Source organism: Sorex araneus, chromosome 5 (genome assembly GCF_027595985.1).
Source record: "Sorex araneus isolate mSorAra2 chromosome 5, mSorAra2.pri, whole genome shotgun sequence".
Lineage (NCBI taxonomy): Eukaryota > Metazoa > Chordata > Mammalia > Eulipotyphla > Soricidae > Sorex > Sorex araneus.
Window position 1 is genome coordinate 96,518,941 of NC_073306.1, and position 108,985 is coordinate 96,627,925.

General features: G+C 45.0%; 1 protein-coding gene across 4 annotated transcripts; it reads right to left on the reverse strand.

Moving 5' to 3' along the window:
• Window positions 1–647: 647 nt before the first annotated feature.
• CTTNBP2NL (CTTNBP2 N-terminal like) lies at window positions 648–64,488 on the reverse strand. 4 transcript variants are annotated; one of them, XM_055140057.1, is made up of 7 exons: window positions 64,429–64,488; window positions 51,238–51,333; window positions 49,900–50,023; window positions 42,661–42,768; window positions 12,007–12,237; window positions 6,678–6,785; window positions 648–5,033 (listed from the first exon to the last, which is right to left on the reverse strand). In XM_055140057.1, exons 4-7 carry the CDS (start codon window positions 42,757–42,759, stop codon window positions 3,573–3,575), a joined length of 1,899 nt encoding a protein of 632 aa, XP_054996032.1. In that variant the 5' UTR covers window positions 42,760–42,768; window positions 49,900–50,023; window positions 51,238–51,333; window positions 64,429–64,488; the 3' UTR covers window positions 648–3,572. The 4 variants fall into 4 exon arrangements, with proteins under 4 accessions (XP_054996032.1, XP_054996033.1, XP_004616327.1 ...); XM_055140058.1 differs by lacking the exon at window positions 64,429–64,488 and adding an exon at window positions 57,120–57,136; XM_004616270.2 differs by lacking the exon at window positions 51,238–51,333 and having other exon boundaries at window positions 64,429–64,479.
• Window positions 64,489–108,985: the final 44,497 nt, after the last annotated feature.

Genomic DNA, 108,985 nt, shown 5'->3' on the forward strand with positions numbered 1-108,985 from the left:
TTGAACATCTTTTGTGCATCAAAGGATTTTCAAGTGCATTTGTCTGGCTCCACAGGGCGTCTGCTCAGAGAGCAGAAGAGAGCAGGCTGGCCGAGAAGACAGGGCTGGGTGAGTCATGTGTCAGACGAGAGGGCAGGACAAGTCAGGCGATGGCTAGCCAGAATGCATGAGTCATGGTGACTTCCGGGCCTTTGGATCCCACCAAGCCACCATTCTCTGTTTCGGGGGGTCAATGGCGCTTTCCTTAGATTCTCAACAGATCTAGGCTCCTAAATTGTTTAAACATTTTAACAGGACAGACTGGATTACTGTGAAAGTTCCTTCTAACGATAAGGTTTTAAGAGAAACCAATGACCCAGAGCACCTTTTGGGGCCCTCACCTGCATGGGTCATTTACTTGATCATGCTCTATTTTTGTTTGGGGGCCACACCCTGCAGTGCTCAGGGATCACTGCTGGTGATACTCAGGGGCTCATAAGGATGCTGGGAGTCAAACCTGCATCAGCCATGTGCAGGACAAGTGCCCTTTCCCCTGTACTATTGCTGCAGCCCCTGATTGAGGTTTTCAAAGTTAGAAATGGGGACACAAGTTCCTGACCCCAACCCATAAAAGCACGTGTGACATCTTTCATGTGGATAAATCAGACTTGTTTCTCCCCACACGTGATATCATTTGTTTTAATGTACTGTTATAAGAATGGATGAAGTCTTCTGCATGGCGCTTTGGGCTTTACAAATGTTAACTAGTTAATGCTTGTGTTATGTTGCACAGCATTAAGAACCTGTTAACCAGTAATATAGTTTCTGTAACAAGGGTTAATGCCGCAATTGTGAATCACGGAACTTTTACTTAGCACACACACAATCTACAGCAAACTTAAATACTAATCTCTAATACTTAACTGGATTATTGGATCCATCTCAGTATTGTGCTTGTTTATCTCAGAAGATAGGCAACTAGCAAAAATACACATTTCTTTTGCATTTCCCCACCCCCCATATTACACAATAAAAGAAATACATTATTCAGTGCACTTGCTAAGAAATAAACTTCCTTATAGTCTGTCTCTCTATATATATATCTATGCCCAAACAAAGGAAGAATACAATGCAACTTTTAAGATTACCAATTACAGCAAAAGAGGTAATAACACTCACTCTGAGACTGTAATCACTTCTTATAAAAGGTTGAGTTATTTTTTTGTTTTTCTTTGGGCCACATATGATGATGCTCAGGACTTACTCCTGGCTCTGCGCTCAGGAATTACTCCTGGTGATGCTTGGGGGACCATATGTGGTGCCGAGGATCCAACCCAGGTCAGCTACATGCAAGAAAGTGCCCTAGTTGTGGTGTTATCTCTCCAGCACCAAGGTTCAGCCACTTTATCAACATGATTCACTTGGCTGTGTATGGGAATCAGGGTGGTGGCATGACTGCCCTGGGTGACTTGAGGTAACTTCAGCACCCTTTTGGAAGAACCCTCTGGGGCACAGTAGTACTCTATTATTTTTTATACAACATGGACATCAATCAGCTGTAAGTTGTGGAGAAACCAATACTTTATAATTAATAAGGTGATTTCCACAACCTGCCTCTCCTCTGCCAGCTCATATTGGATCAAGGATAAAGGACTTTTTAGGAGAGCAGGTCTGGCACTGCTGCTGTGTCAATGATGAGAACACAGGCGAGGGGGTCCCAACCTTTTCCATCTCTCTGGATACAAAATCACTTCACAACTGTGTCTGAGTAGGCTGAGGACAGCAGGGTTAAAAGAGGGGGAGGAGGGATGCACGGTTCTAGGGATATTATCAGTTGTTCTAGCTTAAAAGTTGGGAAGTCTGGAGGCTTCTGTCCTCGCAGACTTCTGATGATGGAAATGAGGCAAGTTTCTAGGCTGGCGGGGCCTGTGGCCTGGGAACTGGATGCAGATACCTAAGTGTCTGCTTCAGCTGCAGTCTACCCAAGTTCTGAATCAGTTCTGGAGGTTTCAAAATAACAACAGCTCATAACAGTTTCTATGGCACAGACGGTTGAGCTACTTGGCAGTAGGGGGGAGGCCCTTCTCTCATGGGGGCTCACACCTTCCGGGCTCCTGTGGCTCCCGTGGTCTCACACCACTGGCCACGGGCTGGTTTCACCAGTGGAGTTTTATGACACTGAGCTGAGTTTGGCTCTGCCCTTGGTCGCTGTTGTTTGTGTTTTGTTCTTTTGTGGAGGCATACCCAGTGGTGCTCCTGGGCTACTCCTGGTATGGTGGGGGATCGAACCTGAGGCTCCCGCATGGCCAAGCAGCTCTTTGTGCTATCTGCTGCCCCGGCTCTGCCTTTCTAGAAGTCTGAAGACCTGGTCTTAGCTCAAATTTCCCCACCTCCTTGGGATCATGATTTTCTTCTTTGAATGAATGGGTCTCGGCCACACCTGGATGCTTTGGTAGGTAATCTTAATGTGCATTTCTATTCATCCTTTATGCTATATTGCAAACTCCAAAGGTAAAATCACACCAATATTTATGTGTTTAAGTGTGCATGTTAGACATGTAAAGGGGTGTGTATCTATACAGATATATGTATACTTCCATTTAGGCAAAAGTTAATTTGGTTCCACAGATACAGACACCAAGTGCTGGCAGCTTGTAGAGTGAAGTGTAACAATCTGGTAAAACCTGTATCATTCTGACTTACAACATTACAAAGGAAGTGACTTTAAGTTATTGCTATTTGATTATAGAATAAAGAGATCATTCTGCTGCACTTTTATACAGAATGAGCAACCATTTCCCATTCAAGTAATTGCAACTGGAATCAGAAATTCCTTTCTCAACAGTAGAAGCCTGAAGATATTGTTTGAATGCAGAGGTGATTTCATTCTACTTGAGAATGTGCGCAGGAGACGGGGAGAAACTTAATTTCTCAAGAGTACAAGCAAATCAGCTCCGGTGGCTTCCTGCAGGGAGCTGCGGGAGCTGTTTCTCAGGGTTCTTATGGTGAATTCACCCCCACCGTGAGGGGGGTCCCCAGCTCAGGCTGCAGTCTTGTCCGTCCTGCTCGCAGCGCTTGGGTTAAAAAAGAGTCAAAGAGGATTGATTAAAAGCAGTGTTGGTTTTGAACATTCAGAATTCACAGAGGATCTCATTTTCTGCAATTGCAAGGATCTGCTTTCCTGTTTTCGCTGCAGAATCACATTCATATGGCAGTCTTATTTCAGGCACTTTGAAAACATGTTCATCTGGAATAAAAATCTGCATGAACCTCTTCTGCATAAGTCAAAAATGCATCTGAGGGACTCTGGGCTTCAAGAGAGAGCCCCGTCACTACCTGGACTCAGTCAGCTTTCCTGGTCACGCAGGATGGTGATGGCTGAGCTGGAGGTCACTGAGGTGGCCATTAGGCCTCAGTATAGAGATGCGAGTCGCAAAAATCCAAATGACCCGGTCTTGACTCAAAAAGAACACAAAAACGTAAGATACACTAACTATTACACAGATGGTTTGGGCGACGACCAAAATAAATAATGAGACCTCCCACGGGGGTCGGACGGAATGTCAGACGTGGCGAGGCGGGCCCTCTGGTCACTAGCTGCTGCTGGGCAAGAGGCTCTCTAGGTCCTTGCCATTGGCCACCACCACGTTGGGAGAGCAGCTGCCGGCGAGATCCTCAGAGGTGGGCGCCACTGATGCCTGGGGGTGGGTTTTGGTCAGTGGTGCGGCAGCAGACGGAGAAGGGGTGAGGCCCGGTTTCTTGGGTGGGATGGGGGGAGGGTTGCCTCTCTCGGCCCTGGGGATGGTAGGAGACTTGATCCCTGGAGACAGGGGGCTCAGAGGACTGGACACTTTCCCGGGAGTGGGTGAATGGCTGGTGTCACTCCGGGGGCTGGCCGTGGCAGCCAGGTTCCGATAGTCTGTGCCAAAAGGGGAGCTGTTGGGAGAAACGGGCTTGATGGGGCCCTGCTGGCTGGTGAATCTGGAGAGCACCTGCGTGACCGTGTTACGGGCCAGCTGCTTGGCGGCAGAGTTATCCAGGAGGGTGGGGGACAGGTCCCGGGACGGGGGACTCTGGAGGCCACTGGCTTGCTGGTCCTGATCCGCCTGGGACTGGAATTTGTACCGCGCTGCATGGAAACGCTGGTTGACCCCCACTTGGTAGGAGGACTGGTAGCCGGGGCTGCTCGCCGCTGAGCCCAGAAGACGCTTGGTCAGCACAGGGGACGAGCAGGGGGAGGAGGTGAGCGAGGAGGAGGCGGTGCTGCTGGGGGACAGGGAGCTACCGCTGGATGGCAGGTAGGCGGGCGCCGAGCCCGCAGCGTCGCAGACCCCGTTCTCCAGGGCTCGCTCCTGGGCCGCTGCCACGGGACGCTCTCGGGGAAGCACCGAGCACTCCACACCACTCCCGGACCCTGGCTCCCTGGAGGACTGGAGTTCTGGGTCCAGGTGGCCGTTGGCTTTTGCGTAAGAGTAGGTGGGCGTGGTGGGCACCGGGGCAGCCGCCTTGGGAATGCCGCTGCTGGGCATCCTTTCCGCCTGGGCACTGTCCGTCTGGCAGCACACGGACACCAGAACTCGGGGCTCCGTGCCTGTGCCTTTTGCCACGGCCCCCTGCTTCCTAGCGGGCGCCTGGGCGCTGCTGTGCTGGCGGGAAGCCTCCAGCTCCTTCACCAGCTTTTTCAGACTCTCCATCTCTTCCTTCAGGGTTCTGGTGCGGTTCTCCTCTCGGTTCAGCTTTGCTCGCAGCTGTTCTCGTTCAATGTCAAACTCAGACAGCTGCTTCTCCACCTGAGCCTCAGTCTGCAGGCCCCTCTTCCGCTCGGCCGCCAGCTCCTCCTCCAGCTTACTCACGCGGCCCTTCTCCTTCTCCAGCTTCAGGCTCAGCTCTCCGGCCTTCTGGCCCTCCTCGGCCGCCTTGCTCGTGGCCTTCTTGCACTCAAGCACCAGCATGGCCGAGAGCTGCTTGTGGCGGGTGCGCTCCTCTTCCAGCTGACCTGACAGCTTTTTCTGCTCCTTCTCAAACTTTTTTACCTGGGACTTCTCAAACTCCAGCTAGGACCAAAACACAAAAACAAAAACAATAACAACAACAACAAAAAAACACCACACATCCTGATTAGAGTAAGAAAACAAAGCAATGGACCAAAAACCTCTAGTAAGTACCAGCTGGCTTGCCTGGTGTATATGGGAGTGCCACTGAAGTTGTATTTAGGGCAAGTATTATTTTTTTTGTTTGTTTGTTTGGGGCCAGACACCTGGTACTGCTCAGGGCTTACTTCTGACTCTGCAATCAAGGAGAACTCTTTGGAGGACTCGGGACCATCTGGTGTGCTAGGATTGAAACTGCGTTAACCTGGTGCAAGGCAAGCCAAGCCACCTGACCCGCTGTGCTATCTCTCTGGCCCTAGGGGGGAAATATTTCTGATGTATTAGAGCACCTAACAAAAAACTGCATGCACTGTGATCTAACCTTTCCTCGATGATTTAGGAATTGCCTCTGGTCCTTATACTATCTCAGGATTATTAGTGGAGCTATGAACCCCCACTGGGTTTTATTTATTTGCTTTTTGGGTCACACCTGGCGATGCTCAGAGGACCATATGGGATGCCGGGAATTGAACCCGGGTTGGCTGTGTGCAAGACAAGCGCCCTACCCGCTGTACTATCGCTCCAGCCCCCTCACTGGGTTTTAGACCTGTGAGAAGCACCAGGATCAGGATCGATCAAAAGAGCGAAGAGAAAGCTACGTGCACCAGATCTCATGAGTCTGTTCACTGTGACCTAACGCATTTTAATTGGGCATTCTGAGCAAAGAAAACTTTGAGAACTTTGAGTGAGTGTTCCTTAAAATACACTTGCAAGGAATCTGTCTAAAATAGATTTTATGGGGCCGGAGAGATAGCACAGCAGGTAGGCTCTTCCCCTGCTCCTAGCCCAGCTGGGTTTGATCCCCAGCATCCCATTATGGTCTCCTGAGCACTGCTGGGAGTAATTGCTGAGCATCACCGGTGTGTCCCCTACTACCCTCCTCTACCCCCCCAATTAAAAAAAACAAACCAAAAGATTTTATAGAAAACAATGATTTGCTAAACACAAAACACCATATTTGTATTTGCTTTGGGGCCACCCCTGGCTGGTGCTCAGGGATCACTCCTGGTGGAACTTAGGGGGCCATGTTGGGTACCAGGGACTGACCCTGGGCTGGCTGTGTGCAAGGCAAGCACCTGACCCACTATCATGTCTTTCTACTCCTACTAGTTTTTGAAGAGTCACACTGTGCTTTCGCATTCCAAAGGATCTACCAAACTCGGGTGAGACATCTGATAAATTCCATTTTACTCAATTATTCCCAAATTTACCTAAAGTTGCTAAAGTGATAACACAGTGGTAGGGCCTTTGCCTTTCACGCAGCTGACCCGTGTTTGGTTCCTCCGCCCCTTTCAGAGAGCCTGGCAAGCTACTGAGAGTATCTCGCCCGCACTGCAGAGCCTGGCAAAGCTACCCGTGGCGTATTGGATATGCCAAAAACAGTAACAATAAGTCTCACAATGAGAGACGTTACTGGTGCCCGCTCAAACAAATTGATGAGCAATGTGATGACAGTGACAGTGACCTAAAGTCTGTCTTTGAAGCCCAGTACATCCACACCCTCCAGAGCCAGCTCTGAGAAATGCTATTCTAGACATGGCCAGGCACCTGCTGAGTCAGCCTTTCGCGCTCCTTCTCCAGCATGTAGGTGACATCATCCCCTTCTGCCGTGTCCTGGGCATGCCTCTGCCTTTCTTCCTCCAGGTCGAGGATTACCTTAAGTGGGGTTCAAGGGAAAGAGACATTTATGGGCTGCAAATAGAGTACAGCAGACAAGGCACTTGCCTTGCGACTAGGGTTCAGTCCAGCTCTGTGCATGGTCCCTGAGCCCTGTCAGGCTTGATCCCTGAGAGCAGAGCCAGTAGTAAGCCCTGAGCACTGCCCCCCCAGTATGGCCCAAATACCAACACACACACACACACACCAAAAAAAAAAAAAAAAAGAAGAAGAAAGAAAGAAAAAAAGTCACTTCCACATATAAAGAAATGAAACTTACAATCTATTTAGATGCTAGGTGCATATTTAAACAGTAAAGACAGTTCTAGAAATAACTAAGCAAAAATAATGAAGTAGACAGTGAGACAGATAAGCAGTAGGCAGCCATTAGGGCACTCCTGTCTCACAGGGTACATGGTATACCAGCTACAAGTCCAGGCATGCACAGAAGGATCTGGAAGTAGAGACCAGATAGCAGGAGCCCAGCTGCAGGGCTGGGAAAGGGCTTAGAGAATCACTGGAGGTGCAAGGAAGCGCTGCTGTTTGGTGTGTCTAGGGGACAGGCTCTCTCCGGCCATGCTCTGTCCCCAGAAGCAGGCGACAGAAATGGGACATTTCAAAAAGGCAACAAGCTAGCACTCTGTGTAATTAAGACACACATTCATGTTTGTTTGGGTTTGGGGACGCACCCGGCTGTTCTCAGGGTTTACTCCTGGCTCTGCACTCAGGAATTACTCCTGGCAGTGGTGCTTGGGGGACCATACACAATGCTGGGAATCAAACCCGGGTTGGCTGTATGCAAGACAAGCGCCCTACCTGCTGTACTATGGCGCCAGCCTCTTAGCATGTGCATTCTGAATACAGTAGAGAAGAGGCAAAGCTTTCTGGAGGAGCAGGAGAGACAGAGCAGGAAGCCCGTCCTGCGTGTGTTTGGCCTGCTCACTCCCTGGGCACTGCATATGGTAATCCAAATGCAACACCACTGGAGTCTCCCCGCCCCTCGAGTCTCTTCACTTCATTCTGCATGTAACGAGGCTCAATGGTTAGAATAATGATTAACATACGTGCAGACTTTTCACAAGCCCTTTTAATTGACCTCACTTTATCCCAGTACCCCATTTCATTGCTGGGAAGATTAAGTCCAATTTTAAGAAGAACGCAAATTTAAAAGGCACCTTTTACATACCACCCACCTACAAGTTATCCTAATATTCTAAATAGCACTGGATTCCTTTTTGTTTTCTCTTTTTATTTTGGTGTTTGGACCACACCTGGTGGTGCTCTGGTCTCTTTCTGGTTCTGTGCTCAGGGATCACTCCTGGCAGTGTTTGGGTGATAATGTGGTACCAGAGATTGAACCTGGGCCTCCTGCAAGCAATGCAAGTGCTTCAGGCTTTGAGCTCCCTCCAGCCCTGGCATAAGCATTCTCTTAGCTTCTCTTTGGGGCCACACCTGGCAGTGCTCAGGGCTTACTCCTGGCTCCTGGTCAGGGATCACTCTGGCAGGGCTTAGGGAACCATATAAGGTGCCAGGGATAGAACCCAGATCAGCCATGTGCAAAGCAAGCAACTTACCCACTGTGCCATCTCTCTTGCCCTTAGAGCTTCTCCTGATGCAGCAAAGATGCCAAGGCCTAGAGCCACAGGCAGAGCCCCTATCACCTGAGTGTCATTGCTCATTTCTCCTCACTACTGCTATAAATGGAGAGAAAACATTTTATGGGACATGAAATTCATCTTTAACTCCCCAAATAAAAACCATTTACAGGACTGGAGAGATAGTACAGCAGGTAAAGTGTTTGCTTTGCATGTGGCCAACCTGGGTTTGTCACCAGTGTCCCATATGATCCCCTGAAACCACCAGGAATGATCCCAGGAGTGAGCCAGAAATAAGCCCCGAATATCACCCCAAACACAAAACAGACAGAATGTTTTCAAGTATTTCTAGTTTATTAAAAAATAATTTTTTAAATGAGAGAGAGAAAGAGACGGAGAGACAGAGACAGAGATACAGAGAGATGGAAAGAGACAGAGCGAGCACAGGATATTAGCAGCCAGTACATAACGCCCAGGCAGGATGCTTCTCCTCTGAGGAACAGAAAGGGAAGCAGCCTAGGGAATACAGGCAAGGTCGCAAGGGATGGGGAGACAGATTTGGTCTGGGAAATCTGCAGAGGTGGGAAGGCAGGTGGGGCATAAGGTTTACATTTGCATCCATAATAAAAGCAAATGTCTAAACTTGATAAACGAGAACTCTGCATCGTGAAGTCAGCTGTTACAAGGGAAAGACAGACAGTCGGGGAGGAGTGTCAGGTGAATCCTGCAGTAGCTGATTCCAGCTCACTGCATCAAGCACAGAGTCAGGATGTGGCACAAAAAACAAAGCAAACAGAAAGGAAAAGGACTGGCGAGTACAGGGGTTATCCCACCAGGCAGCAGCCCACAAGCCCTGCTGGGTATAGCCCATCCCCCAAGGTTGGCTTTCGCAGCAAATGGTTGAAACAAAAAATGGGTTTCCCATTGGGGCTGGAGAGATAGCACAGCGGGTAGGGCGTTTGCCTTGCACGCGGCCGACCCGGGTTCAAATCCCAGCATCCCATATGGTCCCCTGAGCACAGCCAGGGGTAATTCCTGAGTGCAGAGCCAGGAGCAACCCCTGTGCATTGCCAGGTGTGACCCAAAAAGCAAAAAAAAAAAAAAAAAAAATGGGTTTCCCAGACCCCTGGGGAGAAGGACTAGGAAGAAGTAGATTAGTGAACTCCACTATCTGTGATCAGCAGAGTAACCATGTAATTTACCGCTGATCCACAAGCACTTCTGAATCAAAGGGGGTCCTACTAATCACATGCCACGGTGAGAAGCAGGAACTGGGGCTCTCTCAGGCAAACCAGGGCTAGGGCACCCTAATTAGAGGCTTCAGATACTGTCTGAGTTTAACAAAGTCAGGGTTCCATTCAGATACCCACACAAGAATATAAAGGGCTGTCTCGAGACTGTAATATTTAAGGAATATTGCAACAATGTCTTGGGAGCTGCAGCTCTCAGATATCACAGTGCATCTTTTATATGTGTGAGGCCTGGGTTTGAAGCACCAAAACCCTGCCCCCACCCAAAGAAGTATGTACTGGGAAACTGGGGGTTATTTTCAGCTTCCACTCCCAAACTACCTAGAGCCATGCATTTCTAAACACTACCCCTCTTGGGAGTCAGCCTGCAACTCCGCACCATTCCATCCCAGGGTGTGGAAAGAAGGGGGAAAGCTTGCCTAGTATATACGAGGTTCAAGATGTTCTTGGAGAATTAAGTAAAAATCTCAAAATTTAGGTAACTAATGACAACTGATAAGACACCTTTTAAATTATAGCACTGTAACACTGTCATAGCACTGTCGTCCTGTTGTTTATTGATTTGCTGGAGTGGGCACCAATAAGGTCTCCATTGTGAGACTTGTTGTTACTGTTCTTGGCATATGGAATATGCCACGGGGAGCTTGCCAGACTCTGCTGTGCGGGTGAGATACTCTCAGTAGCTTACCAGGCTCTCCAAGAGGGACAGAGGAATCAAACCTGGGTTGGCCACATGCAAGGCTCACTGTGCTATTGCTCCAGTCCATCTTTTAAATTAGGGCAGAAGTATTTTCAGATAGGTTCTTTCCAGATTTGATGGTGAGCTTTTCTGGGTATTGGATAATTTTGAGAATTCAAGTAAAGATTGGGTAAAAAGTTGTTTTCCACAAAAAGATCAACTTTTGGCATTCTATAAATTTTCTGGAGGGATCAGGGACATATGAGACCCATCCATGGTTAAAACCACCATTCTGTGGGAGACTAACACCCAAGAGTAGTAGAGATAAGAACCAGGAGGTCGGGGGCCGGAGCGATAACACAGCGGGTAGGGCGTTTGCCTTGCACGCGGCCGACCTAGGTTCGATCCCCGGCATCCCATATGGTCCCCCAAGCACTGCCAGGAGCAATTCCTGAGTGCAGAGCCAGGAGTAACCCCTGAGCATCGCTGGGTGTGACCCAAAGAGCAAAAAAAAAATTAAAAAAAAAAAAAAGAACCAGGAGGTCTGCCCCACAGCTTAGAAACTGGCCTCAGATGCTGGGGGAAAAGGTAGCTGAGATAGAGAAGGGAACACCTAGTAGAGGATATTGGGAGGACCCACTCAGGTTGAAAGATGTGTGCTGAAAGTAGACTATAGACTGCCCATGATGGCCACTTAATACCTCTATTGCAAACTACAACACCCAAAAGGAGAGAGAATAAAAGGGAATGCCCTGCCACAGAGGCAGGGTGGGGTGGTGGGGGTTGGGGTGGGGGTGGTAGGAGGGATACTGGAACATTGGTGGAGGAGAATGGGCACTGATGGTGGGATGTAAATGAAATGCAAACATGAAAATTCATAAGTTTGTAACTGTACCTCATGGTGATTCACTAATAAAAAATTAAAAAAAAAACCCTCCATTCTGGCCTTTCATTAGGAATTTATGAAGGGGAAGAAAAATCATGGACAAGATCTAAGTTTAAGCAAATTTGTCAGAAGCCTTTTAGGCAGATGGTTCTCTAATGGAATTACTCCTGGTGGGCTTGGGGAAATATATGAGATACCAGGTATAGAACCTGCATTGACCATATTCAAGGCAAGTGCCCTGTCCATTGCACTATTACTCTGGTGCCAATTTATGATTTTTGAGAATTAGGCCATGGAATAAAATCAAAGGCACTAATATTTCAATGAAACAAGCATGCACAGGGTAGAACAATCTGAGGGGACTGTTTATGGTATCTGAGAAGCAAAATACACTGAAACTCAAACCTAGGAATGAATGAAAATAATCTGTTGGCCTGAATATTTATAGTCAAGTAAATTCTGTTTCACTGGGACTGGCATTCCCTCAAATGTCTTTTAATCTTTCTATTTATCACATCAGTAAGCAAACAGAGAGGTCTCTGTTCAGCCATGAGGTTGGTCAAAATTCACTTTGCCGCAACGTCTGGGTGATCAAGAGCTGGAAAAACACACCAAGCACTTTAGAGCGTCAGAGTGAAAGGAATGCGCTCTGGCACCCAGCTTCTGGCACACTCGCCCTAAACTAGCACTGGGGACAACTTGTATGTTCTTTCCTGTCTCAGGGAAAGGCTTTCTGACCCCCATGGGTCTTGTCAATTCCGACTTCGAAGCTTAGGCATTCCCAATAAGTCTTCCCAACATGCGCTCGTACCTTGCGGTGCCGGCTCTCGGCGGCGGCCAGCTGGGACAGCATGCGCTCCTGCATGTTCTTGCACTGCTTCATCACCGTCTTCAGAACCGAGAGGGGGTTTGTGCACACCGGCTGCTTCTCCCCATCATTCTGCTCCTTCAGAGTCTCAAAGTCTCTCTGGAGAGCCATCAGGGGGTCACTGATGTTATACTTGCCATAGCGCTCTTCAATGAAAGTGTCCCGGTGCTGGGCCTGTCAGGGAGGAAACACAGGCGTTTTGCTTTGGAAACTCGTACATCCAGGGGGCCTGGCGGGACATGAAAAGTGTGGGCTCCACAATAGGCCCTGCTGGCTCTGCATGGCACTGAGTCATCAAAAAAGCACATCAGAGGGCCAGAGCTCAGGTGTGAGACCCTGGGGCTGACCTGACACAGCAGGAACATCCCGAGCCCCGAGCAGTGCTGGGGTGAGACCTCAGCACCCCCAGGTCTGAGCAGCACTGAATTTCTGATTTCATCAGGCTCGCATCATGGGGAGAGGCCGAGGGGGTCCTCTGAGCACCCCCCCAAAACCTTACATCAAAAAGATACCAGAGGACGTAACAGTACAGAGAGCAAATACTTAGATGGAGTACATGACTGTGTAGTAGGCGTTATTCTAGCACGTCTGTTCATATAATGTTATTTGAATTTTACAACTTTGATAGGGCAGTGCTATTATCTCCATTTTAAGGCTGACAAAACCTTTACAGAACAGTCAAGTGACTTGTTCCAGATTCCACATGGAGCTGTCAGAAACGGACTGAAACCCAGTGCGTCTGGCTCTAAACCCCTAGGCATCGTGACTGCTGACTCTGCTTCGAAAACCTCAATTAGCAACACGTCCATCTTTGGGGTTGGGGTGAGGTGGTTTGGGGCCACACCTGAACTGGAGTCAGCGGCAAGCAAGAAGCATACCTTTCCTTTTTTTCCGCTTTTTGGGTCACATCCGGCAATGCACAGGGGTCACTCCTGGCTCTGCACTCAGGAGTTACTCCTGGCAGTGCTCAGGGGACCATATGGGATGCTGGGAATCGAACCTGGGTTGGCCACGTGCAAGGCAAATGCCCTACCCGCTGTGCTATCACTCCAGCCCCAAGAAGTATATCTTTTTTTGTTCTTATTTTGGGGCCAAGAAAGGTGGTGCTGGGGGCTGCAGTTGGGGAGCACTCTGACTCGTGTTCAGGCAGTCAGGCAGTCAGGGGTCAAAGCCAGCTTGGAGTGCAAAGTGCGCCCTCCTGTCCTTTGCTGCCCTCTCAGATGCTAAGCTTGGGGCTTATCTTCTCATTCTGTTGCCTTCAAATTTGTAAAATATGGTTAGCATGGAAATTCTGAGTTTCATGTTTGAAGAACCTAAAATAAAGTGGCCATAATAAGCAAAGAATACTGAAAGGCAAGTAAAGTATTTCATTACCTTGAACTCCTTGTGATTTGAACAGACAATACTCCACTAGGGGCTCAAGTCAAGCCCCAAGAGTCAACAACAGTGAGAAGTGTAAAGAAAAATCCTTTCTGGCCCAGAGAGATAGTACAGTGGGTAGGGCACTTTCCTTGCATGTGACCTACCTGGGTTGGATCATCAGTACCCCAAATGGTCCCTCGAGCACCATCAGGAGTAATTCCTGAGTACAGAGCCAGGAGAAAGCCCTGAGCAACACCAAGTGTGGACCCAAAGCAAAAAAGAAAAAAAAGAAGAAGAAAGGACAATCCTTTCTATGTGCTACCAACCTCACCCCTTCTCTTCTTCTCTGCTCAGCTGCTTGCTGCCGCCTGCTTTCTGTCTGCTTCAGGGAGCTTTGGGATGAACAAGAAGGTTACCAGGGTACGTTTCTGGTACCTGGTCTAGGGCTTTTAGGCCCAGGGCCAATTTGGGTCTATGGATAAGAAAGGGAATAGAAAGAGATTCTTAGGCTTTTATTTCTTTTTTCCCTTTCTGGGCCACATCCAGCGGTGCTCAAGATTTACTCCAGGCTCTGCATTCAGGAATCACTCTAGGCTCTGCACTCAGAAATCCTCCTGGCAGGGTTCAGGGGACACTATGAGGTCTGGGGATCAAACCCCAACTGGTCACATGCAAGGCTTAGCCGCTCTCTAGCCCTGATTCTTGTATTAGGAGGCACTTGGGAGTTCTTCATATGACAATCATGTATGACATGCAGGTGAATGGAGTGATATTCACAGAGCATTTACTACACAGTCATTCAAATGTTTCCAAGATCAGGAAGCCATAGTATCGGGGCTAAGGCATTTGCCTCGCCTACTACCTGCCTCCTTCCCATCCCTGGCACCTCAGGGAGCATATGCTGAGCACAGATGCAGGAGTAGCCCCTAGATACCAACAAGTTAGGTCCCAAAGCAAAACACAGAAGTTTTCCGAGGCATTTTGCAAAAAAAAAAAAGCATGCATGAGCCCAATGCTGAGTAATCTTTCATAAAACCACAGCAAAATACTATGTAATTTAAGGATTCAAAAGAAATCTAGTTATGGAAACAACCCCCACTTATGAATTTTAAAAAATCACTTCATTCGAAGCTATGTTTCTTACCACCACATCTTCAACTGTAACCCTACTTGAAAAGAAAGTTAAATTCACAATTCAGTGGCTATGCTTAAAACAAAACAAAAGCCCTCAAGGTAATAAAGCAAACGTGTTTTCTCTAACATGAAAGTCTGTTTCAGTGCTGAGCAAATGATGCCTTCCTCATGAGCTTGTCTAAGTTCAAGACCCTGAAACCCTACGCTACAAGTTTTTGTTGGTGTGTCAGTTTGTAAATGTTCAAAGCAGAGTTAGAAATCCTGGGTTTTACTTCTGGCTCAATTACAACCTTATAAATGATGACATAATTGGAGAACTTGGGCAACACTTTTACAGCAGGAAGATGAAAACTGAAACTGTTCCCTTTAAGTCACTGATAACCATCTTCCTAGTCTTACAGGAATGTGTGTGCATGAGTGAGCATGCGAAAGAGTAAGACAAAAATCTAAGTTTTCCACTCCAAACTTTAAAAAAAAGGAAATTCTTGAGCTGTAGAGATAGCTCAATGAACTGGAATGTGTGCTCTGCATTTAGGGGGCTAGGTTCAATCTCTGGCACCTGAGGTTCTCTGAATGCCCCTGACAGCGATCCACCGAACAGAGCCAGGAGCAGCTCCTGAGTACTGTTAGGTGTGGCCCCCAAGAAAACCAAAACAGAAAAATTTCAGTAAAACTTAAAAATAATAGGATGAAGGAAAAAACCCACCTCGGTTTATTGTTTTTATTATTATTACTATTATTATTATTATTATTACCAGGCTCTCCCACGTGGGCAGGAAACTCCTAGTAGTTTTCCAGGTTCTCCCAAAGGGAGAAAAAGGATATAAGCTGCCGGGAGCTGGCTTTTAAGTCTCTGGATGATGGCCGTAGATAGGATTACACGGCGCTGGGGGCCGTCCCAGGGTCCTAGCTACTGGGAAATGGGAAATCTGGGCAGAGGAGGCCCAGTCCCGATCCCAGCAGCCTTGGAGGTCTCAGCCCCAGGCTTGGCAAGGTACCCATGGTGTATTAATATGCCAAAACCAGTAACAAGCTGGATCTCATTTCTCTGACCCTGAAAGAGCCTCCAGTATGGCATTGTTGGAAGGACGAGTCGAGAGAGGCTTCTAAAATCTCAGGGCTTGGACGAATGGAGATGTTACTGAGATCGCTCAAGAAATTCGACGATCAACGGGATGATGATGATGATGATGATGATGATGATGATGATGATGATGATGATGATGATTGCTTTTTTTGGGTCACACCCAGTGATGCTCAGGGGTTACTCCTGGCTCTGCACTCAGGAATCACTCCAGGCAGTACTCAGGGGACTATATGGAATCCTGGGAATCGAACCCGGGTCGGCCACGTGCAAGGAAAACGCCCTACCCACTGTGCTATGCTCCACTCCATTTTTATTATTTTTTCAAATAATAGTAAGATAAAAGAAACTAGTTATTAGTTTTGAAAGCAATAGTTTTGGGACTGGGGTGATGTACAGTGAGTAGTGTGCTTGCATTGCATATGGCCAGCCTGGGTTCTATCCCCCACACCCCACGGGGTCCAGGAGAGATCCCAGAGCGCAGGACCAGGAAAGAGTTCTGCATGCAGCTGGGTGTGGACCAACCCCCCATACCGTTTCTCTTTCACCAAGAACACCTGTTTTAGGTATTAAAAACACTGTGACTGAGCTGGAGAGATAGTACAGGGGTTAAGGATCTTGCCTTATGCAAACAAACCTTGGTTCTTGCCTGGATACTACAAGGTCCTCTGAGCACTGCCCAGAGCAGCCCTAAGCAGCATGTGATGTGGCCCAATTACCACTCCCAAACACCCACTCAGATTGATAAGCTAAGATTCAATGAGAATATCCTATTGCAGCTATTCATATCCTAAAGCAACACATGTTTAGAAAAATCCTTGAGCAAAAGAGCAAGAGAAAAACCATTTTTTTTTGTTTGTTTGTTTTGGGACCATACCTGCCAGTGCTGAAGGCTTATTTAAAACAAAAACAAAAACTCCTTTAAGAAGTTGAAATTCAGGGGCTGGAGCAATAGCACAGCAGGTTGGGGTTTGCCTTGCATGCGGCAGACTCAGGTTCGATTCCCAGCATCCTATATGGTCCCCTGAGCATCGCCAGGAGTAATTCCTGAGTGCAGAGCCAGGAGTAACCCCTGTATATCGCCGGGTGTGACCGGAAGAGCAAAAAAAAAAAATTGAAATTTCTCTTTTCGGTGACATTTCTCATCCAAGAAAACCATTTTTGTATGTTTAGCAATGGGAACAGAATGATTATTAGACGAGAAATCAGTTTAGGAAAAAAATTAAAAGGTGAACCTGATTTCCCTCCTTCTTTACTGATTTTTATTTTACGATTAATTTTAATTTTATTAATAAAATAATTTATTGATTTTTACCAACACAACAATTTATTATTTATTGTATTTAAATATGGTTTTAATATGTTTAATTAATTTTGGAATTTTGTGATTTGCAGTACTGTTCACGACAGGGTAAATGTATACAATGTTCTTACACTACCCCTCCACAAGACTGCCCCCTCAACCTACACTCCCCTCTTCCCTCTCATGGTAAGCTCAATTCTGCTGAATCTGAATTTTGTTTGGTTTGGGGCCACCAGTGGTGCTCAGGGTTTACTCCTGGCTCTGTGCCCAGGTAACTTCTGGTGGGCGTGGGGAACCACATAGGGCACTAGGGATCAAACCCAGGTCCACTGTGTGTGCAAGGTAATACCCTACCCACTGCACTATCACTCTGACCATGAACCCAGATATTTTGGCTTTGGGTGATGCTCAGGGGTTACTCTTGGCTCTGCACTCAGAATTCGTCCTGGCAGTGTTCAGGGGACCATATGGGATGCTGGGGACTGAATCCGGGCTGGCTACCCACTGTACTATTGGTCCGTCCACGAACCCAAGTGTTTTGATCGCCATTTCTTTCAAATGGCATGATGAAAGTGAGGTGTGAAAGCAGGAGTGTGGAATGCAATTTATGACCTTGACATGAGATCTGCTCAGGTTTGAGTATAGAATTAACTAATCCTTAAAAATATGGCTTAAAAATCCTCACTATGATTAGTCTATATAATTAATATGTACCACAGAGCTAACATGTAATGCACGAGGAGCGTCTGGCGAGACTCAGCCCTCTCTGCCAACGGCGGTTAAATGTCTGTTTTCTCTTGAAGCACTTCTCAGTAACTCCATGATCACTTGCAGCGTAATTATAAGCTAGACAAAATTGGTGGCTTTGCAGATAAATGAAAATAATTTTTGGAATAATTAAAAGAAGGCTCCTGCCATAAAATAATTCTTTTAAGTACATTCTAATAGGGGACCCAAACAGGGGGCAAGCACATTCTGTAATTTATCATGTCAAACCCTGACTCGGAACATGCCAGACAGGAGAGGGGATTTAATGGCAAGGTCAAGGTGAACCATAAGGATGACGGTCTTATAGTGCAAATAACAATACCAGAAACAGACGTGAAGTTCTGAACGAGAGAGGGCCTCAAAGCGTATAGACCAGTGATCTATTCCCACATGACAAATTATCCCCAAACATTGCATCTGTAACAGCCAACATTTTTCTATCTCAAGTGTCTGAGGGTTAGGAATCTGGAGGGCCTTAGCTGGGGTGGGGGTCCTGACTCCAGTTAAGCCCTAGGCTAGGGCTGGGTTGTCTGAAGGGAGACCCCTCACGTCAGGGATATGACGCAAAGTGATGCAGCACACGTCTCACTGATGCGAGGCTTCAAGTTTTATCTCTGATTCTGCTCCTACTGCAGGTGTTACCCAGGTGCTCTTGGCTTCCTTTCCCTGCTCTCAGGGGGGCTTCTCAGCCAGGAGCAGCTCTGGACTCCCAAGGCACCACCAGGTGTGGGGCACTGTTTATTTTTTATTAATTTAATTTGGGAGGGCCTCACCAGGCATGCAAAGTTAGGGTCTTAGTGGCTGTACTAGCTCTCCAGCCCCATTGAAAAGAAAAACCCACACAAAAATGCAAAATGGGCTGCAGCAATAGTACTCGGGAAGGCATTTCCCTTGCACGTGCCAACCTGGGTTCAATCCCCAGCCTCCCTAAGGTCCCCCGAGCACCCCAGGAGTAGTAATTCATGAGTGCAGAGCCAGGAGTAACCCCTGAGCACTGCCGTGTGTGGCCCAAAATCAAAGAAAAAGAAATCCAAAAAAAAAGAAACCAACCCCAGGAAACTTGAGAAGAGCTGACATGAAGGGTGTGATATCACGAGGGTCAGGTTTGGGGGACAACTTGGACACTGTCTCCCCTGGGGAAAGACGAGCCACAGCACCTGCCACCGACCCTGGCAAGACAAAATGCAGAGATCCCAAACTGAAGACTGAAAACTTGCCGAAGCTTAGTCTGATACCTTCCTGACAGCTCAGGTTTTCCTACCACATTTTCAAAATGGTTTGGATTTGATTTCAGGGGGAGTTCAATAATAAAGTCAAACTTTATCTTAAGTTTTATTTTTCTCCTCAATTTCATTATTTTGACTCAGTAACAACATAGCACTGCAGCACTGTAGTACCATCATCCTGTTCAGCGATTTGCTCGAGCAGGCACCAGTAACATCTCCATTGTGAGACTTCTTGTTACTGTTTTTGGCATATCGAATACGACAAGGGTAGCTAAAATATAGTAACAGAAATTCCCACTTTGTCAGAGAACACTGCAATCTCTCAGACAAAAGGAAAATGACAGGCGCACAGGGAGGGGCTGCAGCAGACAAGAGCAGCACAGCAGCCATCTCTTCCCCAGGCTGCTCCAACATGCTTTCACTCCAGGCCAACCACCTGGCCCACTGCCTCATGATGGAGCTCTGCAGACACACACTACCGAAAATGTCAGGTACACCGGTCTCCAGAGGCTGGGGTCTTCTCGGAGTGGGGGTGGGCAGCCTTCCCACTGCCCCATACTCCCGGAAACCTTGGCAGCCACACCCACATCCCACAACCGCTGCCATGTAAGCTCACTGTCCAGTTAGATATTCTATAGTTTCTGGAGCACGTGGTCCCAATGCAGCCACACAACACATAGACTCTACAATCCCCAGGAACACAACAATGTAGATGGGAATGGAATGTAGAAGCCAACTAAGCCCAGTAAACAAAAACATTAATACAGAAGGTTCAACTAGCAATCAATAACAGCTTAGTAAACCTCAGACAAGCACTTAATGTCCCTACAGTGAGATATAACAATTTTCACAAATTTTCATTTACTGAATTATTTTTCTGATAACTGCATTAGCCATCTGGTTGTTACAAGCAATATAAATTATTTTGGGGGCCAAAGCAATAGTACAGTGAGTAAGGCATTTGCCTTGCATGCAGGCAACACAAATTTGATCCCTGGCACCCCTAGACCACCAGGAGTAATTCCTGAATGCAGAGCCAGGAGTAATCTCTGAACACCGCTGGATGTGCCCCCCAAATTGAAAAAACAAAATTATTTTGTGTCTACTAAGGGGGCAGGCTTGGATGATGGCTGGGAAAATGGGGACAATGATGGAGGGAAGGTAACACTGGTAGTGGGACTAGTGTTGGAATACTGAATGTCTATAATAAATGCATCATGAACAACTTTATAAACCACAATGTTTAAATAAAAGGGATAAAACCCATATGAAGCCTAGGAAAAAATATCACCTCCTTTTAGGGGAGTAACCAATATGATTTATATGTACTATTTATGTGTATAAATTATACAGGACATTATGTACAAATAGTATAATCAAGTAGGTATCATCATCATCATCATCATCATCATCATCATCATCATCATCATCATTCCATTGATTGTCAAATTTCTTGAGCGGTCTCAGTAACGTCTCTATTTGTCCTAGCCCTGAGATTTTTTTTTTTTTTTTACGTTTAGACTTTTTTTTTTTTAATTTATTTATTTTTAATTAGAGAATCACCGTGAGGGTACAGTTACAGATTTATACACTTTTGTGCTTATACTTCCCTCATACAAAGTTTGGAACCCATCCCTTCACCAGTGCCCATTCTCCACCACCCGTAAACCCAGTGTCCCTCCCACCCTCCCCAATCCCATCTCCCCCCCACCCCACCCTGCCACTGTGGCAAGGCATTCCCTTCTGTTTTCTCTCTCTAATTAGCTGTTGTGGTTTGCAATAAAGGTGTTGAGTGGCCGCTGTGCTCAGTCTCTAGCCCTCATTCAGCCCGCAACTCCCTTCCCCCACATGGCCTTCGACTACAATGTAGTTGGTGATCGCTTCTCTGAGTTGACCTTTCCCCGGAACGTGAGGCCAGCCTCGAAGCCATGGAGTCAACCTCCTGGTACTTATTTCTACAGTTCTTGAGTGTTAGTCTCCCACTCTGTTATTCTATATACCATAGATGAGTGCAATCTTTCTATGTCTGTCTCTCTCTTTCTGACTCATTTCACTCAGCATGAAACTTTTCATGCCCATCCACTTGACTACAAAATTCTTGACCTCCTTTTTTCTAACAGCTGCATAGTATTCCATTGTATAGATGTACCAAAGTTTCCTCAACCAGTCATCCGTTCTGGGGCATTCGGGTTTTTTCCAGATTCTGGCTATTGTAAACAGTGCTGCGATGAACATACATGTGCAGATGTTGTTTCGATTGTACTTTTTTGCCTCTCTGGGATATATTCCCAGCAGTGGTATTGCTGGGTCAAATGGGAATTCAATATCTAATTTTTTGAGAGTCGTCCAAATTGTTTTCCAGAAGGCTAGCCCTGAGATTTTAGAAGACTCTTTTTACTCGTTCTTTCCAATGGTGCCGCATTGGAGACTCTTTCAGGGTCAAGGGAATGAGACCCATCATTGTTACTGGTTTTGGCGTATGAATATGCCATTGGGAGTTTGCGAGGCTCTCCCATGTGGGCAGGAAACTCTGTAGCTTGCCAGGTTCTCCCAGAGGTTGCTTGGTTTTATAGTCTCTGGATGTTGGCCGTTGGTGGGATTACAGGATGCCGGGGGCAGTCCCAGTAGCCTAGCTACTGGAAAATGGGGAATCTGGGTGGAAGAGGCTCAGTCCTGATCTGAGCAGGCTTGGAGGTCTCAGCCCTGGGTCCCACATACCTGGGTTCCTCTGCTGGTTCCTTCATGTGTGAAACTCGTCCGAACATGTGGAGAGGGGCCTTGAGCATGGCTGTGGCAAGTCTCCAGAGGTCTTTAGCCGTGGGAGCTCTGCTCAGGGCAGGGAGGGAAACTGAAGCCCACCCCCAAGGGGACCCAGGCAAGACAGCCAGGCAGGGGGGCAAGAGACTCTCTGTGTTGCTCTCTTCTGGGAGCTTGGTTTTATAGCTTTATAGCTTGACTAAAAAACCACGCTCAAGTAGATAAATAAGTATAAATTATTCAAATATATTCCAATCTCTTTATTTTGGCGGGCCTTCCAAGCATTGCTCAGGAGGTCTGGTGACCTCTCCAATGATGCTTTGCAAAGTCGGCTGCACTTTGCAAAGTTTGGCTAGGCGATGCAGTGCCCAGGAATATACTCCAATCTTAAAATAGGAAATAATCTGTATTTTTTGGACAATAATCACTAATGTGAAAAGTGGTTCTGAATGTAAGGCTCATTTAATTGGAGGGTTTATATTTAAGTAGAAGACTTTATTTTCAAGGCTGGCACTGTAATTGTATCAGAATGCATCTTTGCCATTTACTATCCATTATGAAGTGATATTTTTGATTTTCAGGCTTAATTTATCTTGCAGTGCTGAGTACTGAACCCGCTGCTTAGACATGCAAGGCAAATACTCTACTTGCCAACTGCATCCCAGACCCCCAAAGTGATATCTTTTTTGGTCTGTTCGTTTTTATTTTATGGGCCATACCCAGCACTGCTCAGGGCTTACTCTGGTTCTGTGCTCAGGGATCACGCCTGGCAGGTTTGGGGAAATGTATTTCGCTCTGGGGATGGAACCTGGAACTGGGTTGGCCTGTGCAAGGCAAACATCCTACCCACTGTACAATCTCTGCTTCCCCAAGATGATACTTTTTTTTTTTTTTTTTGCTTTTTGGGTCACACCTGGCGATGCACAGGGGTTACTCCTGGCTCTGCACTCAGGAATCACCCCTGGCCATGCTCAGGGGACCATATGGGATGCTGGGATTTGAACCCGGGTCGGCCGCGTGCAAGGCAAACGCCCTACCCGCTGTGCTATCTCTCCAGCCCCAAGATGATACTATTAAAAGTAATCAGCAATAGAAACACTGTGTCTTGATCTAATACCATTATGCCAGGAATGAGAAAATACATGATTCTAAAAGTCTAAGATTATTTTTATTAATACTACCACACCAAAAACATGTTAAAAAGAACCCTTTAAAAATAAGTTGAGTCTATCAGTTCATCTTTCAATAATTAACACTCTGGAATACTTGATAAAATAAACAGATGTCTAAACATCTGGAACTAAAACAACCATTATGGATCACAGTTGATGTCTATCCTTTGTTTTAGAAGTTCCTTTCCATTTGCTGAAAGAAACCTGGACAGGCCAGTCCACACCTGGAGCTCAGCTTTGCAGAGAACAGGGTGGTGATGGCTGAGCTGGAGGCACCTCTGAGGTGCACATCCAGCTCTCGTACAAAGACAAGAGTTCGTAAAAATCCAAACAACCCAGTTCAACGCAAAAGAATATGCTATGTTTATTCCTCATATGAGAGAGATCTTTCTAAAAATACTGTCGTGTGAAGGTGTGTATGTATGTGAACACCCACACATGTATACAAAATAAAGTCCTTAAATTCCACAACATTGTAAATCAATAAATGTATATATTTTTTAATTGCATTGTCTTCCTCTTTTTACAGGAATAAATTGAAAAAATTAAAAGGAGTAATTTTATGCCAATATATTTTAAGTATATAATTTAGTAAGAACGAGGAGAGGAAATTAAGGACATTTTAAGGGAAAATCTGAATAGGTCTCTAAAAGTATGTTTTATCTTAGGAAGGAAATATTTGCTTTATGTTAGAAAATATTATGTTATAGGAATTGCTTAAGTAGCATTGTAGCATTGTTGTCCTGTTGTTCATCGATTTGCTCAAGCGGGCACCAGTAACGTCTCCTGGCAAGCTACCTGTGGTGCATTCGATATGCCAAAAACAGTAACAGGAAAGGCTTAAGTATCTCTCAATTAATAGGTAAAGATTGTAATAAAAAATATATAAATGTAAAAAAAATCACTTGAAAAAAATCTACAGTCATTCTGGACGGCACAAGGCTATTCAGACAGGTGCCTTGCAGAGGTGAAGATCTGGGTTCAATTCCGGGCTCCACCCCCTCCCCCCAAAAAACCCCAATCCTCAGTTTGTTAGTATGATTACCCATGGTATTGTCACTTCTTTTCTTTCTTTCTAATTTCATTTTACTTATTTTTGGCTTTGGGGCCACACCTGCCTGTGCTCAGGACTCACTCCTGGCTCTGCACTCAGTCACTCTTGGCAATGCTCAGGGAACCATATGTGGTGCCAGGTATAGAACCCGGTGGGGTTGCGTGCTCGGCAAGTGTCGCACCCACTGCACTGCTGCTCTGGCCCTGGTAGAGCATTATTTCATACATTGAGCAAATTGAATTAAAGTAGAATAAGCTTCAAAGCTACAAATATTTATGGAAATGATTATTTACTTAAGGGCAGATGATCATTTATTATTATTTGACTAAAGTACACTAAAGCGCATTGGCAACTAAAAATGGTAAATTTAGTATAAACAGCTACAAGTATGGTACTTCCAGTTAGTAGGCTGCTTTGTTGATGGAATAAGATTATGGATAAACAGTATGATGCAGACGCTTAGACATTCAGATTCCAGAAAGTTTGGTTAAATCTCTAGATAAAATGAGGGGTTAGAGGGGTTTCTTTTCTTTTTTATTCTGCCTTCTTTAAATTACATCCTGGGGGCTAGAGCGATAGCACAGTGGGTAGGGCGTTTGCCTTGCATGTGGCGGACCCAGGTTCAATTCCCAGAATCCCATGTGGTCCCCTGAGGACCGCCAGGAGTAATTCCTGAGTGCAGAGCCAGGAGTAACCCCTGTGCATCCCAGGTGTGACCCAAAAAGCAAAAAAAAACAAAACAAACAAACAAACAAAAAAAACCTTTAAATTACATCCTGGACTTTGTCCTTATTAGTAACTTTTTTCTTTTTTCTTTTGGGATCACAGCCAGAGATGCACAGGGGTTACTCCTGGCTCTGCACTCAGGAATTACTCCTGGCAGTGCTCAGGGGACCATATGGGATGCTGGGAATTGAACCAGTGTTGGCTGCGTGCAAGGCAAATGCCCTATCTGCTATGCTATCACTCCAGCCCCCTTTATTAGTAACTTTTTGAAGTAGGGAAGAAAATACTTAGAGCAATTCAAGACACCTTGGGGGAAAAGTGCCCTGCATATAAATGAAAGATTTTAAAAACATTTAAAAATGATTAATTAGATCTAAGTTCTTTTTTCTTTTTTTGGAGGTTATATGCCTTTTAAAATATGTGCTGGTGTCTCCTGAAGACTATACACCATAACAAATAAACCAGTGATGTACCAAAGACCCAAAGCACACAAATAGCTGCTCAGATCATTGGTGATCAGGGATATGTGGATTAGAACATGTCTTCAACTACTCAAGGCTAAAATGAACAGGCAGAACTAATCTCTAGTGAAAAAAAAAATGAAACCAGTAATCTCTGGGTGCAGGGAGATGGTTGATGAGGAAAGAACTTTTTGAGTGAGGAGAATGTTCTGTGTCTAGGACTAAGGGTCAAGTGCATGTGTGCATTATAAAACCGACTGAAACGAACACTAAGTGTCTTTGGACTGAATACATAATATGTCCTGCCCGCATGGAGAGCCTGGCAAGCGTATTTATATGCCAAAACCAGTAACAATGATGGGTCTCATTCCCCTGACCCTGAAAGAGCCTCCAATGTGGCACCACTGGGAAGGATGAGTAAAGAGAGGCTGCTAAAATCTCAGGACTAGGACGAATGGAGACGTTACTGAGACTGCTTGAGAAAACCGACAATCAACGGGATGATGATGATGATGATGATGATGATGATGATGATGTGCTAGATAAGCCCCTCTACTAAGAGACTCGGGCAACGATCTGCAAAGGTAGATTTGACTTGTTCTCAAAAAGCTTAAACATCTGCTGGCTAAGTGAGAGGCCCCCGCAGCAATGACCAAGTTGCCTTTGGCTTGTTTAAATATTTCCCAAGCAATATCAGTGTGTTTAGAGGAACACTCAGTACAGTGTATTTGATCAGAATTTTAAAGACTAAGACCTTATGGTCTTAAGGAAAAGGAAGGAAAAGGCCAACCCTGGAAGTGGGTGGTACTGGCAGATAAACGGGGACTCATTTAATGAATCACAGGAAACACCAAGAGGCTGAGCAGGGAACACGGTCTGAAACCTGTTGGAGCGTCCACCAGGAGGCTGGGCATGCAGTTCATGCACAGCAGCCAGGCAAGGCCCCCCAGTGGCTCTAGGCTGAAAAGCTTATTAGATGTATTTCATAGAAGACAGTGTGGCAATCTTAAGCAAGGTTAAAACATTCTTAAGAAAACCCTACAAACTCACTAAACACTAATGTGAAAGGCTATTTTGTTTTTCCTTCAATCAGGTCCTAGGAGACCGAATGGGAAACTCTAAAATCAAGGGGTGGTTATGGCCTCTCAAATCTGTTTAAAGCACGAGTCTGAAATCAGATATGAACGATAAGGGAATAACACAAGTAAAAGCAGTTTGAATGTGCAGTCCCAGGAGGAGGGGTCTTAGCTGGCACAAAGGGTCAAAAGTGTTCATAATGGGGAGGTTTTCACATCAACTGAGGTTTGGGGGGTGGGGGCGGTGCAAGAGGCTGTCATGGGAATTCGAGACTGGGTAGAGTGAAGAGAGAACAGAAAGGGTCAGAAGGGGCTGAAGGCCATGCCAGGACACCTGCAGATTGTCAGGGTGAACAAATGGAAGCACAGCCTCTAGAGTGAGCTTCCGAGTGAGCACAGTGTCTACAAGGCACACCCAGAAAGAACAGGCCTGTGCCACAAGTCAGAGGAAGGAAGGCTATCATTTTATTTTTTGGGGGGTGTCACACCGACAATGCACAGGGGTTACTCCTGGCTCATGCACTCAGGAATTACTCCTGGCGGTTCTTGGGGACCATATGGGATGCTGGGAATTGAACCCGGGTCAGCCGCATGCAAAGCAAATGCTCTACCTGCTGTGCTATTGCTCCAGCCCCAGAAGACCACCATTTTTATTGTCACTGTACTCATTTTTTTTTTTTTGTGGGAGCGGTAGGGGGCAGGGACCACACCTGGTGCTGCTCTGATCTTACTCCTGGCTCTGCACAGAGATCACTCCTGGCGGGGGGGCAGAAGGGGGATGGCTGGTGGACCATATGAGGTGCCAGGGATCAAGCCTGGATAAACTGCGAGACCTTATTGTACTATTGCTCCAGCCCATGTCACTGCACTCAGACACAGAGCTAGATCCTTACTTTCAACTAAGAGTCGCACAGGTAGACTGGGATTCAAGGTAAATAACAGTGGTTTTCTTCTCTTTTCCTTTTTTGTTTTCAGACCCTATCTGGCAGTGCTCAGGGGCTGCTTCCAGCACTGCTCAGGAGAGGCTCCTGCCTCAGAGACCTTGAAGCCTTCGGGATCTACACAGGGCATGCACAGCCTTCTCCATGCAAATCCTGTACTCCAGCCAGTGGCACTATCTCCCCAGCACCATAACATTATTTTTTCTCAAGGGAACAGAATGGGGAGAGGGGTGAAGACGCTAAGATGGAAAAGCACCAGAGGGTGTTGAAAAGAGCATTTAAAAAATCTGAACTGGCCATGCCCATGCCCAGCAATGAGACTGGACTCCAGGGTGTAATTTGGCGTGCTGAAGCAGAACCTACCGTCTACGAACTCATGAGAGGGGAACAGGACAAAGTGTGCAGAGACCAGAGCAAGACTGCTCTTTGTTTGGGGGTAAGGGCAGCAACACCGCTGGGAAACTGGGTGTTTCCAGAGAGGAACCCCACCAGGAACAGGGAAAGGGATGCGGTCAAAGCCCCAAGGGCTTGGTGGGGTCACCCTTTTCCGAGGTGGAGAAGAGAGTCACACATTTCCATGGGTGGAGCCCATGGACGGGAGGGAAGAATTCAAGGAGAAATCAGAGTTATCAGTTTACAAAGCTGAGAGAGAGGAGATGATAGGAATTTTGTGAAAGCTAGAAGTAGAATAAAAGGAACTAGAGCTAATTGCATCCTGAGAGGCAGAGCTAGGACAGAAGTACGTTAGACAGATGCAAATACAGGTTCCTGGTGGAAAAGTCTGCTGAGGCAAATGGTGCCCTACTCCTTAAAAACAGGGCTGGAGAGATAGTGTAGGGGTTAAGGCACTTGCCTTGCAAGAGTTTGACCCAGGTTCAGTCCCTGAGCCCTACCAGGAGTGACCCCAGAGCAGAGAACCAGGAGTAAGCCGGAGCACAGCCATTGTGGCCCAGAATCTACCCCGCCCCCCATAAAGCCCTAAAAAACAAACCAAAAAATCCACACCGTACTGTTTTCTCTGATGCTCACAAAGCTTTCAGTAGTAAGCAGACAGGGAATGCAGATGACCACACCCCCATATGCAGGAATGAACAGGGAAGCAAAAGGTCAGCTAAAAACTAATTCGTATTCTTTTATATATATTTTTAGATGAATACAAATATGCAGTGAAGACAGGTACATATCTAATTATCTAGCATCCTTAACTGCAAATATGGAAACAAACACAAAGCTATGACTTCCTGTCAAAAGAACAAATTGTTCTTTCTCTGTACAGGGAGAAATGTAAATACTGTCACTGAGTGGGAATTATTAGCAACAATAAAAGTTCTGAAACACATAACTATAGACTGAATTAATAAGTGGCAATCTATTTTGAGTCTTGAATACATTCAAGTTTAACTTAAATGGGGTGTGACCTTATTCTCTCATTTGACAAATATTCTCAATAACTTTCTAGGTTCGAGATACTTGGGATGACATAGTGAAGTGGATTCAGTACCTGTCCCTCATGGAGCTTGCATTTAATGGAAAAAAGAAAAGAAAGAAAATAGAGAGGAAAATCCCTACAACTGGCTATATTTATCAGCATGAAGAGACAAATTCTATTACCATTAAATCTAGTGTAGAAAGAGAGAAAACACATTAAGAATCACTCAATTCTCTAAAAATCTACTGGGCATATTATTTGGAGAGTTTCTAGGAAGTTTTTGTTTTGTTTATGGGCCATACCCAACTGCGCCCAGGGCTTATTCCTGGCTTGGTGCTCAGGGGACCATACGTGTGTGCCAGGGATCGAACCTGGATCAGACACATGCAGAACACCCTACCTGCTGTAATATCCCTCTGGCCTCTTAGACTCTAGGAAGTTTTTAATCCATAAAAACAAGACCTGTGACTTTAAGAATAACATAACCACTATGTATTTATTTTCACCAATGAATTTATTCTTTTGTTGAACAGACAGAATATTTGATGTCAAAATAGATTGAAACAATTTTGATGAAGTTACATTCTGAGAGCTTACTGAATGAGGTTGGCTTTTTGAGGCAGGAAATACTTTTCATTATTGTCAAGCATCAGACTGTGAATGACATGTGAAACTGAAGACAGGAAAAAGCACTGACGGTCTCCAGTTAGGATAGAACTTCTTAAAATTTTAGTCATGTTGCTGCTCATACAATCGGCTGTCAGGTTTATTTAGGTCTATGGACTGTGAAAACAAATCTACTTTGAAAGACTGACTTTGGGGTGTCCTGTACAAGAAGAGAATCTGAAAAGCCGTGAGAATGTCAGGGATGAGAAGGACACAAGCTCATACTCTCCCAGGCACACACATGTGTTCCTCCACTTCCTGAGGAACAAACAGAACAAACACAGATCTCCACAAGCTTACAAGCTCAACAGGCGGAATGCACACTTCGTGTGTGGGAGGGCCTGCCCTTGACCAGGCACTGCCTGGAGTGGCTGAGCTCCGGCCCACGGTGTGAGGCCATGAGTGCAACCCCCAGCATGGTGTCATCATCCCTAGGACTATTAGGATAAGCCCTGGACACCCTGGCAGAGAGAACAAGGAAAGGGAAGGGAGAAAGTAAACGTGCCCTCAGATCTTCACCTGGCAATTACAGTCTTAAATTAGGCCACAAAGAAATGTCTCCTCAAAGTTTAATTATATAAAGCTGAAGTTCTTAACATAACCCAATCTCGCTTTCCTCTCCAAAGTTTAAACTTGATCTTAGTTCAAAGTGTATCTTTCCAAAGTGAGTCTTCTCCAAACACAGAAATAGACACACACACACACACACACACACACACACACACACACACACACATAATGTTTGTATGTGCATGACACACATACAAATAATTAGTCAATGATTCTATAAAACTGCTTTGCAACTTGCTTTACTCATTGTGTGGCAGACCTAAGTCAGGGACAAGAATGTCCCCTCCACCCACGCAAACAAACTCCAAAGAGCTGAGGGGCTGCAGGTGGCTTGTTGGTGAAGCACATGCTTACAGGGATGTGACCCTGGCTTCACTTCCAGGCACTCCTAACCTCTGCCACACTAAAGGGGCAATTATATGATATTTTAGACTAGTGTTTTTCAACTTTTTTTCTGGCCATGGCCCCCTTCTGACCTGTTTCTTTCCGGTGGCCCCTCATACTCCTGGTTGGTCCCTAGTCATACGGTGTGACCCCTCGTACACCTGTGATATGATATGATTTTCCTGGGGGCCCCTGGCTGAGAAATGCTGGTCTGCAGTGCCGACTTGCCCATTTTCAGACATATTCCACTGATAGTCATCAGATGTCTGAGTTTGTGGCCACAGCAGTGGCACCCTGTTCATCTCCGAGAAGACTCTGGTGGAATGCACTCCATGCATTTCCACGGAAATCACCTCCAACTTAACATTCCAGCAGTTTCCCCCCCCCCACCCCAAATTAAAAATGTTTAGTTAGCACACAAGAAGCTTTTCTCCCATCTTCCAGTTATTCTTGTAACCGGTTGGACTACAATACAAATGGTAGGCCAGGGACTTTACTTTTAGGAGCTCTCTCTCGGTTCCTTTCTCCTCTCAATGGGTGCAAATAGAAATAAACTCTGATTAATCCCAAATCACAAGGCCAAGACATGGCAAGGAAGACACAATAAGAGGAAGTCAAAATAACAGGAATAAGCTGTTTCCCTTTTTTATTTGTTTTAGTTTCAGGCTGAATAGATGCAATGAAATTCCCCTCTGCTGTAATCTTTTCTGAAGCCCTTCCCAGACTGCCAAAGAACTGCATGTTCTCTGAATCAGTAGAATTTTACAAGTTGAATTCCTCCTTTATTTCCCCCCCTCAAAAAGCATCAGAAAAACAGAGTCCATAGGAAGATGTCAGTTAATAATGAATGTGCTTATTCTTCTGGTTCCTTCACTCTTGAATCCCCAATACCACAAATTGTAATATGGATGGTAACATAATAAAAAGTTATATAGTCAGTGATACCAGGCAATTATTTCTAAGTGTAGCTATTAGATATAGGGTTCACTGCTTTTCGTTTGTGTTTTGGTTTCGTTTGGGGGCTACATCTGGCTCTATACTCAGGAATTACTCCTGGTTCTGCTTGGGGGACCATATAAGATGCTGGGAATCGAACCCAGGTTGGCCATTTGCAAGCAAGTGCTCTACCCCTCTGTACTATCAGTTGTATGCAAGGTACATGCCTAAACTCTTATATTACCTATCTGGCCATTAAATTTGTATTGAATTTGTATTGATATTACCAAGTTCTCCTTAAAATGTTGAAAACAACAATGCATGACAGTTTATTTCTCCTCATCTTTATCAGTAAAAATGTTTTATCTTCAAAAACAAATTCTATGCTCATTCAACTGAATGAAATTTATCTGAAAATAATTTTATTTGGAGTTACAGAACAGAAAATGAGCACCATGTACCATGTGTTGTGGGGACTATAGTATCTATTGCACAATAATGAAAAGAAAATCCAACAAGTATATGTGGAAACACTTTAAAAATTATAGAGAACTATAAAGACAATAAAAGGGAAAAAGTCAGGGTACTGTTTGTGACTAAATAGCATAGCAGAATTCCTTTGGACTATTTTAAGAACACACCTAAATATATCTTGATTTTTAGTCTTAGGATCTGGAAAGATGAAACAAAGGTAAAATTTATTAAAATATGCTTTGGAACAATGTTTTTCAATACATTTGTGATCTAGAAACTAGGTTAGTGCACTTGGAAAAAAATTAATACCCAAGTTATCCATTACCGGAGAAACCACTATTAACATTCAAAGTACAAATTTTTATTTAAGTTAAGTATGTGTCTATATACACATCCAAACATATATACATGTGTGTGAATATGTATGTATGATGTTATGACCAGCACTGTAAATTTAACATTCTAACATAGCATATCATTAAAAGTCCTTCATATGAATCATATTTTAAAATAGTTCCATAACAATTCACCATGCAGATTAGTCACCATCCAGTTCATGCAGCCAATAATCAAGAGTTTGCTTTTTATAAAAAATTAACTGGAACCAGATCAATGTGGTTGTGTCATTACCGACTGGGGCTAATTGGAAGTAATTAATAGAAAATGTTTCTTTGTAAATAGATTTTTAAAAAAACCAACATCTAAACTATAGCAATGCCCCTCAAATAGTGTCCTGAGACTGGTACATTTAATAAAAAATGAATTAAAAAATCCAACATTCAGAGCCTGGGATAGTATAGGGGTTAGATGGGATGCAGCTCTGATCCCATCTACTTTTCATCTACCCTGAACTTTTGGCTCGTGGTTGTGGAGGCCCCCACGTACTGCTGGGGAGGGCTTGGTGGTCCCCAGAACCATAGGGGCTGAAGCAGCCAAGATATGCTCGGGCCCCAGAAGAGCCGGCTGACACCATCCCCAGAGTGGCACCCAGACTCCCTGAGCAAAACCAAATATAATACTGAATGGCTATATTCAAAAGCAGAACAGAACCAGGAGTAAGGCCTGAGCATTGCTGGGTGTAGACCCCCACGCCAACAGACAACAGCGTAACAGAGAAGTGGTCTATGTTCCCTTTTCTGCAAAAGTATACCATGGAACAACATTAAAAGCAGAGGATGCCCCCTACAAAAACAATCCCCTTTAAAATGAATTTTTGGAGGCTGGAGAGAGTACAATGGGGTAGGGCACTTGCCTTGCCCATGGCTGACCCTGGTTTGAACCCCAAGCATCTCATACTGTCCCTGGGTAGTGCTACGATTAATTCCTGAGTGCAGAGCCAGGAGTAACCCCTCAGTATTGGTGGGTGTGGCCCAAAAACCGAAAAAAAAAAATTGTTTTCTTCCTGTGGTAATAATTAACAATAAGAAAAATGATTTACAGGAAATAATGAAGGTATGATATATAAATTTGGGGAGGGTGTGGCTTGGACCACATCTGGCAGTGCTCAGGGCTTATTCCTGACTCTGTACTCAGGAATCACTCCTGGTGATGCTTGCAGGGAACCATGTGCCACCCTAGGGTCCACTGTGTGTAAAGCAATGGCCTACCCCCTGTGCTATTTCTTTGGTCCCAGGAATGCATACTTTGAAGTCTACTTTCTGACTAGTGACCAAAAATATGATCAAACATTTTAAGATAAAAAGATAATCTTTGAGCTTGTTTCAAATTGGCTACTTATGTTCTGTGTTCTTCATGTAAAAATATTTTATTTTTTTTATTTTTTATTTATTTATTTATTTATTTTTTTGCTTTTTGGGTCACACCCGGCGATGCACAGGGGTTACTCCTGGCTCAAGCACTCAGGAATTACTGCTGGCGGTGCTCAGGGGACCATATGGGATACTGGGAATCGAACCCGGGTCGGCCGCGTGCAAGGCAAACGCTGTGCTATTGCTCCAGCCCCCTGTAAAAATATTTTAGAAGTGAAAAAATATCTGGTTTTTCCTCCTTGGAAAAATATACAATTTGGTTTTACAGAAAGGCATTCAACCAAAAGTGGCAAATGCATTCTTTGTTTCTTTTTTGTAACATTTCTGGTTTTGAACTTACTATTAAGTTTTATCATTGGGAAAATAATCGCTGAGTTGATGAAGTTTTAAAAATAAAATTACAGAATTCTAGATTTGAAAAGTAGCAGAACAAAGCTTAAAAAACTACTTCATAAAGCAACTCCATATACCTCTATGCTAAAACAAATAAAAAAGAAAAGGAATAAAGTTCTTCCTAGGCAATATTTCAAACACACAGACAGATCATTAAAGCCAATCATAACTTGACAGATATTTTTTCAAAGCACATAATAAAATTCAATTTCCAACTCAGCAAACTCGGAATAGAAGAAAAACTTCCTTAACTGGATAAAGAACATTTGTGGAAAAACTACAACCAGCATCTAATCAGTATTTATAATGAAGAGTGTTTTCCCCTTAAGATCAGGAACAAGGCAAAGATATCCTTTGTTGACAGGTTTCTGTCAACAAAATAAGGCAAGGCAAAGAAAAAAATCTACATGGGAAGGTAAGAAGTAAATCTGTCTTTGGAGAAAATAACTGTAGAAAATACAAAGGTACATTTAAAAACTCTATTAAAACTGAGTGAATTTAGCAAGGATACAGTGTCAATATAGAAAATCAATGTTATTTCTAGAAATCAAATTTAACATTAAAAAATACCACTTATAAAGTAATACAAATATGAAATACTGAAATATTTGGTCATAAGTCTGATGAAAGACAGGAAAGACATGTGAAAAACTACAGAGCACTGAGACAAACCAGTCTGGGGAGAAATACCATGTTTATGGACTGAAAAATACAGGTTTTTTTTTTTGTTTTTTTTTTTGGCGGGGGCGGGGTGCAGAGTGTCACACCTGGCAATGCTCAGGATTACTCCTGGCTTTGCACTCAGGAATCACTCCTGACGGTGCTCAGGGGACCATATGGGATGCTGGGAATTGAATCCATGTCAGCCGCATGCAAGGCAAATGCCCTACCTGCTGTGCTATCGCTCCAGCCCCCAACATACGGTATTGTTAAGATGCTTAATTCTCCTTACATTGATCTCCCCATATCGATGAACATAATTCCACTCAAAATCCCAATGGGAGTTTTTAGAAACTGACAGACTGTTTCTAAGATTCATATGGAAATGCCAATTTCCATAAATAAGCAAAATAGCTCAGAAAGAACAAGGCAGATTAAATAAAACCAGCTTCTTCAAACTGGGTATGGGCCCAGCTCCAGTTGGATCACCACCTCCACTCTTATCTCTCCAGGGACAAAGGACAAATCTGTGCTAAAGTAAGACATTATCTCAAGCTTCTCCATTTTTTTGTCTCTTTGTTTTGTTTTTATTTTGGTGACCACACCTGGTCATACTCAAGGCTTACTCCTGGCAGTGCTCTCGGGGGCCAGTGCTGGGAAGCAAACCCAGTTGACCATGTACAAGGCAAAGCCCCTACCCGCTGTACTAGCTCCTTGGCCAAGCCTTTGCATTCTTAAACACATATGTACACATAACAGCATTTAAAAGTTACTCTAGGGGTCAAGGATGTGACTCAATGGTAGAGCGCATGCCCTACATATCTGAGACCTGGGTTTGATTGCTGGCCTAGCAAAATAAAACATACAGAAAGACTAGGAAGCCAGTTTACTAATTTTATTTGGTCTGAGCTGAACTGTGATGCACAAAAAAGTCAGTGTAACTAGCAAGCTCAATAGCAATCATTAACACATTTTTAAAAATTAAAGGAGGGGCTGGAGCAATAGTCTAGGAGGAGACTGCTTGTCTTTTATGAGGCCAACCCAGGGTTTAATCCCCAGTGTTCCATATGATCCCCTGAGAGCCACCAGGTGTGACCCCCCAAATTAAATGAAATTAAATTTAAAAAGTAAAAGAACAGTTTATAAAAGAAACAAAACACATGTTGACTTTAAGACTTAGTAAAAGACTGCAATAATCAAGACAATGTGGTATGGCACTAAGATAAATAAATAGATCAATGGAATGAAACAGGAAATTTAGAAAAAAACCCAAATATAGACATTAAACCAATTGTGACAGATGTACAAAGGGCAATCATTAACAATGGGTTCTAGAAGAGTTAACTACCTACATGCAAAAAAAAAAAAAAAAGAACGAAAAAGCAATCTGATTCATATGTTGAACAAAACTCAGTTGTACCATAGACCTAAATGTAAACCTTAAAACCCTGCTGTTTGCAGGGCCTGGCGAGGCAGAACCAGCATAAGCTGCCCCCAATCCATCTCAAACACCGAGTACAGCCCCAGAGCAGTGCCGAGACTGACTGTGCAGAGCCAGGAGTAAGCTCTGAGAATGGCTGGGTGTGGGTGAAAACAAACAATACCCTCTTTTGCACCCCAAATACCCAGTATATAGGGGAAAAAACACAGAAGAAAGTTTTTCTGACCTTATGACACAGAAAGAAATGAGGAATGCAACTCGAAAGGCAGGAGTGCTTTCCCTGCAGGGCAAGGACCCCAGATGTGATCCAAGCCCCAGAACTCAGCCCCAGCTCCATCTGGGATAGCCTTGGTGGTCCCTGAGCACTGCTGGAGAACATTGTCTGCCCCCAAAGTCAAACAAACTAAGACCAACCAAACCAAAATAGATCAATTTTAGTTAAGAGGCACGTTGTTTATTTTCTGTTTGGGGGCCACGGCCAGCAGTGGTCGGGAGAGGGGAAGGCCTTTACGACTTGGTTCCCTGCCCTTTAACCCCCCATGCCAAGTACCACATGGACCTTTCAGCCATCTCCCCTGACCCAGGTACTCCTTAAGAGAATGAGAGGGTCCGCACAGACAGGAAGAGGGTTATTTCCATGGCATTATTTCATAAAAGAATTGCAGCCAAATATGTAAGGAACTCTACTCAATAAGGAGAAAATTCAATTTTAAAAATGGACTAAAACCCTGAACTACAATAGAAACCATAGAAACCATAGAACCACCATAGAAAGTCGAGACAGCACAGGAGTAGGGCTCTGGCACTGTGCCCCCCAGGAACCCCCTGCAGGGCCAGGACTCACTTCTGGGAAGAATGCCAGGAAAAGCCCTGAGCACGGAGTGGGGGTGGGGGGGTTGCCAAAAAGTCAAAGGAAAAAAAAAAAAGACGTTTCAGATGACTCAGCCCAAACCTAGAGATTTTCACCAGCCCAAACCAAGAGAAAATTCAGCGCGCAAAAAAGGCCTTGACCAGGATCTAAAAAGTCACCAGAACTCAGTCTTGACATTGCCAGCAATGAGTCTGATCTTCACAGAGAGCCCAGGCCAGGTGTAATCAGCTGGTCCCTATTCTGGAGTCACCCTGCATCCCAACCTGGGGTGTGTCATTGTTTTCTTCTGTCTCACAGCATTCCATGGGAGTCATTTCAGGTGTGACCTCCACTTTACAGGGCATCCATCATCTCTGCACCCCTGAGAACTCCATTCTGGGGTGACCCACACAGCCCAATGGAGGTGTATGATTTCCTCCTTTACTTTAAGGGGTTTTCTTTTCTTTCTTCTCTCGTGTTTCCTACATATAACAATTTTGCTCCATTATTCATCTTCCCCCAAAACTCCTTTCTGCGAGAGAGACAATGCACACAGAAAATTCTGGGTAATCTGGACTTATCTTTCCTTTTCCTGTATATCACTCCTGCCCAAGAACCAAAAAAGAGAATATTTTCAGTTATGGGGGTGAGGGGTGTGTGTGTGTGTGTGTGTGTGTGTGTGTGTGTGTGTGTGTGTAATATCTGGTGGAGCTCAATGTTACTCCTGGCTCTGCACTCCGAAATCACTACTGGTAGGCTCGAGGGACCATATGAGGTGGTGGGGATCGAATCCACCCAGGTCAGCTGCAAGAAAGGCAAGTGCGGGGCCGGAGCGATAGCACAGTGGGTGGGGTGTTTGCCTTGCACGCGGCCGACCCGGGTTCGATCCCCGGCATCCCATATGGTCCCCCAAGCAGTGCCAGGAGTAATTCCTGAGTGCAAAGCCAGGAGTAACCCCTGAGCATCGCTGGGTGTGACCCAAAAAGAAAAAAAAAAAAAAAGGCAAGTGCTCTACCCACTGTACTATCTCTCTGGCCCCCAAGGGAGGTGTTTAAGCAACACTTGGAGATTGCTCTTGGCAGTGCTCCTGGACCACATGGAGGGGGCTGGAGAGATTGCCTCACATGTGGCCAATATGGCTTTTAATCCTGGTATATGAGAATACAGTGCCCAAGCACTGCAAAGGAGCAATTCCTTAGTGCAGAGCCAGGAGAAACCCTGAGCATCACTGGGTGTGACCCCAAAACCAAACAAAATGAAATAGAACAAATCAAGGACCATGTGAAGCTGGGGATCAAGCCCTGAATGCAAGGTAAGTGCCTGACTCCTGCGTTACCTTTTGGGCTCTAAATCACATTTATTACTTGCACAGAAACACATAGGTAGAATTTAGATTTTTCTACTTTAAACCCTGGTTGCTTGTAAAATTCACAATAGTTAAACCAATAAAGTAATATATCATAGTTTCATGCCTAAACATATTCTGTGTTCTGTCAACAGCATTTTTGTCTGCGAGTCTCTTAATTGGGGAATTCTGCAGTGGCTTTTAGCCAAAAACAACAAAATTCTATTCTAAGCTTGAAAAGTTATACCTGTTTCATGACTAAAGCATCAGTGGAAAGGAATTCAAGACAGAGTAAGCTAATCCCCATAAAAATTGCAATATATTACGATATATTATTATAGGAACAATTTAAAATAATTTTAAAAATATTAATAAATATAGGGTATATTCTATTTATTCACAGCAAAGTGTGGCTTTGCATCAGATTTAAGATGTGTGATAGGGGCTGGAGTGATAGCACAGTGGGTAGGGCATTAGCCTTGCATGCAGCCAACCCGGGTTCAATTCCCAGCATCCCATATGGTCCCCCTAGCACCACCAGGAGTAAATCCTGAGTGCAGAGCCAGGAGTATCCCTGGGTGTGACCCAAAAATCAAAAAACTAAAAAAACTTAAAAAAGATGTGGTGATAGAAAACAACCAGTGAGGGATGGAGAGATAGTACAGTGGGTAAGGTGCTTGCCTTGTACGCAGTGACCTGGGTTCCATCCCTGACACCCCCATGGTCCCCTGAGCCCTGCCAGGATTGATCGCCTAGCACAGAACCAGAAGTAAGACTTGAGCACTGCTGGGTGCTGGGTGTGGCCCCAAAACAAAAAAAGAAAAGACCTAATGTGGAGGACTCAAATATTAACTCTTTAACTTTTACTAACAATGTTTTGAAAAGGCCATTAAGGTTCCTTCAGCTTTCTCACAGTACTCAGTGGAAGTCACTGCCTCAGTTTGCTTGAAGTGAATGAACCCAAGCTCTCACACCAGCTGTGTGACTGCCCCCAATAGTGCATGAGCAACGTGATGAGTTTTCACTGTTGGGGGTTCCAACAGTGTTCTCATTTAGGCAAATAATGTGGCCGAAGAGAAAGACATTCATAAAGAATGTGTTTTTCTGATGTAATCTCTTCTAAAACAGAAAGTGACTTTATTACATACAGTTCAAACAGGACCCAATACAGTACAAATGGCTTCTGTAACAATTAGATTCAAGTACAGAAGTTGAATATGACATTATTTTCCACTGGCTTCCCTGGTTCTATGCCAACCAAGTCTCGGCTGTGGGAGAAGTTTGGGAGACTTTTTTATTTGGGGGGAATCAAAGAACAAAAATGCAGGAGCTCAAGTTAGTCAAAGTCACAATTTGGCACTGCAGAGATTTTGGAAAATGAATAAAGTTTTGACAATTATAACTTCATAGGCAGAATCTGCTTACAAATGATGAAATCTTATAAGCCCAACTCAGGCCAATATAGCTTACTACTTACATAGCCGTATTAGAGAACCAAGTGGTTTTACTCAGAGACGCAAAGTTAAAGATTGGGGAGGGGGCCGCCTAATTTCAAGGTAAAGTTCTATTTTTTGACATAAACAAAAATGGGAATATTCAACAATTACTTAGGACAAGTACCAAAACCTTTTCAACACTCTACGAAATAATACTAAAAGAGGGAAAATGAATTATCTGCCATATTAAGAGTTCAGTAGGTGTTTGCGGTAAGTCAGGTCTTTAGAAATAATACTGTGAAATCCTGCAGGACCAAAGTAAACAAAACCAAAACCTGCGCAGATAAAAATGAAATTTCATTGTAACTTTAAGAATTTGGTATGTGAAATTTGCATATAAGTGGATCAACATGGAAAGTATCATGTTGAGTGAAATGAGTCAGAAAGAAAGAGACAGACATAGAAAGATTGTACTCATATGTGGAATATAATGGAACTGAGAAGTACAAGTTGGCAACGATGCAACTTCTGGCAGATATCTCTCTGGACTTAGTTACTAAAATACTAAATTACAGAAACCCAAAACTGAGAGGCCGCTAAGTGTGGTCACTCGACCTCATACCTCTTCATCCTCAGCAATGGAAAACAAATTATCTAATGCTTCCTTTTCAGCAGGTCTGACTTTAGGGGAGAGACTCTCCAAACAATAATAGTGAGTTTTGTTGAAATATTGTATGCAATCAAAATGAAAATAAAGTGAAATTTATTAGTTACACAGGCGGGGGGTGCTTAGGGTGGGGGGGCTAGGGGCGTGGGGGGGTTTGGGGTGTGAGGGGGCGGGGTGGAGCTATACTGGGATTCTTGGTGGTGGAATATGAGCACTGGTGAAGGGATGGGTATTCGAGCATTGTATAACTGAGATTTAAACCTGAAAACTTTGTAACTTTCCACATGGTGACTCAATAAAAAATTAAAAAAAAAAAAAGAATTTGGTATGGCAGTTGCCTTTCTCAGAGTACTGAAAAAAATTTCACCCCAGCTGCCACTTATTTTACTAACTATAGACTGTTTAAAGACACATTACTTCTGGCGAAGCTATTCATTTCCCCTGAACTACACTGAGCTTAAGCCTCAGAAGACAACTTTATCACCTACAGGCTGGATGCAGAGACTAACTACGACAGTTGTGCCTGATTCTGAATGGTATCTTATATCCAAATGCCCCTTAATTATAGCTCTTGCTTCTCAAGCTGCTCTTTCAAATAGCCAGAGGCTGCCTAAAATAACTAAAATTGGATTCGTGCAGGAAAAATAAAATATTTTAGGAAAACATGTGCTACAAGCACCTAAGCATCTGTTAACTTAAAAACAAGAAGGGGCTCCCAACCAGAAAAGAACCCCACCTCAAACCAGAGGCAGCATATTCCAATACACAGAAGAATCAGCTGTAAGATTTAAGAGTTCACAACATTCACTTTGAAATATTACGCCAATCTTTCAAGGCAATGTATAATAGTGTCTCAATCATTTAAACTCTTTTTTTTGGGGGGGTCACACCCAGTGATGCACAGGGGTTACTCCTACCTCATGCACTCAGGAATTACTCCTGGCGGTGCTCAGAGGATCATATGAGATGCTAGGAATCGAACCCAGGTCGGCCGCGTGCAAGGCAAACAACCTACCTGCTATGTTATTGTTCCAGCCCCTCATTTAAACTCTTCAACAAGTATTTCTTCAGCATTTCTACGCTTTGCATATACATGATCAAACTATGATTGTTTTATAAAATTGGGCTGCCGTTAGAATGCAGCCCCTCCTGGAAAATGTTTTCTGCTGCAAGGGGATGGGGGAGAAGCTTTTCCTGGCTCAGCCCCAGCGGCAGAACTTGTCCTATTCCAGAATGATCCCTCCTGTGAAGAGGAGAATCAGGGAGCTCAGATGAGAACTGAGAGAGACAACAGGTTCTAAGGGCTGAGAACTAGGGTGAGCTAAAAGTTCTAGTCCTTTCTTCCCTCTTCATTGGTCAGAAAAACACAAGATGAGACATAAGAAAAGGGCAGGAGAGATAGTGCAGGAGGTGAGACACTTCCTTGCATGAGGCTGCAGCAGCTGTGACCCTGCTTCACCCATGTATTTGAATGTGTATCCCCCAGGCCCTGCCAGGGGTCACTCTGGAGCATAGAGTTATGATTAGCCCCTGAGCACTGATAGGTGTTGCTCAAACCCGTGTCCAAAAACAAAATGAAACAAACAGGAAACTGTCTTGCGCCTCCACAGATTAGGACAACTGGTAATAGTGGAATGGGATTTTGAGAAATAGGGGATACATTATTTTCAGGGGACCATAGAGCCAGAAACCACCAAGAGTGACAAAAGGGAAGGTCTGTGAGGTGTAGTAGAAATGCATTACTAACAAGAGGGAACACAGACATGCAAGACATTGGCAGGAGCATCATTAAAATATTTAGGCAATGCCGAGGGCACAACAGAGACATTCATTCAGATGATTGACAACCATTGACTATTCCTTAATACATACGGCACCCATGACATGAACTGACAGGACAGGAAAAGAGGGAAAAGGGAAAATGAGCCCTACAGCACTGGGCTGCCATCCACAATGCTGTGGAAACTCAGAGGTTACACAGATGCCAGTTACTTATTCTTACAGCAGGTGAGGACATTTTGCTCTTGGTAGACCGAGGGACTTCAACACGGTCATGCTTTCTGGCACAGCTGGCAAAGAATCAGGCCATAAATTTGGTGTGCCATGGATGTATCTCACACACATGAGGCACGAGATCCCCAGAGACACCATGTAAAGTCACACTGGAGGAATCGAAGGAAAGGAAGTGAGAGAGACCTTAGTCCCCAGGTCAGGAGGGAACTGCCTCGTGCACCACTGAAATAAAACCGCTAGATTGCGAACCTCACATTTAAAAAACTGTGAGGGAAAACAAACAAGCAATAGTTTTCAGTGATAAATTACCCCGAGGCCTATTTCATTAGATAGGACTGTCAATCTTTTGCAGTCTCCCTTGAAAAACATCAATTACTCTGTCACTCTAAATATAACCGCACACAGAAATAATAGGCTTAGGTTTTAATTACATCACAATTATAACTTCAGATTTCCTTCAAGAAAGGGTTATACAAACAGTTGTTTTTTCTTTAACATACCTTTAAAGCTTCGATCACAAGGTCGCGAGCTTCAAGTTCTCCTTCGAGAATACTGAACAGTGTAAGGAGTTCAGGCTTGCTGAGTTTCTCCAGATTCATCCTGCAGGCCTAAAGCAAAGACAGTGATCAGAGTATCTTCACACCAAAGATATGTCATTACTCAAGAAAAAAACAGATGAAAATAGAGCAGCAGTTGTAGTATAAAGTCCTATATGAAAGGAAAGGGCTACAATTATAGAAAAGAGAGAACCTTTTAATGTTAACAGCAAACTGTGCAAAGGAAAATAAAATTCATTTCAATTACTGAGCTCATCATCACTCACAGAGATCAATTTTCCATCACTTTTCTTCTAGGCATAATTAACTGTAAACATGCTTAGGTCTCAGAAAGAATCAATGATGAATTTGTTCACAAAAAGTTCAGGTAACATGATGTTATAATGAATAGTGTTTCATCAAAAGTCTCAACTCTGAAAGGATTCCCTAGTTTTAGATAACAGAATTCCAAAACTATATAAATATTCTGGTATCCTTCTGAAAACTGGCATGAAAACTGAGCAAAGCAGTGTTTAGTGGGAGGATGGGAGACTTGTTTTCTATTAAATTGTCAGCTCTCAGGACCAGGGATATAGCTCAGAGATGGAGTAAACAGTCTTGAATGTCCAGCACCACAAAGAACCAAAAAAACCCAAACAACAAAAAATTATCTACCTTTAGTGAAAGTATCTATGTATCTATGTATTTATCAATCAATCATCTATCTATGTTACTTGGGCCACAGCCATAGGTGCTCCAGGCCTATTCCTGGCTCTGCTCTCAGGGGTCGCACTTGGCAGGCTGAGGGGACTATACAAGTGCAGGGATCCAACCTGGGTTGGTCATGTGCAAAGCAAGTGCGCTACCCACTGTACTATTTCCTCGGCCCCCAACGTTTACATTTCTTATAACCACTAAAAGTATTTATAACGCAGTATTTCTATAGTAAAATATTTACATGCAACCTCATGCACCCAGGGATGACACTTGTTGGGGGTCTACCTGGCAGTGCTCTGGCAGGATTCCTTGGGGGCCACCAGGGCTACATCCTGGTGGGGGTGGGAAGAGAGCAGCTGGATCCAGGGCCTGAGTCCAGACATGCTCTAACACTTGAGTCACATCCCAAACTCTTAAAATATAACATTTAAATAACTCAACTGGCCAAGCTACTATCAACTGAATTTGACTTAGCAAGTTTATATTTATTTCTACAAGATCTTGCATCTGTTTAAATATGTTTACTGGCAAACTGCCGTACAAACTAGTTCTTTCTACAGGATTGATTTTTTATAACCATACAGAGGTAGACAGTGGACCTGTTGTTCAATCGTTGAAGGTCTTGTGACCAGGGTATAAGGTAATGTACATTTTATAATGTCCAAAAATAGAGCAAACACAATATCCCCCTGCCTTCCTTTAACTTCAAAAGTGCCACTCTGACAGTTTTTCTTTCAAGTGAATCCCAACATAACTAGTGTACACACCCTCCAATAATTCCCAAGTCTCCTGAGCATTTTTAATTTTAGAAGGCACACAAGAGACTCACTGATTTCCTCCCAGCACCACTGCTGGTAAGTAAAGGAGAACATGGAGAAATTCTTATTTCACTATATTGTGAGACTGTGTTCCACAATGTGTTGTATAAAACTTTTACCACATAAATTATGCCCCAGGGAATCCCAGCCCAAATGCTGACTTTCTAACTAATGAATTGTGTTAGCAACTAAATAATAGTTCTCACTTATTGTAAATTGGTTATCTCAGAGCTCCTTGAAAAGTAAGAACCAAAGGCTGGAGAGACAGTTCCAGGATTCAGGTGCTTGTCCTGCAAGTGGCAGACCCAGTTTAAGCTCCAGCAACACACAGTCTCCTGACCACTGCCAGGGCTGACCCCCCACTGAGTCTGGAGTCACCCCTGAACTGTCAGGTGTGGTCTAAAAAAAAAAAGAATCACTAGGGGCTGGAGCAATAGCATTACAGGTAGGGCGCTTGTCTTGCACATGGCCAACTGGCTTTGATTCCCACCACCCCATTTGGTCCCCTGAGCCCCATCAGGCAGCACCCCTGAGTGCAGAGCCAGGAGAAAGCTCAGAGTCACACCAGGTGTGGGCCAAAAACAAATGAAAAAGAAGCACTACTCCACAAATTAATCAGCTATACACACAAGGAGCTGCAGTAAGTGAAGAGCAGGGTGGGGCTGCTAGAAGGGGGTAGGTGTGCGGTGTGCAGTTTTCTTTCCTGTGAAAGGAGGTCAGTGATCTCTTCCTCTATCAGGCTTCCACAGAGATGGAGTTAATAAAGGCAAAATGTCTGCCAAGTTCCTGATACCACCCAAACAATGGCTACCTTACTAACAGCTACTACCTGCTTTCATTTCCCAAAAAAATTCTAGGAAAGGCATCACCAGGATGGGGCACAGGGGACACCAGTGACTTCATAGGTGCCTTTAGTGGTTCCTCCGTAGTGAAGAAACAATGCTGAGGAGGTTTAACTGTCAGCTCAGTCACCCTGGTGGTGTCCCCTCTTCTTGTTTCAAGTTTATCTGTTTGTTTGCTTTGGGTGTGGGGCGCCCAAGCACAGCTCGACAGGTCGAGGGGCCCCACCTGGAGTCTCAGTCAGCCAGGCTGTCAGTCCAGTGAAGGGCCATGGATGTGGTACTGTTCAGGGTGGGGCTCAGTGGGCCTGCAGGGCTGCACTCAGCGATGGTCAGGGACCAGGAGGAGCCAGAGGATGAACCCAACTGCTGCACTGTCTCCCAGGCTCTTGATTCGGGTTCTTAACCTCCCACAGAGAAGCAGAGGATAAATGTTTTCATTTTATGTCCCTCCTCTCGTTGCCCTTGATATGCAAAATCTACACCTGTGGTGAAGATATTCCTTAGATACCAAATTGTACTGAATAAATCCGTTAGCTGTATTACACCAAGATACAAACAGTACTTGGAAATGACAGTGCTGACATATATCACTCTTTTCTTCCACATTTAGTTTTCAAGTGTTTTAACCTAGAGACCTAAAACAGTCTACAAAAAGCAAGTGCTGGGCTGGAGACAGCTCCGAGACTGAGGTATGCAGGAGTCCTGGCTTTCCTCCTGGCACCACAGGGCCCCCTAAGCATCAGTGGAGTGACCCCCAAGCAGAAAAGCACAGAGCCAGGAGTAGCCCCTGAGCACTGTGAGGTGTGGCCCTGAGACCCCCCCCCCCAAACAGAAAGAGTGTGGGGCCCAGGCATGAGGCAACCTGAGCATGAAGCAGATAGAGTTTGAGTTCCCGCCATGGCCATGCCCAGTGTCCCTGGAATCGCTGGCCTGGCAGCCACGTGTCCAGTCTCCGGCACACCCCAAGCAAGTGAGTGCCAGGCCCCAATGTCTGTGGGCACTGCAGCAAAGCGCTCGGCCACTGGTCATCTCCACAAGTGGAAGTGGTGGCAGCAGGGGAGTGGTGTGACATGAGTGACACACACAACGGGGTGGGTGTGTGCCAGGCTCAGACTGCCAGCGAGCAGATAGATGGCCTGAAGAGAGATATCACAGTTACTCTGGAACTGAGTTGCTCTACGAGTTTGATAAAAAAGACTACTGAAGTGCTACGGTCCTCATTTAGTCTATGGGACTTTTTATTCTATGGGAAATAAAAATCAAGAAAATGAAATCAGGCTGGAGTGATAGTGCAGTGGGGAGCACTTGCTCTGCATGCGGCAGAACTATTTTCCATCCTTGGCACCCCATACGGCACCCTGAGTCCTGCCAGGAGTGAGCCCTGAACACAGCCAGGAGGAAGCTCTGAGCACAGCTGAGTGTGGCCCCAAAACAAAAAAGAAAAGGGGAAAAAAGAACCAGAGGTAAATATATAAAGGAAGAAAAGGGGAAAAAAGAATCAGAGGTAAATATATAAAGGATTAAAATCAGCTTTATCTGGATTAGTCCTTGATCTATGGTAATCTACAGCCTCATAAAAGAGTAAAAACACTAATTTTGAAACAGTCTAGCCTGGGTAAGAAAAAGAAGCTAGTCTTTGTTACTTCTACAGTTGCAAATCACTTCCCTACACAAATTTTAATACCTGGAATATCTGACAAATGGGTCTCAACTCATTTGCCGTCAGTGATGACTTGAGGTAAACATAATTAATAACCAGTATGACACAGAGGAAGTAAAGGGCAGCACCTGCACAATTCCCAGACCCACACATCAGCTGGGAGATGGCTCAAAGGGCTGGAGTTCAGAACGGGTGGATGAAACAAGGGCTGAGGTGCAGCCTTGGAAGAGGCCGACGTCGCCCGGGCCCTGGCGCTGTATGTTCCTCCGAGCACTGCCACGTGAGGGCCTGGAGCTCCCCAAGCACCACTGGGGTGTGGCTCTAGCACTGCAAGGTCCTCACTTTGAACCATGACCGGACTGGCCAAGAATCAATGAGAGGGATTTCAGGGCCCCTGGAGCATCACTTGGCAGATCTCCAGGTCCCTCCCTCAAAAGCACTGGAGTGCAGACTTCTAATACAGAAGCCCCAAGTTCAACTCAGGCACTGCAGGGCCTCCTGAGCACCACCAGGTGAGCACTCTTCAATGTTCCCCTCCCCCAAACACAACAGGTCTGTTGGCACGTATTCCAATCAATACTTATGAATAAATAAATATTTATTTGAAATAAATATTAAAATGTAGCAGCTCTTCGCTGTTGTAGATATCTGAATCTAACAAAAATCCTGGACCTGGTATTTTTGTCTGGGATATAAATGAGACAGAAAAACTGAAAAAGAGAAAGAAAGAAAGAAAGAAAGAAAGAAAGAAAGAAAGAAAGAAAGAAAGAAAGAAAGAAAGAAAGAAAGAAAGAAAGAAAGAAAGAGAGAGAGAGAGAAAGAAAGAGAGAAAGAGAAAGAAAGAGAGGAAGAAAGAAAGAAAGAAAGAAAAAGAAAGAGAAAGAGAGAAAGAAGGAAAGAGAGAAAGAAAGAGAAGAAAGAAAGAGAAGAAAGAAAGAAAGAAAGAAAGAAAGAAAGAGAGAAAGAAAGAGAGAAAGAAAGAAAGAAAGAAAGAAAGAAAGAAAGAAAGAAAGAAAGAAAGAAAGAAAGAAAGAAAGAAAGAAAGAAAGAAGGAAAGAAAGAAAGAAAGGAGAGGAAGAAAGGAAGAAAGGAGAGGAAGAAAGAAAGAAAGAAAGAGGAAGAAAGAGAGGAAGAAAGAAAGAAAGCAAGAAAGAAAGAAAGAAAGAAAGAAAGAAAGAAAGAAAGAAAGAAAGAAAGTAGGAGAGAGGGAGGAAAGAAAGAGAGGTGGGAGGTCGAAGCACTGTACAGATTAAATGCAATCCCTATAAGGATACCCATGACATTCTTCAAAGAAATTGATCAAACACTCCTGAAATTCATATGGAACAACAAGTCCCCATGAATAGCTAAAGCAATTCTTGGGGAAAAGAAGATGGGAGGCATCACCTTCCCCAACCTCAAACTAATATTACAAAGCAGTAGTAATTAAAACAGCATGGTACTGGAACAAAAGCATATCCACAGACCAGTGGAATAGGATTGAACACCCTTACACACACCCTCAAATATATGATCATGTAATCTTTGATAAAGGAGCAAGAAATATGAAGTGGAGCAAGGAAAGCCTCTTTAACAAATGGATCTGGCAAAACTGGACAGCTACATGCAAAAAAATGGGCTCGGACCTCTATCTAACACAATGCACAAAAGTCAGATCAAAATGGATTAAAGACCTCAACATCAGACCAGAATCCATAAGGAACATTGAAGAAAAGGTCAGCAAAACCCTCTAGGATAATGATGCTAAAGGTATCTTCAAGGATGAAATGCCACTGACCAAGCAAGTGGAAACAGAGATAAACAAATGGGACTATCTTAAACTAAGAAGCTTCTGCACCACATAAGAAACAGTAATCAGAATACAAAGACAGTCTACAGAATGGGAAGGGATATTCACCCAATACCCCTCCAACAAAGAGTTAATGTCAAGGATATACAAGGCACTGGTTGAACTCTACAAGAAAAAAACATCCAACCCCATCAGAAAATGGGGCAATGAAATGAACAGAAACTTTCTCAAAGAATAAATCCGAATGGCCAAAAGGCACATGAAAAAATGCTCATCATCACTAATCATTACGGAGATGCAGATCAAAACAACAATGAGATATCATCTCAACCCACAGAGACTGGCCCACATCCAAAAGAACAAAAGCAACCGGTGTTGACGTGGATGTGGGGAGAAAGGGACTCTCCTTCACTGCTGGTGGGACTGCCAACTGGTTCAGCCTTTTTGGAAAACAATATGAACATTTCTCAAAAAACTAGAAATTGAGCTCCCGTTTGACCCAGTAATACTACTTCTGGGAATATATTCCGGAGATGCAAAAAAGTACAGTAGAAATGATATCTGCACTTGTATGTTTATTGCAGCTCTATTTACAATAGCCAGAATCTGGAAACAAACTGAATGCCTGAGAACAGATGACGGGTTAAAGAAACTTTGGTATATCAACATAATGGAATACTATGCAGCTGTTAGAAAAGATGAAATTATGAAACAAGTAGATAGACATGGAGAGTATCATGCTAAGTGAAATGAGTCAGAAAGAGAAAGACAGATGGAATGACTGCACTCATATATGGAATGTATGAAAGTATGAAATTATGAAAGGAACATAATCGCTCCATGGCTTGGAAGCCGATCTCATGTGCTGGGGGAAAAGGCAGATGGGATAGAGAAGGGACCACTAAAGAAATGATGGTTGGAGGGCTTGCTCAGGATGGTAGATGCATGCTGAAAGTAGACTATGGACCAAACATGATGGTCACTTAGTACCTGTGTTGCAAACCATAACACCAAGAAGGAGAGAGAGAGTCAGAGGGAGTGTGCCTGCCACAGAGTTGGGGGGAAGGGATGGGGGTGCAGAGAGGGATACTGGAAATATTGGTGATGGAGAATGGGCATGGGTGGAGGGATGGGTACTCAAACACTATATGACCTAAACGTAATCATGCAAGTTTGTAAGTCTGTAACTGTATATCAAAAGGTGATTCATTAAAATAAAATTAAAAAATGAGAGGTGGGAGGGAAGAAAGAAAAAGAAAAAAAAGAACGAAAGAAAGGAGAGAGAGAGAAAGGAAGTAGAGAAAGAAAGGAAGGAAGGAATAAGGACAGGAAACTATTCCATATTAGGGTAATCTGATGAGTTGGGGTGATACTGACCTGGTAATTGGCAAATGATACGTCAGTCCTCAAGTAGAAGTTTTTCTGATTTTCTTCAGCAAAACTTGGGAAAATTGACAAATGTACTTAAAATGTCACCAGCATGGTGGAAAAATGTCCAGTGCTACAAAAGAATAAGAAATTTATTGTCTGTGTGATCATACTATAAACAATTTGGTGAATCTCATAAATGTCAACTGTTATCATAGCTGATGAGGCCTGAGAGCTGTTATGTAGGTTGACATAAATAAGAAAGGAGAAAAACAGCCACTTCCTCAAGTTGAGATGGAATAATACAGGAGAAATACCAAATATAAAAACCTGAAAAACACCCCCCCCAAACCCCCAAGAATTGAAAACCCCTTAGAGTTGGGCTCTCTCTCAAGGAATCGAGAGAGAAGTAAGGTAAGGTGTGAGGGTGTGAGGGTGTGAGGGTGTGTGTGTGTGTGTGTGTGTGTGTGTGTGTGTTGCATGGGGGAGCTAGGGGGCGCTAGTGGCAGGGGGTGGTCACTATTTGTCCTTCCCCAGAATCTAAAACTACCAAGTATCAGGCTTCTCTTTTGCAATTATAATTAGGGAAAAGGGAAAGCTTTTAAAATCTTTTTTTACTTTACGATGTCCATTTCAAGGGACTCACTTATAAATATCACTGGAAATATGGACTTTCCATGAATTGACAAAAAATCCATTCACTTGAATCATCCCAACTGATGCATAACCCAGAAAGAATCCATAATCATAGATAAAATTTTCAAACTGCCAAATTCACGTAAGGAAAATTCTCATCCCTTTGCCCCCTGCCAATCAATAAACAAACAAATCAGCCTGTTGCCATCTTGATGTTACCATCTTCAAGGCTGATTATTCTCCTCTAGCTCTATACTTTCCTATCTATTTTTTTTTTTTTTGGTTTTTGGGTCACACCCAGCGATGCACAGGGGTTACTCCTGGCTCTTCACTCAGGAATTACCCCTGGCGGTGCTCAGGGAACCATATGGAATGCTAGGATTAGAACCCGGGTCGGCCACGTGCAAGGCAAACGCCCTACCCGCTGTGCTATCGCTCCAGCCCCTATTTTCAAATACTGAATACTAAATTATGTACTTTTTTTCTTTTTAGGTTGCACCCACCGATACTCAGGGGTTTACACCAGGCTCTGCACTCAGGAATTACTCCTGGCAGTGCTCGGGGACCATATGGGATGCTGGGAATCGAACCTGGGTTGGCCACATGCAAGGTAACCGCCCTACCCGCTGTGCTATTGTTCCAGTCCCAATTGTTGCTTTCTTAACACTGCATAAGACTCATTAAACTTTTACTGGAGAGTAAAAATTTTACCTGTTCGGGGGAGCAGGCACCTGTCTTGTGCATGGCTGACCCCAGTTTGATCCTTGGCACTCCATATGGTCTCCTGAGCTCTGCCAGAGTAGATCCCTGAGCACAAAACCAGGAGTAAGTCCTGACTGCTAGGTGTGGCCCCCAAATAAAATAAAAAAACATTTCTTTTTTATTTGCTAAAACAAAATTTTTGTCTTGTGTTTATGAAAAATTGTTTCATTATTTTTTTTGCTATGTGGTGCCAGAAGCATGTTCTCTTTCTACACTGAGCTGCATTCCTGCCCTGTCTTGCATTTTGTGTGTGTGTGTGGGGGCACAACGGTGATGCTCACAGGTCACTCCTAGCTCACACTCAGGGATCACTCTGAACAGGCTTGGGAGACCATATAGGGTGCCAGGGATAGAACACATGCAAGGCAAGAGCCCTCCCCTCTGTACTATCTGCTGGCCCCTTGTCTTATTTTATTATTTTTTAAAATTTTTATTGAATCACCATGTGGAAAGTTACAAAGTTCTCAGGTTTATGTCTCAGTTATACAATATTCAAACACCCATCCCCTCACCAGTGCCCATATTCCACCACCAAAAACCCCAGTATACCCCCACCCCCGCCCCCCCACCCCCAACTGTATAAGTGATGAATTTCACTTCATTTTCTCTTTACCTTGATTACGTTCCATATTTCAACACAAAACTCACTATTGTTGTTGGAGTTTCCCCCCAAGAAAGACAGCCCTACTACCAAGGAAGCATTTGATAATTAGTTTTCCATTAAAAGATTGTATGTTTTCAGTTTTTAGGAGCTGTCCCAGTCCCGCATCCTGGAGCCGTGTTAGTTGCTGCTCAGTGTCACCGGGGCTCCATCTGGAGAAGGCGTGCTGGCTGTACCGCCTCCGTCTGGATCCCCGGTGTTGCTGGCCCGGTCTCGGGTCCGGGGCATTCTCTGGCCACATTGCTCACCAGAACGCCCAGCTTCTCTGTTGAATGTGGCCTCTTATCATATTTTTAAGACACCAAGTCCAAAAACCTATTGGGTTGCTGAAAGCCAAATGAACTTAAACAATGTCAAAGGAGAATATTGCAGCAGTAAACACTTGTTTTACTCAACCAAGAATCAGTCATTAAGCCAGTCATGAATCTTCCCATTTAGGAAAGGGAGTGTGGCTTCTCTCTGCAGCTGTGTAAGGAGACGGAGCCATCAAAGGCAAACCACTGAATAAGCGCTCGCAGCAATTTCTGTCCTGGATATAAATTATGTGGCTGAAGATTTTCAGAAAAAGACTGTTTCTAGCCCTATATTCATGATCAGAAAAGCCTGCTGGGTTTTCTGCATGCCATATTGTAGCCTACGGCCCCACTCTCGACTTATTTTCTAGATGAGCTGTTACTTGTCATTGTCATCATCCATTAAGTAACTCTGCAAAACAAAATCATCTCAACCAGATGCTCGGCTCCTTTCTTCCATTAGAGTACAGACACAACTTCCCTTGGAGTTCAGACATAGCTAGTTCTGTCTAAGGAACACCACAGTCTATGAATTTGAGATAAAAACTACTTGTTGGACAGACAAGTAGCTTGCACACATTTTTATACGCTATGATAGATCTAGTTGTATCTACAACACACCTTATAGGTTTTTCTCAACAACAACAAAAAAATGCACAGAAATATATAAGATGAAAGAATAAAGTTAGTGTATTTTAATACCCTGTTAAAAATGGAGACAAGTTATAAGTGAAATTTACTCTTAAGTTATAAGTACATAATTTTAAAAATGAGCTTAGGCAATGTCATATGCTCCCCACCTACCCTCATCAGCCCCCAGGGTATTTCAAAGAGGATAGAGGTGATATCACGTAAGTAGTGAGGTGTGTGTGTGTGTGTGTGTGTCTGTGTGTGTGTGTGTGTGCGCGCTCGTGCGTGCGTGCGTGTGCGCGCATATGAACATGGCATGAAACTAGGGAACTAAAAAGTAGGACAGGGAGGCAAAGGAAGAACACAAGGCCAGAAAAACCTTCAGAAACACTGTTCCATACCATATGACATCACACCAATACAAAATCATCAGGAGAGAATCAATCTGTTTCCTTTTCTTTCTTTTTTTTTGTTTTGTTTTTTGGGTCACATCTGGCAATGAACAGAGCTTACTCCTGGCTCTTAGCTCAGGAGACCATATAGTGGCCAGGGATCAAACCTGGGACAGCTGGGTGCAAAGCAAGTGCCCTACCCGCTGTACCCTTTCTGGATGGAGAATGAGTTCCTTTTCTGTACAAATTCTCTCTGGTGAACAGTCAGGAGAATCATGAAGGCCCATGCCCCCACACCGACCTTCTAAACAGCAGTGCCAATCTGGCCTGGGTGTGCAGCTGTGGCTTGGTTTCTGCTTATTTTCTTCTAACCTTTTTCCTGCTCAGATAATTCCCAAGCCCTGCTCACTCTGATTCTGCCTCTTCCTTCTTGAGAAAGTCCCAGAATCTTCTCTGGAACTATGAAATGAACTCTATAGGAAGGCAGGCTTTGTTGCCAACTCTCCAAGGAGAGACTGGATGGCAGAAAAAGAAACACCCTAAAACAGTTTCTATCACTATGTAGGCAGCAGGCGGAGCAGGGTGGAGTCCGAGTAAGATGTTTGTCTATCTAGTTAATATCTGGGTGTGTGTCTATGTGGAACCGAAGGCTTTATTTCTTTCAAAGTGCGTGTGACATGGGAAGAGAGAAAACATTTTTAGATGCGTGCTAGCTAGTTCCTGACATAAAATACCTTAAAAACTCCACACTAATCTATTTTTTTTAATTGAAAAACATCAACTTTGCCAACAAAAGATCATTGCCAAGGAGAATCACCATTGCAAATCTCACTCCTCTAATAGATATTCAGATATCAATCACTCCTCTATTATATATATAACCATAAGTATATGTAATAAACTTATATTAGGGCTACAATTGATGGAGATTTAGTCCAATTGGTAAATTTTAGAATTATCGGTAAGATATGAATGAAGATATAACAGCAAATTTTCTGTAGTTATAAAAGGACTCTTTCGTAAACATATAAGCAAAACTAAAACATAAGAGGTCAGTGAATTATTAAGATTCAAAGAGCCAACAGTTTCAAAATAGGTATTTTTTGACAGCTTTCCAGTAGATAATGGATTTCCTTAAAAACAACTTACCATGTGTGAAGTTTAAAAATAAAACATGTCCCTTACAAATACTGAATCTAAATATGGACAGAAATGCACTGCTATTCGAGACTGTACCAGGCTGGAAGGTGAGACACAGGAGCTGCACTAGCTCAGTGCGACCAGTTTCTCTGCTCTGGTACTTCAGTACTCCAGAAAGATGACTTAGGCCTGGGATAACAGAGTGTCATGTTCCAAACTCCACTTCCCACTGCATTTTGGCATCTCAGAATTAGTCTAGAGCATAAGAGCATGCCAATATACTATCAGAAAGCATTTTCTGATCACCAATGTAAAGCTGTTGTACATTTACTAAAGAGAGCTGCTTTTGTTATGTTTTGAAGGTTTTTAACAAAGGTTCAACACCAAGGTATAGAAATAAATCTCAGGCGGCCCAAGTGAACAACATACAATGGGTAGGGCATTTGCCTCACATGCAGCTGACCCAGGTTCGATTCCTGGCACCCCATACACTGTCAGAGCACTGTGAGGAGTAATACCTGAGTAGAATTAGGAGGAAAACCCTGAGCATTGCTGGATGTGTCCTACACACCTCTTTTACTTATATTTTTTCAAAAATGAATCTTGTTTTACTGAATTCTATGAAATACAAGCTTTCCTATGAAATCAAAATCCTTGTTCTTCCTGAACTCTGGGTCCTTGTGTTATGGACAAACAGTGTTCCCTCAAAATTCAGAGACTGAAGTCCTAATCTAATCCACTGTAACTCAGAATGTAACTGTACTGGGAGACTAGCCTTTAAAGAGTCCCTGTGTGTAGTGAGATCAGTAGAGACGACCCCAAACCAGTATCCTTAAGATGAGGAACTTGGGAGACATCCACTAGACACAGCATATAAAACAAAAAACAGGGGGCTGGAGCGATAGCACAGCGGGTAGGGCGTTTGCCTTGCACGCGGCCGATCCGAGTTCGAATCCCAGCATCCCATATGGTCCCCTGAGCACCGCCAGGGGTAATTCCTGAGTGCAGAGCCAGGAGTAACCCCTGTGCATCGCCAGGTATGACCCAAAAAAAAAAAGCAAAAAAAAAAAATGGTTTTGAAATACTTCACGAGAGCGTAAACTTCAGTCTCCAGAAATAAGATCCAAACCATACACTCCGAAGGAAATAGCGATTCTAAAGGAAGAAATTACTGTCTATGTAAAACTCAGCAGAGACTGAATGAGACCTCGAGAAAACAGCTCTGGGTTGGGATGTAGCTCAGCGGTGAGCATTTAATCTGATCCCAGGCACTGCCAAAAAGAAAAAAAGAAAAAGAAACCAGTTTTATAATAAAGCTAATACTCTTTAAGGTCAACATTAAAAATACTTTCAATTCTCTATGCTTTCTACCTGAAGCAGATTCTAAGCTGCCAGATTTTTTCCCCTGGATTTATATTTAGTAAAGAAGCAATGAGATCATTGATCTTATCAATATTAATCACCACCACCTCAGAGTTTTGTAGCTCAGTTTTCTAAGAAAACTTCAAGCAATAAGCAAACTATTAAAGTAGTCCAATCATCCTTTTTCACTATTAAAATATTCCAAATTCTAAGTATTCCAAATTCTAAATACTGATGTATTTTAAATAAATCCTCACAAACGTGGCGTCACAAATGAGTCATCATCATTCCCACTTTACAGACAGGAAGACTAAGGTAGAGAGGCTCATTAACATGATCAAAGTCTCACAGCCAGCATATGGCAGAAACTGGCTTTAAATCTAGGTAATGTAATTCCAAAACCTTCTTTAACAACCACTGCTCACATCTGCTCACATTCTATCAGTCTTAAGAACTGTGTGGCAGAGAAACCTCAGGTAAAATGTGTTTTGCAACACTGCACAAGACCTCACAAATAATCTAATCCATCCTTCTCTTTGTACAGATGAAAACTTTGGCCAGCATTGTTATGGGTATTGCTGAAGAATCAGTTAAATGGTAAAACTAGATCTAACAGTCAGGGCACTCAGGGTTTCTAAGATCCAGTCTAATCTACTTTCTGGGACATGGGGATAGGTATCAGGTTTTGTTTTGTTTAGTTCAAACAAAACTCAGTCTCTCTCTCTCTCTCTCTCTCTCTCTCTCTCTGTCTCTCTCCTCTCTGTCTCTCTCTCTCTCCCTTTCTCTCTTCCTCTCTCTCCTTCCTCTCTCTTTCCCCTCTCTCTCCATCTCTCATCTCCCTTCTCCCTCTCCCTCTCTCTCTCTCCCTCTCTTGCGTGTTAGTGAAGATGGTTTTCTCTATGTATGCCTGTGCTCATTGCCTCTCCTATAGTTGGAAACAAGGTTTACACATAGTGAAGAAAATAAGTAGTCCCATGCCCACATTCACATCTCTCTCCCCAAATGAGGACATTTAGCACCACACTTTAAAAACTGGTCTGTCTACCTGGAGATCTGTTTACACCCTTCCAGTGTTCTTACCAGAGACAAAACCAAACAGAAGAACTACATTCGTTAGACTACTGAAATGTGCTTTAATGAAAGGTATTCATAGTTTTTACAGGAACATGTTTTGTTTTGGAGCCACACCTGGCAGTGTTCAAGGCACCATATGGGGTCATGGGGAATGAACTTGGGTCAGTTGTGTGCATGGCAAGCTCCCAATCTGCTGTAATATCTTTCTGGTCCCCGACATATACACAGTTCAAAAGAATTCTTTCAGGCCAGAGATAGTACAGGGGTTAAGGCACTTACTTTTTGCACACGGTCAACCCCTGTTCCATTCCTGGCACCACGCAGACTCCCCAAGTACTGCCAGTAGTGACCTCTGAGGAAAGAGCCACGAGTACGCTCTCAGTACTGACAGAAGTGGCCTCAAACTCTTATATCTATGTCTGTCTTATCTATCTCTACATATATACAATTTTTAATGTCAAAAAATCCAGAAGTAGGATCCATTTCACATATACCTGTCAGCTGGCTTTATTCAGTGTAAGAGAATCCACACTGTCTCACTGAAATGTCAGCCTGTCATTCCTCTTAATGTTTGCTTTTCTGAGATAATGCCACAAAAATCGGTCAACTACTACAAGGCTGGAATGGTAGCATGTAGATTGGCTTTATTTCTAGTAAAGTGATTTGTGTGCCACAATTTGAGAGGCAACCTGGATTACAACAGCCCTCCAGGTGTTAGTGAGGCCAAGTCCCTGCCTCCCTCGGGATCCTGACTGCAGGGAACAGTGTGCACTGCGGCAGAACCACCCAACAGACTCAGGGGGTCTTTATTTTCCATCTGCCCACAACCTTACTCCTCCAGAACAATAAAAACACAGATTCACAAAGGGGCCGCAAACAGCCCAGCCGTTAAGAGTTCTTACTTTGTAAGCATCCGGCCATGAGTTTGACCCCTGGTGCCACCCTTACGCCCCAGGATGGTCCTAACTACTCTGCTCTCAGGGCCCACCCAGTGCCACAATGGGGTGTGCAGCCCCCAGTGCCCATACAGGTCTATAGTCACTGCAGCAATGAGGTGCAGGATGTTCCTCATGGGTCCCAGCACTGCCACCAATGCTGGCACCTGGGCACAGAACAGTCCTGCCCAGTTAGCCAAATATCACAGTCCACCACCTGCCCCAAGGGAGAAAAAAATCTGTGTGAGCTTGGCAACCAGAACACGAACAAACCACACAAAAGGAGTGCTACCCCTGGTGAGAATGTGTGGAAGAATTGCAGCTCGTGTCAGACTGTCACACCTGCAGACTCCAGAACCAAGCAGGAATTAATTGCAACAGCAACAAAGGGAAGGAAGTGGGGTGGGGGGGATTTTCCCAAGAGCCTCTAACAGAAATATTGTAATTGATGATTTGTTATGTCTTAGTTTTGGGGCCACACCCAGTGATGCTCAGGGGTTACTCCTGGCCCTACACTCAAGAATTACTCCTGGCAGTGCTGGGAGACCATATGGGATGCTGGGGATCAACATGGGACAGCCAGGTACAAGGCAAGAGCCCTGCCCTTGCTACTATCTGACCTCTGTTGTAGTTTTTCAGTTTAGTCTTCTAATCAGATCACTGGAGCGGGAGGGGGGAGCGCAACAATTTGGTGTTAGTTGAAAATGACCAAAGCAGAGGAGCAATTGGTTTTACTCCAAGGTTCTTCAAGGACAATCATTCTCCCGGGAGGCAGAAGTGCAGTGAGCTGATGTGAAGTTCTGTGAAATTCTGAATCAGACCTGGGTTTGCGTCCTGGCTCTGCCACCTCACTGTTCCTCAATGGGCTTCACTTTTGAGCTTTACAGTCTTCACAAATAAATCTCAATACACACACAAACAGGAGATGAGGAGTGCACTGAGTGAGTCAGTGGCTGGCCGGTTCTCTAATGTTTTGCTTCTAGAAAAGCATGTATTAGGTTAATTCTGCAGGTAAAGGGATTTTTTCTTTTCTGTCCAGTGAACTATCATTTTGTATCATTCCTATCATTTAGAAAACAAAACAACTTCACTTCTTCTGATGTGGCAAGTTGGTCTGTTCTCAGGAGATGGTCTAGTTGTTCCTGGGAAACCCAACTTAGGGACCCTATAGTATCTGCATTTCCCTTGGGAAAGAGATGCCTCAGCTTCCACTCCATTAAGTCACAATCTTAACTTCTAATGACTGAGAAATGGTCTTAAAACCATTATTTTTTTGACATGATAGTAAATGCACCGTGTATTTGCACCCTAGAAACTGTTATCATATTCCATTATATCAGCTTGTCTGTTTGCCTCCTATCTTTTTTCTAACAAAGACACTGAACTTTTGCCGACAAACACTCTGTCTTACTCAACTAGATTTAACTGAGCACTTTGCAGTCTCTGGTTCAAAGGACAACTAAAAAAATGCTGCATTTTGAATTAAGACAAACAAAAATGGCCTTTATCGTTTAGGAAGTGAGAAACCAGTAAACTTTTTGTTGCTTTGTTTTTGTTATTTTTGGGCCACACAACGGTGCTCAGAGCTTCCTCCTGGCTTCACTTTTGTACTCCTGGCAGGGCTCGGAGAACCATATGCAATGCTGGGCATCAAACCAGGGTCGGTCGGGTACAGGAATCAAGGCAAGCACTTGTCGTAACCCCTCTACTACTCTGACCTGAACACTAAACATTTTTAACCAGATGAATATATCATAGCAAAACCACAGTGTTGGTGAATAGAGAGAGAGTACACTGGCAGGGTGACTGCCTTCCCATTATGGTCGCCTGAGCCCTCAAAAGTGATTCCTGAGCACAGGGCTAGGAGCAAGCCCTGAGCACCATCAGATGTGCCGACCTTCCCCCACCCCTCAACCCCAACTCCCTGACAGAAAAGGAAGCATAGTTTTGGAAAAGTTAGGACTTAAGGTAGAGTTGGGAGAAAACTACCAGTATATAAATATGAGGCAAAATGTGTGAATAAAAATAAAAACAGTAAGAACAGAGGAAAAGTAACTCATGCAAGAGATATAAAGAATTTGCCTTGGCAGGGGCTGTAAACAGGGACAGAGCAGTTGTCTGGCAGGGATGAGGCCCTGGATCCCTGACCACACGTGCACACACACACACACACACACACACACACATACACACACACACACATACACACACACACATACAACACAGAGTAATTTGGTAATGGATCCGTTTAAAGAATCAAAGGGGAAATAATTCCAGATCCGCTGGGGTTTTAACATGGGTTGACAAGAATGATGATGACACGAACAGAAAGAGTAAAGTTAGAGAAAGAACTGGTTCAGAGGGAGAATAATACTGATGTGAACTATGCAGAAATGAGAGTGACGGGGCCCCAAAGAGGAACACGCTGTCTGTCTGTGTGGCAAAAGCAAAAAGTTCAGAAATGGAGAAGTCCCGAGGGACAGTCTATTCAGAAAGGTTCTTCTGTGTCCTCAACATAAGCACCAGAGGCAGGGGCTGGAGAGTGAGCACAGTGGACAGGGCACTTGCTTTGCAACGTGGCTGACCCCGGTTCGATCCCCAGCATCCCATATGGTCAACTACGTCTGCCAGGAGCCTCTGAACATCATCAGGTGTGTTGAAAACCAAAACAGAACAAAGAGAACCAGAGGCAAAAAAAAAAAAAAAACAGGTTTGGATCTGATTATTCTTATAGCATCAAAAAGGAAACCTGTTCAGATGTGCATTGGTTGTCTCTTTCCCTTGCGGCAACAGAAAGAACGGGCCCGGCAGAAGCAGGTGATGGAGCCTTCTGTGCCCACAAAACAACCCCACTAGTTAGTGCTGTTTCCTGCAACTTACTGCTAGGTACCCTGCATTCTTCTCTCCTTTGTAAGGAGGACTTGTCCAAACCTGCTCTTCCTCTGTCCTCCTTCCTCCCTCCCTATGGTCACCTTTTTAGTGTGGCCCCTTCCCCAGCCACCCTGGCAAAGGCTCCCGAGGCAGGTCAAGAGTCTTTCTGCCTGTCAACTTCATCATGTGCTCACCCCGCTTTCTGTCTAGTTCCCATTGAACTCGGTAACAATTGAGGATTAGGTGTTTTCAATTCAGCGGCAATAAAGCCTTGGATTCTGGGCCGCCCAGAAGTCAGGAACAATTCACTGAGCACAATGGTAACTGAACACAATTTCAGGTCCTCTGGCTTTGGACCTGAAATCCAGAATGTGTCTGTGGGGCGCAGCATGTGGGTTTCAGAATTCCTGGCAGGGAGGAACCCTAGTCCTGCAGTCTCTCCTCCAGCTTGCTATAGTCCTGTTTTCTTTGACCCATAGGCCGGCTCTCAACTTCTAGTCTGCATGTGGACTCTCCTCACCCATTTCAGGTCCTCCATGACTGACTGTCCCTTCATCTTAGGGTGGTGGTAGACGTATCTCCAAAAGCAAAAACTCTGTTTATTTAAAATCACCCTGGAAAACCCCTTGAATCAGACACAAGAGATAATTGCATGGTGATCACTGTGTCCACAAAACCATTTACCACTGTGTCCACAAAACCATTTACGTGACTCTTGGGATAGAGGAGCTAGAAACAGTCAAAGGTGTAGGGAAGCAAGCAACAATTCAAAGATAACAAACGATTGATTGAATCCCTTGCATTTCTTTTGTCTTGGGACAAAAAGAAAGGGGGTCAGAGCGAGAGCACAGTGAGGCAGGCGCTTGCCTTGCACAAAGTCAGTCATTCCTAGCACCCCATAGGGTGCCCTGAGTCCGCCAGGATTGATCCCTGAGCACATAGTCAGAAGCTGTGAGTACCATCAGTGTGGACCAAAAAGCCCCTAACATTCAAGAAAAAAGAAAAAACTCAGTTTTAGGGTTTTAGAAGTAAGTCAACACACCACTTCTGGGATGGATTTATCCACAGATAGATAAATTTCCTTTAGAAATAAACTTATTTCTGAGCTCATACCACCCAATACTGGTTCAGGGTAACTCTGAAGCACCTTTCTGCTCTATTCAGAAAAGCCAAGAATTCCACCCTGCAAGTTAACACCAAGTACAGTAAACCTGATTCAGCCAGACACAAACCCACTGCAGACAGAGTGAATTATGCCACCTAAATCAGTCTAATTAAGTATGATAATCAGTATGATTCCATCCAGGGGCTCAATCCTGTTTGTGCCCCTTATTAGGTATTTAGTCCAAACTTTAAAAAAAAAAAAGCACAAAATCAACTAAAACTCCATTATAAAATGCCCAAGTGCCCAAGTACACCAGTAACTTGTCAAAACCAAACACTCAAAAACAACTCTTAAAACAAAAATCAGCAAATAATTCATCCCTAGTATGTTCTCCTATGCATATTCAATGCATTCCTTCCAGGTTGGTCTCAGAAAAATAAAATCCTAAAAAGCATTCACAGTCTGGCTCAAATCTCATAACAGCAAAGTGATATGTCTAGCCAGCAGGTATTTTCTTATAGTGAATTAAGTATCTTAGAGATAGAGCACTTAATATATTGGAGTTTAAGATAGCAGGCAAGGGGCCGGGAAGATAGTCTAGTGGGTAAGGTGCATGCAGTTCAATCCCCCGATCCCCATACAGCCCCAGAGCCCTACCAGGTGTGATCCCTCAACATTTTTCATTGACTTGAACGATGTATTAAGAACTGTGAATGATATAAAGATGAAAAGAAGATGAAATTTCTCTGCTTGCAAAGCATTTATCATTTAATGAGGAGTCAGAATATACACAAAAACCATCTGCCTACATGTATTTCTTCATCTTCGTCTAACATGACCAAACCAGTGTTGGGAAAGTTAGAGAAGAGATTTCCAAGACACAAACAGGCACCAAACATGTCTTGTTTAGTGAGGCAAGTGTTGCTGTTTTTCCCTCTCTGCTCATTAAGGCCCCAGTAGTCACCACTACTTTGCTTTCTTGGGTCGCTTACCTTGGTTTATTTTCTTTCCCCGCTCATGGAATAAGATAGAGCTTTCTGGGGTTTCCTCTACTGCCTGAGTTTTTTCTGCCAGTTTGCTAGGGCCCACCACGGCTTAGCAACCAGTGCCAGCGTCATTTGCGTTTGTGGCAGGGCCCCTCCACACAGCTTCTTCTTTGTGCCTTTTTATGGGCGATCTGGAAACAATCACTGGACAAACAGTGGCTCAGAAAACTTGGAGCCTCAGCTATTGAAAAATAACTACCTTCAGGAAGTTTATCTTGAGAAAGTCTAATCAGGAAGGTAAAGGACCCAGCCATAAGAATCACCCTCTGTGATTCGAACTCCTACTAGCTTTGTTGCTGGAAAATAATGAGATGCACTTGAAATGGAAAGCAACGGAAACTGTGCAAAAATCCACGGCACGTTTTAATGTATGAATGTGCTAACAGGAGCGAGTCGAGGGCATTATTAGCATTAGGTCAAAATCGTCAATACTTTGCACTGCAGAAATGAAGGCTAACTTGAAAACCTTTTACGAACACACCTACAGAGATACTTTTTGGCAGTGAAGAGCTGGGCTTAACCTTGCTTTTTTGTTCATTGTTAACTCTGAGGTTTAAAAACTTGCGTTAACTCCTCATCCCCTACATTTTGGTAGAGGATTCGGGTCTTGTGAAACCAACCCAAACATCACACAGCAATTGGTGTCCTGTGGCCAGATAGATACACAAAACAAAACACTGAAAAAGGGAGGATAGGGAGTAACCAAAGGCCACAGGACCAGATTAATCATAAACCTCAACAACAGGGAAACCTGCATTTTCTTCCCACACTTCCTTCCCTGCCTTTGTTTCAGCAGAACGAGACCTTCAAGGTTAACTGCAGTTTCCGCGGCCGCGCGCAGCCCACCGAGACCTGGGGACCCCCTTCCTGATGGAAGGGTCGCCTATCATGTATGTGCACCGTTTCCCCGGGAGAAGGCTGCTATTCGCCCACCGCTCGACAATATACACTGCATTCCTGCACACACGCCCACCCCGCTGGGAAACACACAGGAGGGCTCTGCATGAAGTTCCCCGGCAAGGAATCGCGTGGAACACAACGTAACAGCAAGGAAAGGGCACTCAAACCTGAAACAAATAGATACCCAAACAACTGACTCCCCGGGACCGAGAGGGAAGGGAAGGCGTGCGCACAGCGTGGGGAGCTGGGGGTGCTGGTGGGGTCGCTCTTTCTCCTTGCCCCGAATCCGGGGGCTCCGGACCGCCGAGCGGCAGGGAAAGCCTCCGAGGGGGTCCGAGAGCCCGATGGGGGTCTCTGACCGTGCAGGCCCCGGCCCGCGTGTTCGGCAGGCGCGGGTCTGACCTCTCGCAGCAGCGGCGAGCAGGGCAGGTGGAGGGCGAGGTCGCTCCCGGGGGTCCGGCCCCGCGGCTGGAGGCGGCCGCGCGGAGGCGGCGGGAAGCCCTCCCTGAGCCGCGGCTGGGCGGGAGCCCCGACAGGGGGCTGGGGCACCGGTGGGGACAATGAGGCGCAGCGGGGACCCCCGGGAGGGGGTGGAGGGGCGGCCCCGCCCACCCGGGGATGGGCGCGAGGGCGACGGGCACGGAGGCATGCACAGCGGGGGGATGCCCTGGCCTTTCTCTCGAGAGCCCGACGCCCGGTCGCCTCCGGGGCCCCGCGGCCACGACTCCTACCTCTCCCCGGCGCTCCGGCTCCGGTCCCCGCCGCCTGCAGCACCCGCTCCCGTCCACCGCCCCCCGAGGCCACGCCCCGGCTGCCAGGCGGGGCCAGTGACATTCCCCGGAGCCAATCGCCATCTCAGCCAATCGCCTCTCCCGTGCCGACACCAATCCGCGCCTGTAGGAGGCGGGGCTTCTCCAATGTCATTTCGGCTCCGCCCCGGGCCCCAAGATCCCTTTTGTTTGGGGAGAGCCGGGCTGGGATTGAGCGCGCGTCACTTCCGAGAGGAAGCCGCCTCCTCGGCTCCCGGTGGTCTGGGCTACCAGGCTTCGCTCTGCAGCTGTCCTCTGGTGCGCCGGCTGGGCGGGAAGGCGGCGGTGCTGGGTGTGCCTCGAGTTCCTCGAGGTTCAGGAATGGATGCCTCAGGTGCCCTAGATGGTACATTAGCGTCCACTTCATCCACAAAGTCTATAAATGAATAAATCGACTCTTGTACCAGTTTTATTATCCCCTCTTCTCCCCTTGTTCTTGCGATGTCTGGGGGCCTGCACCCTTGCTTGGGGTCTCCTGTGCTCTCAGTGGTGGTTATCCCCTTCTGCCCTGACCCCCCGCCCCCATCTCAGTCAAGCATGTGAAGCCGGTACTTCCTTCATTGGTGTCTGCTTTATTGGAAACCTGCAAATGTGGGGAGCAACACTTACCCTGCGCGCTCGCAACCCAGGTTCCACCTCCCAGATATGGTTCCCCACGCACTGCCAGGAGTAAGCCCTGAGCACAGCAGGGGCTGGTCCCAACCCGTCCACTTGGCACCAAGCCCCCTCCCCCAGCCCCCCAGCAAAGTAACTGCCAATGCTGCCTCTCTGCTCTGCCTTCCTCTCCTTGGATGTGCACGGCTGTGTGGGCTGCGGACCTAGAAGCAAGGGGCTGAAGATGAAAGCCAGCGTCAAAGAAACCAAAAACCCTTTATGCTCTTCACATTACATTTGGAAAAGAAGACATTCTACTTCTGAGCCCCCCTGGAGTAGTTGGGGGGGCTAGGAGGCTGGTCACAGGGAGCACCCCAGAGTCTACCTGCCCTGCCTGACTTCCTAGCAGAGGTTGAATATTTTTTTTAAAAATCCGAATGTTAAGGTTTTCTTTGCAATGTTGTCAGATAAGGTATTTTTTCTGGTTGGTGTGTGTGTGTGTGTGTGTGTGTGTGTGTGTGTGTGTGTGTGTTTCACCTCCTTGGGCACATTTTAGTAAGCTGTGGGGCAATTGCACTTGTTGTGAAGCTGCAATGAACTGAAGTGAATCTAAGGAATGTCTGTCCCTTCTTTGCACACAGTCATGCAGATCTTGCTGGTGACAACTTGCCCTCCCAGGACCACGCATCTTTTACTGAGGTCATGGGTTCTGGATTCTTTTTCCTGTCATCTGTATACCTACTCATAGCTTGAGTCCACTGGTTGAAATAGAGCTAATAACTTTATTTTTAATGTAACAGCATACTTAGAATACAATAAGACAGTGTTCAAATAAAGTATTGCATGCTTTGAGTATTTTTTGGGGGGTGGGGAGAGACATAGCCAGTCATGGTGAAGTGTCACTCCTGGTTCTGTGCTTGTCAGTGCTTGAAATGAATTGAGATTGGTGTCGTGCAAGGAATGTGGATGCCTTATCCTTTGCACTGTGTCTTTGGCCCTAGTGTTACACACTTTGTATACAATATTCCTAGGCTTAACAGTTACTTATTTTTGTTTTGTTTGGGAGATCCCACTTCCAGCTATGCTCAGGGCTTACTCCTGGCTCTGCACTTAGGGAGCATACCATATCTGGTGCCAGTGATGGAGCCTGGGTTTGGTTGTGTGCAAGGCAAGTGCCCTGTGCTAGTTCTCCTATTTCTCCAGCTCCAAACTTAACTATCATAATCAAGCACAGTGTTAGAGCCTAGAACTCGGAGACAGACACAATCCTCCAGGCTGATCCAGCCCTGCCTGCAAGCAGCACACTCACGCGGCGGGCATGTGTCGGCCTGTGCAATTTGAAGGAAGTCTGAGGGAAGCAAACCAATAATTATCATGTCATCCCAGTACCAGAGACTTTCATACAATGATATCTTACTGAATCTTTGCAAGAGTATGATAAATCTGCGCTATCCTCCAAGACAGATACCCAGGGCCCATTTTACAGAGGGGAAGAGACAAGGAAGAGACAAATCACTTAAAGTGCTAGAGCTGACAAATAAGGAAAGAACTTCCAACACGATTCTGTCAAACTGGCGCAGTTTGTTCACAGCATAAGAAGGATTAGCTGACTTAGACCTGGTGTCTGTCAAGATAACCTAGGAGGCAGAAATAAGCTCAGCCTCCCCGAACTCATCTCAGACGGTTCTCTTCACAGAGGAAGGACAAAGCCAAGAAGAAGCAAAACAGCTGAGCAGTCGCCCAGATCTCTGAAGTAAGGAAGTAGGACATAGACTTTCCGGAAGACAGCTCCTCCTGGGCTCAGCGACCAGAGAGGCAAGTTAGGAGCTTCGAGGGGCTGACTTGCCTTGAAATGAGATGTCCGAAGTGGCTAAAGACACAGCGGTGCTGGGTGCTGGGATAGGCCCTTGGCTTTGAACATTCGGAGTTCCTCCTTCCTGTGGCCCTGCCTCTGGCAGGCCATGAGGAAGTGCCTCATTGCCAGACAATGAAGCAGATTGGGAGAGTGGCTATTTTCTGCGGGCTTCTGAGTCACTCTGAGTTGTCCTAGTGAATCAGCTCCTCCCTCCCCCTTCCCTTCTCCTTAACCCCCGCTGCGCTGCACTGCACATTGCCCTTCCCAGCTGCCCAGGTACAGCCGGTACTGTGATCCCTGGGGATCCTTGGGGTCAAACCGAACCCCCCCTGCCTACCCCCCACCTGCCTAGAATCCCAGCTCCCTCCTGCCAGTTCCTGAGTAAGTGTGGGAGGCTGGGGCAGGAATGAGATCATCCTTGCCTGATGAATTCAGAGTCCCGAGGGGATCCGACTGCTTTCCTTTTCATTCAAGGCCCTGTGAGGAAGTGAATGGGCGGCTCTCAGGAGCCCCTGGAGAACTGGCCACCTTGGCAGCTTTGAGCACATGCTGGGGGCCGGCTTGTGATTCCTCAACATATAAAGTGTATAATTGGAAGGGGTGTAAAGTAGGAAGCAATCGATCTCAATTAAGAAAATATAAACACACAAGGCTTAACCTGTAACAACAAGTTAGTAATTTCTTCTACAAGGGCTCCATGGTAAGATACAATAATATTCACACACTTTCTTCTAAGGAAATATTTTTTGATCATTATTAGAGAATCGTGGACTGGAGTGATAGTACAGAGGGTAGGGTGTTTGCTTTGCACCCGGCCAACCCGAGTTCGAGTCTTCGGTCCCTCTTGGAGAGCCTGGCAAGCTACAGAGAGTATCCCGTCCACACGGCAGAGCCTGGCAAACTACCCGTGGCATATTCAATATGCCAAAAACAGTAACAACAAGTCTCACAATGAGACGTTACTGGTGTCCACCTGAGCAAATTGATTAACAATGGGACGACAGTGTGACAGTGCTACAGTGCTATTAGAGAATTATAACAAGCAATATAAAATAAAGTATTGAGGGCCTGCTATAGAGGCAGGCTTGAGGGGTGGTTGGGAAAATTGGAAATAATGATATTGGGAAGGTGCAGTGGTGGTGGGATTGGTGTTGGAATATTGAATGTAATGAATCATGAACAACTTTATTATAATTAATTAATAAAGTATGTAAACACATTAGTCTGGGATAAAGGCATATATAGAGATAGGTTCATAATGATGTAGGCAGGCAGATAGGGAAGGCCCTTCCCAAGGCAATGGCAATAAATCTCCTGGGAAGCAATAGCCCTGACCTCATGGAGCACCTCATGGCACCAGTCCACCAGTCTGTGACAGACCCTGTGGAGGCTGGAAGTCTACAGGATTGACAGCAGAAGAAATAGAGACCAATTAAAGACCAGAAAGAGATTCACCAGAAACTCCAAAGCTGTTCATTAGACACCTGACCAACCCCCTCCAACAGAAGCTCCTGCAGAAACAAAAGTCAGGAAAGGAATTTCAAAGAAGACTATCACCACTCCCAACCCCCTTGGTACCCTCCCTAGCAACTGACTTTTACCTAGGTAGAAGCCCCACATATGGTCAGGTTGGAGAAACCCTATAAAGGCCACCTTGAACAAAGGAAGCATGAGCATAGGCTTCCTGAGCACATGTGTCACCTGCATCTCCCCTCTTGAGAGGTGGACTTTCATGTTTTCGTGTCTAATGCTGGGATGTGTGTAGGGGCTCTCTCCGCACTTGGAGAAACCTGGGTTCTCTCTTGAGCACGTTACTCCCCACTCTCTCCCACTTTCTCTCCTTCCTTCAAAACCTCCAAATAAAAACTGTGTAATTTCACTGCTCGTCTACTCCTGAAATTCCTTTCTGCGAGGCGAGACAGTAACCTGAGTCCCGGGTGGCAGAGGCAGATGGGGAGAAATCTGTCTTTCTCCTCCCCGATTCACATAAGTCACCTGTGGGGCCCACTGACATCAATAATAATTTCTCAAATTTGTAGAATATAACCTACCTTTTTTTTTTATCCTGTTTAATCAAGTAAGTACTTAGCAAATCCCGGTGTGTGTCAGTCAACAGCTTTGTAAGAAGTGTTGAAGGTAAGAAGGTGGTGTCCAGTGGGGCCAGAGTGATAGTAGCATTTGTCTTGCACGAAGCAACCCAGGTTTGGTCCCCGGCACCCCGTATGGTCCCCCAAGCCCCTTTATGAGTAATCCTTGAGTGCAGAGCCTGGGGTAAGCCCTGAGCACTGGTGTGGCCCCCAAACAGAAACAAAACAAAAGTGTGTTGTCTATTTTTTTCTCTGCCCAGGTAAGCTTCCTAGGTTCCTGTCCATGTTTAGCTGGCTTGAAGAGGCAACGACAGAGGACTAGAGAGCTGACCTGGAAGGAAATCAGGCATGCCTTTGCCACACTGCCCTCTGTCACACACTGCACTGATCCCTTGGACTGCGCTTACAAATGCCCACACAGCCATCTATTTTGTCTATTCTGCATGCTAGAAGTCTGCTATCAGGGTGATGAAGAGATTGGCTCATTCTAGGATCCGTTCCATGCTGCCTCCAAGCTTCTGGGTCCTCAGCAGTCCTGGCCTTCCCTGGCCTGTGGCCGCATCATACAGCCTTGCTCTCTACCTGCACACAGTCTTCTGCCTGAGTGTCTTGGTATCTCTGGGTCAACTGATAACTCCTCTCTCTTTTTTTTAACACTTAAAAAATTTATTAGTTTTTAAAAATTTTATTGAATCACTGTGAGATAGTTACAAGCTTCTGTGTTTGGATTACAATCACACATTGATCAAACACCCATCCCTCCACCAGTGCACATTCTCCACCACCAATATCCCCCCTTTCTCACCCTCCCCCTGCCTCCATGGCAGACAATATTCCCCATACTCTCTCTCTATTTTTGGGCATTATGGCTTGCAACACAGACACTGAGAGGTCATCATGTTTGGGCCATTATCTACTTTCGACATGCATCTCCCACCCCGACTGATTCCTCCAGCCATCATTTTCTTAGTGATTCCTTCTCTATTCCATCTGCCTTCTCTCCTCCGCTCATGAAGCAGGCTTCCAGCTATGGGTCAATTCTCCTGTCCCTTGTATTTATCTATTTTCCTTGGGTGTCAGCCTTATGTGATGTTATTGTATACTCCACAAATGGATAACTCTTCTCTTATAACACACTGGCTTTAGGATTCACCCTAGTCTCTAATATTACCATCTTCCTTCCTTCCTTCCTTCCTTCCTTCCTTCCTTCCTTCCTTCCTTCCTTCCTTCCTTCCTTCCTTCCTTCTCTCTCTTTCTTTCTTTCTTCTTTCCTTTTTTCCTTCCTTTCTTTCTCTCTCTTTCTTTTCTTTCTTTCTTTCTTTCTTTCTTTCTTTCTTTCTTTCTTTCTTTCTTTCTTTCTTTCTTTCTTCTTTCTCTCTTTCTTTCTCTCTTCTTCCTTCCTTCCTTCCTTCCTTCCTTCCTTCCTTCCTTCCTTCCTTCCTTCCTTCCTTCCTTCCTTCCTTCCTTCCTTCCTTCCTTCCTTCCTTCCTTCCTTCCTTCCTTCCTTCCTTTCTTTCTCTCTCTCTCTCTCTCTCTCTTTCTTTCTTTCTTTCTTTCTTTCTTTCTTTCTTTCTTTCTTTCTTTCTTTCTTTCTTTCTTTCTTTTTCTTTTTCTTTCCTTTGTTCTTTCTTTTTCTCTAGCTTTTGGGCCACACCAGGCTGTGCTCAGAACTTATTCCTGTGCTCAGGGATCATTTCTGGTGAGGCTCAAGTTATCATCTGGAGGACAGAATCTAGGAGCTGTGAGCAAGGCAAGCTCCTTACCACTATACTGTCTTTCTAGCCCCTGTATGTGCTGCTGTTGGGGATTCCAGCACCACAAAGAGGTTCATCTCTGACTCTCCATGCATGTGAAAGGGAAGGGAAAATAGAAATAAAACCAACCCCATCAGCTCGACATTTCCCATTTCACATATGAGGAGATGGAGCTACAATAAGGTCCATGATCCTGGAAACCATAAACTATGACTATAGAACATTTGCGCCTGCCTGATTTCCGAATGTCGGCGGCCTCCTCTCTGTCCTGTGACGTGAGTTAGGAGATGGCCATGCTGCACAGGAGTTAGGTGGAATGGGGAGAGGAGAGAGGTAGCGAGCTGGGGTGGAGACTGCTGCTTTGTCTTTACCCTCCCAGCCCCCCCCCCCCCCCCGTGACTGCCTGATACGGACTAGCCCTGGGAAAGTCTGCAAGAGCACCTGAGCGGCACCCTGCCGGCCCCACAAGGCACTGTCCAACCACATGTGGAGTGCCCTTGTGCTGAGTGATGTGGGAACTGGTCCTTCGTGCAGTTCTGAGTCCAGAGAGCACTGGACTCAGGCCGGAGGAGGAATTACTCTTGGTAGGAAAACAAAGGTCAGTTCTAACCTTGGCCCAGATTTCCCAGAAATGTCATGTCCCCTTGCACAAAAGAAAGTCAGGAAATGAATAGTAAAGTAAAATAATTGTTATTTTCTTGGTTTTTTTTTTTTTATTCACAACCTGTCATGCTCAGGGTTTACCCCTGGCTCTGTGCTCTCCAGCTCCCGAAGAAAAATGGTTTTATTTAAAGGACTTTACTTAGAGAATTGTTGTGAAGGGAAAGAGAGGGGAGACACACACACACAGAGTGAGAGAGAGAGTGAGTGAGAGAGGGGGGGCTGTGGGGGGAGAAAGAGAAAGAAGCCCTTGAGCTTCTCCAGGGTGGAAAAAGCCAAGAGTACACTTTAGGGTGAGATAGCGGCCAGTCTCCAGGGTTCAGAATGAGCATTTAATCCCTTTTATTTTGGGGGAGGGCAAGGGCACACATCTGGTGGTGCTCAGAGCTAACTCCTGGTTCTGTGCTCAGGGATGACTCCAGGAGGGCTCTGGGAACCCTACGGTATGTGAGGAACTGAACCCTGATGAGCAGGGTGTGAGGCAGGCACCCTGCCCGCTGTACTATCTCTCTGGCCCCATCTCTGGATGGGGTTATATATGCATATATTTTTTAAAATTTTATTTTATTGAATCACCGTGATAAGTTACAAAGCTTTCAGGTTTAAGTCTCAGTCATATAATGATCAAACGTCCATTCCTTCACCAGTATATGTGCATATTTTTATAATTGCCTTGGTCTGGAATTCTTTACACAAATAGGAGTTGGTTGGGGGAGATTGGATCATATCTGGGGATGCTCAGGGTATACTCCTGGCTCTGTGCTCAGCGGTCATTTATGGAGGGGCTCCAGAGACCATATGAGCTGCCTGGGATTAAACCCGGGTCAGCTGTGTGCAAGGCAAGTCCCCTACCCATTGTACTTGTCACTCTGGTCCCTTAAATTGGGCTTTTTTCATGGGGAAAACCATTGATCTGGTAGTCTGTTCTTAAGTTCTCATGGCTTTGTCCCTGCATCACCTCCCTGGGGTCCAGCCATCATCTGAAAAGGAATTCTGCATCTTATTGATTTTCTGGTCTCCTCTTATAGGCCTTGGACCACTTCCTCCCTCTGCGCTGATTTAGGTTTCATACCGTGTTTCCCCATATACATGACCAGGACCCTCCTATCTCTCTGCCTGCAATAAGGAAATGCAGCAAATATTTTAAAAATTGGCTTCTGGAATGCTTGGAGCTGAGTAACAATCTTCCTGAGGGTACATATGTGTGTAGTTTGGACCTATTTCAAGACAATGAAAAACAAGAGAGGAAAGATAGTGGGTGGCAATAAAAATTTAGTAGGAAAGAGGAACCTCAGTTTCCTCTTTGTAAAGTGGGCTTGTTGTGGGTTTGTAAAATGGGCTGCTAGCCAAGTGAGATGATGCATGCACAGGTTTTAGGGCCAATTCTATGGGGGACTATCTGGACGTGTGCTTGGAAAGAATTCAAAATTTCTCTGCCCTCTGGGCCCCAGTCCTCAGCCTAAATGATCACCTGGGACTCCATAGCAGGGTCCTTTTAGCTGTGACACAATAGAATCTGCAAAGCTGCTTGGGGATCAGGACGTGGGGAAGTTGGAATGCATGGGAAGAGCCCCCTGGCAGGTCTCCCTCCAGGCCTCAGCAGGTGCCCTCACTGGCAATGGGAAGGTCAGAGCAGGAAGGAATGCAGCAATTCCCTCCCATCATTTGTTCTCACCAAGGCCTTAGTCTGTTTCTTCCTGTGTGGACCCCGCCGCACCCGAGTCCAGAGATTTGCTGGGTGTGGCCCTAAGTGTGTTTCCGAGCTTTTTGCGCCCTCTAGTGCTGGGCTATGACTCCTACAGCTGTCCTTTTTTTTTCACCTGAGTTTTCTCTTTGAGCGCACAGCCAGAATGAGAAGCTATAAAACCACCTTCATGAACTGATTCTTTCAGTTTTTATTTTATTTTATTTCTAATTAATTTTTTTTGCTTTTTTTGGTCACACCCAGCTATGCACAGGGTTACTCCTGGCTCTGCACTCAGGAATTACTCCTGGCGGTGCTCAGGGGACCGTATGGGATGCTGGGAATCAAACCGGGGTCGGCCTCATGCAAGGCAAACACCCTACCCACTGTACTATTGTTCCAGCCCCTTCAAGTTTTTAGATAAGTGATGGGGCCAGCTTGGCTATGGGAGAGTAAAAAAACTCTTATTCTAGACTTCATACAAGGAAGTTGATACAAGGGCAGGAGGGGAAGAAATTGAACAAGGAGTGCAGGCAGGTGAGGGGATCCCATGCTTTAAATACACTATCTGGATTATCCCTGAAACTTTTTCATATATAATCCTCATGACCACCTAAAGTTATTTTTTCCCTGGGTTTTTGGGCCACAGCCAGCTGCGCTCAGGGCTTACTCCTGACTCTGTGCTCAGGGATCACTCCTGGTGGCACTCAGGGGACCATATGGGATGCTGGGGATAGAACCTGGGTTGGCTGCATGCAAGGTAAGCTCCCTACCTGCTGTACTATTGCTCTGTCCCCTTATTTATTTAATTGCTTGAACACTTTGTTCATAGTGTTCATAATGTGTTGTTTGGGGCATTCAGTGTTCCACACTAATCCCAGCACCAGTGTCTCCAGTTTCCCACCCATCATCCCCAAACCTGCCCCCTTAATAAAAAGTAAGTTATTTCATCTTGTTTGTTGCAATAACATGGCTAATGAAATTATTGAACAATACATCAGCAAAAGAAAATTTGTGAAAATTGTTACATCTCACCGTGGGGTCATTAAAGTCATTGTCAAGGTTTACTGAGCTGTTATTGCTAGTTGAGCCTCTGTTCTTGTTTTTGTTTACTAAACTTGGTTGGCATCTATGCAGCTTTCCCCTAGAAGTTGGTGTGCTCTTACTGGGCTGTCAGTATTGTGGTGTTTGTCCAGGAACTCCAGGATCTGTAGAACTGGGCCGCTAAGTTTCAGCGGCTTGGCTTGTATCTCTTCTGAGATCAGTTGTGAAGCTGTGAAGTTGGGCCATTGCTTCCATGGTACCAGCTGGGGTGAGGGTTCTGGTTACTAAGGCTCCTGGCAATATAGACAGGGATGCTGCCTAACCCTAGTCTGAGAAGGCCCCAGAATCCTCAGCCTGGAATTTTCAGTAAGCTTGGCATTGTAAACCATGATAGTGGGGCCATTTGCATGGTTTGCGTGGCAGCGCCTGTGGGTGCAGGTGCAGCTGCCGGGGACCTGGCCGACCCCTCCCAATGGTGCCTCAGAATATTGAGGTTTCAGCCCAAAGACCATGTGCCTGAATTTCAGTGGCTTGGCTTGTATCTGTTCCGAGATTAGTCCTGGAGCTGTGAAGTTGGGTCTTTAACATGGGGTGCTGTGGGATGTGGCAGTACTGGCTGTGAATTGGGGGCAGGCGGCCCGCCCCCCTTCTGAGAAGACACGAGTTTTCAGCCTAAAAACCATGTACCTGACAGTTTTGTTGGCTTGGCATCTCTGCAGAGATTAGTCGTGAAGCAGCTGGCCCTTTACTTTTCATTTTCTGGTAAGAGCAACTTCAGAGAGGTAGGGTTAAAGCTCAGAGAATGACCACTGCAGTGACAACAAAAGTCAACCGTTTAGTGTCTGTTTCATGCCAGGTACATTGTTACTCTGAAGCTTCAGGGCAAATCTTGCCAGGAGTTGCTGTCATCTTTATTTTACTGATGAGGTAACAGGTTTAGTGGTTTAAGAGAAGGGTAGCTTACGAAAAACTGCTCTGCATCACTGATCATCAGGGAAATGCTAATCAAATCAGCAATGAGATATCACTTCATACCAGTGAGACTGGAACACATCGCCAAGGACAAAAGCTACCAGTGCTGGCAGGGATGTGGGGGCGGAGGGGAAAGACTCTCATTCACTGTTGGTGGGAATGTCCACTGGCTCAGCCTTTACGGGAAACGATACGGACACTTCTCAAAACATTGAGAATCAAACTTTCATATGACCCAGCAATTCTACCTCCGGGAATCTACACGCCAAGGGCTCAAACATCTATTCAAAAAAAGACATCTTCACTCTTTTGTTCATTGAGCCACTATTCACAGTACCCAAATCTGGAAACGACCCAAACGTCCAAGAACAGATGACTGAGTAAGAAAACTGGTATATGCAAGCAATGAGATGTTTCTGGGCTATAAGAAAAGACGAGACCATGCAATTTGCTGCTATGAGGATGGATGTGGAGAGTATCATGCTGATGAAGCCAGGCAGAAGGAGAGGACAGATGCGGAATAATCTCTCACATGTGGAATATAAAGAAATATGGCAAGGGACTAAAAAAGGCCCAAAGCAACAGAATCTGTGAACTGGTTTACTCTGGTGGCAGGGTGGGGTCAGGGTTTCATGGGGTGGACCCTGAGACCATGGTGGAGGGAAGTGGACACTGGTAGACGATGTGGTCAGCTGGAATGCTGTATGCATGCAACTTTCTATGAACAGTATTGCAAATCACAGTGACAAAGAAAAAAATTAAAAGTGAGAAGTAGCCAAGAAACTTGAATGATATATGCAAACAGGGGAGGGCCATTGCCCCCCTCCCCGGCCACTGCTTCTTATGCTGGCTGGTGGGGGTGGGGCCTGAACCCAGGATTCCCCCCACTCTGGGGCTGCCGTGCTCCCCTCCAGAGGAGCAGGAAACTGCAGTCATGAGTTGCTGCTGGTCTTGATTTTCAGACCTGAGCTAAGCTAAAGTCTACAGCCCAGCGACTAGGGGCCACTTACTTGGGGACATGCAGCCTGGGCCAGCATGGCTGGTATGCTGTCAGAGGCTTTGGTGATGGTCCACACAAACAAAGATGGAATTCACATCCTCCTCTGGAGTTGGTGGGTCAGAGGCTAGAGAGAGAGAGAGAGAGAGAGAGAGAGAGAGAGAGATACAGACAGATAGACAGAGACAGGGACAGAGAGACAGAAAGAGACAGAGAGAGACAGAATGACAGAGACAGAGAGAGACAGAGACAGAGAGAGATACAGACAGAGAGACAGAGAGTCCCAGAGGGAGAGACAGAGAGAGACATACATACATACAGACAGACAGACAGAGACAGAGACAGGGACAGAGAGACAGAGAGAGAGACGGAGAGAGAGAGAGGAAGGGAGAAAGAGAGAGAAATCTCATTTTATATGCGGATGCCTGGCACACTAGGTCCCCTGAGTACTTCAGGGAGTAACCCTGAGCACCACTGAGTTTGATTGAAAACAAAACCAAAAAAGAAAATTCCTGAGAGAAGATGAGATAAACCACGAAGTTGCCAAAACTACCCAACAGGTTCATGACAATCTGGGTCATTTAAAATCCTCCCCCTCCGTATTAGTCACAGGTCTCTGAAAGAATGTTTTAATGTCCCTTTTCATTGTTACTGAAAGATATATGTCATATGTCAAGTTGATAAACGGGTTGGTGTTATGACTGTTTTTCCTGCATAAATTTGAGGAGGGAGTTTGAGTGATATTAGGTAGTGCTCTGGGGCTACTCCTGGCTTTGTACACAGTACATGGGTTGACCCAGAGTCAACTGCCTTAACTTTGGGCTCTATCTTTTGGCCCTTACTGTGCAAATTTTATAGACGTAGACAGGTGGGACAAGGTACCAAACAGTCCTTTTTTCAAAAAATTTGTTTAACTTCTGAGTTGACATATTTCATTAAATGTGAGCCTTTTCCCCTCTAACCCTTCCCTTTCTTGTCTCTTCCTTTGCCTTGTCTTCCCCCAAAGTGTGTCTGTCCTGCTGCCTGGACAGAAAGTCTGAGGCTGACTGAAGGTTTGTTCCTCTTTGGGGGGCCACACCTGGGGTGCTCAGGGCTGACTCTTGACTTACTTGGTGCTCAGAGATCATTCCTGGCAGGATTGGAGGAACTGTATGGGATGTCGGGGATCGAATCCAGGGTGGCTGCATGCAAGGCGAGTGTCCTATCTGCTGTACCATCGCTCTGGCCCCTGTTCCTCTCTCCTTCTTTCTCTCCCCTTTCCCCTCGGCACAGGACCTGCCCTTAGCAGGAAAACTGGATCTGCTAGCCGCCCTCTGCTTCCTCTGCTTGCAATGGAGAGCAAGTCCACCTCTCCCTGCTCTGTGATTCCAGCTCAAAGGCTGCAAGCCTGAGCGAGTGGGTCCTTGTTCAGGAAGAGGAAAGATATTATAAAGAAAGTGATGACCTGGTTATGACTATGGCACCCTCCCTAGGCAGTTTCCTGCCAGTGGCCTTTCGAATGGAACAGGCTGCTACTGGAAGCTTCTATGTCTGCAGTTCTTGCACCACAGCTCCTGCTGGACGCCATGGCTCCTGAACAACATGACGGGGAGACCAGGCCTCCTGTTCCTCGGGACCAGTATGTACTCATCCTGTCACAGTCACTCTGTCCTCCTTTCCTTTGTAGACCTGTCACCAGGAGTGCTTATTGTCATGAAAGGAGAAAGACATGTCCAAGGTGTTGCAGTTTTGAGGGGAGGCCCACTTGTCACATGGCTCATAAACACAGCCTCTCCCGCTCTCTGGAGCAGTGCTTTCTAAATACGTAACTCAACCCACTGTCTTATAGCAGACCCAGGACTCCTGTCTGCTATAAGGAGATATGTCTTATATCTCCTTATACCTTCTGTAGCCAACCCTAACCCTAATCCTATCCCTAACACTAACCCTAACCCTAATCCTAACCCTAACCCTAACCTTAACCCAACCCTAACTCTATCCCTAACCCTATCTCTAACCCTAACCTTAACCTAAACCTACCCTAAACTAACCTTAACCCTAACCCTAACCCTAACCTAACCCTAACCTAACCTAACCCTAACCCTAACCTAACCCTAACCTAACCCTATCCTAACCTAACCCTAACCCTAACCTAACCCTAACCTCCATCCAACTGTGTCCCAGTGTAAGGGGTTTTAGTGACCCAGGCAATAATAAGAAGCCCAGGATGAGATCTGGTGTCTTAAATATGTCACCCAAGTAAGGGTTCTCTCTGGTTCTCTCCTCTTGGCTTGGCTGTTGGCTGTTGGCATTTCGTGCTTTGCATCCAGTCACACTCAATATGAAAGGCACTCACTTCTTTCTGAGAGGCAGGAGAACCCCCTTCCCCCCTACACCTTAGTGGAGTTGCGTGGACTAAGTGTTCATCCCAACCCTGCTTGGCGGGGTGTGTTGCTGCCCCAGCTAGATCATGTGCTCTGTCTAGAAACATGGACCAAGTGCTGGGAAGCGTTAACAGGATGTTGCCACAAGGCTGGAGCAATATGATAGGAGGTAAGGCACTGGCTCTGCATGCAACCAATTAAAGTTCTATCCAAAGCACTGCACGTGATCCCGCCCCCCTCAGCCCGCTGGGAGTGATCCCTGAGAACAGAGTCAGGAGTAAGCGTTGAGCACTTCTGGGTGTGGCTACCAAATCAAACCAAAATAAGAAATCCAACATACTTGGCATATAGTGGGTGTTTGGTAAACAAAGTTGGTTGAATGAATAAATGCAAGGCTTCTGTATAGAATAGCTTTCCTTTTTTTTATATTTGAATTAAAATTTTTTATTATAATTAATTTGTTAAATTTTCCATAATTCTTTTCAAACTAGTGTTTATGTATTTGTTGGAAAAATACCCAGAAGTATTGTATATAATAAAGACTTTATATTTATTTATTTATTTTTATTTTTTATTTTTTATTTTATTTATTTATTAAAATTTTTTTTTATTGGGGCTGGAGTGATAGCACAGCGGGTAGGGTGTTTGCCTTGCACTCGGCCAACCCAGGTTCGATTCCCAGCATCCCATATGGTCCCCTGAGCACCACCAGGAGTAATTCCTGAGTTCAGAGCCAGGTATGACCCTAGTGCATTGCCAGGTATGACCCAAAAAGCAAAAAAAAAATTATTAGTGAATCACCATGAGGTACAGTTACAAACTTATGAACTTTCGTGTTTGCATTTCAGTTATACAGTGATCGTTTACCCATCCCTCCACCAGTGCCCATTCTCCTTCACCAATGTTACCAGTATCCTTGTTTTATTTTTCAATAAATCACCATGAGGTACAGTTACAGACTTACAAACTTTTTTTTTTTTTTTTTTTTTTTTTTTTTTTTTTTTTGCTTTTTGGGTCACACCCGGCGATGCACAGGGGTCACTCCTGGCTCATGCACTCAGGAATCACCCCTGGCGGTGCTCAGGGGACCATATGGGATGCTGGGATTCGAACCCGGGTCGGCCGCGTGCAAGGCAAACGCCCTACCCGCTGTGCTATCACTCCAGCCCCCAGACTTACAAACTTTTGTGCTTACGTTTCAGTCATACAATGATCGAGTACCCATCCCTCCATCAGTGCCCATTCTCCACCAGCAATGTTCCCAGTACCCCTCTCACCACCCCCACCTCATCCCCACCCACCTCTGTGGCAGGTGTATTCCCTTTTACTTTCTCTCTCCTTCAGGGTGTTGTGGTCTGATGTTTGGTCTATAGTCTACTTTCAGTACACCTCTCCCATCTCGAGCGGGCCCTCCAAACACCCTTTACTTGGTGGTTCCTTCTCTATCTGAGCTGCTTTTTCCCCCAGCCTGTGAGGCCGACTTCCAAGCCCTGGGGCAATCCTCCTGGTCCTTATCTCTACTATACTTCAGTGTTAGTCTCCCACTCTGTTACTTTATATTCCGCAAATGAGTGCAGTCCTTCTATGTCTGTCCTTCTCTGACTCATTTCACTTAGTATGATACTCTCTATGTTGATCCACTTATATGCACATTTTATGACTTCATCCTTTCTAACAGCTACATAGTGTTAGAAATGCACCTATTGTGTAGGTGTACCAAAGTTTCTTTAGCCAGTCGTCTGTTCTTGGGAACTCGGTTTTTTTCCAGATTCTGGCTAATGTAAACAGTGCTGCAATGAACACACAAATGCAAATGTCATTTCTACTATACTTTTTTGCATCTCCGGGATATATTCCCAGAAGTGGTATTGCTGGGTCAAGTGGGAGCTCAAGTTCTAATTTTTGAGAAACATCTATACGGTTTTACAAAAAGGCTGAGCCAGTCAGCATTCCCACCAGCAGTGAAACGGAGTCCCTTTCTCCCCACATCCAAGCCAACACCCACCGGTTGCTTTTGTTCTTTTGGATGTGGACCAGTGTCTGTAGTGTGAGATGATATCTCATTGTTGTCTTGATCTGCATCTCCCTGATGATTAGTGATGATGAGCATTTTTTTTAATTTTCCATATATTTTTATTAACAAAATGTTGGTTAATTAATGTAGCACCGTAAAATGTATTATCCCAGGAAAGTAATAAATTCATCTTCCTAGGAAAATACTTTAGATATATTCATGTTGGGCTGGAGCAATAGCACAGTTGGTAGGGCGCTTGCCTTGCACGCTGCCAACCCAGGTTCAATTCCTCCACCCCTCTTGGAGAGCCTGGTAAGTTACCAAGAGTATCTTGCTCTCACAGCAGAGCCTGGCAAAGCTACCTGTGGTGTACTCGATATGCCAAAAACAGTAACAACAAGTATCACAATGGAGACGTTACCGGTGCCCGCTCGAGCAAATCGACGAGCAATGGGACGACAGTGATACAGTGACACTCATATCACAAATTTTTATCACTGTATCACTGTTGTCCCATTGCTCATCGATTTGCTCGAGCAGGCACCAGTAACGTCTCTATTCATCTCTGTCAGGGGTCAAGGGTCAGGGGAATGAGGGCCATTATTACTGTTTTTGGCATAGATGATGAACATTTTTTCATGTGCCTTTTGGCCATTCAGATTTCTTCTTTGAGAAAGTTTCTGTTCATTTCATTGCCCCATTTTCTGAGGGTTAAATGTTTTCTTCTTGTAGAGTTTAACCAGTGCCTTGTATATCCTTGATATCAATCCTTTATCAGATGGGTATTGGGTGAATATCCTTTCCCATTATGTAGATTGTCTTTGTATTCTGGTCACTGTTTCTTTTGTGGTGCTCAGGGGACCATATGGGATGCTGGAAATCGAACATGGGTCGGCCACGTATAAGGCAAATACCCTACCCGCTGTGCTATCACTCCAGCCCTGTGTATTCTTTTTTGGGGGATGTAAAGCCCTGTATAGATCTATTAGCCCTCTGTCTTCTATTTCTTCCTTCAGAGTCAGTGTTTCCTTGCTGAATTTTAATCTTGTTGATCTATCCAGAGGTTATAAGGTGGTGTTGAAGTCTTCATCTACTAATGTGTTGTTAACAATGTCCTCTTTAAAATCTGGTAGCAGTTGTTTTAAGTATTTAGTTTGTCCCTCATTGGGCACGTATATGTTTAGGAGAGTGATTTATTCCTGTTTTATATATCCCTTGATTAATAAAATATGGCCTTTGCTGTTACTTCTAATCTTTTTCAACCTGAAATCTATGTTATTGAATACTAGTAAGTCCACTCTGACATTTTTGAGGGAGTTGTTTGCTTGCAGGATTGTTTTCTGTCCTTTCACTTTGAGTCTGTGTTTGCTCTGACTGTACAGATGTGCTCTTGCAGGCAGCAGAATGTTGTGTTCAGTTTCTGAATACATTTTGCCACTCTGTGTCTCTTTACTGGTGCATTTAGACCATTTACATCGAGAGAGATTATTGTCATGGGGTTTTGTGCCATCTTTCTCTAGGGGTTTGTTGTGCTTGTCGGGGTTTTTCTTGTCTTACAGTAGTCCCTCTAGTCCTTCTTTTAAGTTTGGTTTTGAGTCTATGAAGTTCCTGAGCTGTTGTTTATCCATGAAATAGTGTATCGTTCCTTCGAGTTTGAGTGAAAGTTTAGCTGGATACAGTATTCTTGGTGAGGCGTTCATTTCATTGAGTTTTTTCACTGTATTCCTCCATAGTCTTGGGCTTGGAGGGTTTCCTCTGATAGGTCTGCTGTGAATCTAAGGGGTGCTCCGTTGTATGTGATTTCTTTCTTTGACCTTACTGCTTGCAGTATTGTGTATCTCTCTGTGGCATCCATCATTCTGAGTATGATATGTCTTGGAGTCTTTTTATTAGGGCCTCTTTTAGCTGGCACCCTTCAGGCTCCTTGGATCTGGATGCCCGAATTCTCCAGCTGTGGGAACTTTTCATCAATGATATCTTTAGCTGTGGCTTTTTTCATTGAGATTGCCTCCCTGTCCTTCTGGTACTCTAATGATTCTAATGTAGTTCTTCTTGGATTCATCCCCCAGGTCTCTGGTTTGCCCTACAGCTGTTTTGAGGTCTTTTCCCATTGTTTGTTGTTGCCTGTAAACTTTCTGCAGCTCATCTTCAAGCTCACTGATTCTGTCTTTGGCTGTAGCCATTCTACCATTGAGGGAACCCACTGAGTTTGTTATTTCATCTACCTAATCCTTTATTAGTGACACTTCTGTTTGTAGATTTCTTATTTCTGCTCTCATTTCTTCCTGCATTTTCTTGGCTGTCCGTTCCACTGTTTCTTTCATGTCCCCCTTTAATTTACTGGGTTCCTGTTCCATCGTTTCTTTGAGTTAATTGAATATCTTCACATTTCATCTCTGAATTCTTTATCAGAGAGATCATATTTGTGGGTAACCCCTGTTGAGGCTTCTGGACTCTTTTCTTTATCCTCTCTTCATGGTGGGGATTTGTATTGTTTCTTCATGTTGCTGTGATTGTATGGAGGTGGGACCTTCCAGTTCATTATCACTATTCCTCTTGCTGCAAGAAAGGATTCTAGATGAGCTCGGTTGATGGTGGGCACCTTTTCCCCTTCTAAATACCTCCTTCCTCTCAGGTGTTCCTCTGTGACTTATGTGAGGCCTCTAGTGAAGCTTCAGAGGATATGTTCTTTTATACTGGGTTTGTACAGCTTCTTGTGTTTACCAGTATTTTGGTGAAATTGGAATAGGCTAGTAGATGATTGACCTATTGTGTTTGAGATAGCTAGGATGTTCTCCACAGAATTAGGTAATGAAGATTCAGATGTGAGTCCAGAGTGCTTGAAAAGGGGAAAATAACTGCGGCCACGTTAGCAGCTGCCACAACCCCAGGACGCCACGCTCCCGACTGTGGAGGCCATGTCCCCTGCCACGTTGTAGGTGGGGTGCCATCAGGGGGGGTCACACACCTGAGAGAGGGAGAAAACCAGCGGTAGTGTTGGAGGGCAGTGCGGGGGCAGCCAGGATGGAGGTCTGGGCTAGAATAGCTTTTCTTTTCTATAAACATCTCCCTTTCTCTCCCAATTCTTTAATTTATTTTCTTTCTTTTAAAGTTATTTCCCCAACACCTATCCCTTCATCACTGTCCTGAGTATAAACTCCTCCTCGTTCTTCAGCCATGGTGATAGTCCCAAGTATCCCTGTGGGACATACAATATTCTCTGACCTATTTCAGACTAGGACAGAAACTGTGGGGAAAACCTAGGGTCCCACCCTTGAAGGTGCCTGGGAAATTCAGAGAGTTTCAGGGACTCCCCTAAAAAAATCCTCTTATACCATGCTTATACCATGGATCCTTGAGAACCATGCCTCACAACCTCTGATCCATTCTTGTCACCCAGATCAATGCCTGGGATCCGGTGGTTATTCAAATAAAAAGTTTTGGAATTGAAGAAATGTCCAAAAGGGACCCACTGGCCATTTTGGGTGGTTTTCAGGATCTGAGATAATGCCCTGGAGACAGATAGTCTCTTGGGATGATATTGATGGAGGCTGCTGGGAAGAAAATCCCAAGTTCCACAGAGGACTTCTCTAGGTGCCTAGAACGACAAAACAGAAAAACGGCAATATGAGCTTACTAAAATATCTGAGCTATTTCTATTACTACCATCTGTTTCCCTGCCACATTTATCAGTGCTGCTGGCATGGGGGAGGAGGAAAGAGCACATGGTTAGCACCCAGTTCCTTGTCTCAGGACCTCACCTCTGCCTCCACCTACCACCCCTGCTCCCTGCCCTCAGAGCCAAGCTTATTGGGACCACCTCTGGCTCCCCATCCTCACCTTTCATGCTCTCCAGTTCTGTTTTCCTTCCTTCCTTCCTTCCTTCCTTCCTTCCTTCCTTCCTTCCTTCCTTCCTTCCTTCCTTCCTTCCTTCCTTCCTTCCTTCCTTCCTTCCTTCCTTCCTTCCTTCCTTCCTTCCTTCCTTCCTTCCTTCCATTCCTTGCGTACCACCACCCCGAATTCTGCCAATCACCTAGTCTTGCCAGTTCTGCCTCCCCTATTCACCCCATATTTTCTGTTACACCTTTGTCTTGTCCCTTCCTTCCCACAGGTCTGGCAACAGCCTTGCTGGGTTCCGTATTTCTGTTCTAACTCTCTTCTCTTTTTGTTTCAGGACTGTATGGCTGCCACCACAATTTTCTTGAAGTGAAAAATTCAATCAGGTCACTTTTATGCTTAAGTAGTCAGCATTCTATTAGCTGCAGGATAAAGTGATGAGACAAGCATGTCAGATTCCTCCCTCCTGGGTCTGGTCTCTGCTTCCACTTCCAGTTTCAACTCAGGTCATATCCCAGCTCTGGCAATGCTCTGTGTCCTGTTCTACCTGACGTACTTAATCCACTGTGATCTTTGGCCTTGGGACCTTTCCAGGTGCTATTCTGTGAGAAATGCCCTTCCTTGGTTCTCCCTGTCCAGGTCACTACTCCTTCTTTAGGAGGCTTCCTACATGGCTCTTCTTCCAAAAAGTTCCCTGTCACATCAGATCAGGCACCGCCACCCCCTATTCTATGGGCTGTGCCTTCCTTGTCACTGAACTGAGTCTGTGTCTCCCCCTGAGCAAGAGCTCCTTGCCAGCAGGGACTCGGCTGTGTCCATGGTCATATTCATGGTGTCTGGTGCATGTGGACATGGATGATTTTCAACGAACAAGTAATTTCCTAATGCTTTGCCGTGGCTCGACCATCAGAGTAGTGAGGAGCAGGATACTGAGGGCACACTGCCCCGGGGGTCCTGCTGGGTCAGACACTGACCGTAGGACCTTGAGCAACCCACCAACCTCTCTGTGCCTTGGTCCCATTATTTTAACAAATGCTTTCTACTTAATTGGATTTCTTAGAGAAAGAGGCAAGTTCATGTTTGCGTGCAGGCCTCAAGTATATGTGACCCCAAAGGTGAATTTCTGTACAGAACTAGAATTTTTTGATGCAGAGGATAAGTTTTCTGCTCTCTAAGGTGAGGAATGAGAGAGATGCTATGAGCAATGAAATCAGAACAATGAGTACAAGCAAGACTGACCCGAGCAGACAGTCATGGGGTCCCCTTTGTAGACAGGCTCACCAGGTAAATAAATTGTGTCTTCCTTTTTTTGTGGGTGTTGGTACTTTTCCTTCTCTCCTCTCGTGACTAACATTAAACTCTTCTAATCATGAAGTCTGTGTACTTATCTTTGGGAACTGCATAGAAAGGAAGGAGGGACAAAGTGCCTCAAGGGACAGGGTCAATACGGCAATACGGGTGGAGCAGAGCAAAGTTGAATTCTTGACTGTGGGTAAAGGAAAAGAGAAGGTCCACCTCCCCCAGGCCCCCATATTCCAGCTAAGACTATAAGCTTTTGGTTGGGTCACATCCAGTGTTGATTAGGGCTTACTCCTGGCTCTCTGCTCAGAAGTCACCCCCTGGCAGTGCTTGGAGGACCATATGTGGTGCCAGGGATAGAACTGGAGTTGATTGCAAGCAAGGCAAAGACTTAACCTCTGTGCTGTCTCTCTGTCCTGAAACCAGTTAAATTGACAATTAGGCCTGCTAGTCTACACAGCTCCCATATAGGGGGTGGGATTTCTGGGGTCTGGTCTTTCCTGGGCCTGGGTCTGTCGGGGGCAATATGTGAGCCAGACATTGAGTGTCCATCCTATTTGACATGCATTTACTCTCTGGCCTTGAGTTTGCAGCCTCCTCACAAATGGTTGCAGAAACATGTGGTTCTATTTGCTTCCTCAACAGGGAGTGCTTTCTCATTACTTTAAAATAGTTGTTTTTATGAACTGGGATAAACACCTGGTGGGCAGGAGGTTTAGCTCATGGTCATTCCAATTTGAATTCCATTATTTCCCTCGTTTACCTGGGGAAGGAAAAATATATTTTCTAAACATAGTTTTCTTCTTTCTGGCTTCCCAGACAGATGCACCACCAGATAAGAACACCTAGGCAGGGGCTGGCACTGCCCAGAATACCAACTGCAGGCAATTGTGGGGATGACCATGGTGAGCAAGGGGAGGGAGTGGGGGAGCATCTTTCATTATTTTGAAACACTGAAGCCAGTCAGCATGAAAAGGAACAAAGTGGGGACGTGCACCCACCCCATTCCTACCTTTTCTTTCTCTGGGGTGCAGTGGGGGAGGGGAATAGACTAACCCTTAGCAACTCTTCCTAGGTGCCAGGCAATGGGACCTTTGTTTCATTTAAGACCCAGAGTAGAGAGAATGCAGGGAATAGTGACTGGGTCTGAGGTTTAACTGACAGAACTACAGTGTCCTTGGATTCCATCCTCAGCTTGGTCTTCAAGAACCCTGGGTGTGACCTTGCTGCTCCCCATCCCCCCATCCCCCTTGAGTACCTCTGGAAGCAGCCCCCATAACCACTACAACAAAAGGAATACAGACAGTCCACTTACTTCATAGATAAGGAAAACAGGATTTAAAGAATAAACATGATAAAGACATACTATTGGGGCAGGGGTTTGAGATAACTAAGTATTTGTGCAATGTCACACACCTCAAAGGAGATTCTAGATCTTTCTAGCTTCCCAAAGACAGGGATAGGAAGGGCAAGACAATTTCCAGGGGCAGAGAGATAGTCCATGGCTTAAGATGGATGCCTTGTTTGTGCCAACCTCAATTCAGTGCAAGGACTACGTGGTTCTGATCCACGCAGTAAACTGGGTGAGCAGGCACTGGTGCAGGACACAATGGCTATGAGCATTGGTGATTGAAAGCTGCCTGCAAAGAAGATATCTATCCCCACGGAGATGACTAGTTACAGTTGAATTACTGGAATGTCTGTGTGACACAATCTTTTGGTTTTACTCTCTATTGAAGTTAATGGATATAATCTGAAAATGAAGAAGTTTGTGTGTGGGGCACACCTCACCGACTTCAGGGCTGACTCTGGCTCTGGACTAGCTCAGGGATCACTGCTAGTGGACTTGGGGGGTTGAATTGGGGTTGACCACATGCAAGGCAAGTACCATAACCCCTGGACTTTCTCTCTGGTCCCTTAACATGAAGTTTCTTAGTTCCATTTTAGCGAGAGAAAGCAAATAGAGGTAATCTATTGGCTAGTGAGATAATTCTGATCTTTTCCTGCATCTTGTCACTTTTATTTATTTACTTGCACAGTAAATAAATAACATAACATATGCATATTATAACAACATAAATATTCTGTCTTTGATATTATAGTGTAATTTTTTCAAAACTTACCAATAGAGAGAATTGAATAAAAATGCTCAAGGATCTGTATTATTTCCTACAACTTTGTATGAATATATTCTTATCTCAACACACATTTATATTAAAGTACTTTAATCAAACACATAAATGCTAATTGATAATAATGAAAACTTGTCAGCTACACTTATGAGTGAGTTAAATTTCTCAGTTAAAACCCCGTTGCTCCTGGTTGAGCTCTACAAGAAGAAAACATCCAACCCCATCAGAAAATGGGGCGAAGAAATGAACAGAAAATTTCCCAAGGAAGAGATATGAATGGCCAAAAGACACATGAAACAGTGCTCTACATCACTAATCATTAGGGAGATGCAGATCAAAACAACCATGAGATACCACCCCGCACCACAGAGACTAGCACACATCCAAAAGAACAAAAGCAACCACTGTTGGAGAGGATGTGGGGAGAAAGGGACCCTTCTACCCTGCTGGTGGGAATGCTGACTGGTTCAGCCCTTTTGGAAAACAATATGGACGATTCTCAAAAAATTAGAAATTGCGCTCCCATTTGACCCAGCAATACCAGTGCTGGGAATATATCCCAGAGAAGCAAAAAAGCATAGTCAAAATGACATCTGCACTTATATGTCCATCGAAGCACTATTTACAATAGGCAGAATCTCGAAAAAACCCTAGTGCCCTAGAACAGATGATCGGTTGAAGAAACTTTGGTACATCTATACAATGGAATACTATGCAGCTGTTAGAAAAAATGAGGTCATGAACTTTGCATATAAGTGGATCAGCATGGAAAGTATCATGCTAAGTGAAATGAGTCAGAAAGAGAGAGACAGACATAGAAAGATTGCACTCATCTGTGGAATATAGGATAACAGAGTAGGAGACTAACACCCAAGAATAGTAGAAATAAGTACCAGGAGGTTGACCCCATGACTTGGAAGCTGGCCTCACATTCTGGGGAGAGGGAAGCTCAGATAGAGAAGGGAACACCAAGTAAAATGGGTTGGAGGCCACGGGGGGGGGGGGGGCCGCGGGGAAGGGAGATGCATTCTGAATGTAGACTAGAGACTGAACACAATGGCCACTTAACACCTTTATTTCAAACCACAACACCTAATTAGAGAGAGAGAGCAAAAGGGAATACCCTGCCACAGTGGCAGGGTGGGGTGGGGGGAGATGGGATTGGGGGGGGTGGGAGGGATGCTGGGTTTATTTGTGGTGGAGAATGGGCACTGGTGAAGGGATGGGTTCTCGAACTTTGTATGAGGGAAACATGAGCACGAAAATGTATAAATCTGTAACTGTACCCTCACGGTGATTCACTAATTAAAAAATAAATAAATTTAAAAAAATCCCATTGCTCATCGATTTGTTCGAGTGGGCACCAGTAATGTCTCCATCGTGAGACTTCTTGTTACTGTTTTTGGCATATCGAATATGCCATGGGTAGCTTGCCAGGCTCTGCCGTGTGGGCGAGATACTCTTGGTAGCTTGCCAGGCTCTCCGAGAGGGGCAGAGGAATCAAACCTAGGTTGGCCGCATGCAAGGAGAACGCCCTACCTGTTGCACTATTGCTCCAGCCCCTCAATTAAAATATACTTTCAAAAAATTTAAACTATTTTTATTGATATATCAGGATTTACAGTACTGCTAATTATACTTTTTATGCATACAAAGTTCAACACATCTGATCACCAGAGATGCCATTTCTTTCCTCCACTGTCCCAAGGACCCCTGTCAACCATCCCCCTCTTGTGAAAACTCAGTTCTGTAGGCAAAATCTCCCATTCCAATGAATTTACTATTTTTTTTATCCCACATATAAGAGAGATCTTAAATATTTTTTTTGTTGTGGAGGTGGTAACATGACACACATATAGATGAATAAATCTAAATTCCTGAAATCCCACAGAACTGTAAATAAGTGATAATTTGATAGTCTTTCCAAAACTGCATGTCTTTCTTTATTATAGGTAAATAAATAAAAATTAATTATATGAATAATTTTGTGCTACATTTTAAAATGGAAAAGATATAGATAAATCTTACAAGTGTAAAATTTAGTAAAGGGAGGAAAATTAAAATTTTAAGGGGAAAATCTGAATAGGCCTATAAAATCATAAAGTGTATGCTAGAAAATATTATACTATGTATAATGCTTAATCATAGGATTAATATGTAAAAATTTATAGTAAAAATCTCTATGGATATAAAAACAAAACCTGATCAGGTTTAGAACATTCAATATAAATGAAATGTTAATTCATTATTGAAAACATGTAAAATCCTTTAGTAAGGTAGAAGTTAACAAACTTTTTTATTATTTTTTGGCTCATACCTGGTGGAGCACAGAGATCACTACTGGCTCTGCACTCAGAGGTCATTCCTGGCAGACTTGGGAGACCAGGTAGGGTGCTAAACCCACTGGGCTATCACTCTGGTCCCTAAGTAAACTTTCCTTAATCTAGTAGAGGGCAACCATAAGCACTGTGAATGAGTTCCATGCTCAATGCCAACCGATGAGGTTTTCCTTGTCTTTGCTTGTTTTGAGCAATACCAGGTGGAGGTCAGAGCTTATTTTATTCCCAGAACTTATTTTATTTCTGGCTCTGTGCTCAGGGATCACTCTTGTTGGTGCTCATGGAACCATATGGGGTGCCGGGGATCGAACCCAGGTCGGTTGCATGCAAGGTAAAGGCCTGACCTGCTGTGCTGCCTCTCCAGCTCTTGTCTTGTCTTTGAAAGAAGCTCTTTAAATAATATGCTTCTTACAAAACTGGTTTCCAGGCTATGAATCCCCTAAACTGTTGCATATCCCTGGAGCTCAGTAGGATTTCTTCAAACCTAAGTGATGATCTAGCTGGAGAGTATTCATAGTGAGGTGTTTATTTCAATGAGTTGTACTACACTGCTCCAGTCTCTTCTGGGTCATAAAGTCTATTTGATAAATCTGCTGTGCATCTTAAGGGCTTCCCCTGATGTGTGTGTTTCTTTTTGATATTGTTGCTTTCAATATTCTGTCTCTTGGTTTTTGTCATTCTAAGTATGGTGTACCTTGAAGTTTTTCCATTTGAGTCTATTTTCACTGGGACCCACCAGGCCTTTTGGATATGGGTGCCTATATTCCTCATCTCTGGGACATTATTATTTATGATTTATTTAATGTTGGTTTTCATCAAATTTACCTTTGTGTTCTTCAGAGACTTTGATGATTCTTTTGTTGTTCCTCTTAAACACATCCCATAGTTCTCTGGTCTGCTGTTCATTGCTTTTCAGACATTTCCCCTATCTTCTATAGCTTTCTAGAGGTCTCTTCCATCTCATCTTGGGTTTCATCGGTCTTTTTTTTTCTTTTTGGGTCACACCCGGCGATGCTCAGGGGTTACCCCTGGCTCTGCACTCAGGAATTACTCCTGGCGGTGCTTGGGGGACCATATGGGATGCTGGGGATCGAACCTGGGTTGACTGCGTGCAAGGCAAATGCCCTACTTACTATGGCTTCAGCCTTTTCCACAGCTGCTGTTATTCCTTTGTTATTTCTATTGAGTTTTTTCCCCAATCACCTACCACACTCTTCATTCCTCTCATTTCTGATTATAGTTTTCTCATTTGGCTCTCCTACGTTCTTGTGCTGTGCTATCTGTGTCATTGTTCCCTTGAGCTCACTGAACACCCTCACCATGGTGTCACTATAGTCATTCTCTGGGGATTGACAGAGATGGTTGGTGCTGGTTGACCCTTCCACATGACTGTTTTTATTCTTTGAAATAGGTGAGCTTCTGTGAATTTCCTCATTGGAAATTTGCTGTTTTCCTGCTGCCTGAGGATGAATCTTTGTAGCTACCCTCACTCCCTAATTCCCCAGGAATTGCTGAGGGATTAGGCTCGAGTTAATCTTTTCCTTCCCTGTTGCTCTTCACCCAGTGACAGAAATGTAACTGTGAGCAGGGTTAGATTGATGAGTAGAGCTCTTAGGAGAGGTGGAGCTGGACTTCTTGATATGGTGTAGGTTAGGCATGGAGGCTGTGGGGACCTAGCTGGAAGGGAGGGGACTCCATTTCAGGCTCAGGAGCTGTCAATCAGGAGATTAATCTCACCTGGGAGGGTGAGGTAGCAAGCAGGGGTTCAGGAGATGTTGAACCTGCCTTATTTATGTGGAAAAGGTCAGGTAGTGGAGGATTTTTGAACATTTCTAAATAAACAATTTGTTTTTAATAAAGTTTGATGTCTAATTAAAGGTTAATAAGTTATACTTTAAGTTTGTAATAAATTCTATTGGAATAAAGTAAGAGTTGAAACGGGATAACAAGCAAAATATATGAGGGCTATCTTAATTACTGTCGAAAGAAGATGGAGAATTGAAGGAAAAATGCTAGTGATTTCATATTTTGTTCAGCAAAAGTACACTAAGCATGTATAGTATTATAACATATACATCAATGGTACAAGCAGTGTACCAAATGTTTGCTAACTGTGTGTCAGGCATACACATCAACTTATGCAAATAAAGCAGTAGAAAAGACAGACTTGAGGCTCTGTGCAATAATTGATTCCAGTTTTGGAAATATTGATCTTAAGATAAAGGTTTTTTAGCTTTCCAGAGCTATGGGGGATAAGTCTGCAAGAAATGGAAGTTTGAGAATGATCCTCAATAGGAGGTACTTGGACAATTAGCAATGAATGAAATAGAATTGTACAATGGAGAAGAACATTGAGGATGAAACATCAGGTAGTTTTTATGTTTTAAAGGACAGACAAAGTGCTTATAAAGATTATGGAATGTCCAGAGATGTAGGTAGAGAGAAAAAGACATAGTCAGGAGAAAGAGGTGAGGTTTAAAAAAATTTCCATAAAGGAGAGAGAGAGAGCAAGAAGGGAAGTGGCTCCCATAGAAGGAGGCTGGGGTGGGGTGGGGGTGGGGCATTGGGGGATGATGGTTGGGAAACAGGGGGCATTGATGGTGGGAAATGTACACTAGTGGAGGGATGGGTGCTGGATCATTGTATGACTAGAGCCCAATTATGAGCAGTTTTGTAATGGTCTATATCATGGATATTCAATTAAAAAATTAAAAAATAAAATTTCAAAAAAGTAATGTGGAGTTCATGCCCAATTCAATCAGCTTAATCAATGGTTGAATAAATAGCAGTACTCCTACTTTAAAAAATTCCTTAATTTTTTTGTTTTGCCTATTGAAATGCACATGCAAAGTCCCCAATTTGAGTGTATAGTTTCCAGACCTGCTTACCACCAAAGCAGTAAGCAGGAAGTTCTGGAGAAGTTTGGACAAAATTTTAAGCCATGCAATCTCCACTCTAGTTGAAATGTAGAACATTTCTATCTCATTAAAAACTTTCCTGTTACTGTCCCTTCTCAATTATTTCCCTTACTGCCTGCCCCAGTAAGCCACTGGCCTGATTTCTACTACTATTAATTAGTTTTACCAATTCTAGAACTTCTTATCAGTGGAACCACACAGAGAATACCCTTGATATCTCATCTTACTCATTTTGATTAATCAATAATTGTTCCTTTTAATTTCTGAGTTAAATTTCTCTGAATGACATTTCCATAATTTGTTGATTCACTTATCCATTGGTGGAAATTTGTGTTCTTCTTAGATTGGTACCACAGAGAATGAAGCTGGTATGAGAATTTGTATATCAGTATTTTTGTGTGTAAGTGTGAAATATATAGACATTTTTTTCTTGGTAAATAGGAGTGAAATTTCTTGGTCAAGCAGTAAGTACATGTTTAAGAGAAATTATTTAGCTTCTTCCAAGAGCTGTTAATACCGTTTTACACTTTCATTGGTAAGAGACGAGATTTTACATACCCTATATTCTCAGTGTACTTGGCATTGCTACTATTTTTAAATTTCATAAAGTATAATATGTATGAAGTGATACTTAATTGTGGTTTTATTTTAATTTACTTCATGTTTTTGGGGTTTATTTTTTTGGCCACAGTTGACTGCTTAGGAATAACTTCTGGCAGTAATCAGGGTACCGTATGGGGTTTCAGGGACTGAAGTCAGGTCAGATACATACAAGAAAGTGCTCTTCTCATTTTACTATCTCTCTGGACCCCCCAATTGGGGTTTTAATGTGCATTGATATGTAATAATTAATGACTATCTCGTGATGTGCTTATTGGTTATTCTCTGGGTCAGTTTCTGGCCATTTAGTTCTGATTATTTATTTGTTTATCCTTACTGCAACATCACATTGTATTGTACTTAAAATAACTCTTCAAGTTAAGTTATGTAAGTTCTCCAACTTTGTTATTTTTTCAAACATGTTTTTGCTATTTAAGATTCTTTGAAATTTTGCTCAATTTTATTTTTTTTTTTTGTTTGTTTTTGGGCTACACCTGGCAGTGTTGGGGCTTACTCCTGCCTCTGTGCTCAGGGATCACTCTTGGCAGGGACCAAGGGACCCTGTGGGGTGCTGGGGATCAACTCTAGGTTGACTGCATGCAAGATGAGTGCCCTACCCACTGTACTATCACTCCAGCCCCATTACTACATACTTTTTACTATATATAGAATTTTTAAGGGTTTCTTCTATTCCTGATATTTGCAATCGGTGCTTCTCTCCCTTTCCTTGATTTATCTATATAGAGATTAGTTTTTTAAAAATAATCTCTATAACAGAGATTAGTTTCTCTGCATTGCCAAGTCTTACACTCTCAATGACTTATGACAATAAACATTCATTTTATGGTTATGGCTCTTCCAGTTCATGGCTCTGCAGCTCAGATACAGACTGTAGATAATGTTCAAGTCTGTGTGTTGCTCATTCTGGGACTCGAATTACGGAGAGGTGGCTACCATAAGCATTTATTTTCCATGGCTGAGAGACACAGTGAAAGAGGGTACACAGAGGGGTCCCTTCTTCAGAACTGTTTAATTGTTAATTCAACACTCATTCTGTTGATCAAAGGAAGTCCCATTGCCACTGTGGATTAAATAGAAGCAAGGAAGTAAGTTCTACCCACAGTGAATTGTGACAAGACGGAAAAGAAGAAAGTTTGAGTTAATAATACAGTCTGCCACAAGAAATATCCAAGGAGAGAGTAGTTGTTATTGGTGTCAAATGTTTAGGTGTCAAATGAGAGAGGTTAGGTAGGGATAGAAATTATCCATTGAACTTCATTTATGAGTTTGGTTATAGCAATTTCTGTGGACAGATGTAGTTGGAACCGAGTCATTACTATTAGTGGCATTGGGGCCACATCTGGTATGCTCTTAGGGAATTCCTGGCTCTGTGGTCAGGAGTAACCTCTGATGATGCTTATGCGCAGTACCAGAGACCCAACCAGGGTCAGTCTGACTTTCTGTCCTATCTCTCTGCCCTCAGTAAAGTCAAGTTAAGGTAGAAAAAGAGGTGACAGGAAATGGAAAGATACAAAACAATTATCGAGGACTATGTTTTCTAGAATCTTGACTGAAAGATTGTCTTAATTTCCCATTGTCTTAACTAAGGGGAAACATGGGCTCAAAGAGGTGTGTGTGTGTGTGTGTGTGTGTGTGTGTGTGTGTGTGTGTGTGTGTGTTTAATTAGTGCACAGGTTCATAGGTTGAGTAAAAGAAGCCAGTTAAGAAACGGAAGATCGGGGCTGGAGAGATAGCACAGCGGGTAGGGCGTTTGCCTTGCATGCGGCCGACCCGGGTTCAAATCCCAGCATCCCACATGGTCCCCTGAGCACGGCCAGGGGTAATTCCTGAGTGCAGAGCCAGGAGTAACCCCTGTGCATCGCCAGGTGTGACCCAAAAAAAGAAAAAAAAAAAAAAAAAAAGAAACGGAAGATGAAGATACCAATTAACTCAGTAATCAATTTATAATCCTTCTCTATTACAAAGAGACCCTCCACTTCCTGCTCTGTGGTAATGGATCTGGACCCTGTGAACAACTCTTGTTCCAGTTGGCACGGTGTTAAGTGTTGTCAGCAGAGGGTGCTGAAAGGACATTGGGAAGAAAGCTGTTTCCTCTTGGTTCTTTCGTGCTCCTTCCAGGCAGCCGCTTGGAGCAGAGGAGCAGCTGTGTTTGGAGAACCAGGCCCAGTTCTGAGTCTCATGCCTGGAGGCCAGGAGCGAAAGACAGACCCTTGCAACCTATCAGTTTGACTTCCTATTGCACCATCCTTCAACCTTACATGTGCATTCCCAGAAAGGTTTGTGTGGCAACACCTCAGCAAAGACGTCTTCTGGGGTCCCAAGGGGCACGGGAACCTTAGCTCAGACCCTCTACACAGATGGTGACTTCCTCAGGCATCACCCAGGGGGCTTCTTGCTGAGCTACTGCCCCGGACAACAATATTCTGTATAGTGTGATTCCCTCTTTAAAATAGAGTATAAGCTCTGTTTTCTGAGTAAATCCTGAATGGTACACCGATTAAAAAAAATGGGACTAGAAATTTCAGAGATGTGGAGGACCTGGAAGACAAGAACTTAGACTCAGGCAGAAAAGGTTGAGCTGTAGTAGGGAGCAGGGCTTCATTTCAGTCAAAAGGGCAAGGGAAGGATATGTGTGGGTCATTTGACCATATTTATAAGAGAAGGGGATAAGAAGCATTCTTCAATTTTTTTCATTGAGTATGAAGACAGGCTATCTGCTGAGTGCTTGGGAAACTGTGGCAGATTTAAATCAACTTTGATGATGCTTGCAAAAAACAACTTTCTGGGTCAGAGTTTACAATTTTCCCTACTAGGACTCAAAATTCCAGGTATACGAGCTGGTCATGCAGTCCTAGATCCAAGGAGGATCAACTAGTCTACTAGACTGCCTCAGCCTGCTGAGTGGAAGGGAGGGAGCGGGACATGGAGAAGGCAGGGAAAGGGTCTAAGTTACTGGCATCTAGCTTGGGTTTTGACAAACTGAAGCCTGGGGTTGAGGAAGAGAGAGAAGAGAAAGGGCGAGGCAAAAAGGGATCAAAGTGGTAGGACTCAGTGAGGTCAAGGAGAGGTGAATTCAGGATTAGAATTTTGGAATAAAGGAAGAAATGGAGTTTTTTAAAAAAAAATTGGGGCCACCCCCAACTATTCACAAGGCTCTGCACTCAGGAATCAGTCCTGGTAGTGTTCAGGGAACCATATGGGGTGCCAAGGATTGAATCCACATAGGTTTCATGCAAGGCAAGCACTACACCCACTGTACTCTCTCTGGCCCCAAGAAGTGGGATGCTTGAGATAAGGGGCTGGGCTAGGAACAGTCTATGTGTGGCCTTGAGAAGCCCAGAGTGGAAGGGAAGGTTACTGGGAGGGATCAGGACCCATGAGGGGGAGGTGAGCTGGAGGCTGGCTCAGCTTCTATGGTTAGTCTGAGGGGGGGGGGGGGGGAGCTACCATTTAGCATGAGAAGGAGAGTCCTCCTCGGCTGGGGCTGAGGTGAGAGCAGCAAGAGAGTGCAATGAGCCATTCCATTTGGAGAGGACTTTCAAGGACGCAGAAAGTAACAGTGTGAACCGAATGGGAGGGTTAGGGGGAGGACTGCTGGCCCCATGGGCACCTTTCCTGGCTGGAAAGGAGGACATATGTGGGAACAGGAACCACCTCCATGGAAATGGCTGTAAAGGAGCCAGTGTCCTTGGGGCAAGGTCAGGTTTAGTTATGCTGAGCCAGGGGAGAGAGTTTGATTTTAAGGGACACAGAGGGAATGCATGGAAGGAAAGTCATGGCAGGAAGATAGATGAGAGATAGAGAAAGAGCAACCCAGTAAAGCACAGCAGCCAGGCCGCACAGTACAGGGATTGGCACTCGCTTGGAGGTGGTCAACCTCTGTTGATTACCTGGAGTACAGTCAGGAGTAAGCACAGAGCAGAACAAGAGTCTGCCCTGAGCACCAATAGGTGTGGCCCTCAAATGAAAACAAAGCCAGACAAATGAAGCACAGCGGCGGAGCATCCCTGTGTCACCGCCCCAGCCTCTTGAAGCTCAGTGAATCTGAGGATTCAAGTTAGTGAATGAGCCATATCTGGTTCCTTGCAAGCTGTTCACTTAGATTCTTTGGGACTTGGTTTCTCCGTTTGTTTACCAGAGAAGTGGATACTCTATCCCTGTCATTTGGAAACCGACAATTTCCTCTTCAAAGCCCTAGTGCCTTTGGCTGGACAGAGCCTGGCTCTGAGGATTCTCTGTCCTACCCCAGGAAACAGGAAATCAGGGCAACTTCCCAGGCGACAGCCAGGGAGACACCGAAGCTCACAGAGAGTAAATATCACAGACTAAGATAAGAAACAAGAGGGTTCTTCCACTTCCAGCCCCTGTCGTGGTCCTAAAGCCCTCACAGCCTGACAGGGTCCGGGAACCCCTGAGAACTGCGGTGTCCGGCCGACCACCGAGGTCAGGCTGTGCGCCACGCAGTGACCAGCAGGTGGCGCGACGGAGTCGCAGAAGCCTGAATGTGCCGGGAAGGTGAGCAGCGCGGCTGCCTCCCGCGGCGGGAAGGAGAGACAGTGGAGGATGAGGTTGCAGGGACTAGTGTGAGGGCCTGTCCACGGCAGCCCCTGACCTCTATCCACCAGAGAGGGACAGGAAGCAGCTGACGATGGCAACGACCCCCTTTGTTTTCTTCTTTGTCTTCAAACTCTGGGTCCCCAGGTGTTGGTGATGGGGGACTTCATAGACAGTAGTCAGGGTTTGTGGGTCTAACCCCAGGCACCCACACTCCAGCAGGAACACAGTCCACCTGCCAGGTCTCTGCGAGAGGGGGTTCCTGTGGTTCATTGTGACGGGAGAATTCAGTAGAGCCACCAACCTGAACATGAGAGGACTTATATCACTGATGAATACTGGGTAGTCCCATTGTTCATCAATTTGCCCGAGCACCAGTAACATCTCCATTGTGAGACTTGTTGTGACTGTTTTTGTCATATCGAATACACCACGGGGAGCTTGTCAGGCTCTGCCATGCGGGCAGAATACTCTTGGTAGCTTGCCAGGCTCTCTGAGAGGGATGAAGGAATCGAACCCGAGTCAGCTGCATGCAAGGCAAACAGCCTACCCACTGTGCTATTGCTCCAGCACTGGGTAGTTAAGAAGGAAAAAATATATCTCGGACTGAAGAGCTAGTCCAGGGGTTAAGACCCTTGCCTTGTACACACCTAATCTGTGTTCAGTCCCTGTGGCTACATGTGGTCCAGGAACCAGGAGTGATCTCTGAGCACAAAGGCAAGAGTAATCCCCCAGCACAACTAGGTGTGCCCCCAAACCAAAAGGAACAAACCAACAGCAGGTTTCTTGGTCTAGACTTGAGGAGAAAGGAGGAATGCCAGGGCAGGGTCAGGCTGTGGGCTTTCTTGTCTGTAGGACTGGCTCTGTGACTGTGTTTTCCCCGCTGGGGGGGTCAGAGAGTAGAGGAGGTAAAAACGACCATTTGTTCTAGAATATTGGAGGGAGGCTGTGAGCACTTAGGAAACAGAGGCATAAAAACAAGTGATAAACTGCCACCTATTAAGTACTACATTCCAGACACATTACCCGTGTTGTGATTTAATCATTACAACAGCCCAATCGGAGAGATGTGATTAGCTTTTCTAAGTAGAAAGAGAATATCAGTATCTGAAAGGTTGAACAATAACAGAGGTTGTAGAGACAGAAATTAGAGCTGACAAGATTTCTTTAAAAAACTAAAACAGGGGCCAGAGTGATAGTACAGAGGATAGGGCCTTGCATGTGGTCAACTCAGGTATCCCATATGGTCTCCTGAGGACTGCCAGGATTGATTGCTGAGTGCAGAGTGTTTCTGGGTGTGGCACCCAAATAAGCAAACAAACAAAACCCCAAACCAAAACAAATTATTTTGTGTATGCTTTTGAGGTGTGGGGGCATGGTCAGCCAGGGCTACTCCACGGGGCGTGTTTGCCGGCTGTAGATGCTCGGACCGGCCATGCTGTGCTTCAGCTCAGTGGTGTTAGTGGACCACCAGGGTTACCCTCGAGGTGCCGGGGTGATGGATTGTTGGATTTGAACTCAGGCCTGTTGCTCTGTCTTTCCATTGTTATAGGTGGCCTTATATAAACTTCAAATACCTTCACTTGGTGGGGGAAGGGACGTGAGTTTGGGTCACACCTCTTGGTGTTTAGGGTTTAGTCTTGGCTCTGTGTGAAGAGATCACTTCTGGCAGAGCTTGAGAATCATGTGTGGTGCCAGGGATTGAACTGGGGAGGTTGCATGCAAAGCACATAAGCATCTTAGTCCCTGCTGTACTGTCGCTCTGGTCCAGTTTCCAGTCTTTTGATGTGCTACGTTTTCCCTCGGGTGAGGTGACAGATAGCTCCTTGTCATTTCAAATTGCATTTCTCTGGTAATCAATGATGATGAATACATTTTTGTATGCTTACTGACTATCTCTGTGGGGGATATTGGTCATTTTGTTGTTGAGCTTTGTGAGTGATTTTCATATCTTGGATATTAGCCACTCCCCTTTTGGTAGGGCACACTTGGTGGTACTCTGGGCTTACTCCTGGCTCTGTGCTTAGGGATCATTCCAGTGTAGGCCTCATGCACGAAAGATTACCGACTGGAACTGTCTCTCTGGGCTTAGGATAAAAGACCTTTATCTACTGTGTTATATGCAAATATTTTTTTCCAGTTCACTAGAGTGTCTTTTTATTTAAGTCTAAGTTTCTTTTGCCTTGTCAAACCTTTCTAATTTGATGGATTCCCACTTGTTTGCTTTTGCTATTTTTGCCAATGATATCCCCCCTGATCTTCTGGTTTAGGAATCACTCTGGGGATCTGTGAAGACCCTGTTCTCAAGTCCTGCCCAAAAGAATGCCTCCTGGGTTTAGGTTTTCAGCCCCTTCCCTCTGTCAGTCTGTGCCTCTCCCATGACTGTTTTGTTGAATGCACCCAGGACGTGGTTCTTCTGTCTCTGAAACACTTTAGGCCTTTTCTGGAAAGCCTAGTAGATAAAAATTTATTTTGCCCCCTCCCCTCCAGTTCCCCAATTTGGTGTTACACACAATTACTTGCTTCCTCGTGTTCTCATAATGCAGTTTTATTCACCTAGTTCTGTTGGGGGGCCACACTACAGCTTTGGCACCGACACTTCTCTAATGGGGGTGTGTGGAGCCTCCCCCTGGGGAGACCCTGGCCTGGGAGGAGGCAGAAGCGGGGAGCAGATGGACTTCTGGGCTTAGTCATCTCATCAGTCAATAGTTTTTATGGAGCACTGAAAGATGAAGAAGAAGCCTCAGTTTACCTTGCTAGCTGCTGTGAGCAGACCTGCTTTTGGCCAACCCATCCTACGTTTTTCACTCCTTGCAAATTCCTGGACTTTTTTTTTTTGATAAACAAGAGTTAACAATTGTTTATCATAAAATTCTTCTCTAGAGCTTAGGCTCACAGGGAAACTAAGATAATGGACAATACCCAAGGCAGGTGACCAGAAAGACTAAAACCAGCCCGACCACCCTGTAAATTCCCTGCATTCTCTGTAACACAAAGATCTGGTTTTCCTGTAAAAATCTCATAAAAAGAGCCATAATTAACTTAATCCTCTGCTAAGTTCCTCCCTACTTGGGGAGCTCCTTTTCTCTTCCTTCTTTCCTTCCTTCCTTCCTTCCTTCCTTCCTTCCTTCCTTCCTTCCTTCCTTCCTTCCTTCCTTCCTTCCTTCCTTCCTTCCTTCCTTCCTTCCTTCCTTCCTTCCTTCCTTCCTTCCTTCCTTTCTTTCTTTCTTTCTTTCTTTCTTTCTTTCTTTCTTTCTTTCTTTCTTCCTCTCTCTCTCTCTTTCTTTCTTTTTATTTTTTGCTTTTTGGGTCACATCTGGCAATGCACAGGGATTACTCTTGGCTCATGCACCCAGGAACTACTCCTGGCAGTGCTCTCGGGATGCTGGGAATCGAATCTGGGTCAGCTGCATGCAAGGCAAATGTCCTACCCACTGTGCTATTGCTCCAGCCCCTCCTTTTTTTTCCCCCCTTCTACATTCCAATATTTTTTTTTCTACCTTTCAACTCGGGTTGAAAGGTAGGGCATTTGCACAGCGGGTAGGGCATTTGCCTTGCACACAGCTGACCCGAGTTCGATTCTTCTGCCCCTCTCGGAGAGCCCAGCAAGCTACCGAGACTATCTCACTCACACGCAGAGCCTGGAAACCTATCCGTGGTGTATTTGATATGACAGAAACAGTAACAAGAAGTCTCACAATGAAGACATTACTGGTGCCTGCTCGAGCAAATCAATGAGCAACGGGGATGACAGTGATACAGCGATACCTTTCAACTCAGAGTCTAGCATCTTTATCATCTACCTGGGAATTATGAACAAATGTAGAGACCTGTTATGACCACTTCAGCCTCACCTACATCAAGAACAGGTGCAACATGATGACCTCTCGGTGTCTGTGTTGCAAACCATAATGTCCAAAGTAGAGAGAGAGTATGGGGGAAATTGTCTGTCATGGAGGCAGGGGAAGGTTGGGATGTGGGGGAGGAATACTGAGGACATTGGTGGTGGAAAATGCGCACTGGTGGAGGGATGGGTGTTTGATCATTGTATGACTGAAACTCAAACACAAAAGCTTTGTAACAGTACCTCACAGTGATTCAATAAAAAAAAAAAGAGCAGGCGCTGGGCATGGAGCCATCTACACACCGTTATGAAGTCTGGTTTCCATGAGTTGGGGGCCCAAGGAGGCACCTCTGATGCGGTGGTATTTTCACAGAGACCTGAGCGAAAGGAGGAGTGACCCAAGCTCCTGGGCAAAGCAGATGGGCCAGAGGAAGAGCCAGTGCAAGGGGCCCGAGCAGGACTCTGGGAAGGTTTGTCTGGGTTGTTTGGTGGAGAGCGGGTTGCAGGCAGATCACCAGGCAATAATCAACAATCTTTATTGGAAATTAACATGCTTAATCCAGAAAAGAGGAACTGCTAGCGAGTTGGGCGACCGTGATAGGCTGGAGAACTATGCAGGGGCAGTGTGTCACAAAGGAGGAGTTTAACACTGTACGAGGAATTGTGAGTATCCCTGGGGAGTGATGAGCCAGGAAAGCACTGCACTGGGTGAGAGAAAATGGTGGCAACTAACTCACTTGACATAACGCCACTGAGTGAGGAAGAGGAGTAGACCCGAGGCAAGCTGAACTGCTCTTAATACAGGAGCAGTTTGATTAATCACAGCAAATCACGAATTATGGGGAGACAGTGCGCCTTTTGGTACTGCCCTCTGCCATTTCCGGAGTGATGTCTCTGAAGCTATCTTTCCTCTAGGAGAATCTCCCGGATGTTTAATCAATGGGTGGCATGACCAGCAGTGTGTGCTAGAGGGGCGTCCAATACCGGGAGAACTCCAGCAGGCCAGGGGCCAGGGAGAGTCTTGGAGGAAAGTATGCAGAGAGGGGAGTGGGCAGGAGAGGGGCAAGGGGCGTGAAGAGTCAAGTGTGGGATGAGGTGTGGGATGAGGAGTGAGTGGGGGGATGGGTGTGGGTGAGAGGGGAGGAGGGGTGTGTGAGGGGGTAAGTTGGGGCATAAAGGGTGAATGCAGCGCAGGTGGGACCCAGCGGGAACCTTCACTTTACCCCAGTGAGACGAGAAGCCTCCAGCAGGTTTTGTGCTAGGAGAGATTCCTTGAACTCTGATAGTTCTTCTGGCGTGCTGGGCTCAGGTGGGTTCTAGAGGCAGGAGAGGCCAGCTAAGCCTCGTCAGTGAATGCGGTTAATGCCAGCCTATCCTGCACCCTCCAGCCAGGTGTGGACAGACCTGCCACCTCTCTGTTTCCCTCTGTCATGGTGCCTTGATTCCTTTGGTTTGGTTTTGATTTTTGGGCCACAGTGGAGCATGTGCTTCAGCCCTTTTATTTTTTTATTTTTATTTTTTTAAGTTATTTATTTTATTGAATCACCATGTGGAAAGTTACAAAGTTATCAACCTTATGTCTCAGTTATACAATACTCAAACACCCATCCCTTCACCAGTGCCCATATTCCACCACCAAAGACCCAGTATACCTCCCACCCCTTGGCCCCCCACCCCCGCCTGCATAACTGATAAATTTCACTTCATTTTCTCTTTACCTTGATTACATTCCATATTTCAACACAAAACTCACTATTGTTGTTGGAGTTTCCCCCCCAAAAAAACAGCCCTACTGCCAAGGAAGCATTTGATAATTAGTTTTCCATTGCTGAGAATGAAGAGATATGAAGTCTCGCTGTTCGAAGTACATAACTCTTTTTTTTTCTCCTTCCCGAACCACCAAGTTCGTGCCTGCTTAATAGTCCTCATAATATGTAGGATGCCACACTGCTTCTCCCAGAAAAGGAAAAAAAAAACGAGAAAGTTTTTTTTTCCTCTCCTCGGCTGGCATGGGGCTATGGCTTAGTTCACAGTCTAGAGACATGGCTGCAAGCAGTTTCTGGGACAAAAAGTAGTCTAGTTGGCCTCCAGATCCTGGTCAATCAGAAGCAAAGCAGCTGTACAAAAGTGTGGCCACCCGGGTCAAATCTCGGCCCCGGCCCGAGACTGCCCAAGCGTCATGCTGTTCCAAGTACATATTTTTTCTCTTTTTTTTTAAATCTCCTTTCCACGCCACCAAGTTTGTACCTGCTTAATAGACCTCATAATATGGCGGACACCTCGCCGCTTCTCCCCAAAGAGGGAAAAAAAACGAGAAAGAAGGATATTTCTTCTCGGCCAGCGTGGGGCTATAGCTTAGTTCACAGTCTAGAGACATGGCTGCTACTTTGATTACCTTCAGTATTGCAAAAAAAACCTCACTATTATTGTCTGAAGTTTCCCCCTCAAAGTCAGACCTGCTAAGAAGGAACCGTTTCACATTGCTGACAATTAAGAGATATTAGGTCGTGTGGCCACGACAGCAGCCGTGTGGTTTTGGATTTCTGTATAAAGTCCAGGGAAAATTCTGCCAGAAATTGCATCACTGCAAGCTTTTACTTCCCTTTTGTGGTGCTCATAATGGAAAATCCTGGAGAGAGAAACCCTACCCGCCTGGCGCTGCATGGGGCAGTGGCTCAGTTTACAGTCTAAGGCATTTCTGCGAGATGCTGGTGTCCAAAGTAGTTTAGTTGGCCTCTGGGATCATGCTTATGCAGCAATAGAAAGCAGCCCTTTTATTTTTGACCACACCTGGCTGTACTTAGGGTTTACTCCTGACTCTGACTCAGTGATCAGGGAACACTCTGGAGGTGCTTGGGACACCATATGGGGTGCCAGGATGGAACCCAGCCTTGGAGCCATCTCTTCATAACACTACAATTCTTTTTTAAATTAAAAAAATTTTTAAAATTTTTTATTAGTGAATCACCATGAGGGTACAGTTACAGATTTACAGTCATACAATGTTTCAGTCATACAATGTTCGAGAACCCATCCCTCCACCAATGCCCATTCTCTACCACCGATGATCCCAGTATCCCTCCCACCACCCCAATCCCATCCCCACCACCCCACTCTGCCTCTGTGGCAAGGTATTCCCTTTTGTTGCCTCTCTCCTTTTGGTCATAACACTACAGTTCTTTAGAAATTGAGTTTTTGTTTGTTTTGGAGCCACTCCCAGTGGTGCCCAGGGGTCTTCTTCTAGGCCTATACCCAAAAACTACTCCTGGTGGTGCTGGGGATCAAACCAGGGATAGCCACATGCAAGACAAGAGCTTTAGCCCCTGTCCTGTCTCTCCAGCCTTCTTTAGAGGCCTTATGAGTAATAGAGCTGGGAAACTCAACCTCATTAATACTGTCTGGGTGCCATAGAGGCTGCATCAAAATGCCTCCAATTAACTAAAAATAAAATCATTTCTAGGGGCCTGGACATAATTTAAAGAGCTAGGCCACATGCTTTGAATGTGTGTGTGGGGTCCTGAATACCATCCCTGGCATTGTATGGTCCCTTTGAGCATTGTCAGGAGTGAGCCTGAGCACTGATCCTGGAGTAGCTCTTAAAGTAAATACATAAGTAAAGAAAGTAGCATCTGCATTAGGACTGAGTCTCTGAGCAGTCACTCCCGTGGCTGACTCCTTCCCTTCTTCGCTTACCCCCTGTTGAGTGCTCATTATGTACCCAGCCCTGCAGGAGCCATGAGGGAACTAAGCACTTTTAAAAAGGTCCCTAATACATAACTCTGCCCCTGAGGAAACTCTCCAACTAATTACCAACATTTATCAAGCACTTTTGATGGGTCAGACACTAATTTAAGTGTTTTTCATGTCATGTCATATTTAATTGCCTAAATTAACTCTAAGAGGCAGCTACCCTTTGATGTGCCACTTACAAATAGAGGAAATTGAGGCACATGGAGTTTAACTAACCTGTTCCAGGTCACCCAGCTAGTAAGTGAACTGAGGTTTGCAGTATAAATAAATCCAGCATCTGGACCAGGGTTTCTGATCCCCTTTCCAACCATGGCACCCCCTTTGGAACCTGTTTCCTCTGGGTGGTTCCCGAGTCATATCAGATTGCTCCCTAGTCATGTGCCATTCAACCCCCTTGGATGACCCTGGGCATCCATAGGGCATCCTAGGTGTCCCTTGTTCAGAGAGGCTGACCTAGACCACTGCACCCAGAGCAGAGGGGGACAGAGAAGAGCAGAATCATAAAGCAATGTGCTGAGATCTCACTTGCACTGCCAAGAGCTTATTTATGATTTTTCCCACAGTGCTGAGGTCTGAACGTAGGTTTCTTATGAGCCAACCCTATACTTGACCACTGGGCCACTTTACACTTGGCCATTGAGCTACTTTATACTTGACCACTGGGCCACTTTACACTTGACCACCAAGCCACTTTACAATTGACCACAGGGCGTCTGTGAGCTTTTTGACATTACTGAGAGCCAAGAACCAAAACCTTTTAAAACTCCCAATCCTGTTAATGCCACCATAGTATATAGCTTCTCCCCCTAAAGTACTGTAATGTGCAACAGAGATGTTGAAGTGATGTTTCCAGATTCTTAATAAAAGATTAAAGTAATTTATAAAGCTATTTTCTGGCTAAGACCCATCCGTTTCTTGGACTACTTCACTCTCTCATCATTTCCATCACAAGCTGGTAGCTTTTCTTCCTCACCCCTCTCCCCCTGCCGCCAGCCCCCAGTCTATTCTTTAGAAGGGGCAGGGGAAAACAGCTTATAGAACAATCAGAGGCTGAGCAAGCTGAGTTGGGCTCTGAAAGCAGCTAGGGGACTGGAGGTTGGGGTAGCTGCGGTAGGAGGCTGGGTGCTGGGTGCTGGGTGCTGGGGGACTGGGTCCTCCATTATCCCAGCCCCTCCTCTGTTAGAGCCTGACAGCTGGCTGGAATCGAATATGCCCTGGCCAGTAATACATCAGTACAAATGGTGGGCCTTGGTGATGTTTTGGGAAGAGTTGAAACCTTAAATACTGTATCCTCAATTGCCCGAGGTTTATTTTATTTTATTTTTTTTAATTTTTTTTTTCTTTTTGGGTCACACCTGGCGATGCACAGGGGTCACTCCTGGCTTTACACTCAGGAATTACCCCTGGCCGTGCTCAGGGGACCATATGGGATGCTGGGATTTGAACCCGGGTCGGCTGCGTGCAAGGCAAACGCCTTACCCGCTGTGCTATCTCTCCAGCCCCTCAATTGCCCGAGGTTTAGGGTGCTGGATTCCGAGATTCTGGGAGAAGCAATGGCTGAATCACAAACCAGCTGGAGAAGGCGAGGAAAGCTCTGAGGAGCAGATTAGATGTGAGTTGGGCCAGAAAGTTTTGTTGACATTCACTAGGCAGTAAAGTGAAGAAAAGTGTTCTTGGGAACGAAAGGATCTGTTAAGTGTCAGCTTGTGGGCCTTCTGGATTATTCTATCCTGGAACTCTTGGTGGTGGGATCCAAGCAAGACTTTGCCTACTTTTTTTTAGGATATTATAAAAGTAATTTCTGTTTTCACTTATAAGCGCGCCCTCTCTCACCTTACTGATACAGTTGACACACAATTGTATACAGGAACAGCCTCACCAAAAATGGTGAGAAAAATGGTGAGAAGAACTTCCTCAGCGGTTCCCCAGACTAGGGGCTGTCCTGCCTTTCCCTGCTGGAAACGCAAAGACTTTTGTGGCTGTTCACCCTCGGGGGTAGGGCTGCTGGCTGATGTTGGGGCGAGGGGGAGTAATGCTTCCTGGAACACGGCAGAAAGAAGCAAATTGCACCATCGCTGTCAGCTCCGGACTTGGTCCTTGAGGATTCCTATAAGGCGAAATACTTCTGTTTCACTTTCTAAGTCCCTTGGCTGAGTTTCTCTTCTGAGAACCTTGCTCAGAGTGTGAGGCCTGTCTCTCCTTCCCTCCTGGCCCCACATGCCCCGTCCTTCATCAGGGACTTTTGCCTCAGGACAGTGGCCTCAAGAACCAGTGGCTCCCACATGCGTGCAAGTGGTCCACTTTACTGGGGAAGCTCAACTCACTGGCATGTAAACACAAAGCAGTTTTATTTCTTCCAGTAACTGCTTGGGTTCTCCCATGCCAGATTCCACTTTTCTGCTGGGGACCAGCTCCTGCCACAACCTCTTGGTCTGGTTGCATCACTTTCCAGGCACTGTCATTTCTAGAACAGTCTTGTTCCAGGAATTAAGACAATCCTTTACATTTTTATACTTAAATGGTAATCTTGAGTTGAAGCTCTTCCCCTTTTCTCCAGCATAAACTGGGGCAGAGCTCTGGAGCAGGCCTGTGGGCTGGGTTGGGCAGGGGAAACTGGCATGTAGGTCCTCCTCTTCTTTGATTTTTTTTTTGTCATAACCAGTTGTTCTCAGGGCTTACTCCTGGCTCTGTGATCAAAGATCCCTCCTGATGGGTTTTGGGGGATAATATGCAATCTTAGAGAGTGAACCCAGGTCAGCTGCATGCCAGACAAGTGCCCTACCCACTGTACTATCTCTTTGGCCCTTCCTCTTCCTTGAAAGCCTAGCATCTTCATTTGAAGCTGAGAGATGAAAGGCCCCTTTTCCTCACTTCCCTTTCTCTCCCACCCCTGCACCTCCCCTCCTCTCCTCTGTCGGTGATGTTGTTATGGCAGGGGTCACACACATGCTTGACTAGTGCTCACCGGTGATTGCTCTCTTTTGGTTGTGGTGATTGCACAGGGCTTGCCAAGAATAACAATCTGAGCACATATTTGGCTACTTGTGGCTAGAAATAACTTGTGCTGCCAGGGATGACAAACAGCAGAGCTGCCAGGATTGTGATGGATGTATGTGGTGGCACTGGGGATTGAACTCAGCACTGCATACTTGCAAGGCAGG

Excerpts from the sequence above, each read along its gene's own strand:
- CTTNBP2NL (XM_055140057.1), bottom strand. The coding sequence starts at position 42,759 with ATGAATCTGGAGAAACTCAGCAAGCCTGAACTCCTTACACTGTTCAGT. Across the intron at positions 12,238-42,660 it reads TTGTGATCGAAGCTTTAAAG|GCCCAGCACCGGGACACTTT; the intron begins GTATGTTAAAGA and ends CCTCCCTGACAG. Across the intron at positions 5,034-6,677 it reads GCGAAAGGCTGACTCAGCAG|CTGGAGTTTGAGAAGTCCCA; the intron begins GTGCCTGGCCAT and ends TTTTGGTCCTAG.